This window comes from Euleptes europaea, chromosome 4 (genome assembly GCF_029931775.1).
Source record: "Euleptes europaea isolate rEulEur1 chromosome 4, rEulEur1.hap1, whole genome shotgun sequence".
Taxonomy (NCBI): Eukaryota; Metazoa; Chordata; class Lepidosauria; order Squamata; family Sphaerodactylidae; genus Euleptes; species Euleptes europaea.
This window is the reverse complement of record NC_079315.1, coordinates 4,685,762-4,792,929: the sequence shown is the minus strand read 5'-3', so window position 1 is coordinate 4,792,929 and position 107,168 is coordinate 4,685,762. Positions and strand designations below refer to the sequence as shown.

General features: G+C 46.2%; 1 protein-coding gene across 1 annotated transcript; it reads left to right on the top strand.

Annotated features, from left to right (window-relative positions):
- The first annotated feature begins 15,901 nt into the window (after positions 1 to 15,901).
- NSD2 (nuclear receptor binding SET domain protein 2) lies at positions 15,902 to 103,355 on the top strand. The gene is made up of 22 exons (XM_056848868.1): positions 15,902 to 16,519; positions 31,606 to 31,771; positions 35,618 to 35,784; positions 36,111 to 36,590; positions 38,101 to 38,245; positions 39,216 to 39,293; positions 41,369 to 41,487; positions 50,216 to 50,297; positions 52,642 to 52,757; positions 57,669 to 57,800; positions 63,924 to 64,047; positions 66,238 to 66,438; positions 73,440 to 73,619; positions 76,111 to 76,267; positions 82,401 to 82,606; positions 84,953 to 85,056; positions 85,814 to 86,083; positions 87,980 to 88,096; positions 89,629 to 89,770; positions 91,798 to 91,904; positions 101,185 to 101,389; positions 103,090 to 103,355. Exons 1-22 carry the CDS (start codon positions 15,926 to 15,928, stop codon positions 103,353 to 103,355), a joined length of 4,158 nt encoding a protein of 1,385 aa, XP_056704846.1. The 5' UTR covers positions 15,902 to 15,925.
- The last annotated feature ends 3,813 nt before the right edge of the window (positions 103,356 to 107,168 follow it).

Below are 107,168 nucleotides of genomic sequence, written 5' to 3'. Positions count from 1 at the left end.
GAGGGAAAGAAGGAAGGAAAGAGCCCAGGCGGCGGCGGCGAGGAGGAGGAGGAGGCCGAGAGGCGAGCGCGGGAGGCCGAGGCGGCCGGGATGCGCCAGGGTGGCCGCCGAGAGGTCAGTGGGGGTCGGGGGAGGCCATGGGGCCTGGTGGTGGTGGGGGGTCGCGGCCTTCCCCGGAGCCCGACCGGTGCGGGGGGGGGGAGGCCGGACGGGGCGCTCTTCCCTTCCTCCTTCGCCTCCAGCTCCTCCTGAGGGTCCCCAGGCCCCTTCCTTCCTTCCTTCCTTCCTTCCTTCCTTCCTTCCTTCCCGGCAGGGCCTGAGGGCGGCCGGGGCCCGCCGGCGCGGCTTCCCCGGGCCTGGGCCGGCGGGGGCTGCTGGGTGGCGGCCTCGGGAGTTTGAATGGGGCGGCCGGGCGAGGAGGAGGAGGCGGCGGCTCCGGGGAGGGGGGGGGACGGCCGGGGGGAAGCCATGTTTGATTCATTCTCAGCCAGCTCCGGTGGGGAGGATGCTTTTATTTATTTATTTATTTTCGCTGCTTTCCGGTCCTGCAAAATTGGGGGTGGTGAGCCCCCGTTTTCCTGCAAAGAAATAAAATAAAAGGGGGGGTTCAGGAAGAATCCGCGGCCCGGCATCGTCTCGTGTGCACGCCGTGCCCGTTCAGGGGTGGGGGGGAGAAAGTGGTAGCCGGTTCTCGTCCTCGCCTTGGGACTCGACCCCGGCGGTTGGTTCTCATAATAGGAAGACAACCCCCCCCTTCTGCCTCCCTCTGGGCTAAAACGTTGCAGCCGTTCACAAGGAACAAAAATGCTACTTTAATTCCTTTTAAATCCTTTTTATATATATATATATATATATATATATATATATATATATATATATATATATATATATATATATATATATATATAATGTATATATATAATGTATATGTATTTATAAAGCATCGCTTTACATGCGTGATGAATCCCCGCCTTTCCTAAACGCGTGCAGCAGGGGGAGTCGGAGCAGAAGGATGGATTTCAAAACTTGGCTTCTGGATCTCAGCCATTTATGCATGGGAGGTTTTGCCTGGGATTTGTACTCTCTAGATGCACATTTTCCCCATCCAGATTCTCAAAACTCAACAATAAGCCCCCTGCAGAGTTTTGAGAATGCAGATGAGGAAAATGTACATCTAGAGAGCGGCAAATCCAAGGCAAAACCCTCCCGTGCATGAATGGTTGTTAAAAGGCGTTGAGGAAAGGGGGGGGGATGAATGATCCAAGCCAGTGTGTGTGGGTATGTATGCGTGCCCACTTGAAAATACCCATTAAACTTTCTGTAGGAGGCGCTTAAAAGACTAACCAAGATTTATTCCAGCAGAGGCGGATTCAATAAACACAATAAATTTGGCTGAGCGGCCAGCCCATAAAGTAAGCAGTGGATCAATTGGAAGAGTTACAACGCAGGCGGGATGTGGAGTTGTTTAAAATGGGGGCGAAGAGGACGGAAAGAGCCAGAGGACGCAACTTGCTTCCCTGACCTGGATGGCCAAGGCTAGCCCGATCTCAGGAAAGCTAAATAGGGCCGGCCCTGGTTAATACTTGGAGGGGAGACCACCAAGGAAGTCCAGGGTTGCTACGCAGAGAAAAGCAATGGCAAACCATCTCCTCTCTTGTCTTGGAAACTATGAAGCACTTTCCACCACCAACACCCAATTCGCTGCTTTGTTAGAAGCCAGTATGGTATAGAGGTTAAGAGCAGTGGTTTGGAGCTGTGGACTTTAATCTGGAGAACCAGGTTCAATTCCCCACTCATCCGCATGAAGCCTGCTGGGTGACTTTGGGCTAGTCACAGCTCTCTTAAGAGTTCTCTCATCCCCACCTACCTCACATGGTGTCTGTTGTGGGGAAAGGGAAGGCAATTGTAAGCTTGATTCTTCCTTAAATGATAGAGAAAGTCGGCATATAAAAACCAACTCTTCCTTTTCTACATAGTGGAATAGCATGGGGAACTTGTTAAAACCTTGGGGGGGGGGGCAACCTATATTGCAGATGAGTGATGTTGCAGACGCCATTTTATTCTTTTTGAACCTGAGGGATATAGTTGGTATGTGTTCAATGAACTCTGAGACCCTTGTGTGGTGAAATAAAAGGGGCCTCTCAAGTAAAGTGAGAGTTTTTTTTCTAAGCCATACATCCGTTCGAAGACCTTTGTAACTTAAGCGTAGGTTTGAGCATGCTTTGTGCGCATTCCCTATGGCTTGCCTTTGTTTTGTTTTCCCCACAATAAACTGTTCAGTATTTGAGAAGTGAGAACTCCTGTCTTGTGAGTTAGCGGGCTGATCCTAAACTTGCTTTGGAGGCAAATCCAGTTGATTTCAGTGGGCCTTGTGTGTAGGTAAGGTTGGCTTGGTATTTGCTTGGGGCGGTTTTGTTTATTTATATCCTAGCCAACCTCCTGGGAGTCGGGATGGTGAAAAAAGCAACAAAAACTACAAAAGATACATGAAGTATGTAAAAGTTCACGCACAAGAAAAAACAACACACAAGATGTAAAATGCAGTCAGATCTATCAGAATAGTTTACCTTCCACCAATTGCCCTTGTTTTATGTGCCTTTCTAAATGGATGGCCCAGGCTAGCCTGATCTCGTCAGATCTCAGAAGCTAAGCAGGGTCAGCCCTGGTTAGTATTTGGATGGGAGACCACCAAGGAAGACCAGGGTCGCTGTGCAGAGGAAGGCACTGGCAAACCACCTCTGTTAGTCTCTTGCCATGAAAACCCCAAAAGGGGTCGCCATAATTCGGCTGCGACGTGACGGCACTTTACACACACTAAATGCTGATGACCACACGCTTAGATGGCTTTAAAAAGGGATTCGTGCAGGATAGGCCAGCATGGTGTAGTGGTTAAGAGCAGTGTTTTGGAGTGGTGGAGTCTGATCTGGAGAACCGGGTTTGATTCCCCACTCCTCCACATGAGAGGCGGGAGGCTAATCTGGTGAATTGGATTTGTTTCCCCACTCCTCCACATGAAGCCAGCTGGGTGACCTTGGGCTAGTTACAGCTCTCTCATCCCTACCTACCTCACAGCACAAGGTGTCAGTTGTGGAAATGGGAAGGGAAGGCGATTGTAAGCTGGTTTGAGTCTCCCTTAAGTGGTAGAGAAAGTCGGCATATAAAAACCAACTCTTCTTTGTCTATTGGCTATAGTGACTAAAGGGAACATCCACATTCCGAGGCAGTATACCTTCTGAATAGCAGTGCCAGGAGGCACCGTCAGGGGAAGGCCTCAGCCTCCCCTGTTGACCCTCTAGGACAAACTGGTTGACTATTGTATGAAACAGGCTGCTGGATTAGATGGACCACTGGTATGATCCAGAGGGGCTGTTCTTATGCACTCAGCCCCACAAAGAACATGCTAATGCGGAGGTAACCATAGTGTGCATCAGTCTGGTCAGATCGACAGAGTCTAAGGCAGTGGTGTCAAACATACGGCCCGCGGGCTGGATCCGGCCCCTTGAGAGCTCTTATCGGCCCGCAAGCCAGCGGAGGCAGCCCCATCTATTCTGTCCCGGATCAGAGGTGCATGCCCATTAAATTAGGGGCTGTGGAACTCAGGCAGGACAATGCTGCTGCAGTCATCTTGTTTGTGGGCTTCCTAGAGGCACCTGGTTGGCCACTGTGTCAACAGACTGCTGGACTTGATGGGCCTTGGTCTGATCCAGCAGGGCCTTTCTTATGTTCATGCAGCTGCCATGGCGTGGGGGTAGGTTCTACTCTTTCTCCACAGCACGTAGGTCCTCCTCGAGGAGCTTTGGTAATTTTGTTCTCTCCCCCGTGCTGAGGAGAAAGCAAGAAGGCAGAGAAGGAAGCCTCATGCCAGATATCCTACGTTCAACAGCATTGGGGTTTAACACAGTTCCGTTTGTATATTTAATATTAATGGTTATATTATTGTATGCATGTGTTTTGGTGGGATGGTGCGTGTGGCATACAGGAGTCGTGTGGCTCTTTTGGTTGACAGTAATGGCAGCTGTGGTTCTGCGACCTGTGGCGTGAGCACATAGTGCACGGTGTCATGTGTGCATGTTTTGAACACCGGTATCATTAACTTGAGAGCCAGTGTGGTGTAGTGGTTAAGGTGTCAGACTAGGATCTGGGAAACCCAGGTTCGAATCCCCACTCTGCCTTGGAAACTTGCTGGGGGACCTTGGCCCTGACCCTGGCAAGTATTTGGATGGGAGACCTCCAAGGAATACTAGGGGCAGGAAACCCACCTCTGAACATCTCTTGCTTTGAAAACCCTATGAGGTCTCCATAAGTCAGCTGTGACTTGATGCCAAAAAAAGACAGAGATCAGTAACGTACTTACTAAGTAACTTACTTGTAACAGGTAGATTCAAGTCTAGTAGCACCTTCGAGACTGACAGAATTTTCAGGGTATAAGCTTTTGAGAGTCAGACACCAAGCAACCCTTGGACTCATTACCTATCTATTGTCGTGATTTTTAACTTTTCAACTGATACTGCCCAGTAAGTATGCAGTCTAATAATTGAATACCCTCCCCAAACTCACAAATAAAAAGAGTTGGAGTTTATATGCCAACTTTACCATTTAAGGACAAATCAAACCGGCTTACAATCACCTTCCCTTCCCCTCCCCACAACAGACACACTGTGAGGTAGATGGGGCTGAGAGAGTGTGACTAGCCCAAGGTCACCCAGCTGGCTTCATGTGTAGGAATGGGGTAAGAAATCCAGTTCACCAGATTAGCCTCCACCACTCATGTGGAGGAGTGGGGAATCAAACCCGGTTCTCCAGATCTGAGTCCTCCGCTCCAAACCACCGCTGTTAACCATTACACCACACTGGCTGTCATTATTTCCTAAAAAAAATAGGGAATGATGAGGCAACTGTATGTAGGTATGTTTAGGATATGCACATATAATACACAGATCTAGGCATAGTTGTAAGACCCGTATTCTTGATGTTAGGTTTGATTGCTGTTTGCTGCGTGAAGGGGCTAAAAGATTCCCCCCCATCCACAATTGCTTCTTTGCATTAAGAATAGCTAATTTGTGTGAACTCTCTGAAAATGCTAATGAATTGGGTCAAGTGTTCTGCTTAATACTGAAACTTCTAACCAAAAGCAGAGAGGCAGCATAGATTTCCACCATAAAAGTTATTATCGATGTTACATGTCATTCATTATATTGATTGCATATACCGAAAAACTGACAAAAATATTTATGATAGAAACATATATAAAACTTTTTTTTGGTCTAACTTCTGTGGTGGCCATCTATGCTGTCTTTCTGCTTTTGGTTAGAAGTTTCGGCATAAGGTGGATTTTTTTTGTTTATGTTGTAATATTACTGAAACATGTCAGTAAAAACCTTTGGCGTGATGCAGTACGCTTAGGAAGTCAGCTGGCGCTGACTCCATCTAGCAATCTAAAGAGACAAGGAACCGCCTAGAATGGTGATTGCTGAAGGGTTTTCTGGTGCCCCTTTGCTTTTTTGACAGAGTATTTCTTTCCCAAAGCAAAAAGCCCATTCCTGCTCATTGAAGCTAGGAGGCTTTCACTGTTTTTTTTGTTTTTTTGTTTTTTTGAGGGAGTACCCATTCAGAGACTGATTTCTTGATCTTAGTAGAATCTTGGATAGCAACCTCCCAACATTTTGTGATTACCCCCAGCAGCCCGTGGCAGCCATTTTGTGACGGTGCCCACTCCCCAAAAATGCTGAAATGTAACTGCAGGCTCAACAAGACTGACCGAGAGCCAGCATGGTGTAGACTGGTTAAGAGCAATGGTTTGGAGCGGTGGACTCTAATCTGGAGAACTGGGTTTGATTCGCCACTCCTCCACTTGAAGCCAGCTGGGTGACCTTGGGCTTGTCACAGCTCTCTCAGCCTCACCTACCTCACAGGGTGTCTGTTGTGGGAGGGGAAGGGAAGGCGATTGCAAGCCGGTTTGATTCTGCCTTAAGCGGTACAGAAAGTCGGCATATAAAAACCAACTCCTCTTCTAGAATGTTTAGCTTGTAGATTCATCTGACAGTCTTTATCGTCTTGATCACTGCTGAATTATAAACTGTTTCTGTATCTTTCGGTATTATGTTAATATAGGTTGTTTTCCCGATAAGTATTTGGGGAAACTTGGCAAAACCCAGCAATTACTAGGGCTAAGCCCTTACTGCTTCCTTAATTGTAATTACAAATTATTAAAAAAAATACCTTGCTTAATAACAAAAATCTTGCTAATTTCTAAATGCCTGATTCTGCTCTTGGTATTATTTGTTTATTTTCAATTTCAGTTTACCCTTTCTCCCTCTATGTATAAATAGTGCCTCCACTTTATCATCTGCAGATTTCTTTAACACGCCGTTGTTCTTTTCCTTGGGCATTTTCTGAATAAAACAGATGGTCCAAATGGACAGATCATCCCTGTATAACTGATGTACTTGGCTCTCATTGCAGCCCTTTTGTATTCCTCCTTTTGAACTAGTATTATTGAATATTTAACTGAAGTCTAGCATGATGATTTGTTGCATTTCCTAGTGAACAGTTGTTTTTTTTAAAAAAAGATCTGATTAGTATTATATGATTAGCTTCAGGAAACCCTTGCTGCTTCATGTCCTTTCTTTCAAATCTCTACTAAGGTTTCATACGTAAGTGTAAACAAATAACCAGCTCCTGCTAACATGCCTGCCCTTTTGTGCCACATGGCAGCCTCAGACAGACAAAGAAGCAATCCAGTTCTTTGACTGGTTGTCTGAAAGTAGTTCTTGCCACAAACTGCCAACCGAGTGGCTATTTGTTCAAAACTGCTTTGAACAAATTGGAAACAAGGATATATACATATATTTTTAAACATTTACAGAAACTCTTGGCTTCATACGTGTTCAGAATCTTCTCTTCTACCAAAATAATTTTTGTTGGGATAATATAAACAGAGTTGAATCTCGCCAGCTTTTCTTATCAATTTTGCCCCATTCTCTTCCTTTCTGCAACATCCCATGGCTTTTGTTCATGAAGGTCCCATCTTAACCATGAAGTTTAGCCCTTTTTTGGATTATCAAACAGAACCTATCCTCTTTTTTTCAACAACCGAAACCTGGTTTGATCCATCCCTAAGACCATGTTTTACATTGTTTTACGGAGCAACCCTACTCAAGCCTACTCTATGGGACTTATTCCCAAGGTTGCACTATGAACGTCAGGAAAAACCAGGAGGCACCAAAAAACTGCTGCCACACTAATTTTAGCATACCCAAACAACTGCACAATATGCTGTTGGTGTGGAAGCCCACTGATCAGTTTTGGAAGACCTTCCATGGAGGTCGCTGGAACATCTCAGTTTCTACTGTTGCTCTCTGCGGCATCACTTGTACTACCTATTGTGTGTGTTAAGTGCCATCAAGTCGCTTCCGACTCATGGCGACCCTACTAATGAAAGTCCTCCAAAATGTCCTATCTTTGACGGCCTTCCTCAGATCTTGCAAATTGAATGCTGTGGCTTTCTTTATTGAGTCAATCCATCTCTTGTTGGGTCTTCCTTTTCCTGCTGTCCTCAACTTTTCCTAGCATGACTGTCTTTTCCAGTGACTCTTGTCGTCGCGTGATGTGACCAAAATACGATAGCCTCAGTTGAGTCATTTTAGCTTCTAGGGTCAGTACAGGCTTGATTTGATCTATAACCCACTGATTTGTTTTTTTGGCAGTCCATGGAATCCGTAACTCTCTCCTCCAACACCACATTTCAAAGGAATCTATTTTCTTCCTATCAGCTTTCTTCACTGTCCAGTTTTCACACCCATACATAGTAATAGGGAATACGATGGCATGAATTAATCTAGTCTTGGTGGCCAGTGACACATCCTTACACTTCAAAATCTTTTCTAGCTCCTTCATGCCTGCCCTTCCCAGTCTCAATCTCCTTCTGATTTCTTGGCTGCAGTCTCCCTTTTGGTTGATGGTGGAGCCAAGGGATAAAAAGTCTTGAACAATTTCAATTTCCTCATTGTCAACCTTAAAGTTGTGTAATTCTCCTGTAGTCATTACTTTTGTTTTCTTGATGTTCAGCTGTAGTCCTGCTTTGCCACTCTCTTTTAACTTTCAGCAGTAGTCGTTTCAAATCTTCACTATTTTCTGCCAATAATGTAGTGTCATCAGCATATCTCAAATTATTAATGTTCCTCCCTCCAATTTTCACTCCACCTTCATCTAAATCTAATCCAGCTTTCCTAATTATATGTTCTGCATATAGATTGAAGAGCTAGGGAGATAAAATACATCCTTGTCTGACACCTTTGCCAATTGGAAACCATTCCGTTTCTTCATATTCTGTTCTAACTGAGGCCTCTTGTCCAGAGTACAGATTACGCATCAAAACGATCAGATGTAGTGGCACACCCATTTCCTTAAAACCAGCCATAGCTTTTCATGATCCACACAGTCAAAAGCTTTGCTGTAATCTATGAAACACAAGCTGATTTTCTTCTGAAATTATCTCGTATGCTCCAGTAACCAGCGTATATTTGCAATATGATCTCTAGTGCCTCTTCCTTTTCTGAAACCAGCTTGAACATCAGGCATTTCTCGTTCCATATGTGGTAACAGCCTTTGCTGTAAGATTTTGAGCATCACTTTACTTGCATGAGAAATTAGTGATGGTCCGATAGTTGCTGCAATCTTTGATGACTCTTTTCTTGGGAATTGGAATGTAAATGGATCGTTTCCAGTCTGTGGGTCATTGTTTTGTTATCCATATCTGTTGGCGTATTCTTGTCAAGATTTTGATGGACTCCATTTCTGTGGCTTGGAATAGCTCTATTGATATCCCATCTGCTCCTGGTGATTTGTTTCTCCCGATTGCTCTCAGTGCAGATTTCACGTCTCTAAAACTGTAGGTTCTTCTTCAAAAGATTCTTCTTGGAAATAATCTTTTATCCTTTCATCTCTTCTGTATAGTTCTTCAGTGTATTGTTCCCATCTTTACTTTATTTTGTCCTGTTCAGTTAATGTATTTCCATTCTGTATATCCATTCTGCCATGTGAGAGGAGGAACAGAAATAAGTACTTTGATTGTGGCTTTGATTTGACCTGCATAGCCCTATCAGGGGAATTCATAACTTGGTTATTATGTGTGTTTTCAGTTTCATTCTTTTTACACCATTTGTGAATTAGTAGAACATACATGTATTCTGTCACAATTCCCAGGGATCATTAATCACCTTCAAAACATTAATTATAGTTTTGAAACTGCTAAGCTTTCCGGATATTGCATTGGTCATGGCATCCATTCGTCGTTGTTGTGGGTGCTATCAAATCCTGCCCTCCCCAGGCTCCACCCCAAAATCTCCAGGTATTTCCCTCCCCCAGAGCTGGGGAACTGTCAGTGTTTGGCTCTCGTGGCTCTTTCTTACGTGCCCAGGGATCGCCACTTTGGGGGTCAGAAAGGAATTTTCCTCCAGGCCAAATTGGCCAGGGATCCTGGAAGGTTTTTTCTCCATCTTCTGGAGTAGGGGTCACTGGGGATGTGGGGGGGGATGTAATTGTGAATTTCCTGCATTGTGCAGGGGATTGGACTTGATGACCCTGGTGGTCCCTTCCAACTCTATGATTCTATTCTTTTATTCTAAGTCGCAGCTGACTTATGACCACCCTGTTGAGTTTCAAAGCAAGAGAGAGGTTCAGAGGTGGTCCGCCATTGCCTGTGTGTAGCAGTCCTGGACTTCCTTGGTGGTCTCTCATCCAAATACTAACTGAAGCTGACCCTTCCTAGCTTCTGAGATCTGATGAGATTGGGGTTGCCTGGCCCATCCAGGTCAAGGCCAGGGATGTTCAGAGGTGGTTTGCCATTGTCTGTCTCTGCATAGCAATCCTGGACTTGCTTGGTGGACTCCAGTCCAAATACTGACTGGGACTCATCCTACTTAGCTTCTGAAATCTGATGATTTCCTGCTGACCCTACTTAGAAGAAGAAGAGTTGGTTTTTATATGCCGACTTTCTCTACCACTTAAGGGAGACTCAAACTGGCTTACAATCACCTTCCCTTCCCCTCCCCACAACAGATACCCTGTGAGATGGGTGGGGCTGAGAGAGCTCTATCAGAGCTGTAACTTGCCCAAGGTCACCCAGCTGGCTTCATGTGTAGGAGTGGGGAATCAAACCCGGTTCTCAAGATCAGAGACCACCGCTTTTAACCACTACACCACTCTGGCTCTGAAATCTGATGAGATCGGGCTAACCCTGAGCCATCCAAGTCAGGGCTTATTGTTATTAGTTTTATGAAATAGTGAATCTTCAGAAACTGAATGTTTTCCACACAAATAAAATGCTGGGGGGAAATTCCTTTAGGAAAGCTTTCTTCCCCACATCTCTGGAGATAACCTGGGTAGCTGTTAATCCCTTTCTTGAATTTTGCGACATTAGTTGTTGCCTGTTTCTTGAGTGTCTCCGAACTTCATATTAACCTATGTATTGAAAAACGATTGCTAGTGAGCACATTATTTCTTGGGCCAGCTGCGAAGATATCTTCTTCATCTGAGGTGTAAGCTTCTGAACTTTTAACTAGTACCCATATACTTAGCAAGGAACTTCTAAATCGATCTATATTGTGAACCTATACTAGTTGCTGGGCAAAGGTTTTAGCCCATTCTGCCCTTACCAGTCTTTCGAAGTACTCCAGGAAGGGGACCAATCTATATGAGGATGGTAACCTTGGGAAGAATTCTTTTATTCCTTTAGGCCAGCAAGGTATAATGGTTAAGAGCGGTGGTTTGGAGCAGTGGACTCTGATCTGGAGAACCGGGTTTGATTCTCCACTTCTCCACATGAGCAGGGGAGGCTAATCTGGTGAACTGGATTTGTTTCCCCACTCCTACACACAAAGCCAGCTGGGTCACAGCTCTGTTAGAGCTCTCTCTCAGCCTCGCCTATCTCATAGGGTGTCTGTTGTGGGGAGGGGAAGGGAAGGTGATTGTAAGCCGGTTTGTGTCTCCTTTAAGTGGTAGAGAAAGTCGCCATATAAAAACCAACTCTTCTTCGTTGTCGTCTTTGTCATTGTCTTCTTGTGTTTCTTAGTGGCATTAGGGAACTTCCTGTTGGACAAGGGTTTAGCCCATTCTGCCCTTACCAGTCTTTCGAAGTACTCCGGTAAGGGGACCAATCTATCTGAGGATGGTAACCTTGGGAAGAATTCTTTGATTCCTTTATGTCTAGATCCCCCTCCTTTGTTTCCATAATTAGGATCCTCTGTGAGGTCTAGAGCCATAAATGCTTTTGCCAACAAGGACGGATAGTCCTCCCCATTAAATAGGTCTGTCAGGTGTTCTTCTGCTATGGGTTCTTCCTCCTTTTCATTACCTGATAGAGAAAAGGGAGTTACATTTTCTGGGGACAGACTATTGCATGTGTAAGAGGCCTTTCTGGCTGCTTTAGCGGGCGACTGGTGGAAATCCGGCGCCTGATCTCCTTCTCCTCCGACGCTTCTGCTCCTGCCTGTATCATCTCCTTGCGTTAGAGAGGAAATTAGGCCCAGATCTGCGTCCTCCTCTGATAGAAACCCGTTTCCGCTGGGTTCTTCCCAAGCCTCAATCTCTGCCATGGGGTGTGTGTGGAGGAGAAGGAGGTAGGTGCAACAGAAAAATGTGGTTTTAAAGGCTCCCCCCCCCAACTCTGCAAGATAGCTTGCAGAGATCAAAAGTAGCTAGTTAAAAATTAGAGAAAGGTAGCTGCTGCGGACAGATTTCTCCGCAGCTCTCCCAATGCGAGGCTGGAAACAAACTGACCTAGCAGACTCCCTCGCGGGAGACAGGAAATGATGAAATAAGTCTTGCCTCCCTAAGCAGCCGGTGGGAATCACCCATAATTCAAGATGCCCTTCCCTCAGAGCGAGAAGGGAGGTTACGCTTGTGATGCACAATGTTTGAGAGGCCTTGCTTTAAAGGGGGCTATTTAATCTTCTCTCCCACCCTTGGAAACAGACATGGATGTTGGAACTGATGCCTGAACATCATATGGATTGTTGCGTTAGAAATGTGCGTAGCAATTTTCATCGTACCGTAGCATGATCTGCTCCTTCAATGCTGCAGTGTGTTGCAAATTCAAATGCTAGCTGAGCTGCCGCAGACATTTTCAAAGGGAACCGGAAATATGGAGCACAGTATTTTATCCTGTATCTACATAATTACCTTTCTGTTGGTACCTTGTTCGTTAAGCTATTATACCCCCCACTCTGCATTGTAATGCAGTAGTCCTCAAATGGTGCCCTGAATACATGCGTCGATTTTAATTCTGATAAATCAGTCTTCAGTAGACACATTGTAGTAGTGACTTTTGCGCCTTTCCTGTTCCCTTTGGATACCCCCTCCCTTTCAGGAAACAGTCAAAGGCATGTGAGCATTTGTGTGTGTGTCTGGCTGTTATTTCTCCATTACAGATACGAGGAAGCGCAATGGAAATACAGGTCAATTTAATTTTTTTTTGCCTGCGCACTCCTGTGTTTTCTGGCCTTAATCGGAAGGCGGAGAGAGCTGGGCGGGGATTTCTGCTGCCGCTTTCCTCACTCTGTGTCTTCTCACTGTTGTGAAATAAGCGTAGTACAGGCCTCTTACATTTAAGTAACTCAGCCATAAACCCTCAGTGGGTGGCCTTGTTCCGTCCCCCATTTTGACTCTGGTTTTCATTGATCCCGGCCCTTGCATGGTAATGTGAAACCCCTGCCCCACCCCCGGTTTGGGAGGCAAAATGCACGATCAGTTATGTGCTGTATTTATTATTATTATTATTATTTTCAATTTCAAACTTTTTTATTTTCTACCCACAAAATACACAATGCAAAGTATACCATATAAAGTACAAAATACATAATACATATACAACAACATCTAATCTACATACAGTATAGAAACCGTCTATTCTACCCTAGGTGCATTCAACATTGAACATTGAGCCTTGCTCTGGTCTGAGTCTGATTAATTTTGGTATTCCTACCATCTGCTAAGATATTGATATTGCTTGTTGGGTAGTATATTCCTTATATATTATAACTACATAGTTTGCGATACCATAATTTATGTCTTATTCTACACACTTGAGATTATCAAGTTTTAGCTGCTGCTTATTACAGTTACATAATGTAGAAGTATAGAAATATAGTTACATAATATAGAAATGACCTGCATATTGAATCGATTAAACCACTGTTTTATCTACAGCACATTTAAGTATTACATAGTGTGTGTGTGGGTGGGTTAAGTGCCGTCAAGTCACTTCCGACTTATGGTGACCCTATGAATCAATGTCCTCCAAAATGTCCTATCTTTGACAGCCTTGCAAACTGAGGGCTGTGGCTTCCTTTATAGAGTCAATCCATCTCTTGGTGGGTCTTCCTTTTTTCCTGCTGTCCTCAACTTTTACTAGCATGACTGTCTTTTCCAGTGTAATTATTTACATTATTGTAAATATTGTAATTATTTACAATTATTATTTTGTTAGCACTATAGCTGCAGTTATCATGTAGTTGAATACTTATTCTTTACTCTCGTCTAGATTAGAAGGTAGTATTCCCAATAACACAGTTTTAGGGTCTCATGAAAAATTAATTTTCAGTATTTGTTGTATTTCCTGATGAGCTTCAGTCCAGAACCTTTTAACCTTCTTGCAAGACTACCATGCATGAAAACAAGTTCTGTCAGTTTCTTTGCTGAATTATGTACTGTATTTATTATTGACAATGTACCATTTCAAACTTCTGGTGAAGGGATGAAAAATTTGAAATCCTTGCCCACCTGAAAACCTCACTGAATATTCAGAAGTAGGCTAGGCATGAACCTTTTTCCTGACATGCTAGCTTTCTAAGTGTGTGTGTGTGTGTGTAGAAAGGGATTCATTATCCATCTGTACTCTTGATATCATCCTTTCAAATTGCATAGGGCAGGAGCCCTAACCTTTTTGAGCCTGCGGGCACCTTTGGAATTTTGACACAGAACAAGGATGTGATTTGTGGATGCAGCCACACAACGGCTGCCGTGAGAGGTGGAGCCAAGCATAAAATGTCCGGGAGTGAGATAATGCACAACTGCAATAGTAACTCTTCAGCATTTCAGGCAAAAGCTTCAGTTTGCTGTTCTGCCATGCTGTTAATCACGATAAACAAGAATAAAATCCATGCAGTACCTTTTACTACGACCAACCCAATTTAAGGAAAACATTGTACAGGCTTTTGAGCTTACCGTTCAGGTTGGATGGTACAAAATTAAAATGATGAACTGATTTTTCCTGTCATATGACCTGACAGTGCAGACATTCTCTTGCAAAAAACATGCAGGCAGATAGCTTGACTTTAGTGATAATGTTAGGTTATAGCATGTTCTCTGGGAAGTGGCAGTGCCTCTGCTTGGTGTGCAGGAATCTCCAGCTGAAAGGACCAGGTGATGTGAAAGACCCCCACCTGAGACCCTGGAGATCTGCTGCCAGTCTGAGGAGACAGTACTGAGTGTAATGAACTGATGGTCTGATTCAGCAGTTCCCAAACCTTTTGAGTCACGGAGCACTAATTTTCACCTAGCACCTATATACTAAACCAAATGACAGTAGTATTTTTCTTTCCGATCTCTTCATGGAGCACTAGGAGATGTTTCACGGAGCACAGTTTGGGAACCGCTGGCCTAATTCATTATAAGACAGCTTCATATATCCATGTGTCCAAGAAGTAGTTAGCAATGGAGACCTGCTTGTTGTGAATACAAAAGCCCAGCTAAAGTGTGTCCAAATTTCTTTCAAATGCCAGATGAGACACACAGTTCCTTTGAAGGCTGAAAACAAAAGGAGGTACCTGGTAGTCTTTACATGAACAGTGTTTGATATAAATGTTTGATGCACAAGGTGTAGTCATTTAAGACCAAACTGGGTTGCCTGGCCTATGGGAGAAGAAGATGACCTTTAAATCCTAAACAGAGGAAAGCTGTTCAGGTTATTTTTCTTCTTAAACATAATGAGGTACATATTTGTGTGCAAAAGACTAATATAAAAATTAATGTTCTACTGTGATCAAGGACTACTGTCACTTTACAGACGATCGTAATCTACAGCAATGTGTACACATAATTTAAAATATATGAACACATGTTGCTGCCTTACAGTGAATCACACCATTGGTCCATCACAGTCAGTATTGTCTACTCAGACTGGCAGCAGCTCTCCAGGGTCTCCAGTATAAAGGTCTTTCACATCAACGGCTACCTGATGCTTTCAACTGGAGATGCCAGGGATTGAACCTGGGACCTTCTGCATGCCAAACAGATGCTCTACCACTGAGCCACAGCCCCTCCCCAACAGGCAGTTAGCGGCTTAAACTGGGTTTAACTAGTTTTTTTCTAGAATAGTAAAGAAGTTTATAACTTGACAAAAACCTAGCCAACTTCAGATGTGGGTAGTTTTCCTCCCTTGGACTGCAGTGCCGGTATTGCGTGTAATTGGCCAGATCAACACCAAACCTTATTTCTGCCAGCATAGTGTAGTGGCTAAGAGTCGTGGTTTGGGGCGGCGGACTCTGATCTGGAGAACCGGGTTTGATTCCCCACTCCTCCGCATGAGCAGCAGAGGCTAATCTGGGGAACCGGATTGGTTTCCCCACTCCACATGAAGCCAGCTGGGTGACCATGGGCTAGTCACACACTCTCAGTCCCACCTACCTCACAGGGTGTCTGTTGTGGGGAGGGGAAGGGAAGGCAATTGTAACCCGCTTTGATTCTTCCTCAAGTGCTGGAGAAAGATGGCATATAAAAACCGACTCTTCTTCTTCTGACTGTACGTTCTAAAATATCTTACCTAATGGAAAAAAATACATCTTCCAGGATCAGTGTTTCAATTTCTTGTTATTTTTTTCTTTTTGTTGTAACCTTACAGTATAAAACTGGGAATCTCTTTGGCTGAATGGATTTCAAAAGTCGCTCTGTGCTGTTAACCAAAAAGAGTGCCAATCACATAAAAATGAAGCAAGTACCAGAGATCCTTGGAAGTCCTACGGGGAAAACACAGAACTGTGAAGTGAACCGCGAGTGTTCCGTCTACTTGGGCAAAACACATCTTTCTGCCGCACTACAGGAGGATGTTGTGCCGAAATACAATGGCCGCGATGCTCTCCCATTTATCCCAGCCGAGAAGCTGAAAGACCTCACTTCTCACGTGTTTAATGGAGAATCGGGCGCACAAGACACCAAGCTGCGTTTTGAGTCGCAGGATATAAAAGAAGCCGGGACGCCCCCTCACACCACTCCTGCCAAGAACTGCTCTCCGGAGATCAAACTGAAAATCACTAAGACTTACATGAACGGAAAGCCTCTGTTTGAGTCTTCAATTTGTGGTGACAATGGGATAGATATATCTCCAGCGGAGGAAAACCAGGAGAAAACAGCAAATAAAGAGAGGAGAAACAGGAAAAGGAGCATCAAGTATGACTCTGTGCTTGAACAGGGCTTCGGCGAAGTGGCCTTAACCTCAAAGACAAGTAGTCCCTCTGGCGAGAAGGTACTGGGTTTATTTACTAGCTCTGGCAATAGGCTGATCGTAGCTTGCATGAATTAATGTTAAGGATAATGTTATGTATATCCCTTTAAATTCATCACGACTAAAGTACCAAGGTCGGTAAAATGAGGACCCAGCTTGCTGGGGGTAAAGGGAAGATGACTGGGGAAGGTACTGGCAAACCACCACGTAAACAAAGTCTGCCTAGTAATCGTCGGGATGTGAGGTCACCCCATGGGTCAGGAATGACCTGGTGCTTGCACAGGGGACCTTTACCTTTTAAAGTACCCCACCACTGGGCACCCGACAGAGTGGTTTGCCAGCTCAGGTGTTGGGCAGCTGATGAGAAAGAGCACTGTGGTGCCAACTCTTCTTCCAGCCTGCGCTTTGTCCCTCTGTCATGTGAGGGGTGTGGGGTGGCAGGAGGGGATCAGGCCGTTTTCCAGGGTCATTTTGGCCTTCCAGTCCCTGCCTTGACCTCACTGCGGAAAGGTTTGCGGAAGCATTGGCTTTGAAGAGTGGGATCTGAAATGGTTGGCATTTCCCTTTTAACAGTTTTTATTTTATTTTTAAAGGGAAACATATTACATATAAAATAACAAAAACATACATAAAGACATTACAAAACAAAATCAAATGTTCCTCATTTAAATCTAAATTTGCTGTCTATTACATTTTATAATATACATCCTTTCTAATCTGTTCTTAATTGTTGCTTACTTGTTATATATTTGCTAGTAATTTAAAGCTTTTCATAGTGTTGGCTGCTCTGATATACTTAAAGATAATTTTTTTAATATTTCTTATGTTTTTATGCATCTATAGAGGTTTAAATTGTATATCTGTCATATATCTATATATCTTGCCACTTATATTAGTTAGTTGTTGGCATTTCCCTTATAAATAATGTTTCAGACAGTGGTCTCCCACCCCCTGCTTTGTTCCTTGTTCCCTCTGTCTCCCCCCCCTTCCCACAGATTCCCACAATCCACCCTTTCTTCCAGTTGAGTGTTCAGTCCTGCTCCTCTTCTGCTATTGGTCTTTATGCATGGGTTGGATCTCCCTTCTTGGACCTGGGTTCATCACACATTAAAGTAACTCAGGTTGCGGGAAACTGTATGCATTGGCTTGAATGATCAGGGATGAAACTGTGCTAATGGAGGCATGAATACAGAAAAGCAGTCTCCCAAGTTCAAATCAAGTCCCACCCCTTTAAATGCTGCTCTGTAATTGGCTTACCTCATGAGAGAAGATTTCCTTCTCCCCCAAACCTAACTGCCGCATAAAAAAACATTTTAAGAACTAAAAACAAAAACCGGAGCTACCTGAAAGAAGGGGGGCGGGAATCCAAGCCTTGATTTTAAAAAGCCTTTCTTTTGCTCAGAAAGAGCTCCGAGGTAGCAGGAAGCACTTGAATCCCTGCCTCTTTACACACTGCTTTGTGATTGGCTGTGAGAGAAGCCAATCTTCTGTTTTCCCATCTGCATGCTGCTTTGAGGAAGGGGTTGGAAAAGGGTGGGGCATGATGGCGCAGGGAAGCTCAACCCGAGAATGGATTATGCACGCTCTGTAACTCCGGAATGAGCCAGGATGAATGGTTTAATTCGGGCCAGAAGAGGAATGGGAAAAGCTGGGTTCGTTTTGCATCAAAACACCGTTGAGCTTCCAAGGAATGAGATATCGTGCATACTGAAAAATTTGATCCTGGCTGAAATAGGGAATAAAGGAGGTTAAAGCAATTATGCATAAAACACCATTGTCTATGTTACAGCTCTTTTAAAAGAGCTGTATTTAAAAGAGCCACAGTTGACTGTATAGAAATAGGTTGCTGACCCCTGCCATAAAATATTGGCAAGGTATAGAAAAAGATCAAGATTTTTTAAAACAACGTTAAAAATGTAGTAAGACTTCGGGTAAAAACCTGCATGTGAAGAGAAATATTTTGACTAGTGCCTAAATTACAGCAAGAGTTGAAGGGGAGCGTTGTGAAGGTGAGGTGCTGAGAAAACCCTGTCTATCAGTCGCCTGCCTCATCTTGCCTGCATTAATTAACTACTCACCAGGTTGCCGCTGAATAAGATTGTCCCCAAGTGAACCAGAATTCCTGTTGTCCCTTTAATGCTAGATGGCTGCATGCCAGAGCCGCTTCTCTTCCCCCTTCCTGAAAAGAAACAGACCCAGACTAAATAAAATTGCAGGTGGAGGATCTCACCTTTAAATCCTGGATGGGAAAGAGGGATATTCTGCCCTACTGCTCTAGTGCCTTTCTGGGTCAAGCTAGCCTTAAAAAAGAAAGCAATAGAACAGAATATCCTCCTTCCTGTCCAAGATGCCATCCTGTTTAAAGGCTGAGATTGATTTCTGAAAGCGGCAAGGTGGACCTGAAGGACCACCTTCTCCCATATTGAATATCCTGCCAGTTAACATCCTCCTCCCAAACCCTGCTCCCTCTGCTCCCACCTGCAAAGGTGCAGCGGCAACCACAGGGCTTTGTAACTCTCTTGAGGATGATTCTTGTTTAGCGGCAACCTGATGAGTTGTTAAAATGATGCAAGGCAAAATCAGCAGCTGGATTTGTAGGGGTTTGTTGTGCAACGGACACCTCCCATCTTCTCAAGGCAGCCTTCTGGATGGCACGTTCATATAGCACCCCCAGCTGTCTAAAATGTTTGTTTCCAGTAAGGTGGGAGGTGGTGGGATAACCGACTTCCTGAGGTGTGTTACAGAGAGAAGTGGGAATAAGAGATGTGTCTGGAAGGGTCCCCCACATACAGTTGCTAGGAAATATTCTCCTTTGCAGAGCTGGGTCTTTGGGTCCTGTGTTCAAGAGAAGCCGTGTGCAGTTCTGGTTTCACAGACCGTTGAAGTGATGAGGCCAGAAGAAGGTTGCCTGTAATTGGAACAAGGTGGTCCTTCAAGTCCATCTTGCCGTTTTCAGAATTTGAATCTCAGCCCTTAAAGAGATGGGCATCCTGGACGGGCGGTTTGCTCTGTTTCTCTTAAATGTGTTGCATGCATAGAAATAACGAGCAGAATTTTTTTTAACCTGAAAGTGTTCTTTTAAGGTGATACTGTGTGAAATACTAGCAACTAAGGTTGAGAAAATAGAGAATTGACACAAGCCCAGACAAACTGGCATTTATAAGCGCAGGTTCTGCTTATTACCCCAGCCTTAATTGCTATTGTGCATTTTCCTTTGGAAATTTCAAACCCTGCTTTCTTCGGCAGCTGGTTGAATAAAAGTTGTGCAGTACTTGCTGTAGAATGGCAAATGAGCTAAAATGGTTGTGGAGGGCCACCCATGATCTTTTTACCACCTGTAGCTTTTTTTTTTTTTGCGCGGTGTATTTAAACTCTTTCTGTTGTTGTACTGAGAACACTTAAGGAGGAACTTGGTTTAAGGATGCTCTGGAAGAAAGAGACACCAGCAATACTTGATCGTTCAGATGTGTGCTTGTCTGGGGCTGCCTTAACTTTTGGTTCAGTGATCATTCCAAAAGTGAGATGAGGGGAAGCCAAACAGTGGGGTTATTTATTCAGGGCTACATTTAAATGGTAAGATAACTTGGTGTGGGAGAAGTGGTTTGAATGCCCTTGGCCTCCGACACCCAACTTTCCTGTACTCATGTACCATTGAGCCTCTGCAGTCAGCGTGGTATAGTGTTAATGGCGGTGGTTTGGAGTGGTGAACTCTGATCTGGAGAAGTGGGTTTGATTCCCCCACTCCACATGAGTGGAGGACGCTGTCAAGAAGTTGAGGTCTCTCAATTTCTTGGATTGCATGATTTTTTGGTTCAGGCCTGGGAGGCCTATAGATTTTGTGTTATTGGGATTTTAGACCAGCAAAATAAGTTTCCTTTTGAAAACTGCTTCTATGGAGGTAGTAAGGTAAGCCCCAGCTGGTGCTAGTTAACCTCTCCCCTTTTTGGAATTCAAGGCCGTGCATTGCCATGGTAATTCAATGGTCAGCCATCATGACAATGTCCAGGTGCAGGTAGTTCTGCAGGCTTCCTCACCTGAACATATCTCTGAGTGAGTCAGCAATTCTAACCAAGTGATTAATTAACAGCTAAGTGCTTGCGTTTTCTCAATTGGCCTCTATGAGCTCATGCCACTGAGAAAACGAATATAAGGACAAACCAACCCTTGAGAAAACTATGCATGCTTTGGGGTACAGCAGGAGAGCTGTGCTGGCTGCATCACAACCCATTTGATTTTGGCCCTTGAGGGGGAAACTCTGGTCAAGCGGACCTGCTTGGAGAAACCTTTGGACAACCTTTTGAAACTCTTGAATGCTGGAAGCATCTTTGGAACTTGGTAACTATAGACCTGATGCAAGAAACCTTTGCCAATCCTTTTGAACCAAAAAGGTTTTTGAATGTATTAGCTAGTTATGCTAAATAGTTTATTGTTTTCTTGCTTAACACTTCATGACTTTTCTTTCCTGTAAACCAGCTTGAATCTTATAAATAAATTGTTAGCCTTTAAATGGCTTGTGTCTGTGATTTTGGGATTCCAAGCCTAAATTCTAAGTGCCCTTGTTTGAGTGTAAAAACCACCTACCAAAAACCTAAGACATTTTGGAAGTGTAATCTTTCCCTGGCAGGCTTCTACCTTGCAGGGTAAGCGTTGCACTCAATTTTGGAGTGAGTTGGGAGAGGATTGCCCTTATCTTCCCCCTGGAGCTCAATCTTTTGAAAGGGCTGGTGGCAGCTACTCCTTGGACTTGGGGCGAAAGCCTGGAGTTCAAGGTTTTGTCTTTTGGAAAACTTTTGACCAAACCAAAGCAGCCTCCAACTGGTGGAGACAGGTTGGGGAGCTCTTTGACAGACGCTAATCTGGAGAACTGGATTTGTTTCCCCACTCCACATGAAGCCAGCTGGGTGACCTTGGGCTACTCACACTCTTTCAACCCCATCTGCCTCACAGGGTTGTCTGTTGTGGGGAGGGGAAGCTGGTTTGATTCTCCCTTAATTGGTAGAGAAAGTCGGCATATAAAAACCGACTCTTCTTCTTCAGTCTTATTATGTTCAGAGCAGCTTATTCTCCTGTAAGCTCTGTGTGCATTACGAATGTAGACTTTGTGCCAGCCAGGTGTGTCTCCCCTCTAGTAGTATCCCATTGCATTTAGCAGCATAAAAAGATTTATTTATTTATTTTTGTGCAGTTTGGGCCGCCCTCCCCAGCCAAAACCAGGCTCAAAGCGGGTAACATCATTTAAAAATACAACAAAATATTAATACAATAAGAATATCAGTAAATCGTACATTTAAAACAATAAAATAAAACAATAAAACAAAATCTCAATTTAAAAACAATCCCCAAGAATCCCAAGATGGTGCCTCATTCCAATCCAATATAGTCCTGGAAGAGCCATTACAAGTCTAATGGTTGGCTGTTGTTCACTGGACAGGGTTTGCTTCCTCAGACCTGGGAAGGAAGACCCTGGGTTTGCCTTCAGATTGAGGTGGTGGGACAAAGTACTATTGGGCTAAAGCATTATGATCATGCTCATCCCGTATATTGCCGTCAGCCTCTTCCTCTGGTCTAGTTTCCATCAGCGGACCCTATACGGAAGTGCCTAGCCCTGGGATTGGATGTTGTATTCATTACTGTGTGCTTCCTGTTGGACCCAGCAGGTCATTGGAAATATTAGGACCTAAGTGATACCATCTTGTATGTCACCAGGATTGTCCGCTGACCTGTCTGGGTGATCTTGTTTTGTTTCCTTCAACTACAAGAAAAGTTGGTTTTTATACCCCGCTTTTCTCTACCTTTAAGGAATCTCAAAGTGGCTTACAATCACCTTCCCCTCCCCACAGCAGACACCTTGTGAGGTAGGTTGGGGCTGAGAGAGTTGGAGATAACTGTGACTAGCCCAAGTTCACCCAGCTGGCTTCATGTGGAGGAGTGGGGAAACAAACCCAGTTCACCAGATTGGAGTCCTCTGCTCATGTGGAGGAGTGGGGAATCAAACCCGGTTCTCCAGAGTAGAGCCCGCCACTCTTAACCACTACACCACGCTGGCTCTCAACACCACGCTGGCTCTCGTTGCAGTGCAGTCGGATCTCACTGAATTTTTGGGCCTCTACAAACTAGCAGCATGGACAGTTACTCCATGTAAGCTCATCCTGCTGGTCATCAGATGTTGTGCTCCTGCTCAGGGACTGTGAAAAATAAGGAATCTGTTAGAGCTGATTCTCTCCCTCTCTCAATTGGGGTGGGATGAGAGGAGCTTTACTGAGCCAGGAACTGGGGTTACGTCATTAAAGCAGTGGGATTCAAGCAAGAACGTGTTATGTGACTGGCAGCCTAACCCTATGCAAGTTTACTGTGCAAGTTTGAGAGCCAGTGTGTTGTAGTGGTTAGAATGGTGTCCTGGGATCCAGGTTCGAACCCCCACTCTGCCTTGGATGCTCGCTGGGTGACCTTGATCCAGTCACACTCTCTCAGCCCGACCTACCTCACAGGGTTGTTGTGAGGATGAAATTAAGACTCAGTGGACTCAGTGGAACTGACTCCTGAGTAAGGACTGAGCAGAGGCCCAGGCTGCTGGGCTGCAGTCCTAAGTATATTTACTGGAAATAAACCCCTTCAGCTAAGATCAGCTGTGAAACTGGAATCCCACCCGCCTATTCAGTTCACATTTATCAAAATTTTAAAGGGTGTTCTGTGCATCCATTTCTACTCATTTCAGCTTTTCTTCTGTAGGGTTGCCACTTCCTGAAAGGGCAGGGAAATTGTTCGAAACTTAAGTCGTGATTAAGATATACTTGAGTCATAAATTATTATTTATTTTTTTTAAATGCCGCTGCAAATGGGCAGTCTGCAGTTGGCGGCTGTTGGAGTAGAGAAGCGGCAGAATGCAAATGTGATGATGCACACGCTTTCCATACTCATACCATATGTTTTTGAAAATGCTTATTGGCTGATTGTTGTTAGATTCAGTGTGTCCCTCTGAGTCAACTGAGTCCCAGCCTGTTGGAAAGCATATACTAGAACAGTGGTTCCCAAACTTTTCAGGGGGCCCCCCTGGTTCCACAAACTCAACCCCAGCACCTCCTACCCTATCCAACACTGTTGAAGGGACCCACCTCTAGCGCCCCCTCTGCTGCCCCCTTGCCTCTTAGTGCCCCCCGGGGGTGATACTGCTCACTTTGGGAACCACTGCACTAGACGCAGCACACTTACAGAATTGTGAGTCACCTGCAAATTATCTACTGGATCAGAGCATCTCTGTTAGTCAGGTTAGATAAAAATCAATTTTGTTTAAAAACTGGATTTTTAAAATCTATCTAAAGATAGTTTTCTATTTAAGATACGTTACAGCCCAAAGGTTATTCATCGTGAAATAAGGATTAGTTTTTAATTATTTAGCATGAGATTGTATTGGTTCTTGTAGGTTTTCCGGGCTGTGTGACCGTGGTCTTGGTATTTTCTTTCCTGACGTTTCGCCAGCAGCTGTGGCAGGCATCTTCAGAGGAGTAACACTGAAGGACAGTGTCTCTCAGTGTCAAGTGTGTAGGAAGAGTAATATATGGTCAGAAAGGGGTTGGGTTTGAGCTGAATTATTGTCCTGCAAAAAGTATCAAAGGTAATGTGCTAATCATTGTCCTGTAAGTATCAAGATAATGTGCTAATGAGGGTGTGGTATGTTACTATGGAACCATTGTATCCTAAAGTGATCTGTTAATGTGTGAAATCCAAAGCTAATCCGCATGGCTATTGTGGACTGTAGTCTTTGTTAGTCTGATACCCTTCTTGATACCCTTGTCATCCGCAAAACAAACTTTCAGTTAGGTCACAAGGTCTACCGGAAACCAACTCACACAGATCGCTACTTACACAAAAACTCCAACCACCACCACCCCGACAGAAAAGAGGAATAATCAAAACATTAATGGACCGTGCAAGACGGATCTGTGAACCACAGTTTCTCAAGGAAGAAATTAATCATCTAAATCACGCACTGCTAGCAAACGGCTATTCCAGAAATGAAATCAGAAGGGCCATTAAACCAAACAAAACTCAGGAAAAACAGTCTCCCATAGGAAAGGTATTCTTGCCATTTATTAAAGGAGTCACTGATAGGATGGAGAAACTTTTGAAAAAACAATCTACAGTGTTTAAACCCACCAAGAAAATACAACAGATCAGCAAAAGACAAAAGAGACCCCCTCACCTCTGCAGGAGTATATCGTATACCTTGCAGTTGTGGACAAGTTTACATCGGGACCACAAAACGCAGCATACAAACAAGGATAAAAGAACATGAAAGATACTGCGAACTTGGCCAACCTGAGAAATCAGCAGTGGCTGAACATGGACTGACACAAACAGGACACAGGGTCTTATTCCAAGACACTGTAAGACTGGACAATTCTACCAACTATTTTGTCAGATTGCACAGAGAAGCCATTGAAATTCATAAACATCAGCACAACTTTAACAGAAAAGAAGAGAGTTTAAGAATGAATAAGGTTTGGCTTCCTGTCCTGAAAACCTCCAGACTAACAAAGACTGCAGTCCACAATAGCCATGCGGATTAGCTGTGGATTTCACACATTAACAGATCACTTTAGGATACAATGGTTCCATATTAACATACCACACCCTCATTAGCACATTATCTTGATACTTACAGGACAATGATTAGCACATTACCTTTGATACTTTTTGCAGGACAATGATTCAGCTCAAACCCAACCCCTTTCTGACTATATATTACTCTTCCTACACACTTGACACTGCGAGACACTATCCTTCAGTGTTACTCCTCTGAAGATTCCTGCCACAGCTGCTGGCGAAACGTCAGGAAAGAAAATACCAAGACCACGGTCAAACAGCCCGGATAACCTACAAGAACTAATGAACTCTGACCGTGAAAGCCTTCGACAATATTATGAGATTGTATATTCATGGGATGTCTGAATTTTTTTGGTAAATGAATTCCATTAATCCGTTCACAATGTCATGCTCTTCCAGAGGTTTCTGTAAGATTATTTTGGGCGATTTTTCTGTCTAGAAGATATTATCACAGGTGCTTGGTTTGCAGTTCTCAAAACTGAATTAGTGTCTGGAGAGATAATATGCCTCTTCTTCACAGCAAAAATGTTATAAAATAAACAGAGTTGAGAAAAAATACCTTTGCTCTTTTGCAAATCTGTGTACACAGAGTCAACCCCATATGTCTTAAGTGCTAAGAAGTTCAATGAATAGAAGATTGCTTGGAGTGGAATAGATCTGCACAAGGAGCGAAGTGTGAGGAGGGAGGGGCAAGCAGTGAAAACTTTCAGAGCAGAATATTCCACATGTCTTCATGTAGAAAACCATGACTTAAATCTGGTCTTACTGACTAGTGATTTAAATCGTAACTTAAATTGATTTGACTTAAATCAGATCCACCCTGCTTAACGCTATGTAACCCGAAGAATCGGCTTAAAATGTGGATGAGGTTTTTGGCTTTTTTGTATTTCACTGCACTTGGGCCAGGCACCATACGAGTTATAAATGGTGCTGTTAAGGTTCTAGCCATAGGCATTTGGGTTTAACACCACTGTGTGGTGTATTCTATTATTCAAGGGTGGTTTATGCATGGGTACTTTTCATTCACATTTGCACCCAGTCATGTCTCCATTAAGAAGAAGAAGAGTTGGTTTTTATATGCCGACTTTCTCTGCCACTTAAGGCAGAATCAAACCTGCTTACAATCATCTTCCCCTCCCCACAACAGACACCCTGTGAGGTAGGTGGGGCTGAGAGAGCTGTGACTAGCCCAAGGTCACCTAGCTGGCTTCGTGTGTAGGAGTGGGGAAACAAATCCAGTTCACCAGATTAGCCTCCCCCGCTCATGTGGAGGAGCGGGGAATCAAACCCGGTTCTCCAGATGAGACTCCACCGCTCCAAACCACCATTCTTAACCACCAGACCACGCTGGCTCACTTAGATTCGCAACAGGAAAGTGTGGGTCCAGTGAGCCACGAACCTCAGGTGTAAAACTCCCATGCATAAACAACCCTGATGAAGTTAATTCTATCCACAGGTTAGTCCTTTTTTCTAATATAGATTTCTGTCAGATCTTCAATGCAAATAATAGATTTGCAGATCTTCAGCGGGTTCATTTCGCCCGCTGTGATCTGAGACTCAAAACTCCTCAATGGAGACTGTACACAGTTGGGTGTTTTTGGTTGTTCCCTGTTACCTCTAATGACAGCCGTTAAAGTTGAAACTGATCAGCACTTTTTTTTCTGTTATAAGGGATTTAAATTTTTTAAAAGAACCGCAGTTCTCTAAATGGCTGCTCTCAATTGTACTGGAGTGATTACCTCACTAATTTTATCTTTGGAGCATGGGGAAGTTTAACAGTTTGGGTTATATAGATTTGAGGTGCCAGAACTCTAGCTGAGCAATGAAGAGATTGTTTTCCCGTTTTTCGGTAGTGCTCATTTATTTGGGGTGAGCTTTCTTGCGCAGCCGTTTCTATTCAGTACTGATTATGTTAGGGCTCTCTTTAGAGGATAGTTACATGTTAGGTTGCATATGTTTATGCGCTGGGTTTGACATAGAAGTCTGCAGTTGCTGTGCTACCATTGCAACCGCCCCCCCCCCCCAAAAAAAAACCCAAGGTTTTTTGGATGAACTCCTGTGTGGTCAACATACCAATCTGTGGCTTTTGCTTTCCATTACTTTTTATGGTCACTGAGCTTTCCTTCCTCATACAGGAGTACAATTTGTGTGTGTGTGTGTAATGGGGATGTGGGGGTGGGATTGTCATTCCATTTCGTTGTAAGCAAATGGTGCTTTCAATTTATCCAATAATTTTTCTTCTCTCTACAGAAGGAGTTTATTTATTTATGCTATCTGTAGTCCGTCTTTTTTCGCTGAGACTCAAAAGTGGATTACACAGTGTAAATCAATGCAATCAATAGGGTGACCTATCTAATAAGCAATGTAATAGGACTAGGATTACAGTAATCTGGAACAAAGCATAGAGTATTAGACAAGTGGGTATGGGAATTAGAACTGTACAGTCCTCCTGCACAAGGACCATTACGTTATATGTTAAACAGTGAAGAAAATGGTATTCCATAAGAAGAAGAGTTGGTTTTTATATGCCGATTTTCTCTGCCACTTAAGGGAGAATCAAACCTGCTTACAATCACCTTCCCTTCCCCTCCCCACAACAGACACCCTGTGAGGTAGGTGGGGCTGAGAGAGTGTGACTAGCCCAAGGTCACCCAGCTGGCTTCATGTGTAGGTGTGGGGAAACAAATCCAGTTCACCAGATTAGCCTCCGCCGCTCATGTGGAGGAGTGGGGAATTAAACCCGGTTCTCCAGATCAGACTCCACCACTCCAAGCCACTGCTCTTAACCATTACACCACACTGCTCTCAATGTAGTGAGAGCAGGATGATACATACAGCAAACAGATAATATATACTGTGCACAATAGGAGAGTACAATTCCATTCACTCTATAAACCATTCTGTTATTCTGCTATAATGCCCTTTTCTGGATGGCTCAGGCTAGCCTGATCTTGTCAGATCCTGGAAGCTAAGTAGGGTCAGCCCTGGTCAGTATCTGGGTGGGAGACAACCAGAGAAACCAAGGGTTGCTATGCAGAGTCAGGCAGTGGCAAGCCACCTCTGTTCTCGCCTTTCCTTGAAAACCCTACGGGGTTGCCTTAAATTGGCTGTGACTTCCACCATCGTTACTTTTGTAAAGAGGTCCTCCTAAACAATTCTGTTTTACATAGGTTGTGGAATGACAGATGAGGGAGAGCTTTCCTGACCTCAAGGAAAGGTGATTTGTGGATAAGACTGGTGGTTTGGGGCTGTGGACTCTGATCTGGAGAACCGGGTTCAATTCCCCACTCCTCTACATGAGCCGCGGAGGCTAATCTGGTGAACTGGATTTGTTTCCCCACTTTGACGCCTGAAGCCTGCTGGGTAACCTTGGGCTAGTCACACACTCTCAGCCCCCCCCCACCTTACAGGGTGTGTGTTGTAGGGATGGGAAGGTGATTGTAAGCCGGTTTGATTCTTAAGTGGTAGAGAAAGTTGGCATATAAAAACCAACTCTTTTTCTCCTCCTCCCCTCCCCATCACAGGCACTCTTCAGTCCTCCCCTGGTTCTTCCTCCACTCCTTCCGAGAAGTGTGGCTTCCTTGTCCTGGCAGCCACCATCCATCTGTCTTCCCCTGCCCTCCTCCTCATGGGTTGCCTGTCTCCTGGGCTAGGTCGAGCACTTATTCCTCTGCCCTGCCTCTGGTTTGCCCGTGCCCATCCCCCACCTGATTCTTCCAGCCTGCTGGTCCCAGTGTGGGGTGCGTGCTTTTTCGGATTGCTATGCTGGGGCTGGATGGGTCCACATTGGCTGGGCTTGTTGGTGCTTTGTTCCACGTTGGCCACTGTGTGAACAGACTGATGGACTTGATGAGGAAAGGTTGAAGGAGCTGGGTATGTTTAGCCTGAAGAGGAGAAGACTGAGGGGATATGATCACCATCTTTGAGTACTTGAAAGGCCGTCATGTAGAGGAGGGAGCCGAGTTGTTTTCTGTTGCCCCAGAAGGTTGGACCGTTTCCATCTAGACATTAGGAAGAAATTTCTAACAGTTAAAGGGGTTCCTCAGTGGAACAGGCTTCCTCGGGAAGTGGTAAGTACTCCTTCCCTGGAGGTTTTTAAGCAGAGGCTAGATGACCATCTGTCAGCAATGCTGATTCTGTGACCTTAGGCAGTTCGTGAGAGGGAGGGCATCTTGGCCATCTTCTGGGTATGGAGTAGGGTTCACTGGGGGAGTGGGGGGAGGTAGTTGTGAATTTCCATGCATTGTGCAGGGGGTTGGACTAGAGATGACCCTGGTAGTCCCTTCCAACTTTATGATTCTGTGACCTTGGTCTGATCCCTCATGGCTTTTCTTGTGTTCTTATGCTTCTTCTCGACCCGGTGCTGCTTTCACAGTGCTGACTGATGATGTCACCAGCCTCTCTCAGCCAGGATCCCTATGGAGGAAGCATGGGAGGCGGCTCCTCTTCGTAGCTGCTGCCACCACTCTACCTCCTCTCCTTGAGGGTGATTCTTTGACTAGTTGTGTCTGGGCCTCCTGGGTTCAGCTTACTGTCCTGTCTGGTGGTCCCTGTGAGTCTGAGCCCGGTGCTGGGCCGGATCAAGCAGGCTGGATACTAACCCATGTTTACTGGTTTCCCCCTTCCCACTTGATTGCTCATGATGTTTTGATGGCCCCCTGATTCCCAGGAGCAGAATTTTGGTGAGATCAACTGAGTAAGAGGGAGAAGGCGGGGAAATTTCCACTCTGCCAGCTCTAGTCTGTTGGCATCGCTTTGGATCCAACTCACATTTCTTAGAATCATAGGAAGGGATCACCAGGGTCATCTAATCCAACCCCCTGCACAATGCAGAAAATTCCAAACTATTTCCCCCACACACACACACTCCCAGTGACCCCTACTCCATGCCCAGAAGATGGCCAAGATGCCCTCCCTCTCATGATCTGCCTAAGATCATAGAATCGGCATTGCTGACAGATGGCCATCTAGCCTCTGCTTAAAAACCTCCAGGGAAGGAGAGCTCACCACCTCCCCAGGAAGCCTGTTCCACTGAGGAACCACTCTGTTAGAAAATTCTTCCGAATGTCTAGACAGAAACTCTTTTGATTTAATTTCAACCCGTTGGTTCTGTATTTTATATATAGAATTGTTAAGCATATAGAAAGCAAAGGGAAATGAGCATGGCTTCTACAAAGGGAAGTCATGCCTCATCAAACTTTTAAGGTTAATGCACGTTTGATTTCCAGATGAAAGGGGGGGCGATGGCTGTCGGTTACTCTTTTGAGAGTTCAGGTAACTCTTCATCTCTGTGCAATATATTTCAGCTGTAGCCAAATACGAAATAATTCAAGCACAGGCATGAAGCAAAGCATACCAAAGATGTGAGTGGTAGAAAAAATTCCATTTCTAAACATTCACTGTGTCATAAAATTAGTACTATGTGCGGCAATCATGACAGTAGAAATTCATGTTTTTCAGATGATTTATTCCTAGGAGTTGGTCACATTCTCCTATACTGCATGTTTTTTTCTGACATATGAAGAGAGCTGATCCAACCTTTATTAAGAAAGCTACCTGGTCACTCAGAGGAATTTTATGTTAGGTATCTCCTCTCAGATAAAGATCTGAAAATCTGTGCCATGGTGATAGCAACAGACGAAGGATGAATACTAATCTTAATTTTAGATCGACTTCAGATTTTAGAATGATAATTTAATGTTATTTGATGTGTTTTAATTATCTGTTGTATTCTGATTTTAATGAATATATTTGTTTTATCACTGCTATGCTGGTCTATGACCATAATGGTGGTGGAGGAGGAGGAGGTTTTTATATGCTGACTTTGTCCACTACTTAAGGAAGAATCAAACCAGCTTACAGTCACCTTCCTCTCCTCACAACAAACACCCTGTGAGGTAGGTGGGTCTGTGAGAGCTCTAAGAGAACTGTGATTAGCCCTAGGCGACCCAGCTGGCTTCATGTGGAGGAGTGGGGAATCAAACCCGGTTCTCCCGATCAGAGTCCACCACTCTTAACCACTACACCACGCTGGCAATTAAATAATTCCACATAAAGGCTTGAATATATCACATTTAAACAACACTTTATTTTTGGTTTGAGTATTTGTTTCTGTTGGGACATAAAATTAATTTTTAAAATTTGTTTACTAAACATAAGCCAAAATAAATATGCTAAATCAGATCACACTGTATTTAGGCATCAAAGTGGTTTTCTTGAAAGCTTTCCAAAAAGGTTTCTGATTCTAGTTTTTTCTGGAAAACCCACTTTACTGAAAAATATCAAAGATACTCTGTTGCCTGATTTTGGCACCGCAGAGAGCTAAAGATCGCTCTGTGAACAGTTTGATCAGAAATTAACTAAGCAGATTGCAGTATTTTCCAGTTAAGTTCTATAAAGCATTTTTGTTTCATGTGCAATCTAATAATCCACAAAAAGACTGTTATTCGGGTTGTGCCACAATTTGCTAAGATCTGTCTCGTTTACTTTTTTTTTTTTTTAAGATTCCATCCGAGGAAGATTTGACTGCCATCACTGGCAAAGACGACAGAATTCATGTGTTGAAGTACAAAGTGGGAGACCTGGTGTGGTCCAAAGTATCTGGCTATCCATGGTGGCCGTGTATGGTGACGACAGATCCTCTCCTTCATAACTTCACGAAAATAAATGGTACGCCTGTTTTTTGGGTTTTTTTTTGTAGTTTGTAATTTACAGCTGTTGCTATGCTGGGTCAAGATAATATCAATACAAAAAGCATCAGTACACATGAAGCTGCCTTCTACTGAATCAGACCCTTGGTCCATCAAAGTCAGCATTGTCTACTCAGACTGGCAGCAGCTCTCCAGGGTCTCAGGCAGAGGTCTTTCCCATCACCTACTTGCCTGGTCCCTTTAACTGGAGATGCCGGGGATTGAACCTGGGACTTTCTGCATGCCAAGCAGATGCTCTACCACTGAGCCACATGGCTCTGATGCCTCTTGTTGGACTGGCTTGTTATTATCATTATTTATTTCAATGTGCATCCTGCCCTCTTTCCCGGCTGAGGCCAGGCCTCTGTGGGTGAAGTGTTCAAAAAAAGTCACGCAGGTTTTTTTGAATTGCAGTCAAGCATAGAAAAGCAGCTAAATCTACTGTATGGCAAGCAGTGTTTATGCAAATACTGTAGTAATTCGAGTTGATTGTTATTAATCCCTGTAGCATGTCAATTAATTGTATACAAGTGTGGTCACCACTGGTCTCTCAGCATGTGGTAGTGACATAAAGAACACATCATTCATTGTGCTGGATTTATTGCTTTTGCTTTACTAATTCCACTGCTACACCTGTGTGTAATTCATGATTCTTGGATATTTTAGTTTCAGAGGGTAGCCAGGTTGGTTTGCAATAGAACAGCTAGGTTCAAGTCCGGTAGCACCTTAGAGACCAAAGCCGTTTATGCTTGGTAATTAGCAGCGCGTTCCAGGCTGAAGTGCCCTGCATATTTTTTTTATTTCTTCACCCTGAACCGTCAAGCACAGTTCCCCTTTAACGCAACCTTTTGTATTTGCTCCGCCCCCACCTTGAAGCATTCACATGAAGAATCACAGCCCCGGCTTAGCTATGCAAACGTCGATTGCTAATGGCTATGCAAACAAAGGAACGCAAGGGGGGTGGAATTTGTTTGACTTTCTCCTCTTGCATGGGGACCATGAATAGTCATTTTAAAGGTTGGATTTTAAAAAGGAGCTTGAGCGAGCATCAAAGTCGACCTTGCGTAAATGGCCCAAGTGTTTTTAGGAAGTGGGTTATACTCTGAGCATACGTGACTGTCCTGGGTCGCCCTCCCGCCTAGGCTCCCGGGACATCCAACCCACCCCCACCAGGAGAGAAAACCCTCGGGGAAGGGGAGACCGGACCCCAGAGCCCCACCCACCCGAGAGGAGGCCCAGGGTCCCGACAGGTGGCTGGAGGCTGGATCCCCCTTCCCGCACACTGGCAACCCGGCCGGAGGCCCCAGCAAATGCCACAGGGCCCGCTCGTCAGCTGGCGAGCAGGGAAGACCGTGGCCGCCGAGCCCTCCAGCCCCTGGGCTGGCAAAAAGGTTGGGGCCCCGAGGGACAGCCGGAAAGCCCGCCCATCAGCTGATGGGTGGGGAAAGAGGGCCAGCGGTACAGCGCCGAGGCGCTGAGGCCCCAGGACGGCAGCTAGGGAAATCAGGCTGCCGCCCACAGCCGCCACGGGGAAACACGGAGGGAGGTGGGGAGGGGAACAGAAGCTGGGAGATGGCGCCTGAGAGGGGGAAGGCTTACCCCGGGCAAGACCAGCCCAGAGGGGGGGGAGAGTGAGGGCGGGGCAAGGACGAGGCCCCCGCCCTCCGGGAAGTCTCTCCAACCAAGGAGAAAGGGAACACGGGGAGGGGCCTTTTGTAGCCTCTGAAGGAGACCCGGGGAGGGTGGAGCCACCCATCAGGAAGGGTATAAAGCAGAGGGATGGAGGCCAATGAGGAGGCTGGCTAACTACTACTCTCAGTACCTCCTGAGAGCTATCAAGCTGGCCAGCTCAGGGGAGGAAGGTTCGTCGTCCTCCTCTAGAGTGGTCTGAGGTTGAGGAAATCCTACCTGCCAAGGCGTCGGCCAGGACAGGCGGGGCCCAGACAGGGGAAACCTCCTTTGAAGGTGCAGCGGCAGCAGAGAGGGCACGACAGTGACCATAAATTGTGTTATTTTATGTCTTACTGTGTTATATAAGTATGTCAATTTGGTAGGCTATTGCAGTGCCCTATATGTGTTATGAGGCATTAGATTTTATCTTGAAATAAATGTATGTATATTTTGTACTTACATAATTTTTAGAGTGCATAACCTTGGGCCTTGGATTTTTACTTTTATTTCAAAGCCATGTCTGGCACGCCTGTTCCATGGAATGAGGGGATTCCAGTGTGGGTCTCCCAGATCCTTGTCTGACACCATGCTGAATTGTCAGCTGTGGGGAGGGGCTGTGGCTCAGTGGTAGAGCATCTGCTTGGCATGCAGAAGGTCTCAGGTTCAATCCCTGGCATCTCCAGTTAAAGGGACTAGGCAAGTAGGTGATGTGGAAGACCTCTGCCTGAGACCCTGGAGAGCCGCTGCTGGTCTGAGTAGACAATACTGACCTTGATGGACCAAGGGTCCGATTCACTATAAGGCAGCTTCATGTGCTCAGTTTATATTCCTTTCTTTGTCAGATGATGCTGTTGCTTCTTAAATTGTACTGTAGGCTGTTGACAAAGTATACTATACCCTTGTCTTGCAAAAAGAAGGTAGGGTATGCTAAGGCATATAACTTTTTTGGGGCGCCACAACAATGGGGGGGGGACTTTGAGCCCTTTCATTACTCTGTTCTCCTTAAACTAAACGTTTGCTCAACATTCAGTTTTGACATCAGTGTAGCCTTATAACTAACAGACTGGAGTAGAGTAGCTCACCACTTCTTCAAAGTATGCCAGTCATGAGAGGTGAAATTTCTACGCTGTCCTAAAAGGATGTTTAGAATCATAGCATTGGAAGGGATCACCAAGGTCATCTAGTCCAACCCTCTGCACAATGCATGGAAATTCACAACTGCCTCCCCCACACACCCCCAGTGACCCCTACACCATGCCCAGAAGATTTGCAAGGTGCCCTCCCTCTCATCGTCTGCTTAAGGTCATAGAATCAGCGTTGCTGACAGATGGCCATCTAGCCTCTGCTTCAAAACCTCCAGGGAAGGAGAGCTCACCACCTCCTGAGGAAGCCTGTTCCACTGAGGAACCGCTCTAACTGTTAGAAAATTCTTCCTAATGCCTAGATGGGAAATCTTTTGATTTAATTTCAACCCATTGGTTCTGGTCCCATTTTATTGCTGTCCCATTTTATCCCCTTGAACTCGAGGGCAGAAACTTCAGGGCACTACAGAAATTGTGTGTATGTTTCAGATGGTACAATCTAGTCTTTAAAACTCCCATTTTTTAAAAAGTAAAATATGCTAGGAAGGGGGTACCCATTTAGTCTGTCACAGCAGGAGGCTGGTGGCTCCTTAAATTCTAAAAGTTTGTGGGCTAGTACTCACTTTGTTAGCTCTGATGGAAGAGTGTCGGTCCACAGAAACGATGAAATAGAATATTAATTGTCAAGGCGCACTAGACTCCTACGTGTTAGAGATCAAAGATAATGTTGACAATAAGATCCAAGGCTCGCCTTTTAGTCTGAAAGCCAAATGAGAGTAAATCACACTTGGATTATCATTTAGTACAAAGCTTCTTAAACTGTGGGTTGCGACCCCCATATGGGGGTCACTTAACTTGATGTGGGGGTCGCAAAAAATTTGATTTATTGCTAGTAAATGATTTGTATACCTATTTTATATACCTATGTACCCAGGGCCGCGTAAAAAAATTCTCAGGCAAAAAGGGGTCATGGGTGGAAAAAGTTTAAGAAGCCCTGATTAAGCAAGTGGTTTTTATTACCCCTAATTTAGTAAGTGGTTTTTATTACATAGTACATCTGCTACATTTTTCAGGCCAGAAGAAGAGTTTTCGCCAGTATCACGTACAGTTCTTTGGAGACGCCCCAGAACGAGCTTGGGTATTTGAGAAAAGCCTTGTGCCGTTCAGTGGAGAAGAGCAATATGAGCAGTTATGCCAGGAAAGTGCAAAGCATTCCCTTACCAAAGCAGAGAAAATAAAGGTAAATAGTATCGGGGAGGGGGGGGATTATGCCACATTTATCGACTTGAGTATTCCCAAGAATCAGTGTTAATTGTTTACATTCTTCTTTTGACTTTTTCCCTTTTGGGCACAAGGGATATGTAATCTTAATTACTGTTTCAACTATGCCACGTTTCTTTACAAACCATCATTCCACACCTTGATTTTCTTGTTAAAACATTTTCTTTCTTGATATAATGAATTCATTTGAACGTGTCACTGTATTGATAGTTTTTGTAATCATGGCAGGGGATTTTCTTTAATTCTCGGTCTCGTGTAACTGATTGGTTTTGTGTTACCTGGCAGATGCTGAAACCCGTTTCAGGAAAACTGCGTCCTCAGTGGGAAATGGGTATTAAGCAAGCAAAAGATGCGTTATCTTTGACTGCAGATGAACGGAAAGCCAAGTATACCTTCTTTTATATCAGGGGCAGGCCGGTTCTTAATCCTCAGGTGGCAAAGGAAGCAGGTCTTGCCGTCAAGTCACTGGAGGAAATGGATAAAATTTACTCGGACGAAGACATTTCCCAGTCTTTGAAATTGAGGAAAGAATCCGATGTCCCTACCAAGAGAAGGAGAACAAAAATGCCCGCAGCTAATGAATCTCAAGAAGACATTAAACCGTTTAAGAACGCCAGCCCCGATAAAACCCTTGAAGAGAGAGAAACCAAACGAGGCACAGGGTCACCTCTCGGTAGGAAAAAAGCCGTTGCCTACACCCCGCGAAACCGGAAGGGAGATGCAGTGTCTCAGTTCTTGGTCTTTTGCCAGAAGCACCGAGATGAGGTTTGTGTCTTTAGAACTTCTCATATGTCACATGGAGCTGCCTTAGACTGAATCAGACCCTTGGTCCATCAAAGTCACTATTGTCTACTCAGACCGGCAGTGGCTCTCCAGGGACTCAGGCAGAGGTCTTTCACATCACCTACTTGCCTAGTCCCTTTAACTGGAGATGCTGAGGTCTGAACCTGGCACCTTCTGCATGCCAAGCAGATGCTCTACCACTGAGCCACAGCCCCTCCCCAATAAAGAAACCAAGGTACACATGAAGCTGCCTTATACTGAATCAGACCCTTGATCCATCAAAGTCCGTATTGTCTACTCATACTGGCAGCCACTCTCCAAGGTCTCAGGCAGGGGTCTTTCCTGCCTGGTCCCGTTAACTGGAGATGCTGGGGATTGGACCCGGGACCTTCTTCCTGCCAAGCAGATGCTCTACCACTGAGCCATTTTTACTGTAAATCTTTGATTTGTCATGATATTCAACTCCTGTTTATTTCGTGGTAATGTCTAAAGGCAGGGAGGAGAAGGCAGCACGGCACAGCCTGATCTCAGAAGCTAAGCAAGGTCAGTACTTGGAAGGGAGACCACAGAGGAAGAATCTGCAGAGGAAAACAAGGGCAAACCACTTGCCCACATCTCTGTGATCCAAAACCAACTTTTTTCTTAAACTTTATCTTAGGCAGTTTTTTAAAAAAAATAAAACAATTTATCTTTGAGCCATGAAAGAAACACCCCTTTTAAGAGGGCATGAGGTTTTTATCAACTTTTCCTGACAAGATTTTCAATGTCTTATAACATAACATTTACATTATAACTTTACATCTATTTAATTATAACTAGAAGAAGAAGAAAAGTTGGTTTTTATATGCTGACTTTCTCTACCACTTAAGGGAGACTGAAGCCGGCTTACAATTACCTTCCCTTCTCCTCCCCACAAAAGACACCCTGTGAGGTAGGTGGGGCTGAGAAAGCTGTGACTAGCCTAAGGTCACCCAGCTGGCTTCATGTGGAGGAGTTCACCAGATTAGCCTCCGCCACTCATGTGGAGGAGTGGGGAATCAAACCCGGTTCTCCAGATCAGTCTACCGCTCTTAACCACTACACCACACTGGCTCCCATCTAACTATACAGCCACCTCCTCTGTTTTGTTAGTCAAGTTAGAGGGATTGTTTATCTCCCCAATGTTGTATGTAGTCTTGTACAGCCGTTGGCTAGCCATGAGGAGTGGGTTGTTGATCAGGTGCTATCATGTTTTAGAGTTGCAGCTATGTCTTGTTTCATCTGATGTATCCTTTTTGCTTTTTATATCATTGGTATATTCTGTTTTATGCTATGAACCACTCTGAGCCCTGTGTTGGCAGGGGAAATAATAATAATATTCAGAAATGGGATGGTTGTACTGTTGTTACCCGCCCTGACCCTGGCTTTGGCTGGGAGAGCGGGATAGGAATTTAAAATAATAAATAAATATATTTTAGTGCCTTCTTTGAACAAGTATGTTGTGTTTGCCCAGGTGGTTTCTGAACATCAAGACGCCTCCAGTGACGAAATTGAAGAGCTGCTGGAGTCGCAGTGGAATATGCTTAGTGAAAAACAGAAAGCGCGCTATAACACAAAATTTGCCATAGTGACCTCTCCCAAGTCTGAAGAAGACACTGGTAAACGTAAAACTGTGCTAGTATACTCTAACTAAGTTTAATTATATGTGGCGGTGTTGAACTAAAGCACACGGTTTTGAGAACTTGTAGGGAGAGCGGCCCCTTGCTGCCCTCCGGTTCCTTTTTTTTTTTTTTTTTTTTTTTTGGGTGTGTTGTGCCGATAGTGAATGCAGTCTTTACAATAAAGTCAATAATGTCTGCATTTCTTGGTCATTGTTCTGCAGAACTGCTCTGTGTAAACCTACTGTCTAGATATTGCTGGTTTCTCATTCCCTTCCTGCCTATAAGCAACTGCCGTTAAGTATTACTGTCCATAAAATTAAGGCGATGGAAATCTAGCATTTAAATATAAATGTTCTCTTTAAAAAGTAATCATAGAATGACAAACTGCACTATCAGTCTTATTTTCTTTTGTTTAAAGCACATGAGGTTATTTAAGATGTATTAGCACAGAAAGTATGTTTCCAAATGATAAATATCTAATTGCATTCTGCTGGGCTTCTAGATTATTATAGCCTCCAAGGTATTTGTTTAGTTAGGCTCTGGATGAATACTTTGCTTAAAACATCCTGGAATGGTTATATGAATCTTTTTTGGAATAGTCCATTTACTTGAGGTTAAAAATGGAGTATTATTTATGATCTATCTCAGTTAACAACAATAATAATGTGTGTTTGTGTGTGTGTGTGGGTGTGCAATATTTCATTGGGCTTTTATTTTTAGATTATAGATTGATACAGACGTTTTTAAACCAAGAGGTTGCTGCTTTGGGCAGTGAAAGGGGGTGAGGATGTGTTTTGACAGGTTTGTCAGATTTGGAAAAAAAATGTATAAAAAGTGCAGTCAGTTTTGTTATCTGTGTGTGAAAACACCTCGTGGGAACGTTAACTCTTGTCTTTATTGTGTAAAATATTTGGATGTCCGTTTAACACAAAACAACAACACTACACCACGTTCTGTATTTCTCAAGGTTCATCCGAGAAGAGTATGGGAGAGGCCAAACGTAAAGTGTTTCAAGAATCACCTAAAAGGAGATCAAGATCCAGAAGTAATTGAAATGTGCTGTGTACTATTGAATCATTATAATTACTCTTGTTCCATATGTAATTGCTTAAAAAAAACATGCTATTTTTTTCTCTCCAGTGTTGTGCACATTTGGCTTTAGATTTTTTTTAATGAATCTGAGTGCTGTAGTACTTCATTTTGTTCAACTTCCTGATAGTTTTCATACTGCAACATAATTAAAAATGAAAATTGCTTATTCCAAATCTCTGCAGTCTATACAAGATGTCTTTCATATCGGGGCACCATTTTTTTTAGCAGTCTGCAAACGAACACCGTGTCTCCTAGTCTAGCTTCCTTCAATACGTGTGAAGAATAAAACGTTTGTCTGCGTAATAAATGCCGGCTGCGCTATTGTTTACACATTCTAGATCAGGGGTCCCCAAATTTTTTTGACCTGTGGGGCACCCTTGGAGTCTTGACACAGGGTGGAGGGCAAAACCACAAAAATGGCCACTGCAGGAGGCTGAGCCAATCGCAAGAATGTCAGGGAGTGAGGTTATTCATATCTCCTAATAGTAACCCTTCAACTTTTCAGGCAGAAGCTCTGTAACAGAATGCCCCTTTTAAAAATGAACACATCATTTAAAAATATTTTCTCGCATATACACACAACTGACCTTCAGTTTCTCAGTGGAGATCCTTGTGCTGCGGTGGAAGATGCCCCCAAAGTGACATTTTTTTTTTTTAAGTCTGCTCAGCCAGTCAGAGCCCTAATGGCCAATTAGGAGCCCTCCTGGGCAAAATTGTGCTCTTCTGGCACCATTAGCTCATGTGCTCTTGGAATGCTGTTTCTGTGAGGACCTTAGAGCACGATATATCTCCTTTTAATACATAAATCCAATGCTTCTGTGTCTGATATAATGCCTTTTTTATTAAGTGATATGGATCCCAAGGCTACATTGGCAGTGGCAAAATTTATCTCAGACCTTTGGCTGTAATAAAGATGATTTGATTTATCTCAGTCCTTTTATCCCTCAAACATCAGATTTAAAATTACGCAGCTCGAGATCAATGGATCAGGGAGCTTCTAAGGGATAAAAGAAAGGAAAAACATTTGGTGGACACCAGAAAAGGTGTTGGTGGGTGCCATGGCGCCTACGGACTGCCTGTTGGGGGACCCCTGTCCTAGATGATACCGCTTGGAAGTTATCCGTCACTTTTAAACAGACTGTTTTGTGGGAGTTGGTTTATGTATTGTTTAAAATGTGTTCCTGAGAATGGAATTCTAGCTCAGAACAGCAGCTGGTCCTCAGAGTGCTCGATGCCGTCTTTTAGCTCCATTCTAAACATCCTTTATAGGGCTAGGAAATGTGGTTGCAGAAACATACTGTTGCTTTTCACGTAGACCCAAACTGCAAGGTTTACCTTTAAAAAAAAAAATTGAAATAGAAGATGTTATGCCAAATTAACCAAAACAGTGTGACTGGAATAGACTGTGTGAACGAGCTGCTGATTTTGGAGTCGCACCTGTGCCATATAGCACTTGTCTGTTTTAAATTGATTCCCACACAGTGTGTAAATCTGTGAGGTGTTCAAAGAAACTCTTCTTGATGCGCTTTAGTCGTCTAGGCATTGCTCAACACAAAACATTTTAAATGGGTTTCCGTGGCCTTTTGCACAAAATACGTTTATGTACTATGTATTTGCCAAACCCCAAGAGTAATGAACGGTCTGTCACATTAGTGATCCAACCGGCGGAGGTAACGTAACTCACACTGTATATAAATAACTTGCTTAATCTTTATTTTTGAAAAGAAATGTCTTCAAAAAGAAAAGTGAGGGAAGAACAGGCGGGATTTAATGGGTAACTTCTTGAAACTGGGGATAAGTGTTGACTTAGCCGTATTTTGTTTTTTGATCAGCTGAAGCTTTAGTGATGAGGGCCTCCCCCCCCCCCCCCCCGCCCCGGTAAAACTAACCTTAGTCATAGAAGCTGTTCACCAGATTTATTAAACTTTTATTGGGGCAGTGATGTAAACTAGATGAATTCACCTTAACGTCTAAGTGAGCTTTAGCTGTTTCTCATGTAAGTTTCCCCCATCCCCCCCCCACTCCAAGGTAACTTACATGGAAATAAAAGGCATCCGGTAAAGAGGACAAAGGAACCCACCGAAGAATTTGAAGCTCAGGAAGCACCTAGGAAAAGGCTCAGGATGGATAAAAGGAATAACCAGAAGGTAACTATACTGTTGGCTTGTTTGGGAATACTCTCTCACCATCCGGCTTGATGGTACAGTTCTCAGTATAGGTAGGTTGCTGGCCTTCCCTGCGGCAAATCGGTTAATTATCAAGTAGTAACCTGAAATGCATTTTTTTTTAAGTTAAGCATGCTAAAGATACTTCATTGCTGCAAGTGCCTTCCTTAATAATATCTCATTTGTCCGCAAGTCCATATGCTTTGCCAGAGGGTGAGAGAGAGGGCTATTCTGAGAAAGGTGGGGTGGGGGAACCTAATATTTTTATCATCGTTTATACCCCATCTTATCCCCGGTGGGAACCTGGAGCACCATCCAGCATTCTCCTCTTCTCCTTTTTATCCTCACAGTGACCTTGTGAGGTAGGTAAAGGTGAGAGTGTATAACTGGCCCAAAGGCAGATCATGGGAGGGAGGGCAGGAAGGATTGCGTCAGTGTTTGGCTCTCGTGGCCCTTTCTTACATGCCCAGGGTGTAATGCCTATCGCCATTTTGGGGTCTGGAAGTTTTCTTCCAGGCCAGATTGGCCAGGAATCCTGGAGGGTCCCCCACACACATCTTCTGGGCATGGAGTAGGGGTCATTGGGGGTGTGAGGGGGGGAGGTAGTTGTGAATTTCCTGCATTGTGCAGGGGGGTGGACTAGATGACCCTGGTGGCCCCTTCCGACTCTGATTCTGTGATTCAAAGTCAACCAGCAAGCTTCCATGGTAGAGTGGGGATTCGAACCTGGGGATCCCAGTCCAACAGTCAAACCGTTGTTACACCATAAAGTGTTTGGACAATCTGCTTCTTTTCACCTAGAAAAGAGCACCCGAATCATACTCGCTCTATCTGATGGCTTTCCCCTGCTTTGGCAGGCCTCAGTTCTAATGAATGTGACAAAAGTCGCCTTTACGCTAATCCCATGTCTCATCTGAGATGTTTCTGAATATCTAGGTAGCAACTAGGGTTACCAGGTCCGGGTTGGGAAATACCTGGAGATTGTGGGGGTGGACCCTGAGAAGGGCGGGGTTTAGGGAGGAGAGGGACTTCAAGGGGGTATAGTACCATGGAGTCCACCTTCCAAAGCAGTCGTTTTCTCCAGGTGAGCCTGGAGATAATTTGTAATAGCGAGACGTCTCCTGCCACAGCCTGGAGGTTGGTGACCCTAGTAGCAACCCACGTGCCATGAACTATGGAAAGGGATGAAAGTGCCACACTGGAAACAAATGGATTAAGAATGAATGTGTGTGTTGAGGGATAAGACGTCACAGCTATGCCGTATTCCCACCATATAGTACTCGTATAAGTCCCTTTGCAGAGGCAACACTTATAACAGGGTTTTCCCATTTATTTTTATACCTTTAAATGCAGAACAGCTGTACCCCCAAGTATATAAAGCTGTTGTGGGAAGAAATCTGATTCGTAAAGCTGACACTTAACAGTTGCCCTGTGGAACTCTGCGGCATTAGTCTTAATATCCAGTCATCTCAACCGAAGCGCCAAAGCTTACAAATGTTGTCTAGAACCTTCTCTGAGCTTCTCCAACTGGGTCGTTTTGGGGCAGAGGAGGGACGGGCTTTTGTTTAATGTTAAGAAAGGAGGTCCCGAATCATGTAGTCATTGCAGACAAGCTTAAATTCATAAATGTGTTGTCTGGGGGCGGGCATCCCCTTACTCAATGAGTTCAGTAGATATTGAGTGCAAAGGTTTGTCCCCTGAGGACCTGCAGTGGCCCGATTGTGCTCCTCCTGCACCCCAGGGAGACGCCAGCCCTGGGTCAGCAACAGGGATCACAGTGGTAGCAGTGCCAGCGAAGCCACGTGGCCCCTTTAAGGAGCCGTCCCTGTTACCATCTGGCTCAGAATACAGCTAGGGTGATTCCCCAGCCACAGATTAAAGCCTCACCCCCCTCTGAAGTTTCGTGACTTCCAGGAATTCTCTGGGACATCCTGGATGGATAGGGCTCCGGCGATTCCTTTAAAGGTGGAGTCCGCAACAGGGCCAAGGTGGACGTTTTCGGGCTCTCTCTGCTAGGCTGTAGAGATGTCCGACGCGGGGGGAGAGGCACAGGGTGCGATTAACCCCCACACACCCACACACACTGTGGCCGCAAAGACTTCCTATAAAGGACACTAGAGGGCCCCCAGGTTCAGGAGTCTGATCCGTTCACCCTCCCTCTGACACGTGTAGTTGCAGAAGAATAAGATAAACTTTGTGAAATGGAGCTGTGTCATGCCTGTTTTATAAAACAAATTATGTCCTGGCATGTATTTGATATAAACACCAGCAGACATCTTAAAGGGGACGAACAATATACAAACTGGGTTTGCTGGGAAAGAAATAGTCGGGGGGGTTGGGGGCATCTGGCATTCGTCCTTAAAGATTGCCCTTAGTACCACATAGTACTGTCCAAATGTTGAATTAGGAAATAAAAAGGCCAAGGCCAAAGGTGCGAAATAGGTAAAAGGATTTTTCATTACTCAGAATAAAAATTCCCTATGTGTTTCGCCCAGGGGGCTTCTTCAGGGGAATCTGTAGTTATTGCAGTAGTCCTTATGAGTATAAATTCTGTAGCAGAATTGCTGATTCTGAAGACACCCCTTGGGCGATACCCATAGGGAATTTTTATTCTGAGTAATAATTAAATCTTTTTACCTATTTTGCACCGTGGGCCTTGGCCATTTTATTCCCTTTTCTTGATGCAGCCCTTTTATTTCTTCTTCCAAATATTGAATTATACGTCAAAGTCAGCAGCTTCTTGCCCCCCACAGATATAGGCTGGCCTGTCTGTGACACTGCCGGTTTCACAGCATGGCTCCAGAAGATATTTTGGGCTTCTCTTTCTGTCTGATTCTGCGACAGCCCCTCACTTATCCTTACAACTCTTGTTAGTGGCTCTGATGGGCCTTATTCTCATTTCATGCAAATGTTGTTGTTCTCGCCCAGAATTTGCATAACGGCTGCAAACCCGTTGATTTGAAAGACATGTTTATTTCACACGACTAGGATCACTCCTAAGTGTGTGTTCAGGATTCAGGTGCTTGGAAAAGTTCTTTAGATCTTTTAACTCGTGGCTGAGTATATTTTAAGGCTCATTTCCAACACTATCTCCAGGAAATGGCTGATGGGGGGGCATCTTCTGCACTTGAGGAGCTACCCACCCACACACCAGTGTTCTGCCTCAGCGGCAATGCGGGGCTGGCTGATACCCCACACTCTCTTTGAGGCGGGAGGAAACAGCAACAGCCGTGGCATTTCTACATCATGCTGGTTATATATTTATTCGCCGCAGCAATGACAACTGATCTTTTGAAAGGCGTTGTTTTGCCTCGTTCCAGTAGCCACCTCCTCCTCCCCCTCCGTTAGAACGTGAGATAATCCTAAGAACATTTTCCTGAGTAAGCCCCGCTGAATAGACCTGGGTAGGATTGAACACACGTGAAGCTGCCTTATCCTGAATCAGGCCTTGGTCCATCTAGGTCGGAACTGTCTACTCAGACTGGCAGTCCAGGCCTACGCAGACTTCCTGGGTCTCAGGTAGACGTCTTTCACATCACCTTCTGCCTGGTCCCTTTAGCTGGAGATGCCGGTGATTGAACCTGGGACCTTCTGCGTTCCGAGTAGACACTCTACCACTGAGCCATAGCCCCTCCCAGAGTAGAACTACTTAGGATTCCTCCCTTAGCCTGAAAACTTCTTCACATGAAAACATGAAGCTGCCTTATACTGAATCAGACCCTGGGTCCATCAAAGTCAGTATTGTCTACTCAGACCTGCAGCAGCTCTCCAGAGGCTCAGGCAGAGAGGTCTTTCACATCAGCTACCTGCCTAGTCTCTTTAACTGGAGATGCCAGGGATTGAACCTGGGACCTTCTGCATGCCAAGCAGATGCTCTACCACCGAGCCACTGAGTCCTGCTAGCTCTTCAGAGTGCTCATGGGTGGGAAGCCCTGCCCTCTCTTCAGCATCCGTCACAACTTGAGAATGACCGGCTTTTCCTAGCCATCCTTTCTGTTGTGGGAAAGAGAGTCCCTCGGAGCTTGCTCCTCCTGAACAGCAAGATCTGACAGCTTTGTACACGAGAAACCATAGTTTTCTAGCAGGCTGTTGTTCACAAGCTACATGCCAAACATGATGCTGCGGTGAAATTTAGATTTAAAAAAATAGATGAGGATTTTCTTCCTGATCTTTTAAAATGGACTGAGCTTGACCCTTTTGTGTCCTCTTGGACAAAGATATTAGACGAAAGGCTTTCACGTTTACAGATTTCCTACCCAAGTTTTCCCTCAGCCCTCCCTTTAGCAATGAATAAGACAGTCACGGACATAGAACGAAGGGACCATCTTGAACTATGTGGTGATGCTAGAAGGAACTGCTCACCCCCTTCTGGGGGCAGCACCCCATATTTTTCAGCGCTCCCAAATTATCTTGAATTCTTAAACAATTCCAACCTTTTAAAGACTTCTTGCCTTACCCCTCAATGAATTAACTGGCAAGTTTTTGAAGACCCCAGTCGAACAGAGAGTCTTCCCATGTGGAAAGGCAAAGACAGAAACACTTAACCATTTTTTATTCAGTTGTGATTTATATTCTTCTATAAGATCTTATTTGATTGCTCCATCGATTTCACACTTCCCTGTGTGTTCTCATGACTACCACTTAATCTATCTGCTGTCTGGCTGTTACCCTATCCGTGGTTTACTACTTAACAGCCACTTTGAAGATATGCCGAAAGTTATAATCAAGTTACGCCTAAATGCTCATTGGCATACAGGCGCTCTTTTTGCGCCGGAACTGGAACAAACATGATTCTGTCCTTAGCCGTGCAGCGCTTTGGCTTGTACTGTAGCAGGCTCTTGGTCCTTTCCCGCCCTTCAACTGTTGGAGAGTTGTGGGAAACTGAAGAGCGCCTGATTTCTCCTCTCTGTTAGTTTCAGTGCTTTTCATAATGCTGGGACTGAGAGGCTGTGGGAATACCACTAGGCCTTTGCTTCTGGTGACGTATTTGTAGGGCTGTCACTTAGAGGAGGGCAGGGAGCTGTTCCTGTTGGCCAGCAGAGGATAGGACACAGAATCATAGAGTTCGAAGGGACCTCCAGGGTCATCTAGTCCAACCTCCTGCACAATGCAGGAAATTCACAACTACCTCCCCAACACACCCCTAGTGACCCCTACTCCATGCTCAGAAGATGGCCAAGATGCCCTCCCTCACCATCTGCCTAAGGTCATAGAATCTGCATTGCTGACAGATGGCCATTTAGCCTCTTAAAAACCACCTCCTGAGGAAGCCTGTTCCTCTGAGGAACCGCTCTGACTGTTTGAAAATTCTTCCTAATGACTTGAAATAATGGGTTTAAATTGCGAGAGGAAAGGTACCAGCTGGGTATTAGGGAAACATTCTTTGACAGTAAGAGTTCGATAGTGGAATCAGCTACCTGGGGAGGTGGTGAGCTCCCCCCCTCACTGGCAGTCTTTAAGCAGAGGCTGGACAAGCACTTGTCAGGGATGCTCTAGGCTGATCCTGCATTAAGCAGGGAGTTGGACTAGATTGCCTGTATGGCCCCTTCCAACTCTATGATTCTACGTAAGCCCTGTGCCGCATTTTTGGTGCTCAGGAAACCATGCGTATTATAACTAAAAACTCATTAGAAAGACATCAGTTTATATTTTGCAGGATATGCGTAGCTTTGATTTAACGTACGAGTACGAGTAAAATACGATATGCACACTGTAACGCTGGCTGAGTAACAACACAGTATTTGGCTGTCACAGTCATAATAGAAACGGCGCACTACAAGCAAGCTCTTGAGTTCTGTTATAAGATTCTGGTACTGCAATGATCTCTCCCCCTCCTTCCCTAGTAAAATCACTGCAAAATGAATATTCTGCTCTTCAAACTAGTACAAAGAGGTACTAGCTGAACAACATCTTTTGGAACAAGTGTAATTTTATTTAATTTTAAATAAAAGCTGTATCTGGCCAACTCACCGAAGTATCATCTGTGTAATTTTACCTTGCCGTAGTTCTGCCAAAGATCTCAACGTGGTTCTTCGCCTGATTTTAGCCTCACTTCAGTTGTGGAGTACATTAGGATTGTGTTCCCCAAGTTTAATTCTCACTCTGTTAAAAAGCTGAAGGGAGGCAGGTTTCACTCTGGTTGTTTAATATATGTCCCAACTAATGCTGAATAATAAGTACAGTAAAGAAATAACAGCCCCACGAGGTCATGTAGAAGATCCTAAATAACAATTTTGTAATGCAATCCCAAAATAATATATTCATAAATTATTAACATTAGATAACCATACATATGTTTATAATTTATGAATACATTATGCATTGCCTGATTGTATTTTAAGGATACAGTTGGAACTGTATGTGGTCTTTCCAATTCTATATCCAATTTTCAGTCATGCACATTGGACTTGAATTAGACTGATTATGTATATGAAGAACTAATGGAGTATGTGGTTCTGAAAGGCATCTGCAATGTTATTCTTAGTAAAATGTTTATAGAGTTGTGCATTGATATTTTGGGATTGCATTACAACAAGGGTGGGGAACGTCAGGCCCGGGGGCCTTTTAAGGCCCGCAAAATCATTTGGTCTGGCCCTTCGTGGGTCCTGGCAGATCTCTAGCTCATAAGGATCTAAGACTGGTGATCCGCACCCTCCCACGGACAGGAATAGCTTCTATTCAAGGCAGATGTGTGTTTGTTTTGCCGAGAAAAGGAACCTTCCCCCCCAACTTGCAGAAGAGTCGTTAGCTATGGAGATGCTAGGACCGCCCAAGAAACTGTGTTAACCGTTTCCCACCCGGGCCATTGAGAAACATATTGGTCGGCTAATTTTTAAGTTGATAATTTTGTATGATGGTGTTATAAATATCCAAATGGCCCTTGGTGGAAAAAAGGTTCCCCACCCCTGCATTACAAAGTTGTTATTTAGGATCTTCTATATACTTGGTGGGCCTCGTGGTGCTGTTATTTCTTTACTGTAAGTTTCGCAGCATCGATTGTGTATTTTGTATTGAATAATAAGTCCAAGCATACCTTGGAGATATTGCAGGTTCGGTTCCAGACCTGCGCAGTAAAGCAAGTCACACGATTTTTTTTGGTTTCCTAGTGCATATAAAAGTTATGTTTACACTATACTGTAGTCTATTAAGTGTGCAATACTATTATGTCTAAAAAAAAAGGTACTGTGATAATAGTGAAGAAGTTTGAAATATTGCGAGAATTACCAAAATATGACGCAGGGACACACAGTAAGTACATGCTGTTGGAAAAATGGCGCCCGGTAGAGTTGCTCGAATACACAATATCTGTGAAGTGCAATAAAACGAGGTGTGCCTGTTAGTAAGTTTCGGAACAAGCATTCAAAATTAATGTTACGCAATTTTGGACTTCAAGCTTACGATACAGCTGTGTATTACAGGTAACTTTGTCAATGTTTACATGGCTGGTTTTAAAAGGGGGTGGGGGGAAATGGTAATGGGTTGGATCCAGCACAGCGTTTCCACACGTACAAGAATTTCTGCTCCCGCGGTAGCCTGAAATGTCCCCAGAAATCCTTTTCCTGGGAAACAGCGGATTAAGGGTTGTGGAGCACCTTTCTTAGGAGGAAACTTTGTGGAGATTCTGAGACTTCTTAGTTTAGAAAAACCAAGGGTGGGGGAAGCATGGTAGGGATTCATCAAATCATGCAAGGGCTGGACAAACTGGATAGAGGCAACTTTTTCTCCTCCCATAATACTAGAGCTCAGGGGCACCCAATAAAATTGATGGGCAATCGTTTCAGGACAAACAAAAGGAAATTTGTTCACTCAATGGGTGATTACATTTTGCAGTTCATGGCTAGTGGACACAGCCATGGCCATGGGTGTAGACAGTTGAAAAGGATTAGACAGATTCATGGCAAAGAGGGCCATCGATGGCAATGGGGCGTTAAGGGAACTTCCATATACTGAGGGCAGCAAACCAGTGCCAGGAGGCAGCATCGGGGAAGACCTCAGCCTCTGTCCCCTGTTGGTTGGCCCTCCAGAGGAACTGGCTGGCCACTGTGTGAGACAGGATACTGGACTAGATGAACCATTGGTCTCGGCCAGCGGGGCTCTTCTCGTGTTCTTGTGAAGGCCTTGGCCTCTATGCCCTATTGGTTGGTCTGCCGGAGGAACTGGTTGGCCACTGTGTGAGACAGGATGTTAGACTAGATGGGCCATTGGTCTGACCCAGAAAGGCTCTTCTAATGTTCTTGTGAAGGCCTTGGCCTCTATGCCCTGATTTTGGTCCTCCAGAGGAGCTGGTTGGCCACTGTGTGAGACAGGATACTGGACTAGATGGACTATTGGTCTCACCCAGCAGGGCTCTTCTGATGTTCTTGTGAAGGCCACGGCCTCTATGCCCTGTTGGTTGGTCCTCCGGAGGAACTGGTTGGCCTCTGTGTGAGACTGGATGCTGGACTAGATGGGCCCTCACTGGTCTGATCCAGCAGGGCTCTTCTTGTGTTCTTATGAAGGCCTCGGTCTCTATGCCCTGTTTTTGGTCCTCCAGAGGAACTGGTTGGCCACTATGTGAGTCTGGATATTATTCCATTGTAACTGCTGAAGCTTTATTATTAAATGATCGCTATGACTTAAGCAAAGACGTTGCAGTAATTTCCACATTTATCCAAACTAGGAGTTCTTTTTTTTTATTTTTCATTTTATTTGTTTGTTTTTTTTGTGACAGAGGGAGACAAGCAATGACAAAACAACAAAAACAAACTCTACTAAGGGCACAGAAATCTCTTCTTCCCAAAAGAACCAGTCAGGTAATGTGGTTAGAATAAGCTTGATGTAACATTTTTTAAAAGAAAAATTGAAATGATAAATTCCATTTGTTCCAGAGGGCCAGTTACCTTTTTTTAAGGAAACGTTGCAGCATTATTGGCCAACTTGAGTTGCATTTTTTCCCTGTGCTGCCATTGTCGGTTGACATCTTCTAATTCTTCTGACTGAGAGCTGCAGTTCCCAAGCTCAATCTCTTCCTGATGACAAAGTGAGAACCCTTGCATGAAAGTAGCAGAAAGCATTCGTAAAAGCTGCAATGTTCAATTTCATCAGTCTAGGGCAGGTGCCCCCAAACCTTTTGAGCTGGCGGGCACCTTTGGGATTCTGACACAACGTTGTAGGCGCAGCCATAAAATGGCTGCTGTATTCAAGTGTGATGCCTTGTCCGATGGCCAGATGATCTCCCAGTCTAAATTTTCACCCTGGTTTAAGTTGCTTCAGGAGCCCCGTGGCGCAGAGTGGTAAGCTTCAGTACTGCCGTCCAAGCTGTGCTCATGACCTGAGTTCAATCCCGACGGAAGTTGGTTTCAGGTACCTGGCTCAAGGTTGACTCAGCCTTCCATCCTTCCGAGGTCGGTAAAATGAGTACCCAGCTTGCTGGGGGTAAAAGGAAGACGACTGGGGAAGGCACTGGCACACCACCCAGTAAACAAAAGTCTGCCTAGTAAACGTCGGGATGTGACATCGCCTCATAGGTCAGGAATGACCCGGTGCTTGCACAGGGGACCTTTACTTTTTACCTTTTTTAAGTTGCTTAACAGGAACCATGAGAGAGCCCCTTATCTATCCAATATTTCTGCACCCAAGCTCAGAGCCGCTTTTACGTCAATAAAATTTGTGACTGTGCCAGTGGCTATGTTAGCTGGACGCTGTGCCCAGTTCCCGATGGCCTCTCACTTATGTATTTGCAGATCCTCAGAACGCGAGGACCCCCCCCCATTACGTGTTGTATTGTTCTTTGTACTATGAACCCAGAACTAAATTTCTTGCCTTGTTTTTATCTACGATTAGCTGTTTTAGTGACCAGGAGAAGCTTTCTTTTTCTCCTGTCCGACTCTGCTGTTCACTTACAACATGTCTCTTTTTGCCCTAGCGGCCAGGAAAATTCGAGCCAGCATTGCAGTCCAACCGGATAATATTAGTATTTGATTTAAATTTATTTTTTTGTACTTGATTTTAACTGTTTTCTTGCTGAATCTGATTTGATTTTGTCTACTTGATTGTAATGGCCTTTGGCTATATACAATAAATCTGTACCGTACCATAAAATGGCTGCTACATCTGACTTTCAGTCACACAGTGAAGATCCTTGTGCTGTGGTGGTAGCTGCTGCTGCCAAAGCAATGTTTTTAAAAATCTGCACAGCCAACCAGAAGCTTTGCTGGGCAGAAGCCCCCACCCAGCCACACCCACTTTCTAAAAACACTTGGTAGGTGCCAGGAAAGGTGTCGGCAGGCGCCACATGGGGGACTCCTAGGGAGAAGAAAATCTGGAAAAATAGCTTTAAAAACAACAAAAATTAAGCTTTGTGGCACTTGACTGAGCAACAGATTATACCCCAATCCTATGCGTGCTTTCTTAGAAGCAGGTCTCACTGAACTGCTTGGATTTACTCCCAAGAAAGTTGTACAGGATTGCAACAGTATTGTGGCATGAAACGTTTATCCACTGAGAGCTAAGTTCATTGAATGCTTCTGAGGAAATGAGCTCTCGTTTAGGAAAGCTACTTATTACAATAAATATGTACGGTAAAGGTAAAGGTCCCCTGTGCAAGCACCGGGTCATTCCTGACCTATGTACAATGCCACAAAACTCTTTATTTATTCAGTATTATTGTTTTTAATGGAATTAATGAAGTTCATTTCAGCATAGAGGGGAGAGGAAGTAGGCAGGAAGTCTTCGAAGCTATTGGCCGGAATGAGTTTCAGTAAGAGGGAGGGGTGGGCTTAATATGGAGTATTTTGTCCTAGTTGTCTCAATTTGTGTTTAAAATGCAACCCTCCAATTATTATAGCTTTAAAAATATTAGGAAATCCATTACCTGTTGTCAAAATGGGGGGAAACCCATGTAGACCATTTCAAGCTCCATGGTGGAAGAGTGGGATACCAAGGTAATAAGTGGCAAATTGCAGCTTTGTTTGCCTGCTGTATTTCTTCCTGTTCAAACCCATTTCAGACGTTTGCCTTAGACAGTATTGTAGATGCGTAAACGACCACATAAATTATTCCTACGCATTTGAGGGTATGTTTTCTACTGGCTTCAAGGAAATACGTTGATGTTCCAAGTTCGCTTTGTAAACAGAAATTATTTTGCCACAACGACAGGTCTGTCAGATGCATGTAAACCACTGAAGAAGCGAAATCGAGGTTCGGCCGCAGAATCTTCGCACCTTGCTTATAGCAAAAATTCGTCTCCTTCAGCTTCCTTTACTGAGAATGAGGTAAAGATATGAACGAATAGTGGCATTCACATTAACTGCCATAATAATAATAAAAAATGCTAGGAATGAGTTCCCCCCCCCAAACAAAAAAACAGAAGGCAAAATTTAAACCGTGAGTACCTGTGGAATTTTGATAGAGGGTAGCGAACACCAGCACAAAATCCTCGCCATTGGAAAGGGTGTAAATCACAAAACGGCTGCTGTGGGGCCCCCCAAAACAGGCACAAACTGTTGGGAGTAGGGTTTCCAACCACCAGGTGGTAACTGGAGATCTCCTGGGACCACAACTAATCTCCAGTTCGAAAGAGATCAGTTCACCTGGAGAAAATGAAAGATGGACTCTATGGCAGGGATGTTGAACTCAATTACTATGAGGGCAGGATATGACATAAACGTCACTTGGTCGTGCCGGGCCATGCCTTGCCAGCCCATATTCAGAGTGGGAGGGGGTGGCTGGTTCATGGGCCGGATAAGAGCTCTCAAGGGGCCGGATCCGGCCCGTGGGCGTTTTATTTGACACCCCTGCTCTATGGCATTACACACCATTAAAGTCCCTCCCCAAATCCCACCTTCCTCAGGCTCCACCCCCAAAATCTCCAGGTATTTCCCAACCCAGAACTGGCAGCTCTAGTTGGGAGGTTCCAAGACAAGTGCTCTCTTTCAGTGGAAGCAAGTGCTTCCGAATGAGCCACATGAAGCTGCCTTATACTGAACAAGACCCTCGGTCCATCAAAGTCAGTATTGTCTACTCAGACCCGCAGCGGCTCTCCAGGGTCTCAAGCAGAGGTCTTTCACATCACCTACCTGCCTAGTCCCTTTAAGTGGCCCCTTTAGCTGTGAAGACTTCTTCCAAAAATTTATTAGCCGTGATATCCAGAAACCCTTTTAAAGCAATGTTTTTTATAACCTTTTCAAACTCTTAATACATCCCTGGGAATACAAAGTACAGTAAGCCCCCTAGAGACGCCTGGTTGGCCACTGTGTGAACAGACTGCTGGACTTGATGGGCCTTGGTCTGATCCAGTAGGGCCTTCCTTAAGTTCCTAGCTGTACCACTAGCTCCTCCTCTCCTTGCATAGTTTTGTTTCCAAAGGAGGCAGTTAGACCTAACCAGGCAGTCTGCACCATTATACTGTGAAGGAGTACTGCCATCAGCAGGCTTCATGTGGAGTAGGGGAGAATCGAACCCGGTTCTCCCGATTAGAGTCCACCGCTCTTAACCACGACGCCATGCTGGCTCTCACCATATTTAACTCATGAATACTTCTATCACTGAAAGGTTTCCTGTACGGATTCCTGTAAAGCCCCTGAAAAATACTTGGTAGGATTTTGTCCATAGCAAGTTCTTTTTCTTGGTACGGGGAGGGGGTTGCATGGGAATATTCCAGTTGTGCCTGCCTGGGTTCTTCTTGGAACACATGAAGCTACCTTACACTAAATCAGACTACTGGTCCATCAAAATCAGTATTGTCTACTTAGACTGGAAGCGGCTCTCCAGGATCTCAGGTAGAGGTCTTTCACATCACCTACCACCTGGTCCATTTAGCTGGAGGTGCCGGGGATTGAACCTGGGACATTCTGCATGCCAAGCAGGTGCTCTACCACTGAGCCACACCCCCTCCCCAAGATTATTCCTTGCATTGAAGTTAATGGCATGAAAGCTGGTTTATGAAATCACCAGTCCTTGCAACAGTGTATTACAACTTTCTCCTTTGGTTATTGCACAACGCTAGAATGTTGCATAGGGGCCATGTGGTTTTTAAAATTCTATTTACATGGACACATGAATCTACTGAATCAGAGCCTGGGTCCATCAAAGTCAGTATTGTCTGCTCAGACCAGCAGTGGCTCTCCAGGGTCTCAGGCTGAGGTCTTTCACATCGCCTACTTGGCCGGTCCCTTTAACTGGAGATGCCGGGGATTGAACCTGGGACCTTCTGCATGCCAAGCAGATTGCTCTACCACTGTGCCACGGCCCCTCACCTATATTTGTACATATACAAATCTTTTAAATATATTCCAAACATTTGAATCCATGAAACAATGCTTACAGTATAGAACAACCAACAATAGCCTGTCATGTTATCAAAGCGTGAAAGTACCTCCCATTTTACATTTTCTTCCAGCTTCACTCTATTTGAATAAACAAGTAAAACGGTTCCATCCTTGCCCAATAAATATCTAATATTGTGTAGAAGAGGTGAATCTCTTGGTGGATCAGCACAACTGAAGCAAAAGAAAATGCACACACAACAAAAAAAACTGGAGCTACCCTTCATAGTTGGGTAAACACAGAGATTATAGTTGGGGGTTTGAGTATTCCTACAGAGTCTCGGGAATGAGAAATATAAACATCTTGGGAAATGAGAATGAATATAAGCATCTGTAAAATAATCTTAAATAATACACTGTGCTTGATGGTTAAATTTTTTTTGTAAGAAAAAAAACCCCTTAGTAAGATACTGAAGATTTGACGTCATCTCTGAAAACAGTCATAAACTACTTTACGATGCAATAGATATATGACATATATATAAATTATATTATCAAAACATAAAACCAGGATGCATATAGCCCTTGCAAGAATGACAAACGGAGTGGTGGGGTCAGATGATAACAGTGGGAAAGATTTGGTCACAGTATGAGAAGACAAGAGTCACTGTAAAAGACAGCCATGCTAGGAAATGTTGAGGGCAGCAGGCAAAGAGGAAGACCCAACAAGAGATGCATTGACTCAATCAAGGAAGCCACAGCCCTCAATTTGCAAGATCTGAGCAAGGCTGTCAAAGATAGGAAATTTTGGAGGACTTTGATTCATAGGGTTGCCATGAGTCGGAAGCTATTTGACGGCACTTAACACACAACACAGCCCTGATGATGTCTATGGGGCCCTATTCCAATTTTTTTTTATTTTTAAAAGGAGTTAAATTCCTTTTTGGTGGCAGAGAAACCTCTGAGTAGATGGCATGAAGAAGAAGAGTTGTTTCTTTATATGCTGACTTTCTCTACCACTTAAGGGAGACTCAAACTGGCTTACAATCGCCTTCCCCTCCCCACAACAGACCCCTTGTGAGGTAGGTGGGGCTGAGAGAACTGTGACTAGCCCAAGGTCACCCAGCTGGCTTCATGTGTAGGAGTGGGGAAACAAACCCAGTTCACCAGATTAGTGCCACTTGTGGAGGAGTGGGGAATCAAACCCGGTTCTCCAGATCAGAGTCCACTGCTCCAAACCACCGCTCTTAACCACTATACCATGCTGGCATGGCAGCGCCACTCCCGGCTGCCCTCGTAACCCTCCTCTTAGGAATGGGCTGTCCTCCTTACAAGAGGTCAGTTCTACCTTGCAACCTATTATTCCTGCAATTCCCTCCCAGAATATCACTGGGGGTGTAATGCTTCTTTTCATGCCTTAGCTGAAATCCCTTCTTGTCATAAAAGCCTTTGGTTTGCCCATGTTCAAACAGTGCCTTAATCGTGGGTAACTGCACATGCTTACATTCCTCCTTTACCAGTCTTCTCCTTCCCGGTCTTCTCCTGGAAAGGAGTGAGCTCTAATCTGGAGTACCGGATTCGATTCCCCACATGAGCAGTGGACTCTGATCTGGACATCCGGGTTTGATTCCCCACTCCTCCAGATGAAGCTAGCGGGGTGACCTTGGGCCAGCTCACTCAGCACCACCTACCTCCCAGGGTGTCTGTTGTGGGGAGGGGAAGGGAAGGTCATTGTAAGCCAGTTTGATTCTCCTTAAGTGGTAGAGAAAGTTGGAATATAAAACCAAATCTTCTCCTTCCTCCTCCTCCCTCCTCCTCATTGGTTATCCTTGCCTTTCTACTTGTCTGCCCCCACTTAAAATGGTAAGCAGTAGGAACTGCAAATGGGAGGAGAGATTAAAATGCTAATTTGTATGCTTGTGGCTAAGTGAAGTGTGGGATTTTCCAGCTCCCAGCTCTATTGCACTATGTTCTCTCTTTTTAGCCTTTCTTGAGTTGTGTTCGAAATCAATCTACAAAAGGAATTATATATGTATATACACACATTTTGAAACTAGGAAATCTCTCAGGACGCAGTGATATCAATTCCGGGAGAAGACCCAAAACTGACACCGTCTCGTTGAATGACACTAGGAATACCCCCCTCCATTTCTATGGAAAGAAGGCGGCTGAGGGGAGAAATGATAGAGGTCTATAAAATTATGCATGGTTTGGAGAGAGTGGACAGGGAGAACTTTTTCTCCCTCTCCCATAATGCTAGAACGCGGGGGTCGTCTGCTGAAGCTGGAGGGTGAGAGATTCAAAACAGATAAAAGGAAGTATTTCTTCACACAACGCATAGTTAAATTGTGGAACTCCCTGCCCCAGGATGTGGTGACAGCTGCCAACTTAGAAGGCTTTAAGAGGGGAGTGGACATGTTCATGGAGGAAAGGGGTATTCATGGCTACTAGTTAAAATGAATACTGGTCATGATGCATTCCTATTCTCTCCAGGATCAGGGGAGCATGCCCGTTATATCAGGTGCTGTGGAACGCAGGCAGGATGGTGCTGCTGCAGTCGTCTTGTTTGGGGGCTTCCTAGAGGCACCTAGTTGGCCACTGTGTGGACAGACTGCTGGGCTTGATGGGCCTTGGTCTGATCCAGCAGGGCTTTTCTTATGTTCTTATATAGTAATTGGGGGAATTCATATAGAGTTGCCGGCTGTGGTGACCTAACTTCTGGGCAATTACCTGGAACTGATATCACTCAGTCACGTGACATCGTGCCCCCCAGACACACACACACACACACACACACACACACACACACACACACACACACACTGAGTGAGCACGGGTGATAGAGGGTGAGAACATTTGTTTGCCTTCCTAGCACAGGCAAATGGTCAGGCTTTGTGTCAGGGACTTTGATGTGCTCAGATTTCAGATGGTCAAGGGGACGAGCGGCCAGAGTCTCCCTATGAAAGCGCGGACGAGGCGCAAGTGGAATTGTCTCTGCTATCCAAAAAGGCCGACCGAGGATCTGCACCGAGGAAGGAATACGTTTGTCAGGTAAGAGGGAAAATCCTTGGAGCAGGTTCTTGGGTCTCAATTTGGAAAGAGCGAACGAAAATGTGGGAATGGACGACTAGCTTGTCTGAGGAATCTTTAAATTCTAAGCTAAATGCTTTTCTAGAGTACTAGGTGACACCTTATAATTAGTTTTTGGCTCGCTTACTTTAAGCAATCTCATTCACATGTTGTGTTTTCCTGGCATGTTAAGCGGGCAGAATGTCTGTTTCAAAGTTGTGCTTCTGGGAGTAAAAGTATTCTAATTATAATGGTTTCTGAATGAGGAAATTTCCTTACAAGTCAGTACATTGCTCTAACACTAATAGCAGATGCACTACTATCAGTAATTCTGTGAATATGGCATAGTTTGAATGTTGAAAACAGCTTGGAGCATCAAATCAATTTTAATCAGCTAAATAAGACTGTTCTTTCCTGCTCAGTACATCTTACAAGCTGCAGGAGAATATCAAGGTGCTGTTCCAGCTGCATTTGGAAGCGGACGTTTCCTTTTTCATTTGCTTTTGCTTTTATAATGGTTGGACATTTTATTTTAGTTATATATTTATTTACTCTACTTATAGTCTGCCTTTCCCACTAAACTCTTGAACACACGAAGCTACCTTATACTGAACCAGACCCTCGGTCCATCAAAGTCAGTATCATCTACTCAGACCAGTAGCGGCTCTCCAGGGTCTCAGGCAGGAGTCTTTCACATCACCATCTACCTGATCCCTAACTGGAGAAGCTGGGGATTGAAGCTGGGACCTTCTGCATGCTGAGCAGATGCTCTTCCACTGAGCCGTAAAGTCTCCCCATAAGAAGCTACCTTGCACTGAATCAGGCCCTGGTCCCTCAAGATCACTATTGCCAACTTTGACTGGCAGCAGCTGACCAGGGTCTCTCTCTTTCTCACACACATGAACATACATGAAGCTGCCTTATACTGAATAAGACCCTTGGTCCATCAAGGTCAGTATTGTCTACTCAGACCCGCAGCGGCTCTCCAGGGTCTCAAGCAGAGGTCTTTCACATCACCTACCTGCCTAGTCCCTTTAAGTGGAGCTGCTGGGGATTGAACCTGGGACCTTCATGCCAAGCAGATGCTCTACCGCTGAGCCACAACCCCTTCTCTTTGCTTTCTACTGAATCTGACCCTTGATCCATCAAGGTCAGTATTGTCTGTTCAGACTGGCAGCAGCTCTCCAGGGTCTCAGGCAAGGGTCTTTCACATCACCTACTTGCCTGTTCCCTTTAACTGGAGATGCCGGGGATTGAAGCTGGGACCTTCCACATGCCAAACAGATGCTCTTCCACAGAGCCATAGCCACTATCTCAGGTAGACCCCTTTTTACAACGCCTATTGCCTGTTTCCTCTAACTGGAGGTGTCAGGGATCGAACTGGTGCCATCTACATCAAAGCAATTAAATAAGAGCGTGTTGTATATAGAGGCTGGCTAATCTCCTATTAAGGAAAAATATCCCAACACGCAGCCACTTCCAATTCTTTTGTTATTTTTATATTTTTCCCATGCTTAGTATCTCTTTAAATACCAGTTCACAAAGTTTTCATAACACGATTATCAATACTAAACCACCATAGACAAAATAGATAAATGTGGACATTTATCTATTTTGTCTATGGTGGTTTAGTATTGATAATCGTGTTATGAAAACTTTGTGAACTGGTATTTAAAGAGATACTAAGCATGGGAAAAATATAAAAATAACAAAAGAATTGGAAGTGGCTGCGTGTTGGGATCTACATCAAAGCAAGCAATCTACCCCAGAGCCACAGCTCACAGTCCTTTCCTATCTAAGAGTCTCGAGACAAGCCTTGAGCCTCCTTGGCCCAACTTGCCTACCTTGCAGTTGGTGAAGACCCTACATGCTGTCTTCTCCACCATGTAGAGCTATTTTCTGCTCTTCTGCCCAGGCATAGCAGGGGGAACGAATTAACTAGGGGTGGGAAACAGGCACATGTGAGGCCCCACGCTCCCCAGCTCATGGCAAAAAAGGGCAAAATGTACCAGTTGGGAATGGAGCGTACCAGTCACACATGAAGCTGCCGAATCACACGCTTGTATAAAAAACACAAGAAAAAACTGCTGTGCCCCATGGCGCAGAGTGGTAAGCTGCAGTACTGCAGTCCAAGCTCTGCTCATGACCTGAGTTTGATCCCGATGGAAATTGGTTTCAGGTCGCCGGCTCAAGGTTGGTTAGTTTTTTTTTTTATTTTACGATCATTTGACCAAAAAATAGAACACATCTAATCAGAAGTAACATAAATTTGTAATAAAAACTATCAGTCAGACAAAGAGTCCACAAAATAAAATATTCCAATAAAATACCATATCTAAAAAGTCAAATAAGCTAGCTTCTAAAATATTTATCCAATTTTACTATTTTTGTAAATTGCATCCTTTTGGGCCTTATGTATAGCAACACAAAATTTGGCCACGCATCTCGAAGTTTGTGGGTTAATATCTTCTAGTAGTCGTTGGATACAAATTTTATCAGGTAGCCCTATATTATTTCTTAAAATTTCTTGGATAGTCTTAGATCTTAACTCATGATAGAGAGGGCTCAAGGTTGACTCAGCCTTCCATCCTTCCGAGGTCGGTAAAATGAGTACCCAGCTTGCTGGGGGTAAAGGGAAGACGACTGGGGAAGGCACTGGCAAACCACCCCGGAAAATAAAGTCTGCCTAGGAAACGTCGGGATGTGACATCACCCCATGGGTCAGGAATGACCCGGTGCTTGACCAGGGGACCTTTACCTTTTTTACCACAGTATCTATGAAAAATATTCACAGCAGCAATGGCCAGAAATGACACAATATAGCAACTATGAATGTGCAAGAATCAATACTAATAATGCAACGGAACAATACAGTGTAATGTCACACCACAAAGTATCATACAGAAAGGTCAATAGACAATCCTTGTCATAAACTGTGAGAGCTGATACATCCGGACAAAGCATTGCCAAGGTTTATAATGTCCAGACAAAAAGATGGAACTCCTGATGCAGATGACAGGATTCCGGTAGTCTCCTGTTTCGCAGAGTCTTCGTCAGAGATATCATGCATGCTCTATTTTAAAATACAAATACAGTAACATAATACCAACAGACACTCAAACCCCCTACCCGCATATACACAAGTGACAACTTACTTCGGACTGCAGTCTTGCAAGTTCCTCATATGTTCGTATCTAATGCGCCTACCAGTAGAGGAAGTAACCTTGTAAACACTAATTGGTGTTGGTTCTTGTAGGTTATCCGGGCTGTGTAACCGTGGTCTTGGAATTTTCTTTCCTGACGTTTCGCCAGCAACTGTGGCAGGCATCTTCAAAGGATTAACACTGAAGGACAGTGTCTCTCAGTGTCAAGTGTGTAGGAAGAGTAATATATAGTCAGAAAGAGGTTGGGTTTGAGCTGAGTATTTATTAAAGGAGTCACTGATAGGATGGAGAAACTTTTGAAAAAACATAACCTACAAACAGTGTTTAAACCCACCAAGAAAATACAACAAATGCTACGATCAGCAAAAGTCAAAAGAGACCCCCTCACCTGTGCAGGAGTATATCGTATACCTTGCAGCTGTGGAGAAGTTTACATCGGGACCACAAAACGCAGCATACAAACAAGGATAAAAGAACATGAAAGATACTGCAGACTTGGCCAACCTGAGAAATCAGCAGTGGCTGAACATGGACTGACACAAACAGGACACAGGGTCTTATTCCAAGACACTGAAAGACTGGACAATTCTACCAACTATTTTGTCAGATTGCACAGAGAAGCCATTGAAATTCATAAACATCAGCACAACTTTAACAGAAAAGAGGAGAGTTTAAGAATGAATAAGGCTTGGCTTCCTGTTCTGAAAACCTCCAGACTAACAAAGGCAACAGTCAACAATAGCCATCCAGATTAGCCTTGGATTACACACATTAACAGATCACTTCAGGATACAAAGGTTCCATATTAACATACCATACCCTCATTAGCGCATTATCTTGATACTTACAGGACAATGATTAGCACATTACTTTTGCAGGACAGTACTCAGCTCAAACCCAACCCCTATCTGACTATATATTACTCTTCCTACACACTTGACACTGAGAGACACTGTCCTTCAGTGTTAATCCTCTGAAGATGCCTGTCACAGTTGCTGGCGAAACGTCAGGAAAGAAAATTCCAAGACCACGGTTACACAGCCCGGATAACCTACAAGAACCAATGAACTCTGACCGTGAAAGCCTTCGACAATACTAATTGGTGTGATGCACAGAGAGCAAGAAAAACAGGTTGCTTACCTGTGGCTGGTGTTCTTCTGTATAGTCTCGCGACCCACTCACGTCCACCTTCGAAAGCATCCATTTTCTTCAGGTTAACTGATCTCTGTTACATGGAGATCAGTTGTAATAGCGGGAGATCTGTAGCCACCACCTGGGAGGCTGGTAACCCTGACTCTGAGTTTACAAGAGGGTCATTCACTCGGCCACTTGACTTACAGAATCATGGAGTTGAAAGGTGCCATAGAGGTCATCTAGCCCAACCCTTTTACTCTGCAGGATCAGCCTAAAGCATCCCTGACAAGTGTTTGTCCAGCCGCCGCTTGAAGACTGCCAGTGGGTGTGCTAGGATTCAGTTAAATGAATTTGACCGTATTGGCTGGGTTTATCGAGTTAATATATGAGTGAATGGTCTTCTCTTGCCTTTAGTTTTTGTTTGCAAGTCAGAATTCCCTGTTATTCCAGTGTAGTCTGGAAATAGGATAAGAGCCCCCCCCCCAAGAAAGCGATTAAGAACTTACATTGCCTCCCAACCAGTGTAAGGGGCACCAAAGTGTTCGCGAATGCCCTCCAACCCACTCGGTTGCCAAGGATTTGTGGTAAGGAGAATCCTGCATTCTATTTATTTCCATTTGTTGCCCCGTTCTCCCCAGCCTAAACCGGGCTCAGAGTGGCTTGCAAAATTATAAACGTCCTATTAAATCAATAAAAGCATGAAAGCATTTTAAAAGAGCCCTATAAAATCATATGAACCTTATCCTGAATTACCTAGGCGCCTCTAAAGTGTGAATCACAAACACACACAAATTTCAGCTAGGCAAGCGGTTGGAATAATGCCAGGTTGAATAATGTATTTCCATGATGACCGGGCAACGCTTGGGTTGTGTTTCAAGTTAACGTGTAATGTAAATGTAATCTTTTTTTAAAAAAAGATTTTTATTAAAGATTTTCAAAAAAAGAAAAACACACGTAACATACTCAATCGTACACATGCATACAGTATAATCAGTCTTCCAGGGAGTTCATTTTGAGTTAATCATTCATATCATGCTGGATATTTGTTTAATTTATTTAATTAATGATCTATCTAAATTCTTTGTCAGTATTTCCACTGCTCTTCAAGCTGTCTATCAGTGCTGAATACAATTCATATTACCCATTCTGTGCTTTACTTTTATTCTTCATTTGCTCTAAACTAGATTTTTTCACATACACTGTAAATCTGCTGCCTTTATATTACTATTCTTTTACGTATTAATATGCCTCCACCCTTCTTTACTGAATTATGATTTCTACTTTATGCAATCAAAATATAACTCCAATTTCTTCTGAAATTCTTCCATTGTTCTGCCTTCCAGATTGGATAATTTCGCCATCACTACATATTCTGCCATTTTATCTTGCCATTTTTCCAACTCTGGAATTTCTTCTTGTTTTTAAGTTGTGTAAATGTAATCTTAAAGGTGACTAAAGTTTCCCTCCTCTTAGCAGACTCCTCTTGGGAGATAACCATTCAAGTAGCCAAATTTTGCCTCCGGTCTAGTGGGATTCTTAAACGGCTAATTGAAAACCCTTCCCCATAGAAGAGCTTTTCCTCCTCCTCTTCAAACCATCCCTCCCAGAATCAACTTTTATTATTTTATTTTATTATTTTAAACACAACTTTGATTTTTATTCAGAGCTGATATCGTATCGAAATGAAACTTGATTGATTGATCTTAAAGGTGTCATACAGGGAAAAGGCGTGCGTGAAAGGTAACCGAGGAGCAGCAAGCAACCCGTCGGCTTTCTGTACTTCTAACTCTGAACTTTTCTCTTAAAGCTTTGTGAAAAGCCTGGAGATTTGCTGCTGTGTGAAGGACGGTGTTGCGGTGCCTTCCATGCCGGGTGCACAGGGCTCCCGTGGAAATCCTCAGGACGCTTCGTCTGTAGCGAATGCTCTTCAGGCAAGTCTTTTCTCATGCTGGCCGGCAGTATTTGTATGTGTTTTTGTTTGCACAAACGGCCACCTTTATGATTCAAGCACCGCTTGAGTCTAGTTGTTCCCAGAGTTGAAAGATAATTGTAGGAAAATTATTTCCTACAATTATTATTACCGTATATACTCGTGTATAAACCGAGTTTTTCAGCCCAAAAAAAGGGGTGAAAAAAGCCAACTCGGCTTATACGCGGGTCAATACGGTAGGGGAGGAGGGAGGAGGGAAAACTTACCACTGCCGTCATCCTTCGCCGCTGGCCCGCTCGCCTTCCCGCGGCCTGGGAGCGGCCAGCGGGGCCTGCCTGGGAGCAGGCAGGCCTCGCGGCCGCCCCCCCACCCACCCCCCGCCGCCGGCCCGCGCCCCTTCCCGCGGCCTGGGAGCGGCTGGCGGGGCCTGCCTGGGAGCAGGCAGGCCTCGCCCCCCACCCCCGCCGCCGGCCCGCGCCCCTTCCCGCGGCCTGGGAGCGGCCAGCGGGGCCTGCCTGGGAGCAGGCAGACCTCGCCGCTGCCCCCCCCCCCCGCCGCCGGCCCGCTTGCCTTCCCGCGGCCTGGGAGCGGCCAGCGGGGCCTGCCTGGGAGCAGGCAGACCTCGCCGCTGGCCCCCCCCCCGCCGCCGGCCCGCTCGCCTTCCCGCGGCCTGGGAGCAGGCAGGCCTTGCCGCCACCCCCCCCCCCCCCGCCGCCGCCGCCGGCCCGCTCGCCTTCCCGCGGCCTGGGAGCGGCCAGCGGGGCCTGCCTGGGAGGCTGCCGGGCCCGTGCCGCTTTCCGCCGCCCGGAGCGGCCTGGGGGCGGCCTCCTGCGGCTGCAGGAAAGCCGCCCCCACCGGGCCCGCGCCGCTTTAAGCCGCCAGGAGCCGGTCAGGTAAGCCTGCGGGGGGGGGGGGAGTTATAAGCCGACCCTCGGCTTATACGCGGGTGCCTAATTTTTCCCCATTTTTGGGGAGAAATTAGGCACCTCGGCTTATACGCGGGTCGGCTTATACACGGGTATATACGGTATACAAATTAATTGTAGGAAAGAAGGCGGCCAAGGGGAGACATGATAGTGGTCTATAACATTATGCATGGTGTGGAGAGAGTGGACAGGGAGAGATTTTTCTCCCTCTCCCATAATACTAGAACGCAGGGTCGTCTGCTGAAGCTGGAGGGTGAGAGATTCAAAACAGATAAAAGGAAGTATTTTTTCACACAACGCATAGTTAAATTGTGGAACTCCCTGCACCAGGATGTGGTGATGGCTGACAACTTGGAAGGCTTTAAGAGGGGAGTGGACATGTTCATGGAGGAAAGGGGTATTCATGGCTGTATCACTGAGAGATAGCTTTTAAAATATTACTGTAGGTTAACTGATTCCTTGTCCATTGGCAAAGAGCTGTCTCTTTCCATTTTAGGCCGGGCCATGCCTCGCCAGCCCAGATTGGGACTGGGTGGTGGTGGTGGCTGGCTTGATTCTCCCTTAAGTGGTAGAGAAAGTCAGCATGTAAAAACAAACTCCTCTTCTTTGTATTACTCAACAAGTAGCCAGATTACCTCCTGTATCAAGGATACGCTCACTGCTTGTATGCACCCCTAGATAATATTACTAAGAATTTTATTTTAATGCTTCTATAGAGTATTTCAGGAGCCCCGTGGCACAGAGTGGTATGCTGCAGCACTGCAGTCCAAGCTCTGCTCCCGACCTGAGTTCGATCCCAATGGATGTTGGTTTCAGGTAACCGGCTCAAGGTCAACTCAGCCTTCCATCCTTCCGAGGTCGGTAAAATGAGTACCCAGCTTGGCTGGGGGTAAAGGGAAGATGACTGGGGAAGGCACTGGCAAACCACCCTGTAAACAAAGTCTGCCTAGTAAACGTTGGGATGTGATGTCACCCCATGGGTCAAGAATGACCCGGTGCTTGCACAGGGGACTACTTTTACCTTTATAGAGTATTTGGTTTTGTAATCTTGTTTTATAACTATGGTTTGGTCAATGAAGGTGGTGATTATGATGATGAAATATTAGCTGTGGCTACTTCTTTGTTGACCAGCTCTTTTAAATGTGATTAACAGAAGTATTCTGGTTCCTGACGTTGTCATTACCTACCAGAAATTAATCTGGTTTTGTCCTAGGCTTTATAGAGAGCGATATTCAACTTGCTTTTTAATATATATATTTTACTAGGCATCCACAAGTGTTTTGTGTGTAAAGAGAAAAAATCAGAAGTGAAGCGCTGCACCGTGTCCCACTGTGGGAAATTTTACCATGAAACCTGTGTGAAAAAATTCCACCTGACGGTGTTCGAGAACAGAGGGTTTCGATGCCCTCTCCACAGCTGTGCGAACTGTCACGTTACAAATCCTTCAAGTCCCAAAGTATTCAAAGGTATTTCTTTTTTCCCCTTGCTTCTTTAAAGTGGAGCCAGCGTGGTGTGGTGGTTTGGAGCGGTGGACTCTGATCTGGAGAACCGGGTTTGATTCCCCACTCCTCCACATGAGTGGTGGAGGCTGATCTGGTGAACCGGGTTGGTTTCCCCACTCCTACACACGAAGCCAGCTGGGTGACCTTGGCCTAGTCACAGCTCTCTCCGCCCCACCTACCTCACAGGGCGTCTTTTGTGGGGACGGGAAGTGATTGTTAGCTAGTTTGATTCTTCCTTAAGTGGTAGAGAAAGTCGGCATATAAAAACCAACTCTTCTTCTTACTCCTCCACTGCTTTCCCCTCCAAACTGCTTCCCGTCCCTGTCAGGCTGCTATCTCGGTTTCAGTATTGTTTCTGTGTCTGTGCTGTACTGTCTAGCCTCAAGGTCGACCACACATACCAAGGCCTGGGAATGCTACTCCTGGGAAAGTGTACTCTGTTTATGCGTTGCTGATGCTTTGTAATCTCCCGCCATTTACTGCCTTATATTATCGTTCAGCTAGTGAGACTCTCATAGCTGCCATAGTTCCCTGTATGCACTGTATTGCCTTTTTGACCAGTAAAAGCCATCTGCTTGGATTCTATATGACTCTGTGGTGATTTCTGGTTCGAAGGGTCAGGAGCTTACATTATGGCAGCTATCCTTCACCTTCTTCATTGTACTACTAGTCAGGCTGGAGCCCAGGGGGGTTCGCCTGCCACTTGGATGGGAGCTGGGAGGCTCTCCGAGTGACCTACTACCCTGGATTCCTCTCGGAAGGATCCCACCCTGTTACAGGACATAGTCGCTGAACTTTTCAGGACTACCCTAGAGGTTTGCCGCTTGAGGGGACTGGTACAGGAACAGTGGCGATCTCTAAAAGGGATTCTCTGGATGTTGACGTCGGAGGATACTGATACTCGTTTAGATCTTCAAGACTTGGATCAATTACTGGACGATGCCCGGTTGGCAACTGAGGATTTACAAGTACTAACTGGACTTTTGGACAATCTTATTTCTCGAGAGACTCTTTCCTCTAGTTCTGCCATGGCAGGAGCCCCGCCAGAGGGTTTTTCCCTAATACCGGATGCGGCCAGCTGTCAAGCTGAAGCCAAGCGGATCGCTATTCGCACCGCTCTTCTCCTTGTGGAATGTACAAAGGACACCCCGGTAACCACCTTGGCTCAATCTTTGACCTCGACTTTTGGAGCCGATGCACCCGCACTGGCGGTTCGAATACAACCATTGCTGGGCGGGGAACCCGACCCCATACTCACACTCCTGGAAACAGAACTTTTACCGCGCATTACGGCGGAGGCTGCCCTGAGACTTGAGAACGCCAAAGTTCTTGCGGATAAGGAAGCCGCCGAAGCGGCTAAGGTCGCAAAAGATAAAGAAGCTGATGAAGCAGCCAAGGCGGCAGCAGCAAGGGTTAGGGATCGGGCGAAAATGGATACTCGCCCCAAGGACACTGTACAGGGGCTATCAGGTCTGTCCTTTTCCCCGGCGTTTGTCCCGTCGCGCACGACCCAACGCGCATGCCGCCTGGCTGACCGACGTCGAGACTCAGGAGAGTCCGAGGACGAGGATCTATATGGAGACAGCTCTCAATGGGCCACGAGCTTCCGGACCAGTAAACCTCATCTTACTGGTGGCCCAAGTGAGGATGTTCACCTCTTACGAGCCCAGAATCGGGACCTCTCCGACCGTGTTGATCAACTCCAAGAGCTAATGGAGCGTATGCTTCAGGATAACAGGCAATTACAACAAACCCTGATAGCCCAGGCACAGCCCGTTCCGATACCGGGTCAGGGGGTGCCCATCCAGCCACCCGCTAATGTGCCTGCTCCACTCCTGCCTCCCGGAGCTCCCGTTGTTCCTCCACCCGGACCACCCGTGCAACCGGGCCAGCCTGCGCCCAGCCCTTGGAAGCAACTCAAATTAAAAACTACGTACGACGGATCTCTTGAGACTCTGCCTTGTTTCTTGCATCAAGTGGACAGTTATATGCGAGAACAAGGGCAGCTTTTCCCCACGGAGGATAGCCGGGTGCGTTACGTAGCTTCCCTTCTGACAGGTAAAGCAGCTGACTGGATGGTTCTCCAGTTCGACACCCGCTCTCGTGCTATCCGTTCCCTCAACAACTTCATGACTGCTCTGAGAAGGAGGTTTGAGGACCCCTTCCTGGGGGAACGAGCCAAAGCGGAACTCTTACAACTAAAACAAGGCTCTGCTACAGTTCGAGAGTTTGCCGATGAATTTCAACGACTAGCAAGTAAAATTGTAGGTTGGCCCGAAACCACCCTAATTCACCATTTCAGGGAAGCCTTGCACCCTGATGTTCTGAACTGGTCATACATGCGGGGTGATCCCGATACCCTTGAAGAGTGGATTCTATTGGCCGAGGAAGTGGAAAGCTGCCGACGCTTTATTTCTCTAGTCCGTCAAAAGCACAAGGAAAAAGGCACCCAAAAGCCCCAATCCAAGGCACCACCGCCCGTCCCACGAAATCCTCCACGTCCGCCCCAGGAACGTGAAGCCCGATTTCAAAGAGGTGCCTGTCTTACTTGCGGAGAAATGGGCCACTTTACAGCTGTTTGCCCGCACCGCCCTGAATTATTTCGTCCCAGCACGATAACCCGAGCCAGAGGTCGTCCACCACGCAGAGGCACCGCGGCCACCCGCAGCGCAGCTCCGGGAAGACCCACACCCTCTGCACTCCATGCTGGAGACCCAGCCTCCCTGCCTACTACAAACGACCCCGCCGGGTCTCGGATTATAAGTGCCCCATTGGGGGACAACTTTCCCTCTTCGGATGAGGAAAACCCATGGAATTCTCCAGCCTTAAACCTGGAATCTCCCCTCGACTTGTCAAAAAACGGCTCCGGTCTGTGGTGAGTGGAGCGTCTCCACAGACCTCTGCAGATCCTCCTGCTAAACCGAATGCTCCTACCAAAATCAAAGAAGTGGACTCCACCGTCTACGTGGATGCAGTTTTACAACACCTTAACGGTGGCCCCCAACTACCCGTCAAAGCACTCATCGACTCCGGTTGCTGTCGCACTCTCATAAGCGAAGCCACTTTTGCTGCACTCAGAGCCGAATCTGAGGCTTTACCCGCCCCTGTCCAATTTGCCCAAATGGACGGGAGCCATTTCCAGGGAGGTCCAGTTGATCACCGCACCATAGGGGTGGCAATGGGAATTGGCTCCCACTGGGAGCAAATAGACTTCACTATAGCCCCTATCCGTTTTGAAGTAGTCTTGGGTATTAACTGGATTAAAGGACATAGTCCCAGTATTAACTGGGAAACAAACACTATCTCCTTTGCTAGTCCCATGTGCAACCAACACCGGCAAAACTTTGCGCTGTTATATCCGCCCGTCCCAGCATTAACCTCCGAGGTCCCAGCACCTCCAATCCTACCTGACGTATATCGGGACTTTGCGGATGTCTTCGACCTTAAAGAATGTGATGCCTTGCCCCCCCACCGGGTCTCGGACTGTGCAATTGAGGTGGTCAAGGACTGCACATTAACCAAAAGCAAGATTTACCCTATGAGCGCTTCCGAGCGCACTGTCCTCCGGGACTTCCTAGACAAAAACCTCGCCAGAGGGTTCATTCGCCCATCGAATGCCCCGAACTCGGCCCCCGCGTTTTTCGTCCGAAAGAAGGAGGGCGACCTTCATCTATGCATTGACTTCAGAAAACTCAATGCAGTCACCCAAACCAACGCCTATCCTATCCCATTAATTTCTGATATTTTGGGACAGTTACAGGAGGGCCGGGTATTCTCCAAGTTAGACTTGGTGGAAGCTTACTACCGAGTCCGCATCCGAGAAGGGGATGAACATCTCACTGCCTTCTCTAGCTGTTTCGGAATGTATGAATTCCTCGTGATGCCGTTCGGATTAAAAGGGGCCCCGGGGGTCTTCATGCAACTGATCAACGAAATCCTTCATGACTTACTGTATCGTGGGGTGGTGGTTTATTTGGATGACATTCTTATTTATTCAAAAACCATGGAAGAGCATGTAACTCTGGTCCGAGAAGTTCTGCAGCGCCTGCGCAACCACCAACTCTTTGCAAAACTGGCTAAATGCGAGTTTCATCAAAACCAGCTCACATTTTTAGGATACATAATCTCCCACCAAGGTCTTCGCATGGACCCTGTCAAAGTCCAAGCCGTTCTCGATTGGACTCCCCCCACCAACCGCAAGCAAGTACAACAGTTTCTGGGGTTTGCGAACTTTTATCGAGGGTTCATCCCTAACTTCGCCCAAGTGGCCCTACCCATCACTGATCTCCTAAAAACCAAAGGGAAAGCAAACGCGACTACCTTACCCTCCGCAAAAATCCTGTGGACTGATCAATGCCAAGCCGCATTTGTGGCCCTCAAACGCCTCTTCACATCCGAACCCGTACTACAGCACCCGGACCCAAACCAAATGTTTATTGTGCAAGTCGATGCCTCCGATGTAGCTATGGGAGGGGCCCTCCTCCAGAAAGGTCCGGATGGTCTCCTTCACCCTTGCGCTTACTTTTCGAGAAAATTTGCGCACGCACAATTGAACTGGCCCATTTGGGAAAAAGAGGCAGCGGCCGTTCATCATGCACTGACTCTATGGAGACAATTCTTAGAGGGGTCCAAAATCCCCTTCGAGGTTTGGACCGATCACAAGAATCTAGCTGCCCTCACAGGGTCCCATAAACTATCAGCGAAACAACAACGTTGGGCGGAATTCTTCGCTCAGTTTCGTTTCGTCCTAAAGCATGTTCCTGGGAAACAAAACGTTCTCGCAGATGCCCTCTCCCGGTTGCCGCAATACCCGGTAAAACTCGAGAGGCCAACCGACTCTCTGTTCACCCCTACGCAAAGGGGAGCCCTTCCTGTACTAGCCGTACAAACTCGATCTCAGCAACAGCACCCCAGATCCAGCTCTCCAGCTCCTCCAACCCGATCAGCTACCCAATCGCCCCCGCAACAACGAACCGACGATTCCACCCCTCCAACCCCACCGGCCGCCCTGCCGCCTGCAATCTGCGCACCACCGCACGTAAGCACTACCCCCATAGCAGTTCCTAAGGCCACTGTAGCGGGGGGGGGTACCCGCCAAGGTTCCCATCTCCGAATCCTTTTTGAATACCCTTCGGGACCACTGCCTTTCAGAACGCTCTAATCACATCCTACCCCCTGATGTAATAGAACAGGGGGGCTCTTGGTACAAAGACTCTAAATTGTATGTACCCAAAGCACTCCGAAAAGACGTTTTACACTTAGCTCATGGAGCAAAAACAGCTGGACACTTTGGATTTCTAAAGACTCTCCACTTATTGCGCAGACAATTTTGGTGGGGGGGGGATGCGTTCCGATATTGACTCTTTTATTCGCAGCTGTCCTGTTTGCGCCACAGTGAAACGATCACAGGGCAAACCCCTGGGGCTACTGCAACCTCTGGAAACACCCAACAAACCATGGGAAGTGATTGCTATGGACTTTATGACTGATCTCCCTATCAGCGGAGGAAAAACTGTATTATGGGTTGTTACTGATTTGTTTTCCAAGCAAATCCATTTAGTTCCATGCGCAGGGATCCCCTCTGCTCAAAAATTGGCCCGCCTCTTCGTGTCACATATATTCAGATTACATTCGTTTCCGCGCAAAATAATCTGTGACCGCGGCAGTGGCTTTGTTTCTAAGTTTTGGAAAGCATTTCTCAAGTTGGTGGGGGTAGAACAAGGATTGTCTACTGCATACCATCCCCAAACAGATGGTCAAACTGAACGTGTCAATGCTGTACTTGAATGTTATTTACGCTGTTATGTCAACTACCACCAAGATAACTGGGTGGAACTATTACCTTTTGCAGAATATGCCTACAATAATGCTGTACATCAATCTACAGGTTTTAGCCCATTCTATGCAGTGTATGGACAGGATTTCGGTCCTGTTACTCCCAGAAATAATGTGGAGGGGGAGGGAGATCCTGACGTTGCCTCCTGGGCACACACCCTCCGTACCACCTGGCCCTGGCTCGTTAGCAATCTCGACCGAGCCAAGCGCAAATACAAAGCACAAGCCGATAAACATCGTTCCCCCGGGGGTGATCTGCGAGTGGGTAAATTGGTCTACCTTTCCACTAAAAATCTACGTTCCACCCGTCCGTGCCTTAAGCTCAATGCTAAATTCATTGGCCCATTCCCCGTCACACGGATCATAAATCCCGTCACAGTGGAAGTAGCTCTCCCCAAAGCCCTGAGGCGTGTACATCCCGTTTTCCACATTAGCCTCCTGAAGCCCCATACTGCTTCTCCACAATGGCATCCCGATCCGCCTCCCGAACAACCCATTATGGTGGGGGGGGAGGAGCACTTCGAGATCTCCAAAATCCTTGACTCTCGTATTCACCATGGAAACCTACAGTATTTGGTCCGTTGGAAACACTTCCCCCCTGCCTACGACGAATGGGTTCGCGCACGAGATGTCTCCGCCCCCAAACTCGTCAATGCCTTTCACACTGCCTACCCGGAAAGACCAACCCCCTTACAGACTGGGAGGGGGCCTTAAGGGGAGCAGGATGTCAGGCTGCTATCTCGGTTTCAGTATTGTTTCTGTGTCTGTGCTGTACTGTCTAGCCTCAAGGTCGACCACACATACCAAGGCCTGGGAATGCTACTCCTGGGAAAGTGTACTCTGTTTATGCGTTGCTGATGCTTTGTAATCTCCCGCCATTTACTGCCTTATATTATCGTTCAGCTAGTGAGACTCTCATAGCTGCCATAGTTCCCTGTATGCACTGTATTGCCTTTTTGACCAGTAAAAGCCATCTGCTTGGATTCTATATGACTCTGTGGTGATTTCTGGTTCGAAGGGTCAGGAGCTTACAGTCCCTCCGCCCCCCCCACCATTTTTCTCTAGCTGTGGCTTCCAATTTTTCAGTCAGTGTTCCTAAAAGAGGATGTGTGCTCTTTTATTTTCGCCAGGCAAAATGATGCGCTGCATCCGCTGCCCTGTGGCTTATCACGCCGGCGATGGCTGCATTGCCGCGGGTTGCGAGGTGATCAATTCGAGCAGCATCATTTGCACCAACCACTTTACTGTCACCAAAGGGAAAAGCCACCACGCGCACGTGAATGTAAGCTGGTGTTTTGTGTGCTCAAAAGGTAAGTAAACCGGCAGGCTTTTAAATTTCTTAATCTCGATATAGCATGTATTTAAATGCCACTTCTGCTCCTCGGTTCAAGCCACGATGCAGGTGAGTGGTGCATTTCTTTCCTCAAGTGTTCTACTATTATATTGAAATGCTTTGATTTTCTACTTAAAATGCAGAGGAGAGGAGGAGAATAGTTATATTTACAGCTCATTCCTGAGATGCGGCGTGTGTGGATGGCAGGGAGGAGGCGCTGCCCTACTGCCTCCTAAGCCATTCCCTGCACACCAAAAAGCAAAATAAAAAGCATTTTAGAGTCTTTTTTGTGTGGAATTTATGTGAAACTTTTCGCCCCATAGAGAAAAGCGAGGCTGTGCCTGCTAAAAAGCAGGCACAGCCTTGCTCTTCTCACTGCCTGTGTCCCTGGGGCGAACGGGGACAGGAGGCCGTCTAACAGCAGCACCTCCCCCCTGGAACACCCTGGGAATGCCTTCTGGGACGCTGAAACACCTCCCAGGGTGCTGGCGTAGACCTTTACTCCAGTGGGACGCTGGTAGAAGGCCCCAATGGCGTCCTGGGGTGGTGCTGCCGCGGCAGCCCCCGGAGACCAGCGTCCGGACCTTCCCGCCAGGCGTTTCGGGCCACTAACACCGGCGTAGGTAGCCCGGATGCCGGCACGGGGGGGGGGGGCCTAACGCCGGCGCAGCGCCTTCCTGGCCTCCTAAGGGCTTTCGCCCTTAGAGCTCAGGAATGCGTTGTTAGAATTAAATATTTCCGTTTCTAAACTCATTTAGGTGTAGCGTGCGGATGAAGACAAGCGCCGGGGGGTGCCTGTATTGGTGGTAAAGCAGTGTCTTAAATTATCATTAATTTCCTTATCTCAGAAAAAATTTTATTCATGAAAATAAAATAATGCTTGCCAGTACTGAAATGGCTACCCCAGCCCTATCTCCACAGCATATGAAGGCCAGGTTCCAAGTAAGCTGCTTTGGGTAAGCAGTGGTGACACCTGCTGCTGAAACATGATTTTAACCTGCACGGTCAGATCTCTTAATGGCCAATCGGAAGCCATGCTGGGTGAGAGACCTCCATCTGGCCCCACCTACTTTCTAAAAATGCTTAGTGGGCACCAGGAGCCCCATGGGCACCACGTTGAGAACTCCTGGTCTAGGAGCCCAAGGTCTCCTGGTTCAGGCCATACGGTGAGGAACACTTGGTTGGTACAAGAAAGCAGCTTCTGCATATATGACAGATTGCCAAGAATCATAGACTCACAGAGTTGGAAGGGACCACCAGGGTCATCTAGTCCAACCCTCTGCACAATGCAGGACATTCACAACTACCTCCCCCCCACACATACACACACACCCAGTGACCCCTACTCCATACCCAGAAGATGTGGGGGGACCATGAGCAGTGGAGGTTAATCTGGTGAACCAGGTTGGCTTCCCCCCTCCTCCACATGAATCCAGCTGGATGACCTTGGGCTAATCACAGTTCTCTGTTCTAGTTAGACTAACCTAGAGTATTGTTTTCAGTTTTGGACACCACAATTTAAGAAAGATGTAGACAAGCTGGAACGTGTCCAGAGGAGGGCAGCAAAGATGGTGAGGGATCTGGAGACCAAGTCCTATGAGGAAAGGTTGAAGGAGCTGGGTTTAGCCTGAAGAGGAGAAGACTGAGAGGGGATATGATAACCATCATCAAGTACTTGAAGGGCTGTCATAGAGAGGAGGGTGCCGAGTTGTTTTCTGTTGCCCCAGAAAGTCGGACCAGAACCAACGAGTTGAAACTAAATCAAAAGAGTTTCCACCTAGACATTAGGAAGAATTTTCTAACAGAGCTGTTCCTCAGTGGAACAGGTTTCCTCGGGAGGTGGTGAGCTCTCCTTCCCTGGAGGTTTTTAAGAAGAGGCTAGATGGCCATCTGTTAGCAATGCTGATTCAATGACCTTAAGCAGATCATGAGAGGGAGGGCATCTTGGGCATCTTCTGGGCATGGAGTAGGGGTGTGTGGTGTGTGTGTGTGTAAAGTGCCTTCAAGTTGCAGCCGACTTATGGCGACCCCTTTTGGGGTTTTCATGGCAAGAGACTAACAGAGGTGGTTTGCCGGTGCCTTCCTCTGCACAGCAACCCTGGTCTTCCTTGGTGGTCTCCCATCCAAATACTAACCAGGGCTGACCCTGCTTAGCTTCTGAGATCTGATGAGATCAGGCTAGCCTGGGCCATCCAGGTCAGGGCATGGGGTGTGTGTGGGGGGGGAGGTAATTTGGAACTTCCGGCATTGTGCAGGAGGTTGGACAAGATGACCCTCGTGGTCCCTTCCAACTCTATGATTCTCTCCGAACTCTCTCAGCCCCGCCTACCTCCCAGAGTATCTGTTGTGGGGAGGGGAAGGTGATTGTAAACCAGTTTGATTCTCCTTAAAAGGTCGAGAAAGTCAGCATATAAAAACCAACTCTCCTTCTTCTTCTAATTATTGTGCTTTTTGGTGTGTTTGTGCAGGTGGAAGCCTTTTGTGCTGCGAGTCGTGTCCGGCCGCATTTCACCCAGATTGTTTAAACATTGAAATGCCAGACGGAAGCTGGTATTGCAACGACTGCAAGTCAGGGAAGAAAATCCACTTTCAGGATATAATTTGGGTCAAACTAGGAAATTACAGGTGAAGACTTCTTGAAATCAGATCTTTGAAGGGATCTGGCATGTTAATAATTGCTAGCGTGAGAGCCAGCGTGGGGTAGTGGTTTGGGGCGGTGGGCTCTGATCTGGAGAGCCGGGTTTGGTTCTCGCTCAGAGGGAGAAGGGCATCTTCATGATGGGTGTTTCCTTTTCCTCTTATCTCGGGAGGCAGGAATCAAATATTTAAATTTTTCTGACCTCTGAGGGTAAACGCCCCCTTGTGATCAGTTCTATTTCCTGCCTTGAACGGGAGAGCAGCCTTCTAGCAGCTCTCTGCTACAGAACACAATAGAGAAACCTTAACCTTACTTATTAGACCTAAAAATATTCTTATTTTAACAAACTTAAACTATACCTAACTACTACTCAATTCTATTAACTGTCTTAATTTTCTGCCTATTCTCCTCAGAAGGGTCTTTTCCCGCCAAAACAAAATGGCGGATCGGCATCAGGACAGCTATATAGCGCCTGCCGATTTAGACCCTAGCCTGCTAGTGGCCTTACCACTACAATTATATGAACCCTCGGACAGTCACTCTGGTGACCTGAGGACCAAACTCAAAAGGGAAGGGCGAAAGCGGCAAGAACGGCGCAGGCAAGTACAAACGGCTCGGCTCGACCCCTAACAAGCGCGCCAAACGCCTGCTGCAAAGCGCACGCTGCTCTGCCGCGCCTGAAAGACGCGACTGCCAGATCGTAACAGAAAGCGGCCGGGAGGAAACAACGGCGGTAGCCGCTTCTCCCACGCAGCACGAACGGGGGAAATGAAGGAGGCTGGCCGCTCGTCTTTGCCTCGCCGTGCTCCGTCCTTAGGCGGCTCGCCTATTGTTATTCAAGGACGGGAAGCATCAACAGTTCACAGCAGGAAGCAGCCAGGAGAACACAGCGGCGGTAGCCGCTTCTCCCACGCAGCACAAAAGGGGAAAATGAAGGAGGCTGGCGGCTCGCCTTTTGCCTCGCAATGCTCCGTCCTCAGGCGGCTCGCCTATTATTATTCAAGGACGGGAAGCATCAACGGAGACATCGACTGCCGGTAAGGTGACTTTGCCCCCCCCTCATAGATGCAGCCTGTTTTACTCCTGTAAGAGCAGAGCTCTCCGCCCTGATTAAAAACGCCTTCACAGATGGCTGAAGGGCAGTACAACCTCCTTATCCTTCCCCATCCATGCAGGGATCGTAGGGATCACATCCTCCAGCACCACAAACAGTAATCTGATCGTTAGAAGGGCAGAATATCAACCAAAGCAGGGGAACGGCTGTGGCTCAGTGGCAGAGCATCGGCTTGGCATGCAGTGGCCAATTCTGGTAGTAGGTGATGTGGAAGACCTCTGCCTGAGATCCTGGTGAGCCAGTCCAGGTAGTACCAAGAGAGTACATGCTGGCCCACCTAAGCAGCGCTGAAAGCTAATTCAGGGCCCCAAAATTGCCAATTGGTGCCCAGACTGTCTATGGTATTTAACGCAGAAGATTTTGTTCTGCATTGGCATAAAACCCTAGCTACTCTTGATCTCTCAGAGGACTCAGAGTGGGAGAAAAGACTCCAGATAGGTTTGTGCCAGCGCTTGATTATTTCTAACTCTGTTGAAAGCAGAGTGGGAGAAACCAATGGCATCCATACAATGCTCCACAGCCTCTAGGAAGTTTTTATATTTTGTTTAACGGTGCTTCTGAAATTCTAAAAGTGCCTTCAGTAGAACCACCTGTCACTGCCTTCACCCCTCCAACCTTGTTACATGACCTTGCCATGATTAGGGACCCTATAGATAGGAAGGCAGAGTTAGCATGCATAAATGCTCAGAGGCCTTGGCACTCACTATCAAGCGCTTCTATCATATCTGCCCTAGTATACAGAGTGGCAATAATTTGGACTAGGAAGTTATATCAACTTTTTCCACAGGAAGAAAGAAACGCCTCTACAAGAGTACCCATGTTTTTTGAGAGTGGTATTCTTTCTAGCTGATTTGACCTTCGATACCATGCCATATGCAGCTAGGACACTAACCACAGCATCAGATGCCAGAAGGGCATCCATGTTTTTTGAGAGTAGTATCCTTCTAGCTGATTCTACCTTAGATACCATGTCATCCATGTTTTCGAGAGTGGTATTCTTTCTAGCTGAGTCCTCCTTAGATAACATGTCATACGCAGCTAGAACACTAGCCACAGCCTCAGCTGCCAGAAAGGCTCTCTGGGTACGTCCCTGGCAAGTGGAGTATATAGATCAAAATTGGTTCTTTGGGCTTCCTGTATCAGGGAAAGACCTTGCTTGGAGACAATTTGGTTCCCATATCAGTGGAGACCAAAGACAAGATTCTATGCAAGGAATCCAAGGGATCACTCCTTCTGTGTCCTTTCGTGCATACCACATACTTCAAAGATACAGACCTGATCAACCTAGAAACCACTGGAACCAGAATCGCAGCTCCTTTCGTAAAGGATGACGATTCAATAAATCTCCAAAATTCTCCACCTTCCAGGGCAATAAAGGGGATAAACCCGACCACCCAACCAAACAGTGACGCCAGCCACCAGCCAGTGGGAGGCAGGCTTAGTCTATTACACCCTCAGTTGTCACCTCCCAACCAGGCCTCTGGGTCACAAACATTATCTCACAAGGCTATCAGATAGAGTTTTTCTTACACTCCTTCACATCGACTAGTAATTTCTCCAACATCCAAAAAACCAGAACAAAATACATAGAACTTCAGAGGCCTCTTAGACATCAAGGCGATGGAGCCAGTCTCTCCATTAGAGCATGCATTGGGAGTCTATTCAGTATTCTTTACTGTTCCCAACAAAGGCGGCGGATGGAAAGCCATCCTAGACCTCAAGTTTCTGAACAGATTATCCCATTAAAGCGCTTCAGGATGGAGACACTAAAGTCAGTCATACAGGTCCTCAGAGAAAAGGATTTTCTTACATTCTAATACACCCGGCACATAGTTGTTTCCTTCGGTTCCCATACAGGGGACACCTCTTCCAATTCAGAGCCTTACCATTCGGGTTAACATCGCCCCTCCTCGAGTATTCACCAAGGTTCTGGGCACACCAGTCACATCACTGCGCAAGGAGGGTGTGAGAATGCACCTTAGAAGACATTCTGATTTGCGCAACCTCAAAATAGCAGAGCATAGATCATTCAGAGGGAGTTCTGAAGAGGTTAACAGAACACGGGTCATAATCAACTTCAGAAAGACCCACTTAGTTCCATCCCAACGATTGAGAGAGATTGGGGATGGACATAGACACACTGACAAACTCCTTATAACTCCCAGTGGACAAAATCCACAACATTTCATCTCTAGCAAAGAAAGCGATTAATTCCCGGTCGCCTTCTCTCATGTCCTTGACCAAACTGAAGGGTCACATGTCTGCATGCATTCCCGCAGTTCAAGGGGCACGCTTACGAGCAAGACCTCTTCAATGGTTCCTAAGGCCGTACCAAAGAGATATACCAAGGAAGAAGTGACCGAAATCTCATCCTGACCGAGGAAGTCAGATCAAGCCTAGTATGGTGGTTTCAGTCTCAGAATTTGACGAAAGGAAGTTGGTATCTCCGTCCAACACCGATTCAAATCTTCACGGACGTGTGTCTGTCAGGTTGGGAAGCCACACTCAAGGGACAACGGCGCAAGCAACATGGACCATCAAAGAACAGAATCTTCACATCAGTGCCCTAGAAATCAGGGCGATCCTCAGAAGCGACTACATTTTTCCTTGGGCCGAGTCCAACCTCTCATCAAAATCAGTGGAACATATTCAAGGCAGAGTCAACATACAAGCAGACTGGCTCAGCAGACAGACCCTCAGCGAGGCAGAATGGTCTCTACATCCAGAGGTCTTTCAACTTATTACTCAGAGATTCGGCACGCTACATATTCATCTGTTTGCATCCAGCATCAACCACCAGCTGCCAAGGTACTATTCCAGGTTCCGTCAACAGGGGGCGGAATAAACGGACCTCTTAATGTCACCAGGGCCACACGACCTACTATACGTGTATTCCCCTCTCCCTCTCATACCAAGGGTATTGAGAATGGTACGACTTCAAAAGGCATCAGTCAGATTCATAGCTCCATATTGGCTGCGACGACCGTGGTTCCCATCTATAATTCAGATGTCCATACAGAACCACTGGAGACTTCCAGACAGACAAGATCTCCCTCTACAAGGCCCAATATGCCATCCCATTCCAGGGTGGCACAAACTGACCGCATGGGCACTGAAAGGAGATGACTTATAGCCCTAGGCTATAGCCCGGTGGTCGTCACTACCATATTGGCAACAAGGAAACCATCAGGAGGGACAGAGCTTAGGGCTAGCTACCTGCACTCTACAAAGGCAACTGGCATCTATAGCTACCATAGTACCCAAGGTATCTGGATACCGCTTAACCAAACACCAAACACCTTTTTAAGGGGCGTCAGTTGTTTAGCTCCTCCTGTTAGATACAGGTTCCCAACTGGAGCCTGCACACAGTTTTGACAGCACTCAGAAAACTACCATTCGAACCACTCACTGAGGTAGGACAAAAATGCAGCTCCAAGTTTCACAGGGAGCAGGACATAGTGCTTACATCTTTTTGCACTAACCACAAGAATCCTAAGGAGAAGGTCTGGCACTAGCTAGACCTAAGAAGGGCGCTACCTGTTTACATTTATCTTACTAAAATTATTAGGAACTCTGACTCCTTATTCGTTCATATCTCACCACCTGACAAGGGCAAGCATATGTCCAGGGCATCCATTAGTAGGACTATCACCCTATACATAACACAGACTTATAGAGTAAGTAACCTACCTGCTCCTGCGGGCGTTACTGCCCACTTGGGAAGAAGTGCGGCTACTTCAGCAGCCTTCGACTGCCGAGCTTTATGGAAGAGATATGTAAGGCCTCAACTTGGTCCTCGGTGTCCACATTTGTGAGACACTACAAATTAAATCTATACTTGTCAGCAGATGCCACCTTAGGCAGACGAGTATTGCAAGTATATTTCAGGACGTCTAACCCTCCCAAGGGTGGGGACAGCTCTTGTATGTCCCATCATGAAGATGCCCTTCTCCCTCTGAGCGAGAAAGAGCCTTGGCTACTTACCGTGAAGGCTTCTTCTGCTCAGAGGGACGAAGGGCATCTTGCCCGCCCAGACGTCAGTATAAATAAAACAAATAAAATAAATATAAATAAAACAAAGAAAATAAAATTACAGGTAATCATGGTTATATCTAACTTCCAGTTGACCTTCAATTCAAGTTAAACGTTCTTTGTGGTTCATGACTTATAGTTATCCTAAAAGTTCGTTGTTAATGTTTGTTAGGAGCTTATTTCTTGTATAGAATTATAACTAACATGTTTTCTTCAGTCTATCTTAAATATATAAGGCTCGGAAAGTCTTTAACTGATCACAAGGGGGCGATTACCCTCAGAGGTCAGAAAAATTTAAATATTTGATTCCTGCCTCCCGAGATAAGAGGAAAAGGAAACACCCATCATGAAGATGCCCTTCTTCCCTCTGAGCAGAAGAAGCCTTCACGGTAAGTAGCCAAGGCTCTTTCTCCCCTCCTCCACATGGAGCGTTTACGTGATCTATGATTTGAAACCTTTGTTCTGTGCTTTTGATTTGAAACCTTATCGGCCTCTTCACGATCATAGCCCATGGCCTCAAAGATTGTCCATTGCTGGCTCTCTAAAGGACTGATCTCCCAACTCTGGAGCGGCGGAGGCTGATCTGGTGAACTGGATTTGTTTCCCCGCTCCTACACACGGAGCCAGCTGGGTGACCTTGGGCTAGTCACAGCTCCCTTTGAGCTCTCTCAGCCCCACCTACCTCACAGGGTGTCTGTTGTGGGGAGGGGAAGGGAAGGTGATTGTCAGCCGGTTTGAGTCTCCCTTAAGTGGTAGAGAAAGTCGGCATATAAAAACCAACTCTTCTATTCTTCACATTTTGTCTCCCCTTCTGCAAAGGATCTTGGGGTGGCTGGGAATAGGGGCGAGACCAGCCCGTTTGGTTCGCTGAAGGTTTATAATGGAATTAATATGGAACACCCACTGCCAGCATCTGTCCCGGAAAACAAGGTTCTCAAATGCTTCTTTCTTCTCTTGCCATGCTTCTGTGGTAGGTGGTGGCCTGCGGAAGTCTGCCATCCGAAAAACGTCCCCCCAAATATTCAGAAAATGAAGCACGAGATCGGAGAGTTTCCTGTGTTTTTCTTTGGCTCGAAAGATTATTACTGGACGCATCAGGCCCGCGTGTTTCCCTACATGGAAGGAGACCGGGGAAGTCGATACCAGGGAATTAAAGGAATTGGAAAAGTCTTCAAGAAGGGTACTAATGTGTAATCATTCTGAAGTACAAATCACTTGTACTCTTTGACTGTACATAATCTTGTCATCAGAAGCATAAATATTTGCAAAAGCTCCGCCATCTTTAAAGGGGAAGAGGTTTTCACCACAAATTCTCGGGGGAATTGGTGACTACTGTTTGTTGTAGGAGAACATAATACTCCAATGCAGGGGTCCCCAACCTTTTTTAAAAGCCAGCGTGGCGTAGTGGTTAGGAGCGGTGGACTCTGATCTGGAGAACCGGGTTTGATTCCCCACTCCTCCACCTGAGCGGTGGTGGCTAATCTGGTGAACTGGATTTGTTTCCCCGCTCCTGCACATGAAGCCAGCTGGGTGACCTTGGGCTAGTCACAGCTCTGATAGAGCTCTCTCAGCCCCACCTGCTTCACAGGGTGTCTGTTGTGGGGAGGGGGAGGGAAAATTGTAAACTGGTTTGATTCTGCCTTAAGTGGTAGAAAACATTGGCATATAAAAACCAACTCTTCTTCTTTCTCTTCCTCCTCCTCTTCTTTTTTCCAGTAACTTCTTCCTCTAAAAAAAGTTTTTATTTTCAAATTTATAAGCAAACATACAGACAATACTATACAAACAACATTACAATACATAAACATTTCAGACTTGAAATCTACAACATTTAATTACATACATTCTCTGGGTGGGCATAACCAATTTTGATACTGTCTTACATTCTTCCCCACACCAAGGGATCAGTGTGTCTGTATTTGTGGATCCTCACCTCTGGAGGACTTACCTCACTACTTGTGTGGGGGGGGGGAGGTAGTTGTGAATTTCCTGCATTGTGCAGGGGGCTGGACTAGATGACCCTGGTGGTCCCTTCCAACTCTGTGATTCTATGATCCTATTTTGCCCATTCTATGAAGGCCCCAGGGCTAAATTTTTGGCAGTAATATTATACCCGAATGCAGAGAAAATTACATTTCTGTTACCTGATAATTGATGAATATGTGTCATATAGAGTCTATTTATTTAATCCTGATGCAAAGAAAATAAGGTTTAATGTGGTATCAGAAGGAGCAGCTACTTATCTTTTAAATCGAAATATTTAAGTATATTCCATTATCTATTTTAATATTTTATTTGCTAATCCACTGTATTTGTATTATTATTTATTTGTTTTAGTAAACTGATGGCCAGTGGCCATATATGATAAAATTTTCTATTCTCTACATTCTTCCCTATGTTGGCTATGATATGTTAGTCACATTGAATATATCCTACATAATATAATAAACTTTCCCCACTTGATTATATACATTTTTCTAGCTCAGATATTACCATTTAATTTACTATATCTTCTGTAATCACTTATTAGTTATTTATTAATAATGACTAACTTCCACTTACACATTTTACTTAAATATAAATGACGTAACCTTATTACGGAAAATTTTTTAAACATTTCTTTTAAGAAGCACACACACTGTATAATTTCCAGTTTCTTTGAATCTCTTCGCTAGGTCGTCTATTTACATAACTCGTCGACTTGGCCATCTCTGCTTACTTTGCTAACTGGGTCCCCAGCTTTTTTGAGCCTGCAGGCTACTGTGGAATTTTAACACTAGAGTGGCCGGTGCAGCCAAAAAATGGCTGCCACCAAGCGGCTGCCTTGGGGGACAGTCGGCCACTAAATAGCTGCCACCAAGCGGCTGTCTTAGGGTTGCCAATTTCCAGGTATGAGTAGAAGAAGAAGAGTTGGTTTTTATATGCCAACTTTCTCTACCACTTAAGGGAGACTCAAACCGGCTTACAATCATCTTCCCTTCCCCTCCCCACAACAGACACCCTGTGAGGTAGGTGGGGCTGAGAGAGCTGTGACTGGCCCAAGGTCACCCAGCTGACTTCGTGTGTAGGAGCGGGGAAACAGATCGAGTGCACCAGATTAGCCTCTGCCGCTCACATGGAGGAGTGGGGAATCAAACCCGGTTCTCCAGATCAGAATCCACTGCTCCAAACCACTGCTCTTAACCACTACATCAAGCTGGAGATCTGGAGTTCTGCTATTACAACTGATCTCCAGCCGATAGAGATCAGTTCACCTGGAGAAAATGGCCGCTTTGGCCATTGGACTCTATGGCATTAAAGTCCCTCCCCTCCCCAAACCCCGCCCTTCTCAGGCTCCTCCCCAAAAGCCTCCCGCTGGTGGCCAAGAGGGACCTGGCAACCCTAGGCTGCCTTGGGAGACAGTCAGCCACAAAATGCGCTTTTTCACACGCATACCATGAGTGCCGTCTGGATTATACGTTGCGGTATGTTCATATGGATACAATAATTTGTTCCCCAAATGTCTGATTTTTTTTTTTTAATTAAGCTTTGCAAGACGCTGAAGCACGTTTTCGAGAAATTAAACTTCGGCGGGAAGCCAAAGAAACTCAGGAAAACGAGCGCAGACCTCCTCCTTACAAACACATAAAGGTAAGACGCTTGGGGCCGTGTGTGCTTTCTTTCTTCCACCCTCTCTGTTATGTTCATCATTAATTGCACTGGGAGAGGTGCTCGTATGCAGCTCCCCCCCCCCCTTACAGCATAGAAGAATCTGTAGACAGGAACCCTGGAAGAATGAATGGTGACGGTGGGTGGGGGAAAACACTTGTCAAGATCTCACCAGTCATAAATGGACTGCAGAGGTGGCTGTGAAAAGACGTATCGTTATTTGTTTTCATAGTCTAAAAATAACTTCTTAAACGCAGCTGAGGAAGGAGGCACATAATGGGATTGTACTGTTTTGCTTTTCTTTGTGCTGTACATTGGGAAGAAGAAGAAGAGTTGGTTTTTATATGCCGACTTTCTCTACCACTTAAGGAAGAATCAAACCGGCTTACAATCATGTTCCCCTCCCCTCCCCACAACAGACACCCTGTGAGGTAGGTGAGGCTGAGAGAGTGTGACTAGCCCAAGGTCACCCAGCTGGCTTCATGTGTAGAAGCGGGGAAACAAACCCAGTTCACCAGATTAGCATCCACTGCTCATATGGAGAAGTAGGGATTCAAACAGGTTTTCCAGATCAGAGTCCACCGCTCCAAACCACCGCTCGTAACCACTACACTACGCTGGCTCTCAGGTGGGGTGGTGATTAAAGTTTGATGAGTTTGTTGGATTATAGTTTGCTTTTGGGGGGGGGGGGAAACTTCCAATGACTTCTTCAAATCTTTTATTTGTATGTCTCCCTCAGGTAAATAAGGCTTTTGGAAAGGTCCAGATTTACACTGCCGACATTTCCGAGATTCCCAAATGTAACTGCAAACTCTCCGACGAGAACCCCTGTGGTCTCGATTCTGAGTGCCTGAATCGGATGCTGATGTACGAATGCCACCCACAAGTGTGCCTCGCGGGAGACCGCTGCCAGAACCAGTGCTTTACCAAACGCCAGTACCCCGAGACAAAGATCATCAAGACGGACGGCAAAGGGTGGGGCTTGGTTGCCAAGAGGGACATTAAAAAGGTATGCAATGGGAGATCTGGGTCAGCTTCGCAGGAAGCACAACAAGATGCCTCAATTTGGGGTAGAGAATTCCCTAATTCTTCCCAACATTCGTGGTTTTTGGGGTTTCCTGTTTCATTCTCACTAGGGGTATCGAAGCCTGCAACAGTTAGGTGGAAGAAGCAGTGGACTTGAAGGGGAAAGTCATTTCCCCCTATGTGTTCAGTGCCGTCAAGTCGCTTCCGACTCATGGCGACCCTGTGAATCAACGTCCTCCAAAATGTCCTCTCTTTGACAGCCTTGCTCAGATCTTGCAAATTGAGGGCTCTGGCTTCCTTGATCGAGTCCATCCATCTCTTGTTAGGTCTTCTTCTTTTCTGCTGCTCTCAACTTTTCCTAGCATGGCTGTCTTTTCCAGTGACTCTTGTCTTCTCATTCCCCCCATATTCCCCCTCGAAACACTATTTCCTCTTTCCCTCTCCCTGGCAGCCCCTGTCACCCTCCCCGTTTCTCCCTGCTTTTTCTTCTCCCACCCACCAACCTTCCTCTATCTTTAGAGGTGGTAGGAACAGATGCAGACAAGCTGGGTCGTGTCCAGAGGAGGGCAGCAAAGATGGTGAGGGTTCTGGGGACCAAGTCCTATGAGGAAAGGTTGAAGGAGCTGGGTATGTTTAGCCTGGAGAGGAGAAGACTGAGAGGGGATATGATAGCCATCTTCAAGTACTTGAAGGGCTGTCATAGAGAGGATGGTGCCAAGTTGTTTTCTGTTGCCCCAGAAGGTCGGACCAGAACCAACGGGTTGAAATTAAATCAAGAGTTTCCGTCTAGACATTAGAAAGAATTTCCTAACAGTTAGAGCGGTTCCTCAGTGGAACAGACTTCCTGGGGAGGTGGTGAGCTCTCCTTCCCCAGAGGTTTTCAAGCCGAGACTAGATTGTCATCTGTCAGCAATGCTGATTCTATGACCCTAGACAGATCATGAGAGGGAGGGGGGCATCTTGGCCATTTTCTGGGCATGGACTAGGGGTCACTGGGTATGTGTGTGAGGGGGAGGTAGTTATGAATTTCCTGCATTGTGCAGGGGGTTGGACTAGATGACCCTGGTGGCCGCTACCAACTCTATGATTCTATGAACCTCACTGTCCCCGCAGTACAGTGTTTTGATTCTCTGCATGGCCCACTTCCTGAACTCATCTGGAATTGCTGCCTGTGCAGAGGCTAATCTGTTGAACTGGGTTGGTTTCCCCACTCCTACACCTGAAGCCAGCTGGGTGACCTTGGGATAGTCACAGCGCTCTCAGCCCCACCTACCTCACAGGGTGTCTGTTGTGGGGAGGGGAAGGGAAGGTGATTGTAAGCCAGTTTGATTCTCCCTTAAGTGGTAGAGAAAGGCTGTTACCGCACTAGGTATTCCCAGCAATGTATTGAAAATGTTATAAAAAACATCGCTTTAAAAGGGTTTTTGGATGCCACGGCTAAAAAATGGTTGGAAGATGTCTTCACAGCTAAAGGGGCCAAACAAAGTGTGAACAGTATTTTTTATAACAGTTTCAAACTCTTAATATATTGGTGGGAATACATAGAAAGTGCGAACAGTATTTTTTATAACATTTTCAAACGCTTAATACATCGCTGGGAATACCTAGTGCGGTAACAGCCAAAGTCGGCATATAAAAACCAACTCTTCTTCTCCGTTCTGTCTTTATGGCAAGGTAAGGTCTGGGGAAAATGAAATTTGGACTTGGATTCAGTAAAGTATAGTGAGAAACGGGCCAGACAGTGAGAGAGAGAGTGGTCATGATCAAACGTTCAGACTCTTCAGGCTAACCCTTTATCCAGTTTACCCCCCCGGCGTCGGTAGAACTTCCTCCAGTTGGTTTTCTATATTTTTAGTGGTCAGTGCTCTCTGTTCTCCAGGGCGAGTTTGTCAACGAATACGTCGGTGAGCTGATCGACGAAGAGGAGTGCATGGCCAGGATCAAATATGCGCATGAGAACGACATCACGTACTTCTACATGCTGACGATCGATAAGGTACGGCGTCTTTCAATGTCTTAATCCAAAAGTACTCATCTCAGACTTCAGGCTATTAACTATTCCGCAACAATATAATTTTCTTAAGAAAAACATAAAAGCGTGGTCATAGTGTCTCGTGGGTATTTTTCATACCAATAAACAAAACTGTGTGTGCGTTAAGTGCCGTCAAGTCGCCTCCAACTCATGGCGACCCTATGAATCAGCACCCTCCAAAATGTCCTATCTTTGACAGCCTTGCTCAGATCTTGCAGACTGAGGGCCGTGGCTTCCTTTATAGAGTCAATCCATCTCTTGTTTGGTCTTCCTCTTTTCCTGCTGCCCTCAACTTTTCCTAGCATGACTGTCTTTTCCAGTGACTCTTGACGTCTCATGATGTGACCAAAATACGACAGCCTCAGTTTAGTCATTTTAGCTTCTAGGGTCAGATCCCTCCTTAAGGGATCAATGGCCCCATCCGCAGAAGAGAACAGGCAGTTCCAATGGTGAGGAGGGGCAGAGGAATCCTTGAAGGTTAGCTACTGGGCAGCAGCAGTAGTGGAAGGGGACACTGGCAGAGGATCTTTCGTAGACAACGACAGGGCCACTACGGCTAACCCTGGTTAGCACTGTGCAGAAGAAGGCACCGGTAAACCACTTCTGGCCAACCTTTACCTTGAAAACCCTTTGATGAGACAGTCTAAAATAGAAAACAAAACTATTCCCACCATAAACAATAATGTTTTAAAGTCAAGCATTTAGTGAGAGTTGGCTCATATTTAGTGATAGAATTCCACACTCCTGTTGCCCATTAACCCTTTGCCCATTTCTCTTTCTTAATGACCAGTCTGGAAGCTTTATTGACATTTTGGCAAGCGGAGCGCAGGGAAAGCTGTCATCTGTTGAGGTAGTGGTTAACGTTTCCGCGCCTGTCAGAGCAACGCCTCTGTGGTCAGGCTCTATTAATTGCTGCTATTAATCGGCAGCCCAAGAGGATTTGCGCCAAACCCCTCGCCCTGATGTTTAATGTGCTGCAATCTGTGTTATAAAGAGCCCTGTGGCGCAGAGTGGTAAGCTGCAGTACTGCAGTCAAAAGCTCTGCTCACGACCCGAGTTCGATCCCAGTCGGTTTGAGGTGGCCTGCTCAAGGTTGACTCAGCCTTCCATCCTTCCGAGGTTGGTAAAAGGAGTACCCGGCTTGCTGGGGGTAAAGGGAAGATGACTGGGGAAGGCACTGGCAAACCCCCCCCCCCCCCGCAAACAAAGTCTGCCTAGGAAACGTCAGAATGTGATATCACCCCTTGGGTCAGTAATGACCCGGTGCTTGCACAGGGGACTGCCTTTACCTAATCTATGTTACTCCCCGGTTCCAACAATTTCAAAACTGTTTTCAGTCTTCTGAGTTTTCTGTTGTTGTTATATTTCTTATTGCCTGGGCGTTTGTTTTTGTTATATTGTTATGGCCTTTGGCCTCACACCATAAACGTTAGCTACCTTTACCTACATACCTACCTAATAATTGCATGCTGTCCTTTTCCCTTCTTCACTTCCAGGATCGTATCATTGACGCCGGCCCGAAAGGAAACTATTCTCGTTTTATGAATCACAGCTGCCAACCAAACTGCGAAACTTTAAAGTGGACGGTTCATGGGGACACTCGTGTAGGACTGTTTGCTGTATGCGATATTCCTGCAGGTGATTTATTTATTTAATCTTTCTTTTATCCCCCGAATTTGTATCCCGCCCTCCCCAGCAAGCTGGTTCAGGGCGGGTAACATCCTTAAAACATAACATACAGTTCAACAAAACAAGAAAAGCAGCTGTAAAATCCTCAAACCCCATAACAAGCCCTATAGCAAAGATGGTGCGCAAATTACTAAACTGTGGGCCCCATACTGGTGGCACCCCTTCCACTCATGTTGGAAGAGGGGGGAGGCCAGTAATGATGGTATCTGCGGCCTTCCTTAATTGTAGGCCTGGTGGAAAAGCTCTGTCTTGCAGGCCCTACAGAACTCTTTAAGGTCCTGCAGGGCCCTGATGTTACTCGGCAGAACATTCCATTTTTTAAGAAATGTATGCGCTATATAGTTTCCCATTTTTGGGGGGTACATGTTTTTTTCTTACCATTGCTGATGAAGAATGCATCCAGGATTTTTTTTTCCCTCTTCCAATAGAGAATTTTTTTAACACAACTGGCGGTACATTGTAATTAGCAGGCGCTAGACTGAAGCATGCCCTGAGGGGCCGGGGGCAGAGGTGTGGCATTTTGTAAGAATTATCCCTGTCTCAAAGGAGCTTGGCTCTTGGACACACATGAAGCTGCCTAATATTGAATCAGACCCTTGGTCCATCAAAGTCAGTATTGCCTACTCAGACCGGCAGCGGCTCTCCAGGGTCTCAGGCAGGGGTCTCTCACATCACCTCCTTGCCTGGTCCCTCTGACTGGATATGCCAGGGATTGAACCTGGGACCTTCTGCAGCTATGCTGAACTGTAGGCCGTGGGCTCCTGCATCCTTCAGTGTTCTGTGCCCTTGGCACGAAGGGAGTGCAGAATGCCCTTTGCATAGCACCTTTGTGTGTGCATCACAATAAAGATTTAGTTCAGAGCAACAATTTACAAGCTTTTCATGCCTTTCTGCTTTTCCTCCCTCTTCTAAACAGGCATTGTTCTCCAGGCTTCAGCAAAAAAGAGTGTCATTTCAAAAGCTCATTTCTCTCTTTTTTTTTTTGTTATTAGATCTCTTCAGTGGCGTCTCCAAAGCAGTTTGCAACGTACATGCAGTACAATCTCACAGAATCATAGAGTTGGAAGGGACCACCAGGGTCATCTATTCCAACCCCCTGCACAATGCAGGAAATTCACAACTACCTCCCCTTCCACACCCCTAGTGACCTGTACTCCATGCCTAGAAGATGGAGGGAAACCCCTCCATGATCCCTGGCCAATCTGGCCTGGAGGAAATTGCTTCCTTACCCCAAAGTGGTTTTTATTTCAGCAATAAAACATAGAATCATAGAGTTGGAAGGCACCTCAAGGGTCATCTAGTCCAACCTCCTGCACAATGCAGGAAATTCACAACTACCTCCCCCCCACACCCCCAGCGACCCCCACTCCATGCCCAGAAGAACTGCCTAAGGTCATAGAATCGGCACTGCTGACAGATGGCTGTCCAGCCTCTGCTTAAAAACCTCCAGGGAAGGAGAGCTCACCACCTCCTGAGGAAGCCTGTTCCACTGAGGAACCGCTCTGTTAGAAAGTTCTTCCTGGTGTCTAGACGGAAACTCTTTTGATTTAATTTCAAACCCGTTGGTTCTGGTCCGACCTTCTGGGGCAATAGAAAACAACTCAACACCCTCCTCTCTATGACAGCCCTTCAAGTACTTGGTTATCATATTACCTCTCAGTCTTTTCCTCTTCAGGCTAAATATTCCCAGCTCCTTCAATCTTTCCTCCTAGGACATGGATGGAAAAGGGAGAGGTGGAGATGCAGAGGCAGAGAAAAGGAAACAAGTTAAAAAGCAGAATTTTAAAATGCTGAACGCAGCAAATCACATTTTCGGGATCAGTCACATGATGCTCTCTGACCCCTCCCTTTTCTGGCTGTCAGACTTGTATTGCTGCTTTGCTGAGGGAGGGTCAACCCAGTTGGCCAGCAGGGGATTCTTGTGCCTTTAGAGCAGAAGCGATCCTAATAAACATCTCTTGATTTCCTCAACTCAGGGACCGAATTGACGTTTAATTACAACCTGGACTGCCTGGGCAATGAAAAAACAGTGTGTAAATGTGGTGCTCCAAACTGCAGTGGTTTCCTCGGTGACAGGCCAAAGGTACGTAGAGCGCACAAGGGGTCGGCCGTGGTCGCTTGTTTCTGACCCTGCTTCTGATATTCGTCCATCTGATTCATGACCGCTTGTTCTCTTCTCTGAGGATCAGAGGACATCTGATCAGCGGGTGTTTCTTTTTCCTATGCTCAGGGAGAGGCAGGATATTAAACCTTTTGCTGCCTGCCCTCTGCTGGAAACGCCCTGAACTGTCAATTCTCCTCCTGCCTCAGAGGGAGAAGCAGCGTTGGAGCGAGCTCCGTAGCTAGGCCTTACAACTTATTCCTTTAATCTTCTACTCTCAACCTTACCATCCTATATTTCTGTCTCCTAACAACTGTTCCCCTCCGTTTGTCGTGTTCCCTTCCTCCCGTGGCCGCCTTTGTCCTTTTGTGCTCCGTTTTCCCCCCCTCCTCCCGTGCCTCCATATTTTCCCTCTCGGAGAAAAATGGCGGCGTCGCCAGAGCAGTCTGGGGAGGAACTCCTCTCAGGAGATGAGGCAGTGGCAACGGAGCTCCTTCCCTCCCGCCGGCACAAGCCAGCAGAAAACTGCGGAGGGAAGGGCAAGCGGCGCCAGGAGACTCCCGCCACGGCGGCCAAATCAAAGAGGAAGCCGGCTGAGGACGACGGAGAAAAAGGCGCGAAAAAGACGCGCGCCGAGAAAACAACCGCGGAGCCTCCCCGTTCGTCCCTGATGGGTGACAAGGGTGAGAGCACAGAGCCCGCCCGTATTGCCAGCTCCAAGGGAGAATCAGCTACGTGCAGTGCAGGCGGTAATGTACAAACCTCCCTTCCCCTTTTAACAGTGGGGGGGGGGGGCAGTGAGCAGGGGATGCTTGAGCTTATGAGAAGGGCTTTAAGAGAGGAATTTGCCCTCCTTGGGGAATCGTCTTCCAGGAGGCCATTGAGTTCAAGGGCATCCTCCCCATCTAGAGGCTCTGTGCGTTCAGAGCCTACAGCCCAAGGTTCCAGCTCTGCCTGGCCAACAAAGGCAGCCAGAAAGGCACCCCCACCCCCCAATTCCAAGACAGTTCACCAGCATCTCTCTTCCGAAGATGAGGAGAGAGAAGAAGGACAGTTCTCCTCAGAAGAGGAGCAAGAAGGGGGGGCTCTCCACCCACGTTTATTCAAGGGAGAAGACTACCAGTCCTTCTTATGTAAAGTCATGGCAGCCCTTGACCTCCATGAAGATGAGGACACTGAAATTATTAAAAGCAAAACTAAATTCAGGGGTTCTAAGGAGTTTTTTGCCAGATTACAGTCTAAACCACTTTCAGTGCCTTTCCCTGAGTATTTTGAAGACTTAATTAAGGCAGAGTGGCAAAAACCCATGTCAACTAAGCAGGTGCCAGCTTCAATAAAAAAGTTGTATACCCTGGAACCCAGAGCCATGACCTTATTGCAAGTACCCCTGGTAGAAGCCCCTGTGACAGACCTACAATCCTCGGGCTTAATATCAGAGGACGGGGCAGGTAGCATAAAAGATCCCCTAGATAGAAAAATTTATTATGCCACAAAAAAGGCGCATGAGACTGCAGCTCTGTCTATCCAGGCATCAGTCACAGCAGCCCTGGTGGCAAGAGCTAGTATAATGTGGATTAGGAAGATTATTGACTTGCTTCCACAGGAAAACAAGAGAGTGCTGGATGGCCTAAACAGGCTCCTAAAAGCCTCCAACTTCATGGCCGATGCTACCCTGGACTCTATGTCCTTCACAGCAAAATCTTTGGCAGCGTCCTCGGCGGCTAGAAGGGCAGCCTGGATTAGATCCTGGTCGGCTGACGCAGGGTCAAAATCCATACTTCTGGGATACCCCTTCGAGGGAGGTCGTCTCTTCGGTCCCAAGCTAGATGACATCCTCATAGAGACCAAAGACAAGAAGAAAGCATTACCTAAGTACCTCAAGAAAGATGGAAAACCATCATTTTCACATTCCTTTCGGACCTTTCGGACCTCCCACTTCATGGCTCGCCCCAGATCCGATGGACGAAGAGGCGGCTGGAGTTCAGGCCGAGGATCCTTCAGGAGAGGTTCAAGATTCGGAAGGGGATCTGCCTTCCAGAACCAAGGTCCAGAGAAGTCACCACGATTTGGTGACAAACAAAACAAGCAATGACTCTTCAGCAATTCCAGTAGGGGGCAGACTTATTTATTTTGCAAACATCTGGGACTCTCCTCACACAGATGCCTGGGTGCAACAACTAATTCGCTAAGGCTACAGCATAGAATTTCTAAGACCCCCTCCAAATAGTTACGTGATATCTCCGATCTCTCGAAGACCAGACAAAGCCCTTCGGACCCAGGCAGCCATCCAACACCTCTTAGAGATCCAGGCAATAGAACACGTCCCAACCTCAGAGCAGCGAGAAGGGGTGTACTCCTTTTTCTTTACAGTACCCAAAAGAAATGGAGATTGGAGGGCAATACTGGATCTGAAGTATGTCAACCGCTTTGTCTGCAAAAAACACTTCCGGATGGAGACACTCCGCTCCATTGTGGAGGCTCTACGACCTCGGGCATACCTTACATCTATCGACCTGACGGAGGCGTATCTTCACATCTTGATACACCCATCCCATCGCAGATACCTCCGCTTCACCTACGGTCAACTACACCTTCAATTCAGGGCCCTCCCCTTCGGCCTTACGTCTGCGCCAAGGGTCTTCACCAAAGTCCTGGTATCCATCGTGGCAAGCCTAAGAGAGCAGGGAATTCATATTTTTCCCTACTTAGACGACATCTTAGTAAGCGCCCCTTCGGAACAGCTCTCCCGCCTTCACACAGACCAAGTTGTTCAGACCTTGATCCACCACGGCTTCTTGGTGAACATGTCAAAGAGTCTAACTACGCCTGTTCAATCAATACACCATCTGGGAGCCATCATTGACACTTCTCAGAACAAGATGTTCCTTCCTCAGGACAAGATCTCCAAACTGATCACCCTAGCCAAAACCACCATGTTGGCAAGAACGACTCTTCTCTAGTAAGTCTCTCTTCTCTAGTAAGTCTCCAAGGCCTTATGGTGTCCTGCATAGGTCTGGTACCATGGACTCGTCTACACATGAGGTCTCTTCAATGGTTCCTGAAACCTTACCAGGTACAGATCTCCCAAAAGAGAAACCCTCGCATGGCTCTGTCCCAACAAGTCAGGAGCAGCCTCAAGTGGTGGGTACGCCGAGAAAACCTGGCCAAAGGACTCTCGTACATACAAGACTCCGCGATTCAGATTTTTACGGACGCGAGCTTAGAAGGCTGGGGAGCAACTATACAGCATCACATAGCGCAGGGTCAGTGGACAACGTCGGAGACTCGTCTCCATATCAACAAACTAGAGTTGAGGGCCATCTACAAAGCTCTTCTTCAGTTCCAGCCAATGATAGAGAACAGACACATCCTCATCAGAACGGACGTGTCAGCGAAAGCGTATATAAACAGGCAAGGAGGGTCTCGTTCCTCCTCCGTCCACGCAGAGGCCCTAATCATCCTCAACTGGGCGGAAAAACATCTCGCCTCAATAAGGGCGGAACACATAAAAAGTGTCCTAAACTTGCAAGCAGACTGGCTGAGCAGACAGACGGTAGACGAAGGAGAATGGACTATAAAAAGGGAAATCTTTCATCTCATCCATGCGAGATTCGGTCGTCCGTCAGTGGATCTGTTCGCCTCATCGAAGAACCGACAACTACAGAGATTCTTCTCCAGGTACAATCACCCAGAGGCGGAGGGCGTCGATGCCTTAGAGACTCCTTGGCCAAGGGAGACGCTATATGCCTTCCCGCCCCTCCCGATACTCCCCAAGGTTATCCGGAAGATTCGAACAGAGCAGGCCCACGTCATCCTGATCGCGCCTCACTGGCCTCGCCGTCCTTGGTTCCCAGCGCTGAGAGAACTATCCATTCAAGAACCATGGGAGCTCCCAGTACCCAGGGATCTTCTTCAACAAGGCCCCATTTTGCACCCGGACCCGGCGTGGTTAAAACTGACCGCTTGGGACTTGAAAGGCAGCGGATGCTGAGCTGGGGATACTCAGAACAGGTAGTGTCCACCATGTTAGAAGCCAGAAAATTGTCAACAAAACGCATATACAACTTTACCTGGAAGATGTTTGTGCGCTGGTGTTCTAGAAAGCGACTGGATCCCCTAACCATTACAACAGCCGACCTTCTACGCTTTCTACAAGATGGTTTGGACCTTAAACTAAAGGCGTCCACTCTTCGCAGACAGGTCGCGGCCATAGCCACTGTACTCACCCATCTAGATGGCTACCCCACGACTCGACACTTTCACGTCACCACCTTCCTAAAAGGGGTTTCCTACATATTTCCGCCTACTGTACACAGGTTCCCTACCTGGCGTCTGAACTTAGTTCTAAATGCCCTGACTAAACCACCGTTCGAACCTTTGAGAGAGGTTGCCTTAGCCTTCCTACGTATGAAGGTTCTTTTTCTCGTCGCAGTCACCTCAGCGAGACGAGTTTCGGAGTTGGGTGCTCTTTCTTCCAGGGACAGCCTTTGTGTATTCCAGGCAGACAAAGTGGTCCTTAGGCCGGACCCAACTTTTATACCAAAGGTGAACTCCGGTTTTCACAGGCAACAAGAGCTAATCTTACCATCTTTTTGCCCCAATCCGACTCATCCAAGAGAAAAGAACTGGCACACCTTGGATCTGAGGAGAGCACTCCAAATTTATCTTAAGCGGACTAAGCCCTTCAGACGCTCGGAGGCCCTTTTTGTCTCAATTTCTCCAACAAGGGATCCAAGATGTCTAATCCAAGCATTAGCAAGTGCCTCAAACAATGCATTCAACTCTGCTACAAACATTCTGGCATGTCCTCTCCGCAGGGGATTACAGCGCACTCGATGCGTAGCGCAGTGACTTCAGCGGTCTTTGATGCGCAAGCATCAGTGGAAGAAATCTGCAGAGCTGCCACTTGGTCAAGCCCCTCCACATTCGTCAGGCACTACAAAATCAACACCTATGCCTCTGCGGATGCGGCCTTTGGGAGAAAAGTCCTGCAGCAAGTAGCGAAGGATCCTTAATCCCACCCAGATAACACAGCTTTTGAAAATCCCGCTGATCAGATGTCCTCTGATCCTCAGAGAAGAGAACGGCGCGTTGGCTTACCTGTGAGGGCTCCTTCTTTCTCTGAGGGAAGAGGACATCTTGCCCACCCAGGGTGAAGAATATTAAGAAAAGGATCACGATGCGCTAACTTCAAAAGTACAGTAACCATCCACTCTGTCCTGAGTGTTATTACCCAATGTTCTAACAATCACTGTTCATCTGAATGGCTTCTATGCAGTCCCACATTGGGACTGCGCAGGCGCAGGCCAGCCACGGAAAAGAATTGTCAGCTTCTAGCAAATTCCAAAAGAGTGCTCCCCCTCCCCTTGGGGCATGCAATCTCCCCGCCCCAAGTCACATGACCCAAGGAGGAGGGAGCACTCTTCCCTCCAGTTCTCTTTCTGCCGCCACGGAGAGAGAACGTGCTTAGCTTCGTTCCTAGCAATGGAGTCTAAGAAGATTCCTCCTTTTAAGAAATGCTCTTCTTGTGGGGTGAAGGTTGCGAAATCTGACCCTCACAAAGAGTGCATATTGTGTTTGGGAGAAGGCCACGTTTCCTCTTCCTGCAAGAGCTGTGGTAAGCTCACGGCCAAGGCTCTGAGGGAACGTTCGCCTCATCTCCCACCTTTACAAGGTTTCCCTTCGTCCGCATGAGGACTCATCTGATCACCCCACTGGTAAGGCGAACTCCTCCGATGGGGCCCCAGTGGGTAAAACTACCGGAGCCTCCACCTCGAGAAAGCCCTCCTCAGTCGTCCTTCGCCCGGCGAAGTTTATAGCTCCGGGCTCCCAAGATGGCCGCGGCCGCGGTTCGTCAAAGCATGCTTCCCGCTCGAGGTCTCTGAGGCGCCGCCCGCCTTCTAGGCCGCCGAAGTCCCCTTTGGATTCTTCGAAGAGCGGTCGACGCCGCTCCCCCTCGAAGTCGCCGAGGTCTTCCCGTCGCCGCCTGTCGTTGACGCCGTCACGACTTCATCCTCGGCCCGAAGTAACTCCGCGTTCATCTGAGCCGGTCATCACTGTGGAGGACTCCCCTCCTCATCCCCTGGCAACCCCCTCGGCTCCAGATCCGAGCAGGGCCCAGGAGGTCGCTACGGAATTCAAGGAGCACCTCCTTCAACTTTATAAGGACGTGCCACAAGTACCCTTGGGCAGGGAAATTGCCCTGGAGTCGCAAGAGTCCCCAGATGGCGCCGCCCGCTCGCGCCCTTAAGGCGACAATCGGGGCCCACCGAGCCCAGCTGCTGGCCGGAGTCGTTCCCCGAGCCGGGGCCGTTCTCTCCGCCGGAGTGGATCCAGCCACCAGAGTCGTTCCAGTCGGAGTCGTTCCCGTCAGAGTCGCTCCCGTCGGAGCCGTTCCCCTCGGAGCCGTTCCCGTCGGAGCCGTTCCCGTCGGAACGGTTCGGTTCGCCGGAGTCGCTCTCCTCGTCGCTCTATTCTCTGGAGTCGTTCTCCTCATCGGGGCCGTTTGTCCCATCGGAGTCGTTCGTCCTGTCGCAGCCATCGAAGTCGCTCAGACCATAGGAGCTGCTCCAGTTACCGCAGTCGTTCCGCTCGTCGGAGCCGTTCTGACCGTCGGAGCGTGTCTGGTCCTCGGAGTCGTTCGGGTCGCCGAGGTCGTTCTGGGCAGCGGAGTCGTTCGAATCGGCGGAGCCCGTCGTACCGAAGCCGGCCACATCGTCATCGGTACACCACGCCTTTGATTGATTCGAGGTCGCCAGTCCTTCAACAGGGCCGCTCCTTGTCTAGGTCCCCTGCTTCCCCGGGAACCGACTATGACTCGGACTCCCACTATCCTCCCAATCTGCAACTGGCTGCCTGGAGGATCCTGCCCCAGGCTTATGGTCAGATAGGGTAGCTAAAGTACTCCTCCATTCACTCAAAGCCTCCACTCGTCGTTCTTACGACTCTAAGTGGATACGTTTCTCTGATTGGTCATTAAGCAAGGGCATTTCCCCTGTTACCTGCCCTTTAGCTAGTATTTTTGATTATTTACTGTCCCTTAAAGATAAAGGCCTATCCAATTCATCTGTCAAAGTTCACTTGGCCGCAGTATCGGCTTTTCACCCAGAGATTGACTCCTTTTCAGTTTTCTCTCACCCCCTTTCCAAAAAGTTTTTGAAGGGGCTGAACAATCTATCCACCCGCCGCCCCGCCGGTTCCCCAGTGGAGTCTGTCTTTGGTGCTCTCCCGCCTCATGAACGCTCCTTTTGAACCTTTGGCCACCTGTAATTTGGCCCTACTTTCTTTTAAAACAGCATTTTTAGTTGCTATCATCTCGGCTAGGAGGGTGAGTGATTTGTCGGCCCTTTCCCACTCCCCTCCGTACACTATCTTCCACTCTAACAGAGTAGTTCTGAGGACAAAGTTATCCTTTCTACCTAAGGTAGTCTCTGCCTTTCACCTTTCGCAGGACATTGTCCTTCCTGTTTTTTTCCCCAACCCGTCTTCGGACGCTGACAAGGCCCTTCATTCCCTTGATGTTAGGCGGGCTCTCTTGTTTTATATTAACCGTACCCAATCCTTTAGGGCTGCGGACAACCTCTTTGTCTGCTTTGGGGGAAAACATAAAGATCAACGGGCTTCTCCACAAACCATCTCTAGATGGATTACATGTGCTATCAAGTTGGCCTATGACCTTGCTCACCAGGAATGCCCTCCCATGATCAAGGCCCATTCTACCAGGGCGTATGCGGCTTCCATCGCCTTCTCGTCAAGAGTAGATATCCGGGACATCTGCAGAGCTGCTACCTGGTCCACTCCATCGACGTTCATGAAACACTATGCTGTGGATGTGGATTCAGCAAAGGATGCAGCAGTGGGACGTGCAGTACTGCAATCCCTTTTTCGGTGATTGTCCCACACCCACCGTCCTGGTAAGCGAGCTCGCTATTCTCCCAATGTGGGACTGCATAGAAGCCATTCAGATGAAAAACAGAGTTTCACTTACCTGTAACTGTTGTTCATCTGATGGATCTTCTATGCAGTAACACATTCCCTCCCTCCTTCCCCGCTGTGGGACCTTTCCGCTAACATGGTGGACGGTTCCGTGGCGGCAGGTTGGAGAACTGGAGGGAAGAGTGCTCCCTCCTCCTTGGGTCATGTGACTTGGGGCAGGGAGATTGCATGCCCCAAGGGGAGGGGGAGCACTCTTTTGGAATTTGCTAGAAGCTGACAATTCTTTTCCGTGGCTGGCCTGCGCCTGCGCAGTCCCAATGTGTTACTGCATAGAAGATCCATCAGATGAACAACAGTTACAGGTAAGTGAAACTCTGTTTTTTTTTCACGTTACGTTACCTGTTGTTACGTATTTACAGCCAATTATTCTTGCATGTTTTTCTGCATTACGTGTTATGTTATTGTATTACGTGTTATGTGCTTCCTGTCTCTTTTCACTGCTATGGAAGTCCTCGAATTGACAGTTCAGGGCGTTTCCAGCAGAGGGCAGGCAGCAAAAGGTTTAATATCCTGCCTCTCCCTGAGCATAGGAAAAGGAAACACCCGCTGATCAGATGTCCTCTTCCCTCAGAGAAAGAAGGAGCCCTCACAGGTAAGCCAAGGCTCCGTTCTGGCAGCAGCTCACCAGGGTCAGAAAGAAGAAGGGTTGGTTTTTATACCCCCGCTTTTCTCTACCTTTAAGGAGTCTCAAAGTGGCTTACAATCGCCTTCCTTTTCCCTCCCCACAACAGGCATCGTGTGAGGTAGGTGGGGCTGAGAGAGTTCAGAGAGAACTGTGACTAGCCCCAGGTCACCCAGCAGGCTTCATGTGAAGGAGTGGAGAGCTAACGGACTCAAATCTAGCTGTTTTCCAGAGCCAGCATGGTGTAGTGGTTAAGAGCGGTGGTTTGGAGCAGTGGACTCTGATCTGGAGAACCAGGTTTGATTCCCCGCTCCTCTACATGAAGCCAACTGGGTGACCTTGGGCTAGTCACAGTTCTTAGAGCTCTCTCTGCCCCACCTACCTCATGGAGTGTGTTGTGAGGAGGGGAAGGGAAGGCTATTGTAAGCCGCTTTGAATCTCCCTTAAATGGTAGAGAAAGTCAGCATATAAAAACCAACTCTTCTGCTACCGGACTCGAATCTAGCTGCTCCCCGGAGTTTCCGCAGTTCAGTAAACTTCCCTCGGCAAAGCCTTTTCTGACAGTCCTTTCTCTTCATATGCCACGTTGACCTTTTCTTTTCCTTTTTAATTTGGAACACTTCTATTTTTGCAAACCACTTTCAGAATTCATCTTCTAATGCTTCAGAGGAAAAAGGGAAGAAGACCAAAAGAAGAGCGAGGAGACGCAGAACAAAGAGCGAAGCGAGAAAGAAATCCGAGGATTACTGTTTCCGCTGCGGGGACGGGGGCCAGCTGGTGCTGTGCGACAGGAAATCCTGCACCAAGGCGTACCACCTCTCTTGCCTGGCCCTGGTGAAACGCCCCTTTGGTGAGTCCTCATTACAACAGGTGTCAAACAATAATGCTGGATCCTGTAGACACCGTTTCTTTAAGGTTTTCTTGGAGATTCTTTGCCTAGGAATTAATTGTTGTTTACTTGGGAGGATAGAATCATAGAGTTGAAAGGGGACCACCAGGGTCATCTAGTCCAACCCCCTGCCCAATGCAGGAAATTCACAACTACCTCCCCCAACCCCCAGTGACCTCTACTCCATGCCTGGAAGATGGAGGGAAACTCCTCCATGATCCCTAGCCAATCTGGCCAGGAGGAAAATTACTTCCTGACCCCTAAATGGCTTTTATTTCAGTAATAAAACATAGACTCAGAGTTGGAAGGCACCTCCAGGGTCATCTAGTCCAACCTCTTGAACAATGCAGGAAATTCACAACTACCTCCCCCCCACACACACACCCAGCGACCCCCCCATTCCATGCCCAAAAGATGGCCAAGATGCCCTCTCTCTAATCATCTGCCTCAGGTCATAGAATCGGCATTGCTGACAGATGGCCATCCAGCCTCTGCTTAAAAATCTGCAGGGAAGGAGAGCTTCACCACCTCCCGAGGAAGCCTGTTCCACTGAGGAAATGCTCTAACTGTTAGAAAATTCTGCCTAATGTCTAGACGGAAACTCTTTTGATTTAATTTCAACCCGTTGGTTCTGGTCCGACCTTCTGGAGCAACAGAAAACAACTCAGCACCCTCCTCTATATGACAGCCCTTCAAGTAGATGGAGTTTAAGGTTGTTTTCTTTGGATTGCAATATTTGGTCATTGCAGTTTAAAATGCTGGTCCAAAAAGGACTGACTAGAAACAGAAAAGGAAGCAGCAGCAGCAATATGTAATGGGTGGAGAGACCTGACCTAGATGGCCCAGGCTATCCCGATCTCATCCGATCTCGGGAGCTAAGTGGGGGGTCAGCTCCGGTTGGTACTTGGATGGGAGACCACCAAGGAAGCCCAGGGTTGCCACGCAGGCAACGGCAGACCACCTGCGACCATCTCTTGCCCTGACCTGGACGGCCCCGTCTATCCCGATCTCCTCAGATCGTGGGAGCTAAGCACTTGGATGGGAGACCACTAAGGAAGTCTAGGGTTGCTACACAGGCAACGGCAAACCACCTGAGGTCATTTAAGCAGGGGAGTTTAACTTGAGGTCCGTTGCTCGCTGGACCCACACTTTCTTCTTTAGAAGCTATGGACCAAGCAGTCTCCAAGCTCAAATCAAGTCCCCGCCTTTCCCCTAACCTCCTCCCAGTTAAGAGGAAGTTGTTTCTTAAAACAGAAAATGTCGATACTGTTTAAAACAGAAACTTTTCTTCAGAAGCCAGCGTGGGTGTAGTGGTTAAGAGCGTTGGTTTGGAGCAGTGGACTCTGATCTGGAGAACTGGGGGTTCAATTCCCCACTCCTCCACGTGAGTGGCGGACGCTAATCTGGTGAACCGGGTTGGTTTCTCTACTCCTTTACATGAAGCCAGCTGGGTGACCTTGGCTAGTCACAGTTCTCTCCGAACTCTCTCAGCCCCACCTACTTCACAAGGTGTCTGTTGTGGCGGGAGGAAGGGGAGGTGATTGTAAACCAGTTGGATTCTCCCTTAAGTGGTAGAGAAAGTTGGCATATAAAAACCAACTCTTATTCTTCATTCAGGTATTTCAGAATATCCTCTATATCTTTTTTGTTTCCCCCGGCAGGAAAATGGGAATGCCCCTGGCACCACTGTGATGATTGCGGGAAGCCCTCCATCTCCTTTTGCCACTTCTGCCCAAACTCTTTCTGCAAGGATCATTACAACGAGATGCTGCTTAGTTCTAACTTAAGCGGACAGCTGTTCTGCTCGGACCACACTGGAGAGGATTTCACTGGAAAGAAGGTGAAGAGAGCCCCTCGGAAACTGACCTCAGCGAAGTGTAAGAAAAGACAAAGGAACAAATGGAAGAGGAGGATGGAGTGTAAATAGCAGTGGGCCGCCGTTTCCAGCGCCACTTTGTAGATAAGTTGTGAATAGGGTTAGGGAAGGACACACACTCTCTGCAGAATTGGTTTTACTCCACTGAGCCAGCCACAGCCGGGCGTCCTGCCCCATCTGCACTGATCATGAACGGTGGCTTGCCCAGGGGCAAGCACTTCCAGAACAAAACCAGGTTACTTTTCAGCAATAATGGCAAAACTTGAACTGTTCAGGACTGAAAGCGATTCTTTCCGATGTTTTGTGGTTGTTGTTGTTGGGGGAATGTTTATATCCAGCCAATTAAGGTATGTACGAGTAGCTTTTGAAATCAGTTGCCGCCACTCAAACAGATGTTTAGTCCTTGAGATGGGCGTGATTTGCTTTTCGAGGACGGTGGGCAGGACAGCCTGCCAGGTCCTGTCTGTGTTGGTAAGCAGGGCGCGCTCGAATGCCATCCGGTTCAGAGCTACACTTCCTCCTGGGCCTTTTTTTTTCATATGATGGGATGTCCAAATTGCATTGCGTTTTTTTTTTTATTCTTTGTTTTCTATTGTAGTGAGAGTCTACCAAGGAGCAAGAGTATACCAGAAAAAAATGTGATAAACTATGTGTTTAGCCCATAAGGAGTTCTGAAAGGAAGTACCCTGCTCTCTGTTGAACTTCAATTAAGCAAAATTATACATGACCTGAGTCCACATTTAAATTGATATTAAAATCCATGTCCAACTTTTAGATTGTATTTGCATAATAAAAGTCTTTTGAAACCAAATTCAAATGAGCGGATTAACTGTCTTGAAAAAGCAACAAGAGTATTTGATAGGCAAATCTGTCTCTCGTATATAACACTAGTGCAGGAGAACAAGAATGGAGTCCAGCAGCCTCAGAAGTTGTAGATTGGTTCTTTGGGAGTTCAGGGCAGTCCCACGTACAAAGAACGCTCCTGTGCAAACCAGAAGGAAGTTCTAGGTCAGGCGTACCAGTCCTTTCCCCTCAACCCCCCCCTCCCAGGTTTCTCCTATTATCTTTTGCCTGTCTTCCACACGTTGCCCTCAGATTTTGTTCAGAGAACCAGCATGGTATGGTTTGGAGCAGTGGACTCTGATCTGGAGAACCGGGTTCAATTCCCCACTCCACATGAGTGGTGGACTCTAATCTGGAGAAGCGGGTTGGTTACCCTGCTCCTACACATGAAGCCAGCTGGGTGACCTTGGGCTAGTCACAGTTCTCTCCAAACTCTCAGCCTCACCTACCTCACATGGTGTCTGTTGTGGGGAGAGGATGGGAAGGTGATTGTAAGCCGGTTTGATTCTCCTTAAAAAGGTAGAGAAAGTCGTTATATAAAAACCAACTCTTCTTCATAGACCATGCAAGACCATCCAGTTTAGGCCTGTTGCCACATTAAAGGTACAAAGGAACCCCACTTCTTTAGAAAAATCAGAACTTTATTATACATACTGTATTACACTGAAAATATGTACCCAAGGACATGAGGTCTTGAATTTACATCTGTACAAAAACAAAAACAGGTAGAAAAAATATGGGTTGTTAATACGAGATATGCAACATTTACAAAACGACGCTGCCCGTTAGAAGGTACAAGATCCTAGAGAGTTCTGGCTTCAATATTTATCCGGTCTTCCCCCTCCGTCAAATCTTGCTACGAAAACACAATTCAAGTTCTACGGTGTTAAAAGTACCTCTGATAAATTTGGCAAGTGGCACTTAAAACATGATTCACGGGGAATATCGCGAGGTTGCCAAAGGTGGTCCTGCCCATTGCTTCCAATACCCCACTGAATTTTAAAAACTTCACTTCGTCAGGGCTGGGTGAGTGCTGACTTGTTTTCGATGCCAGTCAGTATTCTCGAACTGGTGGATGTCACGGCTAGGCAAAAACGGAATTTAAACAGTTTATTAATAGGTTGCAAAGTAGATGCTATTCACCAGAGCTACTGAACCCTCAGCCCGTCTCATCTAGGCCAATAGTACAGGCTCAAAGTTTCTCACAGTCATAATGTTATTCAGTTCAGCAATCTAGAGAGAAATAACAGAAAATGCCAGCGCCCTAAAAGCAGACTCACATCCTTGCCATAGACTACAAGCTCCAGTTGGGTAGTTAGTCTGATAGGGTCAAGTAGATCGCACATAACCCAAGTGCTTTGAACGCTCTATGCCCTACCCCCCTCGCCCTTCAAAAAGTTCTGTGCTCATAGATGGCTCTCATGTTACTTCGTAAAACGTAAGTAAAGCCTACCATATCTGAATGTTTGGAACAGCACTACCTACGTACAAGCAGCACACACTCTAAAGAAACCGCTGGTTTGTATACCTTGCCTTAAAATATAATCAGGTATTTATTCGTATTTTGCTACCACACAATGCATGTTGCATGCCCCTGCTGCATCACAAGGCAAGGACATTTGGGGAAAATGCGCCAAGAGCAGATTGCTCTCTACGCCTAGCTCTCAATTTGAGACACGTTCCAGTATCCACTTCTTCCTCCCAGCTTTAAAACAATCAGGTGGCCAGGAAGCACCTTATACTGCCTGGAGAAAGGGACCACCAGGAAAGGGAAAGTGCCATTATGACAACGCAGAAGACTGGTGAACCTGTGGATACATCAAAATGTCCTAACAAGTTAAAACAAGCTCGTCCATTTTGGTTACTGGTGAAGACCACACAAAATCTAATGTTCCTTTCAAAACTCGTGTTCTAATTTATGGGGAAACAGGCAGTGAGCTGTTCCTCTTACGGGAAACCCAAACTGTTCGGGTGCTAACGTAACACATGCAGATCTCCAGGTTTATTTTGCAACCTAGCCACACTGGCGTTTAAAGGCTTTGCACCCTTTCTGGAACAGTCTGTTCATGCACCTCGCCATTAAGGACTGCAGGATTTCTGCTTATTCCATTTTACCATCACAAGCTCACTAAAACCACACAGTGGATATATGAAGCCAAGTTTTGATGTAAAAAATTGCCAATTAAAGCTAACGTGGTGCCCTTGGTCTGAACTGGTCAAGATGAGGGATAAACTTGTCCAAATACGACTACTTAGCAAATTTACGACAACCACATCTCTAGAGGTAGCTACTTAAGCAGGTTTTAATAGTCGTGTCCACTAAACTGTTGGTCTTTATTAGACTAAGTAGGGGTTTAGAAGCTAGCAAATCAGTGGCGGTTCTCTCTGCATACAAAGATATTTTGCCAACTACTATTTCAAACTCGCAGTCATTTCAGTGTTTAACTTTTAAACGGCAACGGCTTTAACATGTCCGAAATATTTCAGACATATTGCTCAGCAGCTATTGACATATTCTCGCATGACATTTGTTAAAAACAGTCTTCTTAATCCTTAGATTACTCCACAGCTCCTTGTGTATAAAATACTAAAACAAAGAAGTCCTTTTCCAACAAGGAGATTTTGAAACTAAAATTTGTTCCTTATTTTTTAAATGCTTGTTTGGCTAACAAGTTAGAAACTCAGAAAACAAAAATTACCAGCCAGGAACCGGCAAAAGCAGTAGAAATATTTCTCCTGTTGATGATTACATGCATTTAATTGAAGAAACTGCATACCAGTCAAGTACTATCAAACCAAGGAATGCCATTTCGGAGGAGGGAGTTATCTCCTCTGTTACATGGCTTAGTTATGTCTGAATAAAATGGGAAAAAATTAGGCATGTTTCTTTCTTCCTTTCTAGTTTAAAATTCTCCGATGAGAAGAGAGTTTGATTCTGAAGCATGCCAAATCAGGAGATCCAACTGGGCGGATCTTATGGTGAGTCGCCATTTCCCCCTGCTTGCTACATTAGTCTTAAAA

What these genes read in the sequence shown, in the direction of transcription:
- NSD2 (XM_056848868.1), top strand. Translation starts at nt 15,926, where the DNA reads ATGGATTTCAAAAGTCGCTCTGTGCTGTTAACCAAAAAGAGTGCCAAT. An exon ending in GCCAGAAGCACCGAGATGAG is followed by an intron (nt 36,591 to 38,100) that starts GTTTGTGTCTTT and finishes GTGTTTGCCCAG; the next exon opens with GTGGTTTCTGAACATCAAGA. An exon ending in CCTGGTGAAACGCCCCTTTG is followed by an intron (nt 101,390 to 103,089) that starts GTGAGTCCTCAT and finishes TTCCCCCGGCAG; the next exon opens with GAAAATGGGAATGCCCCTGG.